Source organism: Siniperca chuatsi, linkage group LG12 (assembly GCF_020085105.1).
Source record: "Siniperca chuatsi isolate FFG_IHB_CAS linkage group LG12, ASM2008510v1, whole genome shotgun sequence".
Lineage (NCBI taxonomy): Eukaryota > Metazoa > Chordata > Actinopteri > Centrarchiformes > Sinipercidae > Siniperca > Siniperca chuatsi.
Genome location: NC_058053.1, coordinates 5,390,786 through 5,512,681, shown reverse-complemented (window position 1 = coordinate 5,512,681; position 121,896 = coordinate 5,390,786). Strand labels below are relative to the sequence as shown.

General features: G+C 39.7%; 3 protein-coding genes across 21 annotated transcripts in view; all 3 read left to right on the top strand.

The window, feature by feature from the left end:
• The first annotated feature begins 1,058 nt into the window (after positions 1-1,058).
• LOC122885814 (poly(rC)-binding protein 3) lies at positions 1,059-69,814 on the top strand. 15 transcript variants are annotated; one of them, XM_044217474.1, is made up of 18 exons: positions 1,059-1,378; positions 22,662-22,723; positions 22,917-22,984; positions 25,206-25,311; positions 25,625-25,746; positions 38,106-38,141; positions 49,804-49,970; positions 52,476-52,499; positions 52,612-52,644; positions 52,926-53,042; positions 53,531-53,662; positions 55,952-56,080; positions 58,640-58,714; positions 60,024-60,065; positions 61,067-61,145; positions 62,357-62,409; positions 62,583-62,752; positions 69,454-69,802. In XM_044217474.1, exons 7-18 carry the CDS (start codon positions 49,896-49,898, stop codon positions 69,602-69,604), a joined length of 1,080 nt encoding a protein of 359 aa, XP_044073409.1. In that variant the 5' UTR covers positions 1,059-1,378; positions 22,662-22,723; positions 22,917-22,984; positions 25,206-25,311; positions 25,625-25,746; positions 38,106-38,141; positions 49,804-49,895; the 3' UTR covers positions 69,605-69,802. The 15 variants fall into 15 exon arrangements, with proteins under 15 accessions (XP_044073409.1, XP_044073410.1, XP_044073416.1 ...); XM_044217475.1 differs by lacking the exon at positions 38,106-38,141 and adding an exon at positions 1,698-1,744 and having other exon boundaries at positions 69,454-69,801; XM_044217481.1 differs by lacking the exon at positions 38,106-38,141 and having other exon boundaries at positions 61,070-61,145; positions 69,454-69,805.
• A 12,087-nt stretch (positions 69,815-81,901) lies between these two features.
• On the top strand, positions 81,902-87,377 carry LOC122886008 (leucine-rich repeat-containing protein 3-like). Of its 4 annotated transcripts, none has more exons than XM_044217855.1 (3): positions 81,902-82,177; positions 82,319-82,439; positions 84,094-87,377. In XM_044217855.1, the coding sequence occupies exon 3, from the start codon at positions 84,119-84,121 to the stop codon at positions 84,893-84,895; it is 777 nt and encodes a 258-aa protein (XP_044073790.1). In that variant the 5' UTR covers positions 81,902-82,177; positions 82,319-82,439; positions 84,094-84,118; the 3' UTR covers positions 84,896-87,377. The 4 variants fall into 4 exon arrangements, with proteins under 4 accessions (XP_044073790.1, XP_044073788.1, XP_044073789.1 ...); XM_044217853.1 differs by having other exon boundaries at positions 83,771-87,377; XM_044217854.1 differs by having other exon boundaries at positions 81,902-82,439.
• Positions 87,378-118,770: 31,393 nt separating this feature from the next.
• Positions 118,771-121,896, top strand: part of LOC122885732 (protein FAM171B-like) — a 14,473-nt gene continuing 11,347 nt past the window's right edge. For both annotated transcript variants that reach the window (XM_044217261.1, XM_044217260.1), the window contains exon 1: positions 118,771-119,082. In XM_044217261.1, coding sequence (XP_044073196.1) covers positions 118,845-119,082 — 238 coding nt within the window. In that variant the 5' untranslated portion in view covers positions 118,771-118,844. The remainder of the gene's footprint in view (positions 119,083-121,896) is intronic.

Genomic DNA, 121,896 nt, shown 5'->3' with positions numbered 1-121,896 from the left:
CCCCCACCACCCTGAACAGCGGTTTAGAAATGGATGGCTCATTTTCCTCGAGGACTCTCTTTTCACGGCGAAGCCAAGTTATTGTTGGACCTTGTGAACATCACGAAGAAAACGCTGAGTTTCACAGCAATATATAAAAAGCCTGCATCCCCCACAGCTGGCGGCCCCTGAGAATTCCCTCCATCCCTCAGAAAAGCTGACAAAAAGAACAACGGAAAAGTACAGCTTCTTTGCACTGCTTTTGATGAAACATTATAACTGGTGTTTCCTTCACTTCCCTGTGCAGAATGAGGAGTGGAATAGTGATGTGCCTTTAATTCCTCAACCTGACAGTTCACCATTGATCATTTATCAAGCTGGGCGCTTGGCAGGACCATCGATTGAGCGGGGGGGAAATAAAATAAGACTTGTGGAAGTGAAGTACGCTCCTTAGTGAACATATGAGCAACAACGCCTGATGAAATTTCACACTTTGTTCTTATTCTCTGCTCAGTGTTGTTGATGAAGAAGGCTGAAGGCTGAGTGTAAATGGACTGTATGTGGCAGAAGGGGATTGATTATGTGGGTGTGTGTGTGAGAGCCAGTGAATTTCGAGCACATGCCCGTATGTGTCATCATGTGTTCCCGTCTTCGTGCATGTGTGCCTTGTTTGATCGTACATGAGTAATTCTCAAACTCCAGCTGACTGAAGCGTGTTTTTCTGTGTGGCGGCAGGGTTTTTGCCAGGTCTGCAGAGGAGCATGCAGTGATATTGTGCTAAGTTAAGTGGCCCAGAATCTAATCACTCTAATGTCTGTTGCAGCCCTAAATCACTCTCACTGGCTGGAGTGCAACGCTTGGTCTGTCCTTCAAAAGGGAAGCTCTTCATGACTCCTTCCATATTGTAATTATTTCAACTGGATATGAGCTATTGCACTTATTGGCTGGGGCAAGGCACTGGCTGCTTCCACTTTCATTGGCTGCCTGGACATCTCTGTGCCGCCTCTCATTGGCTGCCTAGAGGAGAGTGGGAGGAGAGCTCACCCCATCCTCCCCCTGTGGCAGAGCGTGTAAATGTAAAGACTCTTTCTCTGCCTATTATCTGAGTGACTCGGGGTTTTGGTGTCTGCCTCCGAGTGTGTGTGTGTGTGTGTGTGTGTTGGAGGGAGAAAAGAGATAAAGAGAGAGAGAGTAAGGGAGGGAGAGGCAAGCAGCGTTTCTTCTCCCCCCTTTAGCCTCCCCGTCTCCCTGCTCCCTGTCACTCCATCCTTCCTCCCCTCTCCTGGACCACCCTCCAGCCCTGCTTCGAGCCAGACCGAGACCCCCTACCACCCAGACCACCCCGGGACCCTTTGACTCTCCTCACTTCTCCGTCCCACCAACCATAACCTCTGAGCAGGTAAGACTCTGCTTATTTCAGCCTGCACTGAGGCTTTAAAAAGTACTTCCTGCCCTCTCCTCTCCTTCTTCTGCTCCTGTTTTTGTTTTCTTTATACTCAGTTGTGTCTGTTCTCTCTAGCGTCTCCGTCTTTCCTGTATGCATATTTCAAGTTTTCCCTGCAGCACTTCTGTCCCTCTCACAAAAGTGACACAGTTGCAGGAGATAATATCAGTGAGGTCATGTATTTTTCTTCTTCCTCCGATATTCTGCCCTGATATAAACTCCCCCCTCCCTCTCTGACCCACAATCTCTTCATCTTCTCTCCTCATGTCTTTAGCAATCTCATACCCTCTGGCTTTCAGCGTGTGCAAATTCATTGGGAAAGTGAGTCAAGTCTTTTATTTTTAAGTCTGCCCGGAGCACATGTTGACAAGGACGACATGCTGTACTTTGGTTATGGAAAAAGGATCTCTAATTGATTTTTGTGTGTTTATGTTAGTTGGTGATGGCTATTTATAGGCGCTGACGTGCCAGGCACACGTGCTTTCGCTAGGCCACTTCCCTAATGCCGGGACAGAACACAGGGCAGTCCACTGGCTCCAGAACGCATGACATTGCACAAAGTAGAATGACTTTACAAGGCAGTGACTTGCTTGATTGAATCAAGCAATCTTTCCAGCAGGAGAACTCCAATATTAACATGGCCCATAAAGCATTCCTGGCAACAGCAGAGGAGAAAAAAAAAAACTGCTTAGTTCTCCATCCGCACATCCTGTACTTTACCAGGAAGGGGAAGTGGAGTGTGTGTATGCATGTGTGTATTTGTGAGGGAGAAAGAGATACTGCTAAAGTGCTTTAGACATCAATACTGCCAGCCCGGGGTTTTTAAAGCCACATATCTGAAAATTGGACCTCACAATAATGTGAACAATTGAAGAAATGCTTCTCCTGATGTGGTGTTTTGTTTCTTTGGAGGTTTTTTTGTGAGGAGGTGGGTGTTTAAATATGACTGAGGAGCAAAGGTGGATGCGGAGGAGGTTTTTAATCACACATTATTATTTTATCACATTATTTGCATTTGTAAATGGCACCTAAATTCCAAAAATCGTCTGCAAAGCCATGGATGTTTTACTCTTTCAAAGTATTAAGATAATTCAATTTAAAAACTCTTTATTATATCACAGGTCAGGTATACTGCTTCATTTAAGGCATCTTAATTTGCATGTTTATACTATTTTCATTATGCAATCATATTAAGTTTGCCTGTGACTTTTTAACTGGCTTTTTCTATCAGACAGTTTGACCTTTCTTTCTGTGATAATTATTTTCTAATTTAGACAAAACGAGCATCTGTGAGAAAGTCTCTTGGGAATGAGAGTCTTCCCAATAGGGCTGCCTCAAGGGAGAGCAGCTTTCACTGAAAGGCTTTTATTGTGATAGTTTTATTGTGATAGTTTGTGAGGAAACAACTGAATGAAAAAACCTGACACCTCGATTATGCATATTTATGATGTTTTTGACCATAAATATGTCAATAAAGAGCATATTTATCATGTTATTGGCAGCATTCACATATACATGCATGCATTCAGGTGTTGGGTTAGTTTATTAGGACGTGTAAATTGAATTCTTGAAGAAACACGCAGGTGTGTGTCTGCACTACCCCTCAGCTGCTCAGCTGGCTCAAGGCCAAAAGCTAAAGCAAAGTCACAACTGCTCATCCTCCCCATATTAATCTCTCTCTGATGTTCATGTGTCATCAAAAAAAAGCATGTTGATAGGACGCCTTTAAACCTTAATGGAGTCCAGGCTGGATGCAAAGTTCCATTGCTCATTGAACAAAAATACAAATGAAAGTGAAAAATGTAAGTGTGACCAATAAAAGCAAACTTGGCATATTGACTTTAGTTCCTTAAGTCAGGCACTCAGCTGTATTTTGTGAATAACGTTGTATTTTCATGAATGAACAGATGACGTGTAGTCTCGAAGGACAATTATTTCTTAGTTTTTGACTTTGAGTTTCTTTCCCACTAAAGCTTAAAAAAATCATTTCATTCTCATTCAGGTTTGTGACAACTTAATGTCACAAAACTTAGCCACCTTCTGAAATTGACTCATTTCTTTAAATCGTCATAAGTAACATAGTCCAAGTTTAGTCAAGGATTGTCAATGCATATAGAAAACTCACTGAGAAAACTAAAGAACTATGAAAGAAAATAAATTGGCATTGCTTTCCAAACATAACATTCATAGCAGTCATTTTTTTCTTCACCATATCAGCCCAGCAGCCATGTTTAATACACTTACTGCACAGCTCTTTCAGTATAAGCTCTCATAAGAATGCATACGTAAAATCCCTTGTAAAATGAGATATTTATGAGCTTTGGTGAAGAGTTTGCACTCCTGCTCGTGCACTTGCATGCCTCCATAAGCCACTGCTTTAAACTAAAGTTGAGCTGCATGCAGTCAATGCACACAATGACTGTGGCTCGCCATGTCAGACCAGTTTTACACTTTTGCATCACATAATGCCACAGATGTCAGTTTAGGGCACTAGGTGTTGTGAAGGTTTGGGAATTGATTTGAGCAAAACACACAAATGAAGTGTTGAAGTGGCAGCATATGAAATGTGAGGAGACAGGCTTTTTTTTTTCACGTCACTGAGAAAAGACAGATTCAAACTGAAGATGCCATGCGTCTCATGGGCTACTTGCTCATAATTATTCAAGTGAATCCTGAGTAATTATATATTAATACATATATTCTCTATGAACTTCTTCATCAAAATTCATTTTCAATGTGTTCCTGTTTCCACCACTAATTTTCCATTTGGAACAACTACACTATAAAAAGATGGATCACATGTATCCAGTATATTCAGTAAGCCCTGCTTCCTTCTATGTAAAGCCAACGCTCTGCAAGCAGCTGGCCCTTTGTGCCTTGGCCCTTTCGAGCCGTTCCGGATCTCCCGCTGGCCTGGCTCAGGGCACAGAGTGTGCCGGGAGTCGCCTGTGTAGGGACTGGCTCGGTGTGAACAAGGCCGCTGACGCTGACTGGCTGCCTTCTCGGTAGCTGTCACAGAATGATGCGGCAAATGGACACAGACAAAGGGGCTGTAGAGGAATTACTGTGTTTGGTCTGTTGGGTGCTGACTTTACCGTTAATATAACTGTAACTCTAACTGTACACTGGTGTCTGCTTTCCCACTAGGACTTCTTAATGGGCTAAATTAAAGTTTCATGCTGTCTATGAATTAAATTTAGTGAACTAAAATGTTTAATACTTTTAGTGTACACCTTTGGCACATTTATTAAACCTACATTTTTAACTCATTACAGGGTTTTATTAAAAGATTTAGTACAAATGAAATGTCATTATGACCACGATGTGGTCATAAATAATCTTAAATAACTTGTAGCCCAAAATGTGACAATATGAACACAGTTCAAAAGAACTATATGAAAACACTGTTATTTGTTAGTTACATCTTTCTGGGAAAGATGTTACCAAATCTGGGGATTTATCAGTTTTTTATTTTGAATATTAGAACATTTGAAAATTAGATTAAAGAGTCAAATCAAAAATCTACTTCAACTTTTTATTGGCTTTTTATTAGGACTTTTTTGGCTGGTATTTTTTCAGATTTCATACATTTTAATATATTTTGTATATTTTCATAGTCAGACTTTTCAATGAGTAATTTGTCAAATAACTTCTGTTAACACCAGGTTCTGAGCTGCTTTACCCACCTCAGTTCTTTCTGTAAGAACGCTATTATATGCCACTCCCACAAAGTCAATATTTAGTCTTTCTTTATCTCCACCTGCTTAATATGTTAGACACATGGCTTAGCATGTAAGTTTAGATTGATGCAGACATGGTATGATCCTCCTAGATAATTTGTCACTCTGGTTTGTATACCATATTCTTTTGACATGTGAGATGTGATCACCTGATTAATTATACAGACCACCTGGCTCGAAGCACAGCACCTAAGGGCGATAAAGTTTGTCCAAAAGAAAAGAAATTAAAACAGTCATGGCTGGATTAAGACCTCCATTGAACCTGGGCAGTTTAAGGTCAAAGACTCCCCCATCCCACCCACCTTTAAACAATCACACCATCAGTAGCACAGCAACCTTATTATGACGCCACTGTTCAGCATTAAAGCAAATTATTTGATCTTAAAACCCATTCATCCGTTCATGTTGTGTCTAATTTGCATTTCCTTTTTTTGTAGACCTGCTAGGTGAACATTTTCCACCTTCATTACAATGAGAAAACAAATGATTACTGGAGAGTGGTAGCTCCATGTCGGGCAGTGACCATGCTCAGCAATGCAGTTTCTTGTGTCCACTGGTTTGCTAGTTTGACAAGCTGTGGCAATACAAATGAGTACACCCATAGCCATCTTCCCAGCTCCACCTGAAAACAGCGGGTGTTTTTTAAAAAAAGTCTACTTAACGTCAGTGACTGTTTTGACTTTCAGTTAGCAGATAATACAGTATGTGCATGTACAGTTATGCACAGAAATCAAACACAGGATCAACACACAGCTGATCAGACACTGAGATAGCAAACTGTACAAACGATCCATTGGGCACTCCTGCGGCCACTGACCGTTTTTTACCCCTCGCTCCCTCCGTCACACTCACTTGATTGGTAAGCAGTTCTCTGTCACTGAGCTGGGCTGTAAACTTAAAAAACAATCTATCCTGTGTCATAATTCATAACAGAATACGAAGGTTGGGGGTGTGATGTATTGCCAGAGGCTGAAATTGAACATGGCACCTTTTAAAAGTTGAATCTATTGGAGAGAATTATGATCTGTGAAACCCGAGGGCCTTTTTGTCTCTGTGCAAAGCCACTGGCCAATGTCATTTAAGCTAGTGAAGGAGTTGCGAGATCAATCAGAGAGAGGATGAAGAGTTGGGAGGGGAAAGATGGAAGAGGCTGGGGGTAAAGAAGGGAAAGGTGGAGCAGGAACAGAGCTTTAGCCTTCCCTGCTGCTTTCCTAGCATCACTCTGGGTGGTGAAGTATGGTCATAAATAGGCAGACCCTCTGCCCCCTGTGTTAGTGCTATTTTTATACTCGCTAATGCAGGGGGTTTGGAGAACCAGCTCAAGTGGGGAAGTGACAAGAAAATATTATTGTTGGCTTGGAGTTAAGAGAGCTGTAGTGATCAAAGAACTATGCACATACCCATGGAGGAGTGTTGTGGCAGAATTCGCCTTGTGTTTTTTATTAGATTAGAGCTTGAATGTGCACGTGTGACTCTGGCTGGGATCCAGCCTGACATGTGTTTGCATATTGGATCCATTTCCAAATTGTGATAGTGTTTTGGTTTAAGATGTTATAGAGTTAAATCAGAGGTCAAAAGTTCAACTACAGGTCTTTCCATTGTTTTTCTAATGGAGAGCACAGTAAACTTTGTGCAGAGTATTTTTGCCTTGGTTAAAACGACAGGAAGGGTGTGATGGTTTCCCTTGAATTCTGTGAAAATGTTTGTTAAGACGTGTTGTCTGACCTCGTTGGAAATCAGCAGTGTTTCTAGCTGTTTCTAATGGCCACACCGGAAGGCGGAGTGAAAAGCCAGCCGATGCTTTCTCCCCTCTGCACAGCTGACCAATCACAGCGTGAAGTGGGTGTGAATGTCGCATTGTCTTTAGGAAAGTTACAGAAATGGTCGGACACAGCCTCACCAATCCGATGTTGGGAAGGTGTGTTCTGACACACTTGCCCCTTAAGAGTCAACAGCCAAGCTAGCATCTCCGTGAGGGTGTACTTAAGCACAGCTTTGTGCTAAATGCTAACATCATGCTAACATGGTCCCAATGACAATGCTAACATGCTGATCATCTTAGCAGGTATTCAGTAATGTTTACCATCGTCAGCATCTTAGTTTAGTGTGCTAGCACGCTAACATTTGCTAAATGTCACGGAACTAGTTGTGGAGACATTTAATTTAAAAACAAAAATGTCAACCTCATGGTGGTGCTACATGAAAAGTCAGGGGCTCACCACAGTAAGGGTTTCTTTGACAGTTGATTTCTATTGCACATACAGACCAGAATTTGGCACATCAGACACACTGAAGTGCAGAGAATCAGCTGTAACAGAAGTGCATTTATAAGCTAGCTTCTGATTAAGAGCCATTTTCTCAAACTGTACAGCTGCACATGAATGCACCATTTGGGGGGACTTTTCAATCCACTTTTCAATAGCACTTTAAAGCAGGTTTTTAATGGAATAAATCTACTGGCTTATGGTAAAGCCAAGGCAGAACATAGAGCTGACATCTTTGATTTTGTAATCAATGTCCATAATCAAAATCAGACTCTGTGTCAGTTGGGGAATGCTGGCACCTGCTGCTGACAGTAGGGTCTCACATATAGTGCAGTGGGTCATGACAACATGTTAAATGTACAGTTGGCTGGATTTTACCAAAACAATGTAGGCTAGATTACACCTTCATTCACAGTGAATGTGGAATCTATTTGTAGAATGTGCAGAGAATTGTCGTACTATGAGACAGATACACTGAACATGATGATTCACATTAAATAAAGGCATGCAGAAAATTCACTGTGTCCTCTTTGAAGAATAAAAAACCAGACGTGTTTGCAGCTTACAGTGAAAATGCACGTCTGGTGATGTCAGGAGAAAGTGTAACAGATATTCTAAAGCTCATCTCTTAGCCTGGGCTCTTGGCACTCGCCACTGCCTCTCAGCATTTTTGCTTGATTAAAAAGCGCCCAGGAGTTTGTAAGCGTGTGGTAGGTGCGAGCGTACAGCCTGACAGCTTAACATAATGATTATTCAAGCCTCTTAGGCTAAGCCACGGCACTCGAGTGATGAACGTCAAACCCCCCCCCCCCCCCACCCCCCCCACCCCCCACCCCCACCCTCAAACAGTCTCGATTTCTCCCTCTCCCCTTTTATTCTTTATTTGAAAGAGTGGAAAGCCAGTGACAGCTTGCAGAAGGCAAACCTGTTGTCTGGAAAGCAGAGGGGATCAGTGACACAGTGATTCATACACTGCCGAGGCTTTATTTAGACATAATCCACCCAGCGTAGGGTCCTCGCTCGCAACTTCTTGTATGGAGCTGGCTAGCTGTGTATTGTCCTACACTGTGGACCACAGGGAAAGTCCCTCCAGTGGGGTTTAACGCATTTGTGGCTGCCTGATGTTTTGACCCCTCGAGGAGGACATCAGATATACAACAGTGCTGTTTTGTCATCACAGCTAATTATACTATGTTTCTTGACATGGCTACTGGGTGCTCACTGAATGGGAGCTGCCATCTAAAGTATGTCTTTCGCCATCCCTGTTCTGTTGTCAGTGCACAGCGGCACTGTGTTGGCACTATAGTTTCCGCATCACTGTCTGTGTTCATTTACTGTAATGAGAAAGGTTAATCTGATTTCTGTGTATTCAGACTCTCAAGAATGTTTGTGTTTCCATTTAAATGTCACTCTGGATATATAGAAACATTCCATAATGGTAACAATGAATTGCCACAAGGATATTTTGCATCTGTTGTGTGTTATGGGTTGCACTGCAGTGTAAGCTGCCCCTTTCTGTATGTGTGCACTCTCAGCTTGCTGGCATGGCCATGGCTACTACCACTGAGCCACACCTGACCAACAGATTGGCCCCAGCTGGAGGCTGAGGCAGGAACAGACACAGCGGATGCTTACCTAGTGATTCAGCTGGTATTGTGGACATGTACAATAGAAGAGTGCATAAAATGCCACTTCAACTGCCTTTCATAGGTCTTAGGTAGACTGATTTGGTGGTTTGATTACAGACAAACCACAGATATTCTACACTGTCATCTCTTAATACTTCCTTACTGTCTGTGGCTCTCAGCCCCAAGCTCGTGCCTTCCTACTGAAGATGTAAATCTACAGGTCAAAAATATATACTTTGTTTTTGTATGCTAAAAAAAAAGACAGCTAGGCTCTGTTGTTTTTGGCAAGCATTATTCAAACAAGAGTAAATAGTGTGTTTGTGGGGAACTATTTTCAGCCACGGATTTGGTGCACTAGTACCAGCAGGACTGTGAATGTGGGATTGGCTCAAAATAAACTATGGCACCCATGTTCATGTTCACAATTTAAGGAACATGTCATCCAATGCAATGATGTGGCAACTCGTGTTTTTTATAGGTTTTGGACAACAATGGAGCTCTATGGCACAGAAGAATAAGCTAATCAGGCTTTGACTAGACAGGCATGTACTCTGCAAATAAAAGAGCCATCTTTGTCTTGTTTTTGAACTGAAACATATCAAATATTATTTGCATGGCACTTCTAGAATCTATTACAAGGTGCCTTACTGGCAATACAACAATACTGTGTCAATAAGATAAGACATAAAGAAAATCATCTATGCAATCACATTTCAGAGTATTACAGACAAAAGCTAAACTTGTCAGAAAAAGCTATGGCAGGAATTCAGCAGATTACTAAATTAAGATGTAGATTTCTTATTTCCTGTTGTTAGGTTATTAGGCTGGGGATTCACTACATGGGCAACAAGTCAATTAACCCTGCTGTGAACTTTATATTTCTCCATGTTCAATCTCTCTCATCTGGCTCTTCTTTCTACTGTCATCCTCCTATCTTAGAGGAGAAGGAATGGTTTTGCTGTACTTTCTGTTTCCCTGACACACTTTTCCTGAACGTTGTCTTTATTTTTACATTTTTTTGTGCAGCTCCCGAAGCATCCGCAGAACAGGCTGCTAAGTCAGCGAGAACTCAGCAGTGTGCTTAAGCAGATGTAGAAAAGGAGGCGAGCACTTTAGGAGCTTGAGAAAACACTTCTCCGGGTTGCTGCCATTGGTGTGTACTCAGCGTCTTAGGCAGTGGGTTTGATGGGGAGAGCAGCCATAATGCAATGGAGCAGGTCTGAAAAAGGAGAGCTTAAAATCCCATTAGCCCGTGCTGCGCTTTTCCACCTCCCCATATGTTCAACCTAATTCATTAATCAGTAAAAATTTCAGAGACCTCCAGGAGACATTTAAGAATTCCAGCATGTACTATTAGGAGTAACATTTGGATGACTGGATGCACCAAAATAATGCTGAAAGTGTGCATTAACTTAAACTAACTGTCAAAAGAACGTCACCTTACAGTTGAGCCTTGTTGTACGCTCCTTTCTCCCTGTCTTTTGATTCGTTTTCCACATTAGGAAAGAGGAAAGGCTCTTAACCCTCCCTTCTTCCTCTATTATTCATTTAATGGAATACTGAAACTGTGTCAGTGCAACTACTCAGATATTGTACCAGACTTGGTGTGCAACAGCGGCACTCCCTCTCTCCTGCCTTGTAATCTTTGCTCTCTTGTTTGCACGCCATTACCGTGTCCTCTTATCTCCTCTCTGTCATGTGTTGTGACATTGGAGACATGACATTTTTCAGGCCTATGCGAGACCCACACCACCTGTTTCAGATCAGCACTAAACAATGGCAACAGTAATTGAGACAGCAAAAACCCAGCATCTTCCTCTTGTTGAAAGCTTGAATCAGGTGTAAAGATTCACTTTTAATTAGTAGACACAAAACCTTCATAATAATGTACATTCTGCGACGTGTGTCCTCTGTGTATTGACATTGTGACATCAACTGAAGCACAAGAACATCCTCTTGAGTTTTTGACACTTTGCAGAGCTCGTCGAGAGCTGAGCCACAATCTGTTTCCCTGCAGGCGAATCAAAAGTGGAAGCAGATTATTTAACCAGCATGGTGTGATCTCCACGCACCCAGATTTGATGGAACTTGATCCATCAGCTAATTCGCTTTTGTCGTTCTGCAAGAGGGAGAGCCGTATGACATCATGATTACCCCCCACAACCATTTCCCCACACATGAGCATATTGCAGTTGTCATGTGCAAACCTTGTATCTCCAATTGTTGGGGGAATTTCAGAGTATTTACTTGAAGGGTTAATTGATCTCTGCCGGTTGAGTAAATTCTAGGAAACCCTTTGAAATATCCATGGCATAAATCACAGATGCATGGATGTTAAGTTACAAAAGTACTACATACATGTCTCTAAATATGTCAAAAATATATGTGTATTTGTGTGTGTGTGCAACGTGTAGAGAGTGGAAAACTACAAAAACAACTTTAAATGTAGGATGTTCTTAAACCCCCCCCCCCCATTGGGATTAAGTGGTTAAGGACTCTGGAACATCAAAGACTTTCAGTGTTGTCTTTATGTTAAGGAAAGGCTCTATGCTGAAGGTGTGAAGATGTCAAATGCTGCTTAACAATGCAGGATATTAGGCTTCCCCTGTTTCACACACACACACACACACACACACACACACACACACACACACACACACACATAAGATACAAACACATTTTCACACACACATTGAGCCTATATATGACATATGATTGGCTCTTTTAGCTAAGTGGCATATAATAGCTCCACACAGAGTTGTTAAGACATTCACATAGTGAAGTCTCCTGAAGTAACTACAGTATTTGTAAATCTGCACATTACCTTCCTAATATCTGTTCAGCGGTGCAACGAACAGCATGAAGGTTCGGGGGATTTGAACAATTTTACCTTTAATGTGTAGCTCCATTCATTTGCATGTACATCAGAGCGCCAGTGCTTTCAAAGGCTCTTCTTAGCCACTGACCTCATTAATGTGGTTAGATCAAACAGTCTTTTATCATATTCTATCTACCATTTAGCAATGGGGTTCTCAACAGCAGGGTCAGAACGCCACAGGGGGCTGCAAGACAATTTAAGGGGTTGTGCCTTTATTTATTGGTGCATTTTTTTGGGGGCGAAATATGAAAATAAAATAAGATCGTTTTTTGGCTAGATACATTGCAACTATTAGTGCTATAGTAGCGCTATGAAGCAGTGTTTTTACTAGTGGGTTCCTGTTTGTTTATACTGTGCATGAAGACGCAAATGCATGCACACGGGCATGTGGCGACGTGATTCCCATTCCTGTTGGTCGTTTTATGCTATTCTACTGTTGGTGCCAGTAACGCGCCAGGAAATGTAGCAATGCACCAGCAAAAGCATGGAGGAAGACGACTGCAAGCTATCAAACATAGATGTTAACAATGTCGGATTTTAAATAATTTAAAAAAAAAAGTTTTAAAGTTTTACATGTTTGTTAGACCTCTAGGCTATGCACAGTGCAGCTTTAAGTAACAAGGAAATGTTGCACATACATGCCAAAGATATTTGAAGTGATGATACTGTATGCACCTGATGGTGAGAAGAAGAGAGAGCGAAAGAGAGAGAGTAAATTCACTTGGGAAAAAAGAAAGCTGAGTTAGTTAAACATCATTAAATCTGTAACTCACCACCTTGGGGAGCAATCAAGCTCCATTTGCAGTATGTCTTGACAAAAAGGAGAAAATCAGGTAACACACCCTGTCAGAAAAATTGACTGGTCAACAGTTTGCAACCGGTAATTTATCAGATTTATTAAAGCTGGCACTTTTCATCTGCAGAAAAATTGTACTAGTAAGGGGGAAAACAGCTGTGCAATTTCCATGCACATATAGGGGCATGTCTCATGATGCATGAAACTCATTTGGCTGACTGTGTATTTATATTGAATTGGGATATGTTATACAGCTTAATAAGGCACATTATATAATTCTCTTTAAACAGAAATATATGAAACTGGGACTTGGGCTACTGCTGTATTAGTAGAGCAATGAGGAAGTTTGCTTCTTTCCTGCTGGAGATGTATGCAGGATTGATAAGGCTCCTCTATTGCAGGCATTACATTAATGTTACTCATTAGGCATTAGGAATAAGCTAAACTATAATTACAGTGATATAATTGGGCGGAAAAAAAAACATTGACAATGTCTTTTAAAGATTTACATTCACTTGTGCCTTAGTCTTCATTGAAGACAAGAAAAACGCTCTTACTTAAGCCTTATATATTCAGATTAAACAGTTATTTGGTTGGAAGAGCAACATCAATTCTGTTCTTGTATCAGAATTCAGAAACAGATGGTCGGTGATGAATAAACACCACAAATGATAGAAACAGAACAAATAAAAGAACAAGTTTCAATCAGAAATCTGTTCACAAAGAGCACCATGCTTGCAGGATACATGGCGTGCCCGTTAGAAACAGACTTGTGACTGTAAATCTAAGAAAAGTCATAAAATTGATTTAGCAGGCTGTGATTGACTGCCCATCTTGGAATAAATCGGTGGTGAAACTTTATTTATTGAACGACTTGCTTGTCACAGCTGATAACACAAAATTCGTCTGTGCAGCTCGCAAACAACAATAAGCTTTGGGTGACCCCCAACTGCTGGCAGGGGATACTGCAAGCACTTTTAAAACAGGGTTTGGCAGAGATGGGAAATGTTAAGGTGTGAGAGACTCTGGCTCTTCAAGCACTGTGATTGGAAATATGCTTCATTCAAATGAGTTCTATACTGTATTCTAGGACTAAACAATCATTGATTTTTTCACACATTACAGTGTGTACACACACTGAAAAACAAAAGCGTACTGCAAAAACATGTGGGTAATTGTCCTTGACCTGATTCGATTAAAGTGATTAGAGAGGTGTCAGTATGTCAGAAGAATACAAACAAAATAATATTCATCGTTTTTGAGAAATGTGTGATTTGTATTCAAAGCTCTGTGTCTCAATGCTCATTCACACAGATGTCACAAAGGATGAACTGATCTAAATATCCAGTGTGAAAGGTGATTTATTAGACACAGCAACATAACAGCCCATACAATGATCCTGACAGGCCTCAGTTTGCTCATATTCGTCATTTATCTCTGCATTTGTCCTTTGTGTAGTTTGACTTGGACTCAATGTGACTTGAATGTCCACTGAATAGTGAACATTCAAGTCACATTGAGTCCAAGTTTGCACATTTGCACATCCCTCAGGGTTGAGCATCCACAATGTAGACATTACTATGGTAAAAAAAAAACAAATGATGAACATGACATCACCTGGTAGTTTTTGGGGTACCGCATCAATTTTTTCACTGATTTTTGGGGTTTCAAGTGGACAGAATTACTGGCTTTTTTTTCTCTGGAAAAAAGGAAAATAACTTCTGTTGCAATAAACACTATAAAATGGGACCGGGATCAATCTTCTTCTTCTTTTCCTTTCAGCTGTTCCCTTTCAGGGGTCGCCACAGCGAATCATGTGCCTCCATCTAACCCTGTCCTCTGCATCCTCTTCACTCACACCAATTAACTTCATGTCCTCTCTCACTACATCCATAAATCACCTCTTTGGTCTTCCTCTAGACCTCCTGCCTGGCAGCTCCAACCTCAGCATCCTTCTACCAATATATTCACAGTCTCTCCTCTGAACACGTCCAAACCACCTCAATCTGGCCTCTCTGACTTTATCCGAAACATCTAACATGAGCTGTCCCTCTGATGTACTCATTCCTGATCCTGTCCGTCCTCGTCACTCCCAAAGAGGGACCAGGATCAATAGATAATGTAATAAAGTGACTGTACATTTAATTCACTAACTCAAAGAAGTGAATTCAGTGTTAAGTTACTCTTTAAATAAAATATGTAGACGGATAAAATTTGATATATTAAATGTAATGATAATTAAAAAAACAGACTACATAAAAATCAGAAAGAGAATTTTAATGGAGCTTAGTACAGTGTCATGTGTTGTTTCGTGTGGATATTCTTCAGGCTGTGACATAGTTTAATGCTTCTGTTGGAATGTATGTTTTTTTTTCTTCAGCTGAAGAACAGTGACTAAAGCATGCTGTACTGTGGAATAGGAATATGTTTTAATTTTGCTGGACTTGCACTGGTCTACACCTCGCTGTGTATGCGTTCTCACAGTTCTTACGCCAGTTTTTTCTCCAGGTAAATGTTGAATTTTGTAAGAACGTGGTCTTTCTGTCTTTATACAGACTGCAGTGTAGCAGGAAGTGTTGCTCTGTCTCTGCCTCTTGCTTTTGGCAAAACTAACTGTTATTCTGCATCCATCAGTCTCAATGGCCAGGTCGTGCCCACTCAGTCTATATGTTTTATTGTTTATTGGGATTCCCATTAGCCGTTGCCCTGGCAACAACTACTCTTCCTGGGGTCCACTTGTTATTGTCTGTTCAGTGCTAAAACGCATTGAAACTTACTTTCAGTTTTCTTGATGATGTCCAGTGATTGATACTTTTATTTTTCTTTGTGCCTGTCCATAAACTGGTTGGTGCAGATTGTGTGAGGGCACTGCTGACTGTGTGTACTGTTAGAGGGGCTAAGGATCAGGATCAGCAGGGGGCTTTTCTCCATCTTCTCCTCTTGGCAGGTTTGGGTTGGTAGGCCGGTCTGTAGATTTTTTTTTTTATGCCATAGAAAGTCCTGCTTCCCTTAGCACTGTATGCAGCATAGTGAATACCATACGGTGCAAATTATTGATCTCATTTACATCCTGCATTGGTATACTTAGATTGTAAATATTGTACAATATGCTTTGGCAGTGTCCAGTGTGTCCAGTGTGTCCAGTGTCCTGTACCATATTGGTACAGGACACTGGACACACTGGTCAAAAGCACACACACATAACACAACATGCAAATAGGAAGATGCGGACACTACATACAGTATGCGCATGCATCAGGTCTCCTCTTATCAACACAAGCACATAGCACAAACAGACCCTGCACACACACAGTTCACCACCCGACAGTAGCTGTGATGAGCAGGCAGAAAGGAGAGCCTCTCTGGGCATAAATATGTCCAGTGTCAAGATATACAACTGGCAATTCCATCTCCAGTTGAAGCCTCGCCGATTGCTTTTTGCCCCTTCCCTGCAACTCATGGAGGCGTGCAATAGACACAGATAAAAACATGGCCTTGCACACATGCATGCACAGCACAGGCACATAATACACACACACACAATGAGGAGGGTCAAAGAAGGGATATCTAACAAAATGAAAATTACCTCTCAGTTTAATTGAGGATTATGCAAACACATCCATCTATCTTACATTGATGCTTTGTGCAGTGGAGCAGCAACCTACAACCAAGGAAGCAGTCTTACTCCTCATAAACTAGCAATGTGTCTGGATGGGCACTCCAGAACCAAGGTACTATGTGATCACTTTGAACATATATCCATAATAAAATGTTTCAATTAAATGCTTTTTTTGGGGGGGGAACAAAAAGTAACATTCATAAATGTGTCCCAGTAGACTAAATCAAATCAGATCCATATTCATTCTGTGTAAAGTTTTTACAGTACAGATGATATTGAAACATCATGCAGGACATGATCAACTGTTTCTATTACCAACAGGACACGTTGTCCCCATTTAACCTTTATGTAACCAAGTGGCCCCACTGAGAATCTAAATCATCTTTCAAGATATACTAGTCTTAAACAGAAGTGATGTGTAATGGATAGCAGGGTGGCTGTATGAATCATGTGATATTCATTTAAATAAAAAGGTCAGTTTTACTCTTTGTAATTCCCTGTATCTAGGTACCTTAACATTTGATTGAATTTCAATTCAAAGTGTTATGATTAAATTACAAAACTTGAAGTGTGAAACTGATGTATGATCACATCCACAAGAAGCATGCATATTAATATCTATCCAGAAAAAAAGTTGGAAAAAAGTTTCACTCATATGCAAGTGTGTCAATACAGTATTTAGTAAGTATAATTATCAGCCACATGAGCCACGCGGGACATGAAAACAGCCTTTGGACACCTGTGAATCACTCTTGTACGTGTTTTTTTTCTTCAGAAAAATTAGAAAACCGATTCATTTTACATACAGAACCATCAGTGTGTCTCCTCCCTCACAGAATAATTATGAATAACTGTAGCTCATTATGGTGCAGTAATTAAGGGCAACTTGCACTGTTCCTTCATTGTGAAGGAGTTGCCCAGCAGGAGAAAAACACTGTCTGTGCTGGAGGCCCGTGAGCACTGGCCTTATTGAACTGGGTCTATTTCTTTGCTTGCAAATGGGTATGAGATAGTCTGATAGAGAAGCCCAGTGTGTAATCTAAAGAGAGCCCCCAGTACATGCTTCTATACAACTGGATGCATATAATTATGTTCTCTGTACTGGAAGGGATGTTTCCCTGAACATTTTCCATCTATCACTTTTATGTTCATGCAGCCTGCTGAACAACGAATGTCATATTTATCTGCAGTACTTTTCTCTGCAGTTTTCACTTCTCTGCCCACCACGTGTCCATTATCCATCCATCCATTATCTATAACCGCTTATCCTTAGAAGGTCGCAGGGGGCTGGACAGCTGACATTGGGTGAGAGGCAGGGTACACCCTGGACAGGTCGCCAGTCAATCACAGGGCTGACACATAGAGACATTCACACTCACAACCACACCTACAGGCAATTTAGACCACCAGTTAACCTTTCTTTGGATTGTGGGTGAGTACCCACACAGGCACGGGGAGAACATGCAAACTCCACACAGAAGTGGGGTGTGTGCGCCGTGTGTGCATCTCAAAATGGTGTCAGTGTGAAACTTATTAGTTTAATCTTAAATAAACCAAAACAATCAACAAAAGTACACTAATTCCCTAGCTTAATTTGTTCTGTTCATTTGCAACACTGGAGCTAATGGCTACTGGCTACTCCGATTTTATATATCCCTATATCCATCTTGTAAAAAATGTCAAGTACTGTCAGGTGCCGCATGATGTGGTTTTGTGGATACTGCATGCTGTATAGACAAGTGAAAATGAAAGTACAGCATGCTGTTGGCTTTAATAAACCATATACTGTATGTATGTTATACATTATTTTACAATAATTAATGTCATTGGGAAATGAGATAAAATATGGTTTCAAAATGTTTATATGTAGAGCTGTAATGCAGGGACAGACTGAGACTAAAAAGGCAGAGGTGGACTGGCCCAACTCAGCTGGCAGAATTGTTGTGACTCTGCATTCACTACAACTTCGCTTTTAAATAGCATCACCCCCACATGCACTTTGCAAGGCTGCCCCTGTCCTTTAAGAAAACAATAACTATCTTGAAAACAAAAACACAACACACCTTAAGTAAGGAATCACAGAACATGTACTCCTTCTGGTCCACAACTAACTAAATCCTGAAGGTATTTTTTTGCAAGAGCAGAACTCCATAAACTTAATGACGTGACACAGCGAGGCACATCAAAGTTCGAGGAACTTTAACTCTCTATGAAGGCATAATGCAACTTTACTAACTGTGTAATAGTTGTAGAGTTTGCTTAACGCTAAAGTTTTCATATGTTGTTCTCTTACAGTGTCAGTGTTCGGCGACTGACAAAAACACCTCTGAAGCAAAAATCCCTAAAATGCAGCAGTCAAGAAAGCTGATGCACCCTCTCCAATAAACACAGCATGACTAATCCCTCCTCACAAATGACAAGGCCTAGTCATCTTACACACAATGAATGGTCTCCCTCTAAATGACTTCAAAGCAGAGCATTTCCCACAACACAGACTTGAGCGATGGAACTACATTTCTGTTAGTAGCACACGGGGTTAACTAAACAAGCAATTTCAGAATTTCCGCACGGCAGCTAAAAAGCTTGATGGGCTAAGCTCCTGTGATTGGCCTTTGTGTGTGAAAGTGACCACTTCAGTGCTGCTGCTGCGTTTGTAGGCATAACCTTTTACTCTTTACACTTTTTGCCTGCTTGCACTGTGTGTTTGCGTGTGCGTCCTTGAGAATGTACTGGTGTGTGCGCACATGTTCACTGGTGCATTTGTGGTTGTTTTGCTGTGTGTGTGTGTGAGAGAGTACATCTGTGTTTGTAAGTGCACTGCTTCATTGTGGTGCTGTATAGTGTGTGTGTAGTCCCAACAAGATTTGAATGCCCCATGTAAAAAAAAAAAAAAAAACTTAATTAGCAGCTTCTGAAAGAGAGAATATTCACAGATTCACAAAGAAAATTTGCTGACCCGAATAGTATATATTTACAATACAGTCAAAAAACATAATGTCATTGATCTACTTTTCACAGTTTAATCTCCACTCCAGCACATTTAATTTGATATGACACAGTGATTATGAGGTTTAAGTGCTGACTTTCAGCTTCGGAGAGTTCACATCCATATTGGGTGAACAGTGTAGGACTGGCAGCCCTTTTAATACTTAGCAAATGCATCAGGACTATGATCCTAAACATGCAGACAAGGCTACTGAGGAATTGTTAAATTAAGGAGTTGTTGTGTTTCACTTGCTGAAGACCAGACTGCAGGCCCCAAACCCCTGAAGTAAAGATGGCTGCAGTACAGGCCTGGCAGAGCATTACCCAAGTGTTTGCTGATATCTCTGGGTCAGAGACCTCAGTCAGTCAGTGACAGCAAAGGATGATGCCACCAAAAATGTAACGTAATAACTATGTATGAAGGGGCTACAATCATGCACTGGTCATCCACCGTCAGCACTTTTACCTTATATTCATTGTTTCATTTCAGATGTACTGTGCTGAAGTACGGAGCCAACACAACAACAAAAAAGTGTCACTGTCCTAAAAGTTTCTGACTGAACTCTAGGTTCTCTGGACCAGCTCACACACAGCACACTATTCAAAGTGGTTGGGTTACATGATGTGATTATGGGATTTTTAGCCATGCTAGCTGCATTGCTCTAGAGAAGGCAATGTCGGTCTGTTGGTTGCACTGTCTAATTCAATTCATTTCAATTTTAATTATAGATTGTCAATTCATAAGTTATCTCGTTGCACTAGAGCTGCACTGTTCACTCACTGCACAATCCTTCCTGTGTTGTCAACATATCATATTTTGCATACTGATGTACAAAAAGTCAAATTGGTAGCTATCTGACTCATTTTTTTTAATCTACTCTCCTTTAGTGTTTTGTCAGATTGAATACAATTGATTTTGTCCTTGCATTTGTTCAAACTGGCTTTACAGCAAAAAGTTTTTAAGAAAGTCTAAATCTGCTTTTAATAAACCTTATCAACTCAATTTTTGGAATATTAGCTAACCTTGCTAGCATTGCAAACAGTTCTGTTTACGCATATTTATTGTGAGCGCATCCAGACATGTTAAGTTACTGTTTTATCAACAGTAGCTTTTTACACATCATCAACATTAGCTTGCAGCAGCAAATGAATGTGGGCTAGTAATTTAAGAATACCATTTGACTGACAGAATGTCTGCTGGCAAAAAGTGAAATTTAAGGCGATGTTATGCACAGGGGATTGCTGTGATGATTTCCAGTGAAAGCTGCTCACCCAGCATGTATGCCCTAAAAGCTTCACTTGCTTCCTTTCCATAACTCATCCACATTAGTGTCTTTGTCTGGGTGAGTCTTCACACACATGAATGGCACCAAATGAATACTTTGATATTTATCTTGGTGGCTTTCAAATAAATATTGGACTTAATGTTCAAATTGTGATAAGTCACAGTCTTTGCTGAATGTGTGTCATGTTCAGTTTTCATAGTTTTACTTCGTTTTCCCTCTTTTTGCAATTAATACATATGGCAAAAAGCCTGCCTGGTTCCCTGAGCTGTAGTTACAAATGAACAATTTCCTCTTCACGCACAGATTTAAACGCTCATTGCTGCCACTGGTGCCTGGGAGTCACCAGTGGCAGCCACCGGGGGCCGAGTATTATTTTAAATGAATCCCCTAGCAGAAACAAGACACAGTTATAACACACAGAGTTACGCATTTGTATACACCTGGTATAAACTATAAAGATCATTTTCTGTGCTTATTTTGCATATCCATGCTACGTTAAGCTTTTGTGTGTGCATGTGTGTGCGCAAGTGCAAGAGAGAGAGAGAGAGAGAGAGAGAGAGAGAGAGAGAGAGAGAGATGCGTTTACCATTAGTGAAGGGCAAGTCCTTCAGTAGACGGGGTCAGTGCTCTAATCTGAGGAGGTGATGATATTGTGAGGATATTTAATGAGAGGATAAAAGCAAAAGCGAAAGGAGGGGATGAGTATTAGCCTTTTTAGATATCATTAAACATTAATACTGTCAGGGGACTGGAGCACACTGGGGTCCTTTTCATTGACTTTCATGCTGCCTGCTAATAGAGTTTCACCTCTGGGGACCTCCACACCCCCACCCAGCCCTCGCTGCAGTACTGAAGCTAAGGGAAGATCAGATTGCCACCCCGCTTCTGAGGATAAGATTAGTGGGTCTATCTATCTGTCTGTGTGTGTGTGTGTGTGTGTGTGTGTGTGATTATTATGTGAGGTTATGCACTCTCTCTTGCTCCATTTCTGTCTTTTGCTCATGATGTATGATATACGCATATTATAACTATTCTAAAACTATTAAAAGGCCCCGAAGAGACTTGCATATATTAACCCGATATTTAATCCTGAGAACTTTTCTACTTGTTATTTGTGAGTGTTTTTCCAGAGTAATACTTGAAGTATTTAACAAATTACTTTTGCTCTTATTTCAAACTCAAAAACTTTGAGTTTTAAACTCAAAAATGGTGTAGGCTTCAGACATGTAAGCAGTGTCTTTCTCAGACTAGTTCTATTCTGTATGAGTACGTCATTTGCTAGTTTGGCTGGGATTCTGTGTGGACTGATCTATGTTAATGTATAAAACACACATCTTCATTATTTAAAAACCTGTTCATGTTCCCTAAACAATGCACTTCAGTAGGACTGCAACAATTAACAATTTTTATGATCAATTAATCTGCTGATTTTTTTTCTCAATTAATCGTCTCAAAGAAAATGTCAGAAAATAGTAGAAATGCCCATCACAGTTTCCTAAAGCTGGAGGTGATGACGTTAATGTTCAAGTTCCAATTAATAAGACATACAAATGCAGCAAATCCTCACAATTAAGAAGCTGGAATTGGCGATTTTTGCTAGAAAAACTGCTTAATTAATCAATTATCAAAATAATAATCTTCACAGGTTGTTAATTTGCATCATATCACTAATGATAAATATAACTGTAATATAAGCATTTATCCTCTTACTTTTCTTATATCACCTTTCGTTACTGAATGGTGTTTGTCATGTGAAGCACCAACAGAGGGCAGTGATCCCCTTCTAAAGAAAAGAGGCTTGGCAGCGCACAGGAACTCAAACGCTGTGTGTGTGTGTGTGTGTGTGTGTGTGTGTGTGTGTGTGTGTGTGTGTGTGTGTGTGTGTATTTATTTATTGTACAGCTGGGTGTGGCTGGCAAAGAATGAGCCTATGTACTCACACTAATCAGTGGGGTGTAGACAGATGGCGACGGAGGGAGCATTTACTGTACAAACCTGAAGTCACACTGAAACCAAAATTAATAAATGAATCTCATTCACAGGAATCCTTCTCCTCTCCCCTCCTCCCCTGGAGTGCTGTCTGTCAACAACTCAACTGCACAATGTAAGAAACATTAGCACAGCTTGCACTCATGAATCATTCATTAATTTTGGCTTTATTCAAAATTGGACCGTTCATGCCTTCACTTCACGCAGTATGATAATGTAATAATTCATTCTAACAGCAGAGGAGTGCATGGTGTGCTTTCACATATTCAGTATTGCCTTTAAAGCAGTGTTCTTTCTTTCTCTAACAGATCCGTTAAATCCACTTCCACAAAATTCATTGGATCTTAACAGGCTTCTGCTGGTCAGGCGCAGCAACGTAAGTGGCTGTATTGAATTTGATTCCCCTAAACACAAACAGTAAAAGGTGCAATGTTTATCCTCACATCTGAAAATTCCAAATTTTTCAAAAGATATACAGCAAGTATCACAATCCACCCACCAGTTTCAGTTTTTTTGAATCACTTTTATGCTCTTCACACTTGGCTTGTACTTGTGGAGAATCCTAACCAAGGAGCAGCCTTTGTAATGCACATATTTAAATGCAAATGCAGGCCTCTGAATTAAAAAGTACATTTATCAATTATATAGAGGTTAAGTGAGCCTCAGCCACAGATTTCCACAGGTTAATTAGAATTTACAATGATTCAGAATGTGTATAAATTGTTATGCATCATATGGCCATTACAAACACATTCAATTACAATTGTTTTCATTACAGTGATATTAGAAAATCTTGTGATGCTGAATATTAATACTAGAAAGGTTTTGTTCAAAATATAAATTGTTTTTTAACTGAACCTTTGCATGTACAGAAGATCCTCAGGCATCTTCACAAATGTTCCTTCTGAAAGAAGATATCTGAAGTAATGAATTATGTTCCATGAGTTTGTAATGAAGTGCATTCACTCAAGTAGTCAATTCGACTACATTCATAAGCTACTTGAGTGTTTGCATTTTATACAACTTTACACCTCAACTCAATTATCACTAGTGGAACAGAGTCCTCAAATCCTTTACTGAAGTTAAACGCAAACAATACCACAATGAAAAAATGATTCATGGCAAGTGAAAGTTGTTGGAATTGTTGGCAAGAAGAGAAGAGTTTAGTTTTGCTGTCGAAAGGGGAGGGCCAACTTGTGTTTCCAGTTTTGAAAACTTCTACCCAGATTCTCTAAAACGTGTGTCTCTAACTAATGTTAGCCTGAACAGTGAGCACACACGTTGCTCTTAGCAGTAGTAAAGTTACAGTTATGACAGTGACAGCAGTAGCCATAATGGCAGTACATGAGTAGCCATGAGATCATTATCACCAACAGTTGGCAACAACAGCAGTATCAGTAAAACTGTAGTACTGCAGCAGTAAAAAGACGGATGGAATATAGTTTCGATTAATTTTTTGCTGTTTCGAGTGATTCAGATTGTTACACCCTTAGTTCCCACCAGTATACAAAGTATTTAGCTTTAGAACCATCTGGACCATCGAAAATATTAAATGCAAAGTATCACTTTGTAAGGGGCCTACACTTAACCTGTATATATTATTATTAATTGAATCAAGTGAAAGGTAAAGGGGTCACTCATAATGATGAAATAACAATGACAATGATTAACTACCAAAGCAGCTATTATCAACCCACTGTAGGCAGCTGTTTCCAGCAAAAAAAAACAATCCTGTCTGCTGGAAATTATATTTATATACAACTCATTTGTGCTTGGTTACAGTTAGGGAAAGATCATGGTCTAGTTTAATACAAAAAAAGTCCTCAGTGACCTGAGACACAACGTGTTTATTAACATTTAACCAAAACCGTGATCTTTCCCAACCTTAACCAAAGTGCTTTCGTGGCCTAAACCTAACCACACGTTGGATGCAAATCCTGGTCTGTCCTGCAATTTGTAAGGCCACCATCCACCTCCCTGCAAATCCAGTGCAGTAGATGAATGTAGCACTTTGTTCATTTGAAAAAACGTTACCTGTGAACATAATCCAGGCAGCGAATGTAATTGGGAAAACTATTTACTAATAAAAACAAAAAAACAAACTAAAAATTTCTAGGACACAGGGTTGGATGAACCCACTACCTGCCCAGCACCAAACAGCAGACAAAGGTAGTGACTAGGAAATCAAATGGGGAATCTTGTCACATAAACACCCAGATATTTCGTAGAAATATGGACGAATGAGGGACTCCACCACCCAGATATTTGTTAGATGTGTCAGATGGCTAGAAACACAACACTCCAAATGAATACTAATGTAGCACTGTGGGTGTGTGTGTAAGTAGGTAATTGTTTGGTGACACATTAGTCATAACAACTTGTAAGCCAGGGTTATGCGGTGGCTGTGTATCTGAAAGACAGTGGCCAAAATGCAATTGATGCAACTTTGAGAAAACAATCAGAATTCCTCTTTCACCACCGCATACGATTTTATCCATTAGATCCCCGTGATTCAGCTAATACCTAGTTGTGAAAAGACCCTGTCATGTTACCACAATTTATCATGTTTTCATGTCTGAACCCTGTGATCTGTGTAGGCGTATCTACCACACGTCCAGTCTACCCATTCTGCTGGAAGGCCGCCAGCCACAGGTCACATGACCTGGAAGAAAAAACCTAGGAGACTTTTGGGATCCCTCTTCGGTCAGACACACCTTCTTATTGTTATTGCTTGCACACACTGTGAACATGATTGATGGGTTGCTCTATTCTGATTGAAAGCTGGTGGTTGCTTCAAAATGTATCGATCCTGTGCAGAAACACAGGCTTTACCAAGAAAAACAAGCCAGGTTTTACAAAAAGCGATTTTGTAGTGTTCCGTCATTTTGAAGAATCACCATTCAAAAGTACAAATCAAATGCAAATGAACTGGATGAACACAAACCTGTTAAAGATGTTTCTTATTTCTCTGTTGCAATCACTCTTTTCATATCTATTATTTTTCATTGGGCTTTAGCATGGGCTGGCTATCAACCTGAAGGGAAGTCCAAAGGCTGATGAACTGGTCTGCGTCTGTGTGAGACCACATTACTCTGGTGTCCTATATGCCCTGGGAACACAACACCCAGCGCAAATCTGGTGAGTAAGGACACTTATTTGATCTGTCAATGGCCAATTGATGGGATTCTCTCCCTTCCATAACAGAGAGGTTTAAGCAAGCAGGCGTCCTTGCTTTGAAATTTTAGACTGGATGATGGTTGATGAGGGCTGTGCCACTGATGCTGACATGCATCAGATGATTTTCAAGTGGACTTCCAATCATGTAAGTTTGTTTGGTTGGTAGGCAAAGATAACTGATACAATGTGGAAAATATGTGTAGTTGCCCATAAATAGAAGATATGTTTAATATCATCATAATGGTATCAAATAATGCTCACCATTTTTTTCATAATTTCCTACCTCTTCTTTATCTTCCTATTTTCTGCCTGTCTCAGTCTGTCTAAATACCTTTCTCAGTTTTCTGTACTGTTGGATAAAGTAACAAGGCATATGCTCCTGTCACTCCAAACTTCATCTCTTTTCTGTTCCACTAGCCTCTGTAACACAGTTTCATTTCATTTAACCTAAATCCCCCAGGAGCTTCAGGCTTTTAGTGTTCTTTCACACTGGTAGTTTGGACTTGATCCGGTAGTGGTTGGCCTAAACATTTGGTAATGTGAACGCTTTTTGCAAACTTGGGTGCAGACCAAGAAACCATAACCCAATCAACCTGACACAGTAGACTTTGTTGTGCGCATCATGTGTGAGTAATTTTTGTAAGTGTATTTCTTGTTTGTGTAGCAGCTGACAGATAGCCATGGTTTGTTTAAACAATAGAGCTTATTAGCTGTAGTTAAAGAGCCCCTGTGGAGATTTTGACTGCTAGTAGGCATTGCGATACACATTCCTGTTAATGGTTTCACACTCCTCCACTGATTTGTGGCAGTTAAGTGCCAGGAAATGTAGTAATGGCAGCAAAACCAAGGAAGAAGTTGACTACTAGCCAATGTTAGCATGGATGTAAGCAACAGGTTTCAAAAACGTGGCATAACATGTTTGTTAGGCCTCAAGGATACACACAGTGCATTTTGGTGAGAAACACAATGTAAACATAACTCCATGGGGCAATTTTAAGCTTCTCCCCCAGAAACAATGATTACGTATCATAATTTTAGTTCTATGTAGAGTTTAGCTTCACCACATGTATAGCACCGGTTGGCTGAGACTAGGGTGCTATCCAAGGTGGCTTAAGGACTGCTATCTTAAGGACTCAGCTGCATTGTGTGGGCAATGGCTAAATACATGGACTGGGCCATGAGGATGAGGTTAAGACAGAAGAACAGTGTCCATACACTTTGAAAAAGTAAAAAGGTACCAGGGAAAAGATGAACAGTTGCCAGTTGTATTCGTAGGCTAAACTTCGGAAGGCAAAACAGAGAAAGTTCCTGTGTGTAGGTACCACCAACTTGTGACAGTAAGCATCTTTTAAGTCTGTAGCCATGCACAGGCTGCCAGCTCCATTGGCCTCTTTCATGCCAGTATGTGGCGAGTGTGCTATGCAGACATTCAGCAGGCAAATATTCAGGATGAGTCTCAGTCCTCTTAAAGAGCAGGAAACAGAAAAAGACCCTTCTCCCAGTCTTCTGCCTTGACCGCAGAGACATAATTACACCTTCTTGGGAGGGCATGCGTGCCTGCTGCACCAAAGTGAATGAAGGTGCCTGAAACTTCCATTCAGTTAGATTGCAAGCTGACATCTCTCCTGCAGCTAACTGTGGTAAAAACATCAAAAATCTTTTCAGCCCACTCCTCCATCAAAATATCCCATTCTTGGAAGGAATTGGATTGAAAATTGTGTTCAATGAATGCCAGTGGGGACATTAGTCACATGCATGAATTACATGCATGGACCCCCAGATTCATTCTTACAATAATTTGTATGACAGGTAATTGTGACATCTATGAACAGATTGGGCTGCCCTTTTTGTAAGGTAAAAGTCCCCTTTACCACTTTAGTGCAGAGTGTGAGGAAGGCAGAAGGCTCCTTAAGGCAGATTTTGCCCTTTGTCAATGTAACTGCTTTTGCGATCTTTCCAAGGGTCAGGGGTTACTAAGGAAAGGCACAACTGACAGGTTTTAAAATAGCACATCAACAACGAGTTCTATTAAATACACACAAAGCTGTGAGGTAAAACCAAAAAAAAAAAGAAACGTGTACTTTAGGTTCTTAGAGAAACTATAACAACAACTATTCTGTACAATTGTTAAGACTGCTTAGTTGGACGAATGAATGCGTTTACCTTATTGAATGAATCCACGTTTGTAATGCTATCAGGTACAAACACAGATTAGTGGACCAAAGGCAAGTCGGCTCAACCTGCACCTCCTCCCTAAATGAGACCGTCTAGCATCGAAGAGACCAAAATGAAAACATCCAACAAAATATTAAAAACAAGTGGTAAACTCCACCAAGTTTAATGCTGACTGTGTGCAGTATGTATTGTGATGTTTCACTTCAACACATGATGGACAAACAGTGTACCAATGATAAAGTGAAACAAATAGTGGAATGTATGTTTACAGTCCATTACTTAACCCTGGAAGTGACTTTTCGTTGGTCCAGTTTATGTCATGTATTTACCAGTGACTGATGACGAAGACCTGGTTGATATGGCATGTTCACATGATATTTCCCAACTTTCAGAGTTGATAAGAAAGCCTCAATGCACCATTAAACAAACAACCAGTCTCCTCAATCCGTAGTCCAGTCCACTACAGATTGAAGGATGCCATGAGCTGTAAAGGATACACCTGTTGTGTCCTTCATATTTGAGCAAAACAAGTCGTATTTTTCAGCCATATTTGGTGGAGCCTTTGGACAGGACAGCCTTGTCGGCCATAATGACATATTCAGCCTTGATATGTCGACTTTCAAAGAGGCATCTCCTGAACTGGAGCACAGTTTTCTTATCTTCTCTGAGGGACTTATCCATGTGACTCAAATGTTAAGTCAATTGACTCTGCAGGGATCAAAGGCCCATGAACAATAACAACAGCCACCTGCTCAGTTACGCTTGGAAACCGAAAGTGCTTACAGCACTTCTTGCATCATATTTGATACCATCACCAAACTTTCACTGACAAACTATTCTGTTGTGTTTTAAGGGACTGTAAATTTATTCCAGATGACATGCTGGGCATATAGTAAAGCATTTCTACAGTTAGAGAGACAATATTAGGAATGGTGCCTGCAAGGGAATGAAGGTCTATAAGCAGGATTCACAGTACAAATACCGATGCAGAAGAGCTGCCCACTACAACCAGTCTTGCAGTGTTGGTCAGTATTACACCCACTAGGACAATCTGAGAATCAGTGTCTTACTCATGAGCAATTCAGTGTTCCTCCTCATGTGATTTTCCACAGAACAGTGGAGCCCATATGAGTTGCTGTGACTTATATTTCCTAGCTTCAACTCTGTTTTAGGCTTAGGGCGTAGGCTTTCAGTCCACCATCATTGCTTCATTGGAGAGCACAAAATATCAAGACAGTGAGGGGAAAGAAAGGAAATAAGAGCACAACCTTCCTTTCAAGTTTTTCTGCATGGATATGTTGGTCTGATTGTCTGCTTCTTTGTATCAAAATCCTTTGAGCATATTTGTATGTGCCTGAGCAAACACATGTATGTGTGTTTTGATTATTAAATACTGTACTTGCAGCAAAGCTTTATAGATTGAGCCTCAGAAAAAAATATCTAAGCTGGTTCCCACGACAGAGTACTGCTTTGGACTGATAGGACTTAGGCCCTGATCAGACAGAGGCGCACTGCACTGTACTGCCTTTTTTGTTGAAGCCTACAATTTAAAAGCAGCTTGCTGCATTTTGTTTTTGTTGCTAGGCAACCACCGAATCACCTGTCCTTAGCCTAACTGTGATTTTGCTGTGAAGTAAACTCACAAATCTCACCCGATTGGACAATGGGGGAAAAAACGCTCTGGTCTGAGTTAAAGTTTTTTCAACTCAAGGCGCTCACAGCGGTTCTGCAAAAATACGAGGTGCTCTGAGTGTCTAAAACGCAAGGCACCCCAGGGTGCATTAGCAGCACGCAAAATGCTTACTGCTCATAGAAAACAAATGGAAAAAGACGTCTCTCACTGTAAAAACTAAGTCAGCAGATACTGGTTTCCTTCCATAACTCTATAGGGGAAGAACACTGTGCCTCTGCTACCTCTGGCCATAATATGGAGTCTGTAGCATTCGCTGTACAGACAGATTAACTAGACACAAACACATCGGAGCTTTAATACTACATATGGTTCAGACAACATGCCTTTGAAAACCACCATGAAAACTCTACTGGCCAAATTTATAAGACGACATTATAACAACACATTACAACAAGTGTTTGAATAGACACATTATTCATTAGGTTGGATAACTACGTTAATCAATGTAAAAATACATCACAATCTGACCTGAGTAGGTTCAATCTCACACCCCATACAGTACATTACATCTTTATTTGTTTTGATTGAAAGAAGTTCTTTTGCAGATTCAACCAGGTCAGCGTGGTACAGAGAGTAGATTGTATTTATGGTTTGAAGTAAAATATTGTTTTACTCTAAATGTTCAGACACAACCAAGGATGTTGCTTTTTGTTCTTTCAATATTCAAACAAATAATGATAATAAAAAGAGGCTTGTCTCAGAAAACATCACTATACTGAGCACAGTATGATCTATGTTGGGCATGTTGACTTAATTCTGAACAAGATTCTAAAATATATAAATAATAAAAGGATCAGCATGAACCTATGCCACTAAGTGCAGTACATGAAACTAAAACATGTTGTAGGCTACATAAAAACGAAAGCACTCACTGAGCATATATACTCTTTCTCAGCAATTTCATGCTTCACTTTGATACAGTTGTTACCTTGTAACCTTAACTTAACCTTAACTGCCAGTTACAACTGCTGTGATCACTGAACAGTTCTACTGGAACCACTGGGGTAGTGATGCACGGGTCAACCCATAACCCACGCGGGTCGGGCGGGTTGGCGTACGCTTTCTAGAAAATATCATCCGGGTGGGTTGAAAAGTGACAAAGCAGCGTTCTGAGTAGACTATTATTATTAATAACTTACAGAAACATTGCATGCATTCCACCTGCTCTTCCTCCCCCCCCCCAAACATACACAAACAGTGCTGGATTCTAGCAACAAGCACATCCAGTGAGCGTGCTTTCAGCTCAGCTGGTCGTGTGATCGTCTTGAAGCGCGTCGAAAAAGGTGAAATCCTGGAACTGTGGACTCCATTCTTATTCTACACGGTGCAGTCAAACGCTAGGCTAAAAAAGATTGGGTGCGGGTATTAAAAAACCCTGATCCGTGCATCACTACATTGGGAAATAAATGGCATAGACTGGGGCACAGAGAAAGTTGCTGTGGGTCTTGCTGATGGAGGTGAGGGTCACTGGCTTTTCCCAGACGTCTCTTTGCTGATTTACATAGGATCATCAAAATTTCAATCCCATACAGATTTTCATTATAAATCAAGCAAGTACATCCATAGAGTATGTAAAAAGGGAAATCAATGGGAGCAATTACGAAATGTGTAACACACACACACACACACAGCTCACTGAGACCTGATGAATCTACACTCAACAGTAGCAGATACAGCTCTTAAACAACTTTTTATTGACTACAATTTTATACTGCAGCTCTGCCCTCATTATTTTGCTATTAGTTCATCCTTTCCAGCACTATCCCTAAACTAGCCAATGAGGAGCACTAAAGCCAACTCTGTAGAGATGCAATGAAGTCAAATATTAATGACCTGGTTGAAATTATCTGTCTTAACATGATCCTGGAGACTCATTATTTAACTCTCAAATCTTGCAGGGGGTTTCCCAAGCACCAAATGCCAGCTAAACTACTTGCATCTGTCTGACTGGCTACTTCTACAACTGAATATCTTTAAAACTTGGGAGCTTTTCATTCAGTCAGTTTCCTTAACTTGTGTATTAACTTTGAATATCATAAGTGTCAACTGTTTAGTTTAAACAAGTGTGAAAAAGCTCCCTACTATACATGGCCACACTAAAGCTTTATGATTGCCTCCTTCTGTCATTTTTTTCTTCCTCCCTTTACCACTATACAAATTATATATTCAATCTTGACTAATTAAAGTAGTGCAGCTGTCATTTTGAGCAGAATAAACTTTTCTTATTTGTTGACAAGCTGTTTCTTCATCGTCAGTTGCTGCTTTTTTGTTGTTGTTGGGTTTTTTTTTTGCTGCCTTAAAGGGCGACTGTCAGAGCTCAGCTGTCACACAGAGAGACACAATGACTGGATGTGTTGCTCGGCATCATGGTTTCCCTTCACTTTTTCCCCTGTCTATTCACAGTTTCACAGCTGCATGAAATGGCCACATTTGATTGTTTGATACTTTCTGTTTTTAACACAGCAGCAATTGAGACCCACTATATTCACACAATTACCAAAAATAAATTCTGACTCTGGGGTATGTACGCTTGCCCAAAGTGATAAACTGAATTGAATATTTAAATATAAACTGTCTTCTTATCAGTCGCCAGGAAATACTGCATTCAGAGAAAGCTACACTTTTCTTTCCCTTAGCTTCCTTTCATATAAAGCATCACAGACCAGCCGGAGAGGCAAATATGATGTGACATGATTCTGGATTTTGAAGTTAAACAAACATTTTCAAACATTTACCTACTGCTGCCATTTGGAGCTGCCAACATAGCTTTAAAATAGATATTGAAAAGGGCAGAGGCTGTCACTTACTTATTGAGCAGAATCTTTTTTAAATGCATCATCAGAAAGAAAAACAAATTAAAGCCACCTTAACCTGCTAGTGTTGCAGTGCGCTCTCTTTTACCTCAGCCAGGCTCTACACAGCAAGCATTTCGCTCCATATGCGAGTGAAAATTCGATTGTGTGAATGTGAAAAAGTATAGTAAAGTAAAGTGACTGAATCTATTCTGACACCCAGGTTGACAAAATATACAGATTCGCTAAATTCCGACAGATTTTTTTGCCGCTCCTCTCTCTTTCTTATTAGCAAAGAGCAGTGTACAAATCGTTCAGTTTCACTGGTTAAAAGTTACTAATAACGATGACAACGATGAAAATGATAATTAACAACGGCTCTGTTCTATTCAAGTGCCCCAGTAAGTCATGACAGTGTGACAGTGGGCCAGCATGCACAATCCCGATACCTGAAACTGAAGCAGCGAAATGGAATTCATCATTAATTATTTACACCTATGCTTTTCCTACAAAGACATGTCAAAAAGCTATGGATGTGGATGATGTTATTGCTCTTTAATTATGTCTAAGCAAGGTAAAAACAGGAACAGTTTTCTACCAATTGTGAGGCAATATTATTGACTATATGTTTCCCTTTGAGTACACTTACATTGCTGTCAGATGCAAACAAGAGGACAGTCTTTAAAGCCCTCAAAACTTTTTCATTAAGGAAATCAAGAATGTACAGTAGAGCCAAACTACAAAAGAGGCATGATCACAGCCTACAGGTCTGACAGCCAACAGGTACATATGGCTTGTGGAGGTGGGATGTGATTAGGGAGTTCAGACAGTGCTGTGGGCACTTGAGCTAAGAAGGATGCTGCTCTTGGGGAAGTGATTTTATTTTGGGTTCAACACTTGTGCAATGCGTTTGTCTTCCTGCTGATATTATGTGTTATTTGTAAACTCACCATTTGCTTTCTGCAATTCATCTTTGAAAATGCAGTCATGAAAAACTGCCTGAAGGTCATTTGATATCCACTGAACAATACCTTGCCTGTTGAGTGAAACGTCCCACTTAATTGTAAAGCCATATCACATCTGATAAGCAGACTAATTATGTTTTTTGTTTATGAATGAGCTGTGCCTATTCAGCCACGCTTCAGAAACCTGAAGTTAAACAAGAATCCCATGTACAGGAGCAAATGATAGATTTAAGATTTCCATTTTTCTCTAATTTTGTTACTCACACCTTCTTACTAACTTTCAGAAAAATACCTTGTTAAGATGGACTTTTTTTGTGGAAAAAAGTCCTTGGATATATCTCCCTGTGGTTGTTACTGCACTTTACCCTTTTCATTCTCTCTGAAAATGTCATGGTTTAGATGGACACTGAATTGACCCTATATGGAAAGATAATAGCTTGAACGTGAGAGGCCATTGGAGTGGGGACCATGTAACTTACATTAAGAACTATAGGAACATGAAATAGGAACACATGGAGGTTGTTTCTGGGAGTTACTGTTATAATATACTGGTTCAAGCATAGTATGGAAATATTAAAGCCTGTTTTTTACTTACAGCATTGTGATAAAATCATTTATTGTCAAAACCAAGAGACAGCAGGCAGTGCTAGCATGTACTGAAGTCATAAGGGCCACAGTCAAAGCTACACCAAGACTTTAAAAGTGCTCCACAGTAAACATACACAGCAGCTGCTATAGCAATCCTGAATCAGTAAATGATTCAATGTTAGAGTAAAATGTTGTTTCCTTGGTTAACAGAAGTTACAACATGGCTATTGATGTGGTTATGCCTTTTTAGTAAAACAGCATTTCGTATACGTTTTTCTCACGCTACACTATTTAGATTTGTTTCTTAGAGAGATTGGCGCAGGGCTATTATTCAATCGCTGACATTAACAGTGCCAAACACTGCTAAACATCCCCTGAGCAAGGGCATAAAGGTATAGAAAGACATTTTCTGTGCCTGCATGTTCATTTCTTATACAAATGCAGCCAGTAGTTTTTCCAATAAGTTTTAGATAAGTAGGCTAATCATGCAAACACCCAATGACCAAATGTATCAGATCTTTTTACATTTAAGACTGAGAACAGTTCCACATGTGGGATCAGGCACAATTTTCCATTAATGTGTTATGACAGAGTTTTGTGTGGTGTGCTGGCTGTACAAGGTTTCAGGGAACACTCACAACACAAAGTGACCTCCTTTTCTGAGACAGATCACTTCAGCCCAAAGCATTACATTCTTGTTCAACTTGTGACCCCAATGCAACATTGCTTTGGAATCTTAATTATTTTCTTAATATTCTCAAACTCTAAAAACTAGTTTACTGATGTTGAAAGCTACTGTAGATAAATACAGTACATTGGTAATGCTTTAGTATAGCTCTTCAATCTATATTCTGTTTCTAAGATTTCTAAGCTGTATTATTTATCATCTTTAGACCTATTTGTTTAGGACTTAGTTTTGCTCCTCTTTCACATGTTTAATTATTTCTGGACCTTCCTACATTATATTGTTCTCATAACAACATTGTATTAAATACAGCCTAAACTTAATTTAATCTTAAATATTACACTTGCAAATTCTGCAAAATTAGCTTAAAGTTGATCACAACTGTATTTTCAGTCCTGGGCTAAATAGATTTTATAAACAAGTCTTACATTTTAGAAACAAATTTAACCTCTAAAATATATATGGGTGATCTTTGCTGCACCAAACCTGGCCCAGTTACCACGGAGATCATGAAACTATAATGGAATTACAGACCAGAACCGTCCAATGTGTAGAAGGGTATTATCCTGCTTATACCATGGTCATTAATTTATATTTTCATGCATTTTGCAATCAAAATATAATGTTTTTCACAAGCCATAACTAAGTTTCCCTGCTAACGCCTGAGGGTTTGACTAATACCTGGAACAATCATTACCATCTCATAAGGTTCATTGGCAATGGAAACGTTGTTAACTACTCCAGTAAACAGGACGAACCTTAGATACGACTTAGCAACGGTGGATAGTTTTGATGTCCCTAAGTTAGCTAGGTTTTGTTCAAGATATTAACCACAGAAAACAAAATGCTGCAGTCAATTTGTGAAAGCCTGAGCTTCATTCATGTTATTTGTTATTATGATAGTCACAGTTCCTGTCCACTCGTTTTTGCCCCCTACAAATTCCACAAAGAAGTAAAGGCTTACGTTATGCCTGAGCTGAAGTTAGCTTGAAACTTGTAGTTCTGAAACTTAAGTATTAAACTAAAGTATATATATATTTTTTAAAGCAAAAGGTGTTTGTTTTTGCTTTTCAGAATTTTTTCTTTAAAACCCAGAATGTAATATGGCACTTCAAGGCACTAAATGGGTTTAGTTTTGACATATAATATTATTGTATGAAATTTAGGCAATAAAAATGGAGATTTTTCTAAAAAGGAAATCAAGTAGTTGTTCATTTTAAGAGACCTGTCTTATTTTCTCTTTTGCATATTTACTATTGCTCTTTAATATAGCAAAAGTATAGTATCCGATTACTTGATTAATCGATGGAACAATCGGTAGAATACTTTATTACTAAAATAATCGATAACTGCAGCCCTAATTTATATATAAATGACTCTCTCCACATAAATATTCTTCAGTATTGTTGTCACTGTCCAAACACCCCACAGAAGAACAAGGCAGATGATCACAGGTTCCCGTTAATTTTATAATGGATTTTTGTATTATGATATTTAAACCATCCGCCAACAGGAAAATAAAAGCCTCCTGGGCCTGTCTAGTCCGTAGCGCCGGCATAGATGTATTATGAGCGCTGGTTAGCATCATAGCTAGGCTAGCGTTAGCATTAGCAGATGCCTGGAACAGTTGGCTGAAAAGGAAGGAGCCATCTGATTGGCAAAAAATGCATTTGTGAATCTAGCCACATCTGCATATATTTGTGGATTTTTCCTATATATATTTAAAACAAGAAATATGTGTGTGCATCAGAAATACATTTGTGAACCTTATCTTTTCGTGTGGATTTGTTTTACTTTATACTATTATATTATTGTATATGTTATATACAACAATAATTATTTTTGTGTGCATTGAAGAATATTTATGTGGAGAGAGTCATTCATATATATATATATCCTGAAAACATGTGTGAATCCTTTGTGTGTATTTTATATTATTATACTGATCTGACTCTATAATCCTGTATACAGAGGATGAGGCACTAGTTTTGTAAATAAGATTTTTAGAAAAACTATTTATGCTGGAACTACTTAGTAGAGTCCATTATCAGAAATTAATGGATATATGCATAATCAGAATCGATATTCACCCAGACCATATAAATAGCCTAATCATCTCCGGCATATATAAAAAGGCTATATAATTTAGAGTTTAGAGTTTTATATATAGTTATAGGACATGAACAAAACAACAGAAAATATAGAATATAAATAGACACATTTTAACAAATATAAGAGAACATGTTTGTGTACTAGTAAATGAATAAACAGTTTCACCATCTAATTTTAGCTGTACCTACCTCAGCTGTTTTGGTACTATTTCATGGTCCTACCTACGAGATACCTTGCTGGACAGACTCACTTATACTTATAAACCACACACACACACACACACACACACACACACACACACACACACACACACACACACACTCTCTCTCACACACACACACACGCAAAACAAACAAATTACTATTTATTTTGCATGCAGGGTCAAGACAAATATATATCACTTACACACATTGACAGGAGCGAGTGCTACCACAATGTTAATTTAAAAAAAACAAACATAAAAGCAGCACAATAAGATAAGAATAAGGTTTGCAAGTGCTGGTGGAAAGTAATTGCAAATGTGTTATCAGTCAATCAAAAATATGCTGGAGAATGTCTGGGACAGAGTCCTTAGGCAAAGATATGGAATCATTCAATTTCAGATTTGGCTAGTACTCATTCTGTTTGCTTGTAGCAACACAGTAGCACAAGAGTCACAACTGTATGGTCATTTGTATGTAGCAAGTTACCAGATTGAGGCAGCATGACTGTGGTTTTCAATGGGTCTACCAATAAAATATTTTAGTCTGTGGGTTACTGTATTCAACTCCATTGTGATCCAAAGCATTGTGGTATGATGCTGGGTTTGTCGTGTGTAAATGAAGTCAAAGCAGGGAAATGGTGAATTGGGTTAAGGGCAATGGTAATGTTTACACGTCATATCAACATTGCGAGGTACAATACACAAAATCAGAGGGGCAATACAGAAGCAAGCCGACAGTAGCGTTGAGCTACCATGTTTGATGGCTTCGCTGACGTGTCACTCAGAATATTCGGGCACCCATTTCAATTGTTTGCCACCTCCCAGACCCCTAGGGGCATCCTAATCTGGGGCACCCACCATGTCTTCTGCCCATGTAGAGGAGAACATATGCCCATGCAATGGTCAAAGCATGACGAAATGGCTAGCTGTAGCGTTTGTCCAAACTGGGGAGTATTTTTGGGTTACACGCCAAAGGTGACGTCACGAGTTGTGATGCATTGCCCACATGACTCCATGTCTTGTCCAATGACTTGCCAGTATTTCATCTTGTCTTAGTGATAGGGGGACATAATATTTCAATTCCATTTTGCTAATCTTTTGTTAACAGCTGAAGTGGTGGTCAACTGCGTGGAGCTACATAAAGGTAAATACTTTCTGAATAATTATAAATGATGTCACAGATGAGTATTGAATATTTCTGTGATCAAATGTTGTGATTCTCACAGTAAATATCTTATCCAGTGCCCTTCTGCTTGGCAACTATTTGTATGTACATGCAGTGTGACATATTGCGGGAAAAAAATAATCAGAGCAGAAAACAAATTTAAACTTCTCCCGTGAATCACTGTTGATTGGATGAGATGTTAATTCCTGACGTCTTATTAGAACTTTGGATTTATCATTCGATAGATTCATTTGTGAGACCATCTTAGTTTAAGTTATTACAGGGTAATAACTTGACATCTTTACAGGGTAATAACTTAAACCAATAGGGTGCTATAATGAAATCCTTTCATTTAACAAAAAAATATTAAATTACTTGCTTAAATTACTTGTATTATACAGTAATGCTGCAGAGTGGCAGATTTACTTTGAATGACAGTCTTATATTGTCTGGAACATGGATTTCAGTTCATGATGCAACTGAAAAACTGAAGCATTTCTTAATATGGGAACAGGGAAGACACTGTTACTGTTAGCTGTGTCTATATCATTATCTTATGAATCAGTACTGGATAGATTTATGTTCTCCATTAGCGATTACCGACAGCATGAGAGCATCGTCTTTTCATTGTATTTTTTGGTCAGACTGAAGAAAAGGGGAAACTGTCAGCCAGCATGGTTTATTAGCAGACACGCACCAATAAACTATGTTTGCCCTCCAAGCTAATGCTAGGTGGCAGAGGAACAATGCAAGGGGCCGTCAGCTTGTGATTGTAATTTAGGTTGAAATCTCAACTAGGCCAGCTGATTGGAGATGACAGGTTTACAGCCCGCTTTTGGGGCAAATGGGTCTGGCAGGATGAGCTGCTTGCAGACTGACGTGCTGCAACAAAAGGTCCTCGGTTGTGCATCTGCTGATGTATTAAACCTTTCCCTTTCCACTCTCCTACAACTCGTTTCCCCAAATGCATCAAGGCTGTTTGAGGCTGAGAGACCATTTTGAAATCTTAGAAAGTGCTCTGCAACAGAGGGACGGTGCTAATAGGCAACAGTAGCTAGCAGGTGATATTTAACCCAAACAAAAGGATGACACTCATCTCAAAGATGTTCCTGGCAAGCAAACGCACTTAATTGGTCCTCTGATATATTTAGAAACATAGTGTGCTTGGATGATTTGAACTACAGCAGGCAGAAAAGCCAAGTGCTTGTTGAGATACTTTGAGGAGCAATTCGAGTGTAATTTTGCCAAAATGGTTATCATCTGCCAGGCAAAGTACATTTGTAAGTATTGCCACTATTATAACTGCTCACCTGCATAGGCGTCATGAGTAAGAGGTAAGCGGCACTTTGTTCTGAAATACTGTCACAGTATCAATATCAAAAACAACACACTTTTGGCCAAGAACAATTTTAGAGTTTTGGGGTGAATAAATTCTGAAAACACCAGTCTAACACAGTTGGCAAGTGTCAACATCGCAAAAGTCTTATTGTTTTACTAGTGGAGAAACCAATATGATCTGCTAGAAACTGCTGGATAAGATGGAGGGTTTCATTCATGATGGACGCTTTTCATCCAGATGTCTGCTTTGTGAACTGAATTTTGTGACTGTGCATAACGGTGACTGACAGTGGTAATGCTCCCTTTATATGTGCAGTCATGTGCAGCATTTTAATGTGCAGCATTTAAACTGAGTGCAAAGACGAGTTTTTGACAGCTGGCTTTCCATGGCGAACAAATTAAGGATCAGAAACAGATTGGGCTTTATAGAGCTAATACAATCTATTGTGTGTTTGATGGTGCATAGTTTATGATGTGGTTGTGAGTTTTGCAGACTGCAAATGCAATGTACACAGTAGAGTCTGACATTTCTTACAGTGTGGGATTTTTTTAACTAACAAAACACTACAACAAAAACAATACAATAACTTATTGTCTATACAACATGCATGTTATCATCAGTGATGTGACTTTCAAATTTATTCAATATATCAAAATGTATGCAGCTGACTCAGTTAGACAACATTGTACCATAATTGTGTGGCTTGTCATTTGGGTTTTTCTTTATTCCTATTCCTGCCTGCTATCACTGATTAAGCTTTATGTTGCTGCTGTTTTGCCTTCATTGTATGTCAAAGGATAATTGCATCCCTAAAGCACTGGTTGTCCTTGGAAACACCATGAACGGACATTGGGGATAAATTGGAAATTCGATACTCAGTTTGAACTATGAGCACTACTTTAAAAAAAGCTTTCCAAAGATATTCACAGGTACTCATTAAAGATGATTTGTGATGGAAATTGGCTATAAAAACTTTTAAGATTCATCTTGACATAGAAAGATAACAAGCAACATAGAAAAAAAGAAATAATATGAAATGCAGCAAATCAAGCTGGGTTCTATCATGACATCAATAAGCTTTTCCAAACAGCAAAAATTATTTGACCCTCTGCTCCAATGCTCCACAATGGGATTCATTTGGTTGTACATGTTCCGTGAATCAAGAGAAAAGCAAAGCAACACTGAATTACATAGAATAGTAGCACCAGTACCATTAGAGCACTTCATAACGCATAGTGTGCATGCGCCAACGTTCATGCTGCCTGTTGCCATTGCTAAAGAGTTTCCCCTCGGGGATCAATAAAGTATTTCTGATCTGATCTGATAACAATGGATGCTACCATATTTAACTGAGTGTTAGCTAGATTAATTTTAGAAGAGTTGCCCTATTTTTTCTGCTTCACCTCTTGGCCTTGGTGGTTGTTTAAAGGAATAGTTTGATTTGCTTTCTTGCTAAGAGTTAGATGAGAAGATTGATACCACTCTTTAATCTGTACACTAAATATAAAACGACAGCCATGTGACAATTAGCTTAGCTTAGGACACATACCAGTACCTCTAAAGCTCACTAACTTATATCTTTGGTCAAAAACTGGGTGTAAAACTAAGACTAAACTTCCTTCTTGTTGTCACTTCCTTCTTGTTGTCACCGTAAGGTTTGCCCAATATACTACACTTACCTAAAAGTAAAATGACAGAATAACCACATCAAGTCAAGCTGTGTCCATAAACACAATAGTAACGACACATCTTTCAAACAGCACGGAAAAAATGCATAAAAAACGTTATATTGGTTCAGTGCATCACTAGGGGCAGCAGTAAGAAGCAGATTGTGAAATAAATTAAATACCTAAAAAATCATAATACAACAATAAGATTTAGTACACAATAATCAGCACACAGGATATGATGCCATCCTCCCCTGCAAATGCTTCCAAGTAATAGTTTTTGTCTTTAGAAGTTTACTGAAGTGAGCAGATCTATGGGTGGATAGGAACTTGTTAGCACCTTCAGTTGCTACACACACCCTGCTGTCTGCCACCTTTTCACAAACACACTGGTCATTAAACCTGGAGCAAGTAGGGCACATATGAATAGTGTTTTTTGGATATTAAGTTTTTTCACTGCTCTCTAGGTGTTGCTAGTTGGTTTGAAAAAATAACATCACCAGGAGGTGCAAAAAGCACTAAGCCTAACACTACATGTGAGTTGGCAGTTTTGTGTGTGAGAAATTTGTTTTGACACCACATCTATCACTTTGAAGTAACCAAACTAATTTCAATAAAATGAGAAATTAGCAGCAGGTATACTTAGTACACTTTGATTTTTTGTCTTTACCTCCTGCCACAAACAAATTGCACACATTCTTCAAATATATTAAATAAATTAATGTGCTTGTCCATGCGCCAGGGATTTCAGTCACTTTGGCTGATTCAATTTCTATCCAAAACTCTTTCAAATTTATATTATACTTTTTTCTGGACAGATAAAAAGTCAGATGAAAACTGTAGCCCAATCACTTTCTGACCTCACCCCTTTTGATTTGAACGAATTGTTTCCTACATGTTAACCTATATGAAAAGAGTGTTAGAATGAGGTTTGATTAACCAGACTGACCAACCATTCAGGAGACAGGGGCCCTCAAAGTTGACCCATATTGGACTCACACCCCACCTAAAGAGAAAGATCTCCTTCAAAAATAAACAGTATGATTCTCAATTTTGTGCATGAGCATGCTAAAAGAGCACCCTTCATTGAACATGCTCATATTTTTGGTGCAGACCCAAAACCAGCACCAGCACTCCGTCTGTTTGGCTAGTACTCGTTGCTTCCGTTGGTTAAGGTTTGGGTTAGGGTTAGGGATAGCCAATCAGGAGGCAGGGCAGGGGCTGGGCTTGGCAGAAAGCTGGTGTGGAAAAAATGACGCCACAGAATCTGATGGGTCTTGTGAAGTGTGAACTTGCATAGCACTGATAGTTCTGTGATTAACCAATAGCAGGAACACCATGAAAACTTCAGGAGATATATCCTATATCATATGAATAAATGAAAAAAATAGGAGTTTTTTGCAAATTAACAAAAAAATCACCAAATTTGCATATTTATTTATTTTGGACCAGACCAAAAGTATTGAAATTGTGGATAACCTTGTTTGTAAGCTTTCCAATAATCAGAGAACCATACTGTTGTGTTTACTTTTGAAGAAGATCTCTGTGTATTTAGGTGGGGTGCAAGTCCAATACGGGTCAACTTTGAGGGCCACTGTCTTTTTAATGGTTGGTGATTCTGGTTAATCAAACCTCATTCTAACATTTTCTCATATAGGTTAACATGTAGGAAACAATTCGTTCAAATCAAATAGGTGAGGTTAGAAAGTGATTGATTTCTGACAGAATGTCCCCTAAGCTAAAGGAGATAGCACATGAAGCACTAAATCTTATTTCCTAAATGCTGTAGGATAGGGTTGGGCGATATGTTAAAATTTTCCAACCGGCCACCGTCAGCCCAACAACCAGCGATTGCTAGGGCTTGTTATCGGTACTCATACCTTTACGGTATTGACCAAAATAACCCAGTACCAAGTAGTATTGAAACATCTCCAGTCAAACGATACCTGCACTCGATCCTCTTTGTACCCAGATCTAGAAAAAAAGGACTATTTGTACGGTTTTGCTTGCAGCCAATCACCGCAAGTGTTCTTCTATTTAATGCGACATGTTATTGGCCCACTACCGCTACCCGCTACAGCTAGCACCTACATACAGTCTGTGGTGGTGGTGAAGTCAAGTACGGTGTATTTGACGGAGTTGGCAGTTCAGCCTGCTGGTCCTCTCGTGGTCATTTCGGAGCCCACTTCGCTGCCGGAGTGTCTCTGGCCTGGGAAGAGTGGACAGGCCAAGTGTCCGCAGGGTAGGGTTGGGCGATTAAACGATCTCGAACTGAGATTGCGAACAAATTTATTTCGATTTCGGTGATAAACCTTGCACATTTTAAGTCAATATGGATAGATCTAACAGCCTGTCATGTAGCAAATGCAGTTTTTGGCTTGCACGTCAGTGTACACGCCCACTTTCTACTGCAAAGCACTGTTTGAGTTAACGGCGGTAAGGAACGGGAACAGTTGGTAAAAAGAAAGCTCTAGAAACCATAGCTAGAAACTCGGAATCGCAATCGCAAAAAACAAAAAGCGATCCAAAAGATGAGGAAATAACAAGCACTGTTTCATACTGAATAGCGAAAGACATGATGCCCCTGAGCAGAGTGAAAAGGGACGGGTTCAGCAAACTGATTAAAGTGCTGGACTGCAGGTACGAACTTTCAGGCAGAAAATACATTTTCCAAATCTGCACTGTCTCATCTTTACGAAGAGTGCCGTGGAAAGCTGGAAATTCAGCGATAGGATGTGAGATACTTTGCCACCACCACCAACCTATGATCCAGCCGCACATCTGAGCCGTTTATGAGCCTCACCATTTATTACAGTGGGCTCTCCAAAGCAGATGCTTGCAGACGGAATATTTTTCAGGGGACCATACTGCCAAAATAATCTGCCAGGGGCTGGAGGATGCACTTGTATCTTGGGACCTTAGCAAAGACCGACAAGTATGCATCACAACAGACAATGGGGCAAACATTGTCAAGGATGTTTCCCTTAAAAACTGGACTTGTCTGCAATGTTCCTTGAGCTGTGGCTCAGATGCCTGATGAATGTCAGAGCACATCACAAGCTACTCTCACATTGAGCTCTACTGTGCCATGGGAAGACAGAGGAGCTACTGCAGCTACACCAGCCAATAGACAGAAGAAGACACTGGGCAGCTTTTTCAAGAAGTCCCACTCTGTTCCTACTTCTGGTCTTACAGACCAGCAGGCTATTGAGCCGGAGCTGAACAGCTACCTGTTAGCTCCTGATGCTGACAGGGAGACCAACCCCCTGGCATGGTGGATGATCAACTCAACAACATACCCCAGAGTTAGCCTCCTGGCAAAGCACTACCTGTGTATTCCTGCCACCAGCTCACCCTCAGAGTGTGCTTTTAGCACTGGCGGCAATATTGTGTCCTGCCACAGGACAGCTTTAAAGCCAGACACTGTGGACAAACTAGTCTGTCTGGCAAAACGCCTATAATGGGGTTACAAATGATGTGCACTAGCTAAAAATGCAGCATAATGACTGGTTTACAGTGTTTACATTTTGCACTTTTTACTCAGCCATAAAACATTTGAGAGATGTAAAACCAGTATATGATCAATATTACTTTATTTTATTTTACAGCTGTACTTAAATATGCCAGGACTGTTGTGATCCATTTGTTTACTTTTTGTTTTGGTTGATTAAACATTTGAGATGTTTGCTGCCCTGCCAAAGGCACTTGTGATGGTATTAAGTAAGTGTTTTTAGTAAAGTTACAAGGCAAGCAATTTTGCACTTTTTACTCAGATTTTCTACCTCTAAAACATTTGAGAGTTGAAAAACCAGTACATATAATAAGTTATACAATAAATTACAAGGCAGGCTAACTTGATTTGCTTTGTTAAGGCAGATAAATATTTTTTGCACAGTTAAATATTTACATTATGTTGTTCTATTTTTTGTTAATAAACTATTCTAAAGTTTAGAAGAGTTCAGTCATTTTAGTCTTCAAACTGGCAGCATTATCAAATTATATATCGTGATAAATATCGATTAATGGGGCGGGGGCAGCCCGCCCTACGGACACCCGGCCTGTCCGCTCTGCCTAGCCCAGAGACACTACGGCAGCAAAGCGGGCTCTAGAGCAGAAGTGACCGCAAGAGCAGCAGCAGGCAGGCCGGCGGGAGGGACTGTGACAGCCGAAGAGATCGGTGTGTTTACCGGGGAAACTTCTCACAATCCGCTGTATCAGCATCACCACTGGCTTTGTGTTTGTTTTTTTTTGCAGTTGGTTTGTAAAACAGACACAACCAGAGCCACACATAGCCTAATACAAGCTCTATGCTTGACTCAAACCGTTTCCCATTACTGAACACTCTGATAAACAAGGCTGTTCTGTTGTGCTGGCTCTCTGTATATAGGCTACACTTATCTTGTACATTAAAATGAAATTAAAGAACACTTTCAAAATGTATTTGTGTAAAAATCATTTGGATGGGATCATTTTACGCAAATGAATGCTTCCATTGACATGATGGGTATTGAATGAAGCTCTCAATTGTTATCAGTATCACTTCAAGGGTACTGGTTTAGTACTGGTTTGTAATTTTTTAAACGTTACCCAGCCCTAGCAATTGCCTACATATTTGCGCAGGTGTGTGTGTGCGGGAGAGGAGCTGGGAGATATGTGCAAGCGGTGAGTTCATTACTTTCCACAAGCTCTCTTAGCTTTTTAAATCTAATAAATAAACAAAATAAACTCACAAAATGTCAAGAAAGTGTAGCACCCATACAACCACTCTGTATGTTACATACGTGAGAATGAGGGTGCTTGGGTTCGTTGTAGTTCAGGTGGATACCACAAAGGTGCACCTAATGAGTTTCTACTCAATTGTAAAACCTTTTGACAGGAATATTTAACAATAATGAGACCCAGAGATGGTTTTTAGTTTAGAAAAATCAGTTGTCACTTACTTACTTAAAGTAAATAAACGTTTACATTTTAATAGTCATGTCACTGGGTTTTGAGAATAAGAGGGATCAATCATAACCCACCCAGTTTCCCTTACACTATAATACCCGAATTTACCACTGGGCTACAAAAGGAAAAAATTCTTACACCTATTTTCCTTATTAAACAGTACAATACAACCGTACACCTTCTGAAAAGGGGGCGCCATTTCACTCTTCTTCCACACAAAATGGACCGATGGCATGCCACCTTCTTCAGTCAGGAGTAACAGGTTGTTATAACGGAGAGCTATGAAGGATATTCAGAGCTCTTAACCTTTAAACTTGATACAGCAGATTTAAACATTATACTCAAGAAGTGCATTTAGGTCTGACACTGTCCCATAATAAAGGAGATGTGGAAATTTTTGGCTAAATCAAAGTGAAATAAATTGTATTGATTTACTATTATCCATGATAAATGCCAACAGACCAATCAATGTTCTAATCGGTGCTGCAACACCAGCACTATAAAACGGACTTGGCAGCAAAGCAGGTCCAAGCATAAAAACATAATCCAAAGTGATATGTAGTTCCTATGCCTTCATCATTCTTTTAGTGTATGGATGATGCTGTGTAAAATGTGAAGTGTTAACATTACTGAATGAATTGTGACGCAAACTGGGGGGGGAAAAAAACATGTTCTGCATCACCAACTGAATGCGTGTAGGTTCCCGTGGCAAAAAACACAATGATGCATACAGTTTGCGCTAACGTTACTGTAATTACACAGCTTCGTTAGGTTGTGGCAATACTAACGTACGGATCAGCAAGTTTGCTTAATATAGCGTATTCAGTCCGCTGAGAATACATATCGCTCATAGAGAATGTTGTCAGGAAAAAAAATAGTAAAAGGGCAGCGCTGTTAACAGCTGATTTAAATCTGAAACTCTGAACATAACCTCCTCCGGAGCAGGTTTGGTGTGCAGGATAAGTTACCATGGTGATCTGGCTAAGTTAAAGAGCCGCCTTCGTGATGCTGAAAACTCTGGCTAACTCATTAATCTCGCTTCGTAGTTCTGCTGTAAGACAGACAGTGGTTGTGTGGAGCAGTCGTGGTGGGCAGTTAAACTGAACTTCAAACCCAAAACACACTTATTTTAGCAAAATGTGGGAGAAAGCCTAGTCTGACAGGTCCGCTTAAAAGCAGGAAGGCATAAAGTGGGACACAGCCTGCTGGTGTCATTTTACAAACCAAGCTGCGTGGTGATAATAGCAACCGTGTAATACTAATTCACATAACATTTAAACCCTACATTCACATCAAATACATGACTTACACACCTCACTATACTATATCTACACTGTCTATATGTGTGGCATACAAAATAGCCTACACAGGTCTACAGCAGTCTTTTTCTAATTACTCTTTGTTATACACGAGTTCTAAATCAAAACAAGCAACAACCAGACCCTCCACATAGTCTGCAAATATTCACAAATCACACACAGTGAAAAGGTTAGCCCCATCCAGGGTGTTTAGTGTGTGTGTGGGAGCCGAAGGTCATTCTGTGGTTCTTTATGGAGGCCAATTGGTTAATATCCATGTTAATTTTCCTGGAGGTGTTGTTGAACAGTTTTGGGAAGTCGTTTTTCACCATAAATCCATCACAAATCATCCATAAATGTCGGTCCTGTCTAGATGGTAACCCTGGATCTGCGGAAACTCTCGCGAGATTTATGTGTAGGCAACAAAACTATATGGTTAGGTTTAGGAATGCGCACAATGAAGAAACAACACGTACAAATCTCGCGAAAGTTTCGCATATCCACAACCCCAGATGTCCCTTCCATTGCTGCTAGCTACAGCATGGTAACTGTGAGCCGATATCATAAAGAATAATTACTTCACTTGTTAGCTAACTTTCATGGTTGTTTAATTCCCACCATGCTGTGTTGTGTGGCTGTCTTCATTTCACATTTTGTCACAGTTACGTCAACCCATTCACAGTTTTGCAGTGGGATGGCAGTGGCTATATCTCGTTGATACTTTATTAGGTAGAGTTAGCAGGACTGCTCTTACTGTTGAGGTGGTACCCTCTTTTGACTACTCAAACTGACATTTACTTCACCTCGTTATCGAGAGGATCGCTTTTGTTTGTTTGTTTCTTACAACTTTGTTTCTTACAGAATTGCCAAACACTCCTATTGAAAGAAAAAAATATTCATAAGTGCAAACATTGCCTGAAGTCCATATTTTGAGATACAGAGGGGTGAGTTTTTATTTTCATATGAGCACAAAAACAACAATAGTTTAAGGTTGTGTCTGGCAGAAAATTTTAAGTTGCTTGTGAAATTGAATCTGTGGCCAAACAAAAATATCAAAACAGCCCAACTTTAGTCTACAGAGTAAGAGATTGGTGAAAATCGCCTGGGGCCTTTTGATATCTTTGGAAAATGAAATGATAAACTTGTGCAGGTAATGATAACGGCAGAAAGTCAACAGGGTGGATGAGGACAGCAGGTAGCATATGATGACTTGAAATTAACATTTGGATCATGCTGCCTGTGTGAAATTACTATAGCTACATGGTTAAAGAATAACACTTGAAACCATATGGATAGCAGTTCAAGCCACTGAGGATTTAAAAAAAAGAGCAAATTCGGTTTCAATGTCACATGGCACAGAAGATATTTCAGAAGAAATTTGCATTTAAGTATATGCTTCTTGATATATCTCTTCTAAGTGCTGTATCTCAGTGCTGTAACTAAAGTGAAATGTCAACAATAATTGTATTTTGTGTTATTGGCTAAATGTGTTTTCACATGCAGTATGTTCTGAAATCGTTCTAATGAATTGTGAGCACCATAGAGCCATTTATGGAGGCATTACATCATAAATAAAGGTCAGTCCTAACTTGGCAACTCTGCAAGATACAAACACATTACAATGAACAGAACAATGTGTCATTTCTTATAACTTATTCTGCACAAAAAGTAACTTTCCTTTTTTGGCACAGCCATCAATTCATACAGGCTACTGTTTGCTGTCTTTGCCTTAGTAGCAAAGGCAAAGGGGAGCAAAGTCATTTGACTAACTGTAATGAGGGCACTGGAGGAAAACTTTAATGTCTGACTCATAGAAAAGAGCCTTTTACCGTTGACGACTTTCCCACTAAGGATTCTGCAAGTCAGCGTGCTGCACCTTCAAGTGAACATTATTACACAGAGATATTCATTTTCAGGAGTTTAGTCGATGCATTCATTATTGTCTCATCTCTAGCGCAGTCCTTTGTGACAAATTAATAGTTTTGATCTTGTAGTGATCAGTATTATAATTTGTAAACCCCTGAGCATCCCCAGTGTATTCTTACGAACAAGCTGGTTGGTTTTTCTTTGTTTTTTTTTTTTTTTTTTTTTATTTTTATTTTGAGACAACAAATAGAAAAATATATCTGGGGGAACTGAATTTAATTACACTTATTAATCTCCGGATCTTCTCTGCACAGTTATGTTTCATTCATGGAGCAAATATTGCGTGGGGACCTCATAAAAGTGATGCCAAGCTGTGCTGTATTTGCAGACTCTCCCCTACAGTGTTTATTTTGCCCAGACATTTGTATCATCTAGTATTTATGTTCTGTCTGTTTAAATATGTGAACATGTATAATAGTATATACAGTATATAACGTGTTTTTGTGGGATGTTGTGTTTGGCAGGTGACTGGCTGGCTGGAATACCACCCTACTCCTTCTCCTTCTGAGGACATCCCATTCCAGGACGGCGCTTTGGTCTCACTCCCCCCTCAAGCATGGAGCCCACTAAAGTCCAGTCAGAGGGTGGCCTCAATGTCACCCTTACCATTCGCCTCCTCATGCATGGAAAAGTAAGCAGGCACAGACTATATACTGGCTGTGGTAAAAAGTAAGATGTGGGGAATTTATTTCCTCATTGAAGGGGCCTTTAAGTTATTTATGACCTTTTAAGCAACCAGTTGGACTTGGTTGAACTGATCTTCTCTTGTACAAGTCTCTGACCCCCCCATCCCCCAGACCTATTATCTGCTTGCAGCCTCAGTAAACCTGTGAAAACAGTTGTATAATATCGTCTGCGGCTCTGGAGGAGCTTTGTCAAAGCTAAGTTAATAACCCTGATGATGTCATTAGGGTTATCTCAGCTTGGATTTGGACCAACTGATTTTTAACAGAGAGCCCATGTTACAAGCTGAGGGCATGGAGCTTGAAAGACATTGGCATTTTTTGAAGTTTGACCCATACTAGAGACTAATAGTCTCAGTCTCTGCTGCTTCAACCACAGTTTTTAAAATCTGTGGCTTATAATCACCGAAGTGCCTATTTAAGTCATGTCTGTGTAGACTTATCTCAGCTGCACTCAAAATTAACTTAAAATTATTATACAATAGCTCTGCTTTTCTGCAACAACAGTCCAGTAAATTGGTTTTACTGACAGATCCATATTCACATTAGAGACTCCCAACACCCCCACCAGCTGTACCATCTGTTGCATCCTAATCTGGCATCCACTTTGATTCTGAAAGATCAACATGAAAAATGAGACATAGATGGCCTCATCTTATCTCCTTGGTGCGATGCTGCCCTTCCTGCCCCAGTCTCACCATGACAGCGGGTTCTGTGCAACCTGTGATTTCCACCTGGGAATAAAACATGACCTTTAGTGTTAAGAATGAAGGTGCTGAGCTTTAGCTTTTAACTCTGCTGTTCCCACTATAGTTTACACCTTCTTAAGTCCTTACACAGTATGACGGAACTGATACAGAGGTTGGACTTGTGGCACTCTCCTCTCTTACACCGTTGTTTCTGTGCTTAAGAACATCTCGGTGGCTGGGCAGCAGGGCGGCAGCTGTCTTTTGTCTTCCAATGCCACTGTCCAACTCTCTGCACTAGCTTGACCTCACTACAGTATATTGTGTAGTTATAAAGACTGAGCCTCTGGAATCAGGATGGTTGTTTAGCTCTCCACTATCTTAAAGAGTGACAGCCTTCTGCCAACTGCTCAGTGTGTTCTTGTCCACCCTTAGTGTTTTCAGGTTTCCCAGGGCGCAGTGTAAAACCCATCAGCGGGCGCCATCATCAGTTTTTCTTTCAGGCACTTATGTGTAGTGTGCTCTCCCTCCCCTCTCCTCCCCTTCTGCTCTTTAAGAGGTGGTCAGAGTTGGTGTGTGCTTGTTGGCCTGCTTGTGTAAGATCATTCATGCTTGGTTAATGTGGCCTTTGCTTTCCTGCCCCAGCTGCAGGAAGGTGCTAAAGCTGTGGTCCACACTTTTAACTAATAGCTGCAAGCAACTGGCTTCACTTTTTTGTCTTCAGTCTGTAGAGTTTGTTAAAGGGCAATGTCTAAGTGAAATAGAATGAAGGTATGTATCAGTAGCTCTGTTTTAATGAGAGGTCTACTGAGCTGGCCATGTTGATCAGGTGTGCACCACAAAGACTAGAGCCAAAATCTTCCCCTTGGTTTGTGTGCCAAGCAGTCTGCAGCCCATGAATTCACCTATTACCATGGCACCAATTTACCATCGCTGCTCATGCAGGAGCTCCAGACGCCAGTGACCCGGTGACAGTTTGAATAACCCTGCAGCCAGACAGGCCCAGTCAGGCCCCAGAGCCGGCTAGAAGATGGTGTGCGACTGCCACGGGGGGAGTTTGGCAGCATGACCCAGGTCTGGCTCTGTTGCTCACAACAGCAGAAGGGTCTTTCCCTCAAACTGACTAGCCACTGGGTTGGGTGCATTTTCAGCATGGTCTGTAGTGCAGGTGCCCATCTGTGCCTAGCTAGGACACTCCCAGTCCTCTACAGTTTTGGTGGCGGTGCTGAATGCATGGAAAGAAACGATATGTCATTTGTGAGTGACAGAACAATCACAATAAATAGAATATACAATAAATTAAATCATGGCTGATTACATGGATAAAAAAGGATGTTAAGTAGGGCATGAACATGTGGGACAGAAATTTATATTTTGTAGCAAGTAACAAAGGTGGTGTTGGAAAGTCTTTTGGAGTAAAAGTGTCAATTATATTTTCAAATCATAGTGAAGTAAAAATTTGAGTAAAAAGAAAGAAAAATACTTGAATGAAGTACAAATTCCTAAAAGACTATTTGAGGGCCTTAACAAAGTATTTTTACGGTGTGACTTTACATAGTCCTTTATAAATATAAATGAATGCTTAGGGAAGAACCTGGCACTGCACAGCAACTGGCTGTGTAACCTCCTAATGCCCTTGTACTGTTTGCACCTTGTCCAGGAAAAACAGCAACACACAGTTTTAGTACTGTGCATTTATCCTGAAGATTCTTTAATGAATCATTTAAAAAAATCCATGTTTTTTCTCTTCTTTGTTTTTTATTGCAGGAGGTTGGAAGTATAATTGGCAAGGTATGTTATTTTTATCAGATCACACATGCTTGTACTCATGGAAAGAATATATATATCGAACCATGTTATGAATTATTTTTTGAATTTTCATTATAGTTTTACTTTTTTACAGAAAGGGGAAACAGTAAAAAAGATGCGAGAAGAGGTGGGTTTCAGTCTCAAAAAAAGCACCATTTAAGAAATTAAATAATAAAAAAATGTACACTGTACCCAAGAAATTCACAGTGATTTACTAAAAGCACTATAAACAATGCAAATCTCTTGAAATGAATGACAAACTCATGTAACTTTCAACATTTTAGATAGTGTCTTCAGTTTATTAGTGGTTAATAGATTATTCAGATTTGGTAGAGATCCCTTCCTGGATTAAGGTCACATATCAACTATATTGACTCCACTGACAATATGTTTGTGTTGTTTTTCCAGAGCGGAGCACGAATCAATATTTCTGAGGGCAACTGTCCAGAGAGGATTGTCACCATCACTGGACCAACAGACACTATCTTCAAGGCTTTTGCTATGATTGCCTACAAATTTGAGGAGGTATGATAAGATTGTACGATGGGTGGCAGCAGTATTTCTCTATAAAGAAAAACATGCACAGGTCACTGGGCACACGCACTAACAAAGTCCAATGGGAGTTCAAGTCCTTTGCCCTCTTTATGCACACACAAAGTACCTGTCTGCCTGGGGTTTATTAGTGTCATTTTAGATTAGTGTTAAATATCCTGTCTTTGATGTCGCTCATCTAATTGATATACTCAAGCACTGTGACTGGAACTTGTAAAAGGACTGCTGTGTCCTCACTGACCTGTGTAAAATCTGGTCTGCCAGGCCAAGACTCGTTATTTAAAGACAAAACCAAATAGCTCATTCACCAAGCAGAAAATATGTATATATGTTTTTGCAGCTCATTCCACTGATTTATATGGATCGTCATTACCAAAACAATTGATGTCATGGATTTTTTTGGGGGTCACATTGAGAAAATGTTACGACTACAAAATGAAATATATGTTCTTGTTTCCTAGGACATAATCAATTCCATGAGCAACAGCCCAGCAACCAGCAAGCCCCCAGTCACCTTAAGGCTCGTAGTGCCAGCCAGCCAGTGTGGCTCCCTCATAGGAAAAGGAGGCTCCAAAATAAAAGAAATGAGAGAGGTATGATATGAAACATCTTTTATGGATGACTTAAAAATTGCCATACAGATATAAGAATCAGGCCTTTCCTCAATTTTCCTTGTTTCTTTTTGCAAGACCAACATAAAATGCAATGCAGCCAAATTGTTTCGTCTCTCCCCTTGTGTTAGTTACATTTTATTTGTTGTTTGTTGTTACATTCTCCATGAATACTTCAATAGTGAGACAGATATGAAAATTGATTAATTGTTTAATTAAATTGTTACATTTTCCTGTTGTTTGTTTTCATTTGATTATGCAGCATGTAGGAATTTAATCATGTAATAAATGTAACTTTCAGCACAAATTTCTGACCTTGTAGCAACAATAACTATATCATTGCAACTCCATTTTAATGAGCACAGGCAGAGCCCTGTAACAGGCGACAAGTGTTTTCCCCCTTCCTGATTTCTTATTTTTTTGCATGTTTGTCACACTTAAATGTTTCAGATCATCAAACAAATTTAAATATTAGTCAAAGATAGAAAGAAAGAAAGAAAGAGAGACTGGGCAAAAATGGCCTGCATGGCAGAGTTCCAAGACAAAAACCACTGCTGAGCAAATAGAACATTAAGGCTCATCTCATTTTTCAGACTTTTGGGAAAATACTCTGTGGACTGATGAGACAAAAGTTATACTTTTTGGAAGGTGTGTGTCCCATTACATCTGGCGTAAAAGTAACACCGCATTTCAGAAAAAGAACATCATACCAACAGTAAAATATGGTGGTGGTAGTGTGATGGTCTGGGGCTGTTTTTTTCAGTCCAGTCTCTTTCTTATGATGGAGTCATGAACACTGACCTTAACTGAGGCAAGTGAGGCCTGCAGTTCTTTGGATGTTGTTGTGTGGTCTCCGAATGGCTGAAGAAGAACAAAATGAAGACTTTGGAGTGGCCTAGTCAAAGTCCTGACCTGAATCCTATTGAGATGCTGTGACATGACCTTAAAAAGGCAGTTCATGTTCGAAAACCCTCCAATGTGGCTGAATTACAACAATTCTGCAAAGATGAGTGGGCCAAAATTCCTCCACAGCGCTGCAAAAGACTCATTGCAAGTTATCGCAAACGCTTGATTGCAGTTGTTGCTGCTAAGGGTGGCCCAAGCAGTTATTAGGTTTAGGGGGCAATTACTTTTTCACATAGGGCTATGTAGGTTTGGATTTTGTTTTCCCTTAATAATAACAACCTTCATTTAAAAACTGCAATTTGTGTTTACTTGTGTTATCTTTGACTAATATTTAAATTTGTTTGATGATCTGAAACATTTAAGTATGACAAACATGCAAAAAGAAAGAAGGGGGCAAACACTTTTTCACACCACTGTAAGTCTTAAGCGAACTGCCATCCACTACGTCAGTGACTTGAGGGGTGGCAGGGTGACATAGTTAGAGAGCTCCGCCTGTGCTCATACAGTAGAGGCAGGGCTACAACGTTCTATGTCACACAGGCGTTGTCCTCTAATGGGGTCTACAATATTAAAGTCAGATGATTGCCCCAGTTGTGGGAGGTTAGACATTCACTAAGAAACAAAAATGTCAACCTCTTGGTGGTGCTAGAGGAAAAGCCAGGGAATCACCAATATCAGTATGATTCCTCCTCTGGGAGCCATGAAGGTCCGTACAAAATTTTATGCAAAGCAATCCAATAGTTGTTGAGATATTTCAGTCTGAACCAAAGTGGTGGACCGACCAACCAACATTGCCACTCCTAGGCTAGGCAACAGCATAGGGAAGCCAATGCCATTTGCTGTCACCTAGTGATCGCTGTGAACATACTCTGTAGAAAAGCTCCACTGTTGGAAGAGTGGGAGAGCGCTTCACTTCTCCCTTCAGGTTGATGTCACCAGATGAAGTCTGGAAGAAACTGTAGCAGAAGATGCAGAGCCAAAAACAGGGGCACGTTGCTCTGGTCCTAAAGCATGTTGTACTCCAAGATGGACCTTCATAGGCAGCATGACACATCACAGCTGAGGACAAGAGTCAGCGGTACATCAAAGAAAAGGCCAAGCTAAGCATCTCATTTATCATGGTGCTCTTTCAGATGTTGAAAAAATATTGATACAGGGGCAGAGTACAAAGTCCATTTATACAGCCTGCACCAGGTGGGGTTGGTTGATCAAGGATTGGCAGAACAAGTACATTTAAATTTTAGCGTGCTGCCCTACAGAAATGAGTGCATGTAAAACCCTTCAGAGCGCTGCACAGCCTGTGCGACTTAGAACTGAATCTTGTCAACATTGTCAAGTCCCTCAAAGTCCCTTACTCTACTCCAGTCCACAGGGGCCCAGGTTCAGGTGGCAGGGGACATGCTGCCCAACTCCACAGAACGTGCAGTGACAATCTCTGGGACCCCAGAAGCCATCATCCAGTGTGTCAAACAAATCTGTGTGGTCATGCTGGAGGTAGAGTATGTTGAGATTTAGCAAAACAGTTTAAAAGTACACATTTTTAGTAAGAATGAAGTTATACATTCTTACAAAATGTACGAAAGCCAGTATTGAATAGTTTGAGGCTATGAGAGTTGTGTTGCATTTCTGGCTAGACACTCATGCACCATGTCTCCATAAGTAGTTATATTAACTGCTTGTGGGGAAATGCTTTTTCTCAGGAATTGATTTTTGAATGTTTTCAAATTTGCTTCACAGAAAGAAAAAAAATGCCACCATGAGATACAATTTAGGCCATGTCTGGGTCAGAAACACCTGGCTATTGTTGTCCATAATCCTTGACAAGCATTCTGCTTCTGTAATAGAGGGCAATTTGTGTCTAGCTATGTACTGTCCATTTAGTTGCAGACTTATTATTAGGTATTAGAAAGTCGCTCAGGGATTATTTGTGGTATAACTACTTTAAATAATGAGTATCATCTCGTTACAGTTTAGAGGAAGCATTTTGTTATTACCACTTGATCATTTTTGCATATTACTATCCAGCTGAACTGTCAGGAAAACCCAAGCCTGTTTCTGTGAAACACCATTGCTGTTACTTGATATTGTATCTAAAGCACATACCTAAGTAGACTCCTCCCTCCACAGCACAGCAGCTACAGAGGAAATCTGATTATTCTCATTGAAACTACCTCCTTGCTGTTTTAGAAAAAAAAGCTGGCACATTTGCCAGAAAAAATAGGGTCGTGGGGATGCATTTAATCTGTTATTATCAGGTTCCACACGTGCTAGGTCTTTGTATTTTTCTAATCTCCATTAGAGGCTACTAATACCTCTGAGCTCTATGACTCCTTTTTGTTTTCATGAATAACATATTTCAGTTGTTTTGAAAAGCTGACAGCAAGTAAGAACACCAAGTTATCAAGACACAGTATTGCCTTAGTACAGAAGCATATACAGGACTATATTCAAATACAATGTAAACTTGAAAATGAATAAATTAATGTCATTCCACAATAGCTTTATAATTTTCCACATATGTATGTGTTATTTGAGTAAAAATGAAAATGAAATAATCCAATTTTCTTTTTCACATTCTTATATGGGCGTCCTTTGACTATATTAAAATGAAAATGGAAAAGCTGTTTGACATTAAATTTTCAAAGTGGTAACCCGCTGTACGGTGGACAGTGTTCAAATGTTAATTCAAGTTTGAAAATGAAAATGCAATATAAACAATGTTACCTGAATATGTAAGTCAAAATAAAAATGAAAATGAAATTTTCTAACAATTTGAAAATGAAAACTGCATTTGACGTTTCATTTTCAGAGACTTCAGCTGCTGTTCAGTGGACAACATTCAGATGCAATAAGCCAAACAGCGCCCCCAGTCTATTGCATTTATATTTAAATCTCACCATTCTTTTTAGTGTTTAAATGAAAATGAAAATTTCCAACAATTTGAATATGAAAATGAGCACAGCATTTGACATTTACATGTCACCATGCTCTTGGTGCATGGTGGTCCGACCTCTCGCTTGCTCCTCTATCGCTTGACACCCCTCCTGTCCCCTCCTGTCCCCACCTGAACCCACTGTGCCTTCATCGTCCCCAGAGTCAGAGACCTTGTCAGAACCTTCTCGCCTTTCTGCCACAAGCGGTCTATGCACATGAGCAAAGCAGCAGATGTTCAAGCAAGTGACGTCCTAACTGAAGGCCTGCCTTGATGAGAGCACTGACAGTTTTCATTTTTATTTTCATGTTGGCCCCAAAAGAGCGTGGTGACATGTAAATATAGATGCAACAGACTGGGGGCGCTGTTTTGCTTATTGCATCTGAATGTTGTCCACTGAACAGCAGCTGAAGTCTCTGAAAATGAAACGTCAAATGCAGTTTTCATTTTCAAATTGTTTGAAAATTTCATTTAAATTTTGACTTAAATATTGCTTGCATAAATGGAAAATCAGGTGACATTGCTACATTTCATTTTCATTTTCAAATTTGAATTAACATTTGAATATTACAACTTTTAAATGTTAAACAGCTTTTCCATTTTCATTTTAATATAGTCATAGAACGCCCATACAAATGAAAATGAAAATTGGATTATTTCATTTAAATTTTTACTCAAATAACAAATAAATACATATGTGGAAAGTTATAATGCTATTGTGGAATAACATTTTCATTTTCAAGTTATCATTCATATCATTATAATTTGAATATAATCCCGTATACACTTTCATAGCCAAGCAATAGTCTGGCACATAACCCCCTGTAAAACCACAACCTGACATTTTTACAATTTGTCTTTTGTATGTATTAAACAAACAAGATATGACATGTTAATTAATGGGCTTTAGAGTTGCTGGTAGGTTGATTTTTATGCTAAGCTAACATATTTTGGATTCAGATGTGAGAGCAGTAACAATCTTCTTATCTAACTATCAGCAAGAAAGAAAATAAGCATGTTTCCCAAAATGGTGAACTATTTCTTTAAATGAGTGTTTGCATTTATCAAATAAAGTAAGAACATACTGACTCTGCCTCTCCTCTGTCTTCCCTTTCTCTTAGTCTCCACCAAAAGGTGCCACCATCCCTTATCGCCCAAAGCCTGCCTCCAACCCGGTCATTTTTTCTGGTGGCCAGGTAAGAGCTGAGCTAGCTCCAACTTGTTAGTTTGTGCCTACAGCCAACCTGAGACTTTTACTGCAGCGTCAGCCACTGCCTGTTACTGCATGCCTTTTTACTTCATACTTTTTACCTAAATGCACACAACCCTTTTTCAAATGAGGCTATCTTCATTAGATTATTACAGCATAAGTTGTTCGTTCAAACACTAAAATATGCCTTTGCAATTCAATGTTTCTGTCTCCTACCGTCTTTGGTTGGGAAGTGAGGGAGGGAGGGAGCTGTAAGCAATAATGTTTGATTCAGCAACAATGACATTAGTGTCAGGAAGAATACACAGCAAATTCGAATGTGCATCCAGCTAATGTAGATAATTTAGTTGCAGTTTTGGGACACACACACACACAAACACCTGTGCAATATAGTACAACCCAATACAAAACACCAGCATAAATGCTACAGTGCACCTTTGTGGAGCTGACGTTCAGTTTTGTAGAGGCAGTGTCCAATGTGTTGATACAACATTATGGTTATTTTTGAAGCTGCGGCTTTTGATGGTGTCACTTTGGATTGCATCACATTGTGCAGACGTTCCTGGTATTGTGTCCACTCCGGGCATTTGGAACTTAAATGTGATGCATGTATACGAAATACGTTTTACTATAAATGGACACAAAAGGAGTGTATAGATGCTAAGATTTGAAAACATCAGTCATCTGAGACTTCTGAGTGTGACTGATTGATTTTTGTTTTTTTGTAGAATTGAATTTATGAATAAAAAAAATGAAACAGGAGAACCAAAGATGAGGAATCATGAAACAGCTCTTCTTGGAGGTGGCAAAGCAACTTTGTGTACATTATGAATCATATGCTTATTCTCAGAAAATACAGTGTCCACAGTGTTCCAAGTGTCTGCAGTGAACATACCTATTCTGTTTTTGAGTCTAGTCCACTATATGATATAGGACATTATTTTGTCTGACACTCAGAGAAGCAGTTCATTTTGCATTGATTTATCATGTACACAAACACTGACTTCTAATACTTACATATACAGGGTCTCACTGCATTTCACATTCATCTACATATTATATGCTGTTTTTACTGCTTTGAATATGGTAATGCAATGATTAAGATCATTCACTGTAATTTCACTTACTGTTTTTGAAAATCATAATAAATTTGCAATAAGCTAATTATTATGGTTATTTGAGCTAAAAGTATAAAGAGGGTTTGTATAAAGCTTAGACTAATTTGTTTTTTGTGTGATTTTTTTCCCCCCTCGTATGCTAAAATCTGCTATCTGTTATGTTTTTCATCTTTCCAGGCCTACACAATTCAGGGACAGTACGCCATACCACACCCAGATGTGAGTTCTAAGTATCTTTCAAATAAAATTCAAGAAGTATACCTGTATCTTAATTATATGTAATTAAAAATAGTGGCAGACATTTGATTACATGGACACAGCAGCTTGAAGAGTAGAGGCAAGTCATAAATCACGACTTCCACAATCTCCTTGTCCTTTAAGGTTTAAGGGCAGACTACAGCTCAACAACTGGAAATAACTCTCACCAGATCTGGTTGATAACAGTGACTGCTGGTGATAATGATAAGAGCAAAGACAGTAATGGCAGTTTTGACATAGGCAACCCTTTAATTCCAATGCACCATGTAGTCTCCATTAATTATCTGCCTTCATCTGTCCTTGTCGTAAGAGCATCTCAAGAGCTACCTTGTGTCAGATCCACTAATTCGTTGTTGGGCAATGATTGATGCCGCTAGAGGTGGTGGTTGATGGTACAATCACTCAAGTACAGACTTGACACCCTCTTCCACCCTCATTAAAACTCCTTTTAAAAGGAGAAGAAGGCTTGAAAGCATCAGTCTTCCCCCCATTCCTGATGGAAATGATCCACAGCGAGGGATGGACATCCTGTGACCATGTCGGGGGGAGAGCTGCTGCTCTGACAGGCATGTAAAACTAAAGGTTCTCTGCTTCTGAGTCATAAGTGCCAACTAGAAGGACATGTGGTAATTGAGGGGGCAAATGGGAATGAAATTATTTCCTGCATTTGGTCAGTGTGCTCATGAGTGGAGTTGTTTGTCTCTATTTTTTAAATTTACAGAATTAAAAGGAAGTAGGTGGAAAAGAGTAAAGAATCAAATTACCTAGCAATTTAAAACTCCATGACAGACAATCGCCCACTCTCTGTATCTCCTTTTCTCTTACTTTTTGTCCTCCACCACCCTGTGTCATGGCCTCCTTCTCCTCACCGTTTCTTCACTCTAGTTTTGGTTGGCTTCATTTCTTGGTGTGACCTGTGTAACAGTAACCTCTTAGTTCTACTTTCCCTCCTAACCCTTCAGCAGTTGACCAAGCTCCACCAGTTGGCTATGCAGCAAACCCCCTTTACCCCTCTCGGACAGACCACCCCTGCTTTCCCTGGTACGTACCCACAAGGCCCTTTAGATAATTCCTTCTCTTTGCATCCAGAGAAACTTTTTTCTCTTTCCCTACCTTCCACCTTATCTCTCTTTTTTGGCACAGCATGACTTGGCCCCTGTGGTTTCTCTCCTTCTTTGATTTTTTCATGTATATATTTTTCTCCTGGCTCTGTCTGATATTATGCCAGTGAAAGGCAAAAAAAATTACACTAGGTTTCACTTTAGACTTTGTATTCAAAACTGCATTATCACTTGGCAACAGGATACATCCTTCCTCTAACACATTTTTAGGTTATTTTACTTTCCATTAAAGATGAAAACCTCGAGTGAAAAAGGCTGGCCACATTGTACTATAACTGACTGAATCTCCCCCCACATCTGAATTGAACAGTTTCATATGGTCCTTGGTACATATATTATTCTTCCTGTATTATGTCCTGTATGCGTACTTTCAAAAGACCAACTGAAGATCTCGTGAATAAACACAGTAATGTTTGATTCTTTTTTTCACCACTTTCATCCGAAAGTATGTGGCAACTATCGTCATACATGGAATGATTTATTAAATCAGCAATGGTTCTTCAGAAAATGTGCTCTCATTTAAATGCGTTTTAGCTGAGTTTTTTCACATCCTAACCTATCACATCACACGCACACACACATAGTTTAATAAATACAGTAAACATATGGAGAAATAAGCTTACATACTTAAAGGAACAGTTTGATATTTTGGGAAATACGCTTAGTGTTGCAGCTTAGTCACAAGAGTTTAATGAGAAGATCAATACCACTCTAATGCTACAGCCAACAGCTAGTTAGCTTAGCTTAGCAAAAATGAAAATCAGCTATCCTGGCTAGTCTGGCTGGCTGTAAAATCTGCCTGCCAACACCTTTAAAGCCCAGAGGCAGCTGAGTATATAAATACCACCCTCATATCTGTACGTTAAATATGAAGCTGGAGCTGGTAGGCACATTTTGTTGCCTTTGAGCAGAGCCAGGCTAGCTGTTTCCACTCTTTGTGCTAAGCTAAGCTAACTGTCTGCTGGCTGTAGCTTTATATTTAACGTACAGACATCTCAGCTAATACTTGGCAAAAAAGTGAATAAGCTTATTTCCAAAAATGTCAAAGTATTCGTTTAGAAGGTTTCAGCTCTGTTAAAGTGACTTTTTAAAGTCAAATCTCCTTTCTTATCCCATTGCTCACCAATTCAGGTTTGGATGCCAGTCCACCAGCCAGCACCCATGAACTCACCATTCCTAATGATGTGAGTAATGATTTCTTTTTTCTTCTTTTGTATATATATATTATTATATATTATTATATAGTATTATTATATTAAACTTCCTTTTAAAAATCAGATGTATTAGGTATAAATCTAATAAGACAACACAAAGGTTTCCTTGCTTCAGGTTCAAATACTTCTGCTTTTTCCCCCAGCTAATAGGCTGCATTATTGGACGTCAGGGAACCAAAATAAATGAGATTCGACAGATGTCTGGGGCGCAGATCAAAATTGCAAACGCCATGGAGGGCTCGTCAGAGCGCCAGATCACCATCACAGGGACCCCTGCTAACATCAGCCTGGCCCAGTATCTCATCAATGCCAGGTAACCTTTTTACTCTAACAGCTGGGCTCCATCACAATCTAAAGAATAAAAGCAACACCTGAATAACCATGCTCATAGTGAAGATCCAGGAAAATTGTTATGTGTTACTGTGCTGTTTGAAAAGAAAGAAAAATCTTGCTAGTTTAGTTTTGATGTTTATGACACTGACATTTGGAGGAGTTGGCAGAAAATGCACTGACATATCTGTCAGGTTTTGACAAGAGACAGATAAGGCCATGACTAATGTGGCTATTCATGTTTCTTTCTTGGTTGTTCTTTCTACTTTTGTTCCTTATTTCCACCCAAGTGTAGACATTAAAATGCATGAAGTTTCAGCCAGTGTACTCTTTGCAAGTAAGTGGTTCATGGGAGCACTGCCAACTACTGAGACAAGTCGGCTGTGTCTGTGAACAGAACCTGCAGATTAGTAAATTGGATGTCCAATAAAATTAATCTTCAAATGTTCAATGACTACCTCAGTCTGCAAGATTCATGGCTAAAATCATCATGATAAATGTGTAAAACAACATAAAAAAGGTATACAGCCTCAACATACCTAATAAAGCAGATATAACTAAGATCTAACTCTGGTGTATTTGCACATACACCATTTATGTTATTAAATTAAAAGCAACTCACTCCAAGACAAAATCTGTTGAGCCCCAAGACATAAAGAAATAAACATGGGCTGGAGAGTAAGATACTGTACATACCAGTAAAATACGGAGGAACATATTTTTCATTTGAATTTCTTGCCACGCTCCACTACCCCTGTCTCTTTCCCCCTCTATCCACTGAAACCAGTAACTCATTATCAGCAGAGAAAATAAATGCATTATCTACAACTCTGAACCTCACTGATGTCCACAGGCTACCTACACCTCCGAGTCAAATGTTATCAGTGTTAGAGCAGGAGAACCCACATGGTCAACAAACAGGACTTTATGTCTCTGCCGTCTTAAGGGGATTTCAGACAGCAGTCCACTGAGAAATTGATGGCTATTGCTTTCCCACAATTCCAATGGCAGGTTCAGGGACGTGGCTGCCATGTGGAATGACCCTTCATCCATGACTACATCCTGAAATCACCCCAAATCTGGTTCTGTTTGCAGAACCTAACATCAAAACCGCCGCTTCACAATTAACCGCTATGTGTTATCCCATGGAACTTCCCCTAGACTCCCTTGGTTTTGCATACCACTCTAGCATTAGCCTGTTGGAGACCTATAGTAAAAGTCAGACTAACAACACTGGGATTTGTTTTAAATGGATGTAGCCAATGTATCGTTAAAGGAATAGTTTGACATTTTGGCAACCTCACGTTGACAACAAGATTCCAGGAAGTCACTGCTCGCGTCAAAGACATAGTTTGGCACACAACCCCCCATAAAACTGTAACTTGTCATTTTTATATGAATTAAATAAAGAAGCTCTAATATGTTAATTAGGAAGTTTTAAAGGTGCTAGTAGGCAGATTTTGCTACCTTCAGACAGAGCCAGGCTAGCTGTTTCCCCCTGTTTCCAGTCTTTATGCTATGCTAAGCTAAGTTAACCATCTCCTGGCATTAACGTACAGACATGAGAGTGGTATTGATCTTCTCATCTTTTCCTCCAATAAAGCGAGTTAGCGGATTTGCCAAAATGTCAAACTATTCCTTTTAGTATTTATTTAGCATGCCTCATTCCAAGAATAATATTGTGTTTATTTTTGTCATTACTATATTAGACAAATTTGCCTATTAAGTCCTATTGTGTCATTGTCTGGAAAGAGTAAAATTAAAAAAATGTAAAATGAACAAAAAAGCAAAGAAAAAAGAACACATGACTGCCACTTGAGCAATGCCGTTGAAAGAAGAGTGATGTGATGCCTCTGTCAGGGAATACAACAACTTCTACATTTGACATTTCACGACACCGCCATTCTTTTCTGTCCACTGCATGGCTTCATGTGGGGGTTAGTATTGCATGGTTATGTTACCATATTTTTCAGAAAATATTTTATGTGAAAGGGAACAATGAAAATATGGTATCACATCTGTGTAAGAAAAAAAAAACAAACAACAAATTTGAGCACAAAGACAGCCATTGCAGCATAACTTTCACTTTCAAGCGAAAGTTCTTCTTTCACAGCTGTTTTATTTTCTCTGACACCTCCCTCCCCCACCTCCCCTCCCCTGCTCCTCCTCCCCCGCTTTCCCTGAACTGTTCTAGGCTGACGTCTGAAGTCACTGGAATGGGCACACTCTAATTTCTACCCATCTTCCCCCAGTGCATCACATGACCCTTGAGCAAATGGCATTGCACCTAGTTTATTTATTTCTCTGTATTTGACTGTCCTGATATTTAAGTGACTTTAACTTTTATAATTTCTTGTATTTACTGTAAACATGTGTATCTGCACTGTTAGATTCCTCACACCTATCTGGAAACCCTGTTGTTTCTGTTCCTGAAAGGTCGCTTTACTTTTTTGACACTCTAGTACCTTTCATGGCATCTCACGTTTTACCTCGTGTTTTAACGCGTCACTGTACTTTTATGTTTTGCACTGCAGGCACCTGAAAGTAAAGTAAACTTAAAGATTGAAGAACAATTTAAACCAAGGTTGTCCCTCCTCCACCCTGCATTCTAATATATTGACACATTTTTATTCCATATTTAGATTACTACAGTACCTGTCAATGCATTACTAAACACAAAGGTTCAATAAGCAACTCTAAACCAGATATTTTATTCCAGTCTATTTTAAGCTGATTTCATGATTGATGAAATCAATGCTTTATTGTGTGCCTGTAGACATTTGTCTTAGTGTTGTATGTACACTATACAGTAGATTGATCAGCATGACACACAAAACTTACTGCATTTCCAATTTATTTGAAAATCAAACAGGTAGAAAGGAAGACTGAGTGGCGAAAGGGAATGGAACAAGCCGTGAACAGTCTTGTTTATGATCTGGATGTGGCACTCTGACTCCAATCTGAAATGACCTCATGGGTACAGGCCGATATATATCCACTGTAATGTCTTCCCGAGTTTCATGTGAGACGTGACATAAAGGTTGGGTGGGGAAATGAAAATAAGCCACAGCGACGAAATCCAAATGCATGCAACAAATAAACCCCACTTTAATCATTTATACTCCACAAACATGTAATCATGTTATTCGTGCTGCCATCTCATAGCAGCTATGTATAAGAGGCATGGGCCATATAGAAAGGTCTGAGAACTGTCTAGCGTATATTTGCAGTCACATGTAGCTCATTTAAGCTTTTCAGTGTATGTCAAAAGGGCTGAAAAGCTCCTGGGGAGCAAGACTCTGTTAGTCAATCATGTCTGTTTTTTAGCTCCTTCCTCACAGATGCCTGTTACAGTTTGGTAGGCAACAAGCCATTCCAGACACAAATGTAATGTGTTTCTGATTAGCATGTATCAAACATTGGAAACACATTTTTTAATAACCTATGTATCTACAATGAACCAGTTGTTGGTTTCGCAGGTTATGTCAGTCAATCAAGCTACATACAAGCCTTACATATACATGTATGTATGACTCTGTGCAGTTGCTATCTAACACAGTATCTCCTCGGTTACGCCAGGTTGTATATCTGTTTCAGCTGTTAGCTTGTCTTACTTCCAAATGCACAGACACCCAACCTGTGTACCTGTTCAACCTAAAGCTGAATGAATTTCAAAATTGCTAACATTTACATATAAACACCTTTAATTAGTGCAGTAGAATATGATGCAGAATGATGAATATAGTAAAGTAGAAATGCTTATTTATCAAAACAAATGAAATTGTATGTGGTCGGGCAGATTGCTCTCAAGATAAGTTCGGTTACAGATGACCTATTTAAAATTGTAATCAACAGTTTATTACACTAGATACATACAATGTTATGTAATCACATTCTTTTCTATTATATTAAATATGAAATATACACGTAAACCAAGACTTTCCTGAAATTTCTGCAAACCTTTGAAAGAATGGCCTACATTTCAAAATGTAGGCTGTAAGATTTTAGGAAAATCTATCTGTCACTTCACAGTCAAACATGCCACTCCAACACATAATATGATGTTTATATGATGGCTGTGTTTTACTGATTGCAGGTAGCTACTAATTTTAATCCACTTTACCTTAATACAATTACACATTTTACTCCGAAACCTAGATATGCATTACTCCAATTCTAATTATAGAAATGATGTCTGGAGAATATTATTTGCATCATTGCAGTTCAGGCTCAGGAACTTGGCTTTTGGTTAGAAGTGATGAGTCAGTAATGCATTGTTGTTGTTGAAGCAAGGCTGTTTTACATTAATGCATTTACGTTTCACTTTCACACATGTGCATTACGAATGTAAATCTGTACATTAGCGCTCATCTGGCTGCATCCAGATGTGTTTCTGATGAACAAACAGGAATAGCTGATTGAGGGCTAACAGGGTTTTAATGCATAATTTAAAAACTTTCCATTCATCTACAGAATCCGATCATTAAAGTAATTTAATCTTCTGTAAAGTGCACATTAATGGGTGTGTCTGTAGGTTCAAGATGTCTGCTGGTTGTGTGCAGGCAGGCGAACCGAGATGCAGTCGTGATACTTACAGTATGGCCAATCTGCAAACATCTCAGTTGCCTTTTTGATTGTCATACATCTATTATCCGTAATCATGGCATGGCTCATGTGCTCATCATTCTACAAAGTTGTGTACGTCAAACACCTCTTGTTTTGTTGCTTTTGCCACTTTACTGATACATTAACACTTTTTTTGTTAATGTGCTAGAGCTGCAAAAAATTAAAAGTTAGCACTGTATGATGCTGTTTGAGGAAATGTGTCTGATGTGTCATGTTTAAGTTTGATCATTTGCTTCTTGAAGGTCTGTATTGGATTTATTATTTATTGAGGTTGATTCTGAATGTTTTGTAAAAAGAAGAGAATAAAGTTTATGTTTTTCCCTTGACTTGGACCGTTGTCATCTTTTTCAAGTTTTTACTTCTTGTGAATTGTGTTGCATATGCATATAGTGATGCAAGTTACAAAATCTTGTTATATTTAATTGGCTGGGAGTGCTAACACCCCTTGTCAGATCATGTAAGTTACAGACTAGACTATTTTTAAGATATTGAATGTGTTGAAAGTTTCAGCTTCACTTCACTTTATTTTTCAAAATAAAATGTAAACATTTTTTACGGAAACTAACCTTTGGAAGGAGAATTTCCCTCTCTTCCTGCCAGTAGAGGGCAAGTTGAGTCAACAACTGAGGAGTGTCGGGTCATCTCTGTAAATCAGACACAAACGCATGCATATGCATTCACACACACACACACACACACACACACACACACACACACACACACACACACACACACTTTGACAGGCTGTTTTCACATTCATCAGCCGAAGGGGGAAAGTTTCTGTGCTCACATTAAATCTCAGTTTACCATGCTTAATTATGATGATGATGATGATTTTTTGACATCACAACTAGTTTGGAAGCAAATTGAAGTCCAAAATTCAACTTACACACATCTCTGGTGCACATACACTGAGAATGGACTTCAGTGAATTAGTCAGATCTTTTGTACCATTACTACAATGTAAAAATACTCAATTTCAAGTAAAAGCTATTCCTTCAAGCTAAATCCCGCTAAGTAAAAGCACAGAAGACTGTAGTAGCAGGTCGAGGTGAAGCTAGTTTTTACTACTTTCTATAAAGGCAGGTAATTTAGTCCAGTGGTTCCCAATGTAGGGGTTGGGCTCCTCCAAAGGGTCCCAAGTTAAATCTGAGGGGTCATGAGATGATTAATGGGAAAGGAGAGAAGAAAAAAATAATTTGTATTATTTCTTTGGACTTTCCTCTAATTTTGGCTGTTTTTGTGAAATAGAGCCAAACATGAAAAAATGATAAAAACCTTTTTTTGCAAGGAGTTACAAGCCAAAAAGGTTGGGACCAACTGGTTTAATCTCTGATAACACAGTGTCTGTCATGTGCTTGTGTTTATGATTTAAGAAACTAAACTAAAGAAACTAGTAACTATAGTTGTCAGATGAAAGCAATGGAGTAAAAAGTACAATATTTCCCTCTGAAATGTAGTTGAGTAAAAGTATAAAGTAGCATAAATTGGAAATACTCAAGTAAAGTACAAGTACCTCAAAATTGTACTTAAGTACAGTACTTGAGTAAATGTACTTACTTTCCATCACTGGTCTAAAAACAGGATCTTTAAATAGTCTGTATCAAGAAAACATAAAGGATGTTATGGAGTAATAGATATGTAGAGTGGAGTCAATCAGTTTAAGGCAGAAGGAGGACTGGCTTGAGCTTGTATTGGCAGCTAATGCAAAGACTTCGGAATAGGTGAAATCTGGTGGAACTTCTGAGTTTTAGAGGCGCTCTGGGAGCTGCGTTTTTGACCAAATGATTGTTGCTGTCGTGGATAGGCCAGAGAAAGTGCATTGTAATATTCAGTTGTGGATGTTATAAAAGCATGTACAAGGGTTTTGGTGTCCGTTGTAGATAAAATGGGGCGTAAATGAAAAGGGGGAAAGTTGGTACCATTCATGATGTGTGGCTGAAAGATAGGAGAGAGATCAAAACCTCTTTCCAAAGTCTTGACTGAGTTCAAATGTACACTGATCCCATGCAATGGTATGTGATTCATTTTGATTCCCACTGCTTTTCTCTTTCACAGGGAGAGTCACATTCAGCCACAGAACAGCGTCTTGTTCAAGGACACTTCAGCAGGGTGGCATCACATGGGCAGTGTAGACCTGTGTCTGTTTAAAGGGAGCTGCCCCCCAATGCATTCATCTTCAATACTGGGTGTAACTGATTCCAAATAAGACCAAGATAACCCTGCATGAGGTCAGTTAGTTAATAGTTACGCACAACTTAATGCCCATAAAGTGGAGAAAATAGTATACAGTGAATCTCTGAAATGCAAGTCCCAGTCAGGCTTTATGTCAATTAAGATGGTAAGTGATTTTTGGCTTCATTTCCCTTAAATAATCAGCGATTGATTGCACACAAAGGCAGTGGTTTCCCACAGTGCCAAATGTTCACAGCCATTCTCACAATAAAAGTTAGTTAAAACTAATGGGAAAGGGTTTTCATGTGTTCTCGTAAGGCTTTTCGCAGCATTACTGTCAGGCTTCTAAAGGTTTTTGGTTGGTGCTCCTTCAGTGCACCATTTCGGCCACTGTGTTGACCGAAAGCTTGTCTGCTTATCTGGATCTGTTTTCATTTCCTAATGTCACAATCTACAACAACAGACAGGAATGTGGACAAAATATCAGGAACACTTTGCAATATGATGCAATCAATTGCAACATCCCGGCAGTTAATAATGTTTTTCTTGAGACTGTCAGTGAGGTGTTGATTCAATTCTATGGAAATTTTTGAGGTATGTTCTTTTGCCATTCAAGCACATGCTATTCCTGCCTGCTATTCTCTGCTCAGACTGTGAGAGACTATATGATACAATTAACTGTTAATAATCCTAATGGTGATAATAGCTTTGACCTAAAACACCATCACATGAGTACCACGTTTCTCTGCTTTCTGCATGAGCTCCTTGAGAGACACTATAGTTTACAATATAATAATTTGAGCCTACTGTTTAATATTAATGCAATTCTCAAATGTACCAAAGTCCTGATGCGAAATGGATGTAAGATGAAAAGGCTCTGTAGTGTTAGTTTCATCTAAAAGAGCCACTGCTGTTAATAGGATGTAGCTATGTTATGGTCTGACATTCAGCTGGAATGTGTGAATGTGTGCACAAGAGACCGAGCCACAAGGGACGCCTTTGTCCACAGGCATGTTGCAAATGTCGCTCTTCAGGGGCGACAAGAGGTCACCTTGTGTACAGCTCGACCATCAGTCCACACCAAATCTTTCATGGCTGTTAAATATGCCCAGTTTCAAGCAGCTCTTGATTGAGCTCCCAAAGTCCCTGATTGCATTTAGTAGCACATTCACCAAGTCTAAATAAGGAGAGATAATCCCCGTGCTAAACAATTGACAACCTTGAACAATGATGTGTAGTAAGCTCATTGTGATTTTGCAACATTCAGTAACTTCATCGTGACTCCTTTGTCATTTCCCTCAAGGAAGAAAAGGTTGCTCACATTTATCTGAACTGTCCTTTTAAGATTGCTCTAGACATTTCAGGTAAAGTATGAGGTACCTCAAATATAATAAATCAGTTGTTGTATGGCCTTCCACTGCAAACCCCACAGTTTCTAGTTCAAGCAGGTTAAGGAACACTACGATTTGCAAATGTTACAGTATGTAGCTATGAAGCTGAAAAATGTAGTACTTCTCCTTTTCAAATGCTAGGCTACGTAGAAATTTTCATTTTAGTTTGTTTGACATCATGATAAAAGAATTACAAATATAAATGAAGACGTATTTTCATTGTGGCGCTTGATGGAGACACGAAACATGCAGTGCATGTGTGAAGATGGAGACGATGTTATGAAGATAGAAGCATGGTGCTTCTAATGATGGGAAAAATGTTTTTTGGGCCAGTATGAATCACGTGATGCTGCAATACCAAGTTGTGTTCCTGGAGGCGTTGCTTAGTTACCAGTGTTTTCAGTTTAGCTAGCCACACAGTCCCAATTGTTTCACTGATGTTACACTCACTAACATATATATATATATATATATATATATATATATATATATATATATATATATAGATATAGATTATATAACGAAAATGGGAAATGGGAATAGATCAATTATTTAATGTGTTCCAAGTCCAAAAGAAAAAGAGGAAAATTAAGAGCTGGAAACTAAATGAAAACAAAGGAGGACGAGTAAAACAAATTAAGTATTCATTTATTTTATCAAATGCTTGCTGGTAAAGGAAAAGAATAAAAAACCTTTTTGCTTTTTTTTTACCATCTTATTGGAGGTTAAAGGAAAAGTGTAAAACTTGTAAATCTTTTTACACTGGAGTTTCAGTGCTCCATACCTATGTATCACCAGTCCGATAGTTGGCAATGAACGGTGCTTCCAAGTATAAATAATGGACAACACTCAAGATACCAGAAACTAATCATGCAGAAATATTTGAGACTTTAATATATTTTGTAATTAACAGCCTACTTGAGAAAACCTGCTTTGCTCTGGTGTGTTAGGTCCCATCCAGCTGGTATTTGTGGGGTAAAAGAGTCTCTCTAGTTGAGCTTTTGCAGCTTAGTGAATTCAGATGGCCTAGTGTTTGGTTGGAATGAAAACCATAATCTTGGCTGTCAGCTGCATATTGTTTAAAACAAATTAATTTAGTCACTGCTGACAGGCTACAGATAAACACTCGAAACCTCTGCCTCCTCATTTCAGTGTCAAAGCAGACATAAACCCTTGTAACTTTTTTTTTAAAATAACGATTTATATGTTGCTTCGTAGGTACAGGATTCTTTCATGGATTAATTCTCAGAACTGTATTGTCCTTGCTGGTGGTCTGAGATGCATTTCTATGTAACTTTATCGTCAAAGAGCAAAATGCTCTTTAAAAACTATGAAGCCTTATTCAATTCTTGCAACACTGACTTTTTGAAGACACAAGGTAATCATCTGGTGGTAGCAGTATAGCATTGAGCCTTGACTGATTGATTCATTATTCTTGTCCCCATGGCCTACAGTACATGTTGACTTCATTCAGATCGTCAGTGCTCAAAAAAGGCTTCTGATGCTAAAGATAAAGATATTTTAAAAGCTGTGGATATTCAAGGTGGACATTGTCTTTATATGACTCTCTCGCTGTGTAAGGTTTCTATTAAACTTGGACGAAAACCGCTGGACAAAAACCCACTAACAGCCACCAACATCTGGCTTTTGTCTTCAGTGTGAAAGGGTGCAATCGGGATTCACTCCCAGGTCAAATGAGTCTGTAGTAGTCACAGGTATTTTACACACAGCAACCACTGTAACATTGTTACTGGCCTCCATCCTGCTTTCTGCTGTTTACTAACCCTGTTTTCCAGCGCGTTCGTGACGTTAAACGCGACTCATCAGAAAAAAATCAGAAAAGGCAAACTCGCCTTCCGGCAATGTGAAAGGAGGCAATCGCCTATTTTTAGCAGGTTTACCCACGTTTAAAAAACCTGCACATACGAGCTAATTTTGGTGTAATAAGGGTGTACCTCAACTTTTGAACATTTGAGGTCAAACGGAAACAAGCTGAAGACACAACACTGACATGGCATCACCTTATAAAGTTGATATTGCGAATGTGTTAGCAAACAGTTGCCTATTTACACATTCAGCAGATATGGAGCAACATTAGCATTTATTTGGAATTCTAAGTCCAATATTCTTAGCTCTGTTTTGGTTTCCACTAACTCTTGAGGGAAATATCTGGCTCTTTAGCTGCTAAATGCTCCACTATGTCTACTGTGTAGAGCTGAGGAGAACCGGGTGATAATTCTCTGTGGGTTTGTCACTATAAACGACCCTTTCATATAGCTATCATGTGACACATTGTTGATTTAAAAATATTGATTATAGCTGCTTTATGGTTCCCTCAGTCATGGCCTTGGGTATGTTTCTATTGGATCACTCAATCATTATCTCTAATTGCTATCAATTTCACACAGCATTCAAAAGTAAGCTTCCTAAAGTAAGCATCTATGAATGTTTGTGTAAGACTTAAACACTAATGCTCTCATCATATGACTTCCTCCTGAGCATGTGGACATGACCACCAATTTCCACATTGACATGACATTTGAGGGCGTCTTTCGACCCATTTATAGTTAAAAACACACACTGAAATCAATGTCCCCACCTAGGTTTGCTTAAAGGCCTTTTACTGGTATTGCTAGCCGCAGTGTCATTACAACAACAATACAACAACAGGTCAGAAATAAGGCGAGATTAGCCTGTCATCAGACAGAGGACGATTCTGGGGATAACTAAAGAAAAGACATCTTGGTGTGTTACATCTGTCGTAGTGCATCATGAGAGTGAATGCAGGTAGTGGTCGATATTCAGAAGATTTCAGTGTCAAACTGTGGAATGACTCTTCTTGTTAGGAGAGAATTTCTTTCATCACATCACATTTTTTTCTCTGCCATTTACCTTCTGTCCCTTAAAAGAGACGCAGCTCTCCTGAGTAGTCTCACAGCAAATTGCAAGGCATGCTGGGTAGGAAATGAATCCACCCTTGGGTTTAGATTAGTTCTTACCCAAAAAAAATGGGTTTAAAGTTTCTTAAAACTGTGTATGGAATGCAATTAGGTAATTTACCTTATAAATAATTCATGGTCTTACATGGGGCTTTGGCACAGCAAAAGTCTTTTTACAGATTTTTTCGCGGTGTATTTACAAAGTGATGATGCTCAGGCTTCAATATGTACAGCTAATTACACTTAATCCAACCAGAACATCCGTGTTCCCATAAAAGGTTTATTTCTAACTGACTGAAAGTTGAATGACCTGTGCTACAACTTGTGAATTAGTTGTAGAAATGACAAACATTAATTAAATCATGTAGAATTATTTGACATTATTCAAAAATCAAATACAAATTAAAAAAAACAAACGTTTGTATGGTATATAAAAAGGACATTGATACATTATTCCTGATAAAGGTGTGCACCCTGTTCTGCTGCTTATCATTTATGAGAGAAACCTTCCAAGTGGTGCTCATCCTCAGTGCTCAGTTTTATCTCACACAACGACACAATTCAGTGTTCAAAGACACTCAGATAACCTTGACACCCATGTGGGAGTCATTCTGATTGGCAACACTTTCAGCCCACACAAATGATGTCCTAATTTCGAGGACTGACTGGGCATCTTGGTGTCTACGTCAAGCTTCTGTTACTTCCAGTCTATCTTTGGGGAAACTGTCTGACAACACCATTTGTTTTCTGTATGCAACAATAACTTCTCTACGCAATGAACAGAAATATCTGTGTGATCAAAATTTAGAATCAGAGTCCCTTTAACTGCCGAGTATCAACAGTGTCATTTGTCTACACAACATTCACTGAAAGACATTTGACAGAAACATATTAAGAGAAGCGTTTAAAAGAAAATTCTGTTATCTTTCTACTGAAAAGACTTTCTAATGCGTATTCTGTAATTCCAACAATTTAAAATTATTTATTCTTTCTTGTACTGTGAACATTTTAGTTTTAAAGGTGGGGCTGAAGATAGGCCTGGTGGCTTGCTGAAGATCTTCTCCAGCAGCCATCTGCTGTGACACGTGCAAAAAAGAAAACCAGTCGCATTCTTTGCATTTCCACATCCAATTAATGTCCGAAAAAGTCTATATGAAAAGATACTGTATAGAGTGTAGAAATATAATCAGGTCATAAAAATATATATCAGTTCATGTCAATACTGACAATACTTGGTGGCATGATAAATTCATTGTTAGTTTAGGTCTCTTCAGGGCAATCATTGATAATATTAAAGAGACAACAGCACCAGCCATATCCTGTAAATTTGATTTTTTTCAGCCATGAAATTGTTTCCCACAAGCACGATGCCCACAGAGGTGCAGAAAATGATTCCCAATCTACACAGTCCATTAGCAGAGCGCTGAAAAGACCTGGACAAAATGTTTCCTGTTTTCTCACTATAGTGTACTTGGTCGTTCAACTAGTTAAGTTATCAGAACTAATGAGGTTGATGGCCAAAACTGCAAAATAGACCAACAATGAAAAAAATGTATCCTTTGTTTAATGTTTAACGTACAGTATTATTGTTCTGATAAAATCATTTAAAACTCTGCTGCTTTCGGTGAAAATGTTACCTAGGCTGACTCATTATGGATTATGTTATGTAGTAGGGATAACGTTTAGAAACAGTGTAAGGCCAAATGTGATCCGATGTAAGTTTTGACATCTGCAAATGCAAAGTGACTATAGAAGCACAAGTTTCTCACCAAACAGTTAATGTCCACACAGCTTTTACAGGTGTGATGACTCCTGTCTAGAAACCAACATTCACCTGCGTTATTAACAGTTTGATATAGCCTGAAAAATAACTGCCTGAAAAAAAGACCAATTAAATCAACAATTCACTAATTGCTGAGACCAATTGGGAAGGATGGATGATAAATGTTTGGGAGAAAACTAGTTGTAAGCAAAAGTGGTTAATTTGACCTGCAGGATTCGGGAAGGATGGATGAGGGTCGTGTGCGGTGGGACGATTAGGGTCGAGGGGAGGGATGAATGGGGTCACTGGACTCGTGATGGCTCCAGAACGGCTACAAACCCGGGGGTTGAGACTCAGGGTTGGGGCACGTCTCTATGAGCTTCTGCTTCAAAATCCCCCTGTGGTTCCTATAATACAAGAAGAAGAATTATGTAATATATTGTCAGGGTGGCCATGATAACCTATACAATAACATTACTCTTGTACTTGCTAAAATATGAAGAGGACAAAGGCTAACTTTAAGCTAGACCAGTTTATTTTCCCAATGTAAATACAAATTTGATAAACAAATTGTAGTTAACATAAGAGAGAGATTTCCCCATGCTTTGCTCTATTACAAGAAAAAGGTCCATATTATCACATGGAATTATTAGCTGAAATTCAATTATTGAAACAAAACCAATCATTTATTTACCTCCATCAGTGGATAATATGTTGGACATCAATATATTGTGCATCCCCACTTACTGTGATGGACATTTTGGGCACTGATCTTAGCCAGGAAAGGATAGGTTCACACCTTTTCAAGTCTGACTTAAAACAATAGTCAGGTGCCCATATGAACATTGTAACAGGTTTTGCTGGCTGCAATCATTCCTCCTGTTCATGCTGGCCATTAAGAAATCCCTTGCTAATGTGACTTCAGTGTAAAATCCACAGTCATCTGTGCAAAAAGCCTCATATTAACTTGATATAAACTTTTTACACATATATTTTTACACTTAACGAGGACTGCAGATTTTGTCCCCTATCACTTACATCGGAAGTGTAATAGAAAGGTTTTTTAATGGCCAGTAAAACCTGTTTCAGTTTTCATATGGGCACCTGACTATTGTTTCAAGACAGACTTGAAAGTTCTGAACTTATCCTTTAATTTGTTGAATAAAATGTTGTCATAATCAGCAGCTATTATAGGCAAAACTATGAAAAAAACAAACGTCATTTGATATAGTGAAGTGATCCAGCACAAGGATTACCCCGACATACACCTTGTATTGTACACACATGTATGTGCAATACAAGGTGTATGTGTGGTTGGGTAATCTATATACATGCACAGGTTCAACATCATTCATGACATATTAAAGAATAACGTGGTACAATGTTCCATGATAAATCTTGTTCTGCTAACTTCGTGACATGCATCAGTACAATCTGTCTTATATTACAAGTCACCTTGTCACACACAAACAGCGCTAGATGCATTACAGCAGCTAATCAGACAGTTACACCCCACCTCCCTCCATGTGGATGCTATTAGCCGCTAATGCGCTGCTTCCTTGGACACTGTTGCAGAAAGTATGTAATTGTGATGAATTGTTTCAAACTAAAGGCTCCACTCATCAGTATCTTGACCCCTTTCAAAAGAGATGGATTTACTCTGTCAAAGGAAATCCAAAGTGATACACTTGGATAAGTAAGTAGGCGACAGGAGGTTGAATTGACTGGAGGCAGCGGACATGGGTAATTTGTCTCTTCAAAAGCATTTGGAGATTCATTAAGGGGCAGGTGAACAGGAAGATGAGGGGAAAGGCCTCCTGGTGAGAACTGGACCTCTGGTTTTTGCCTGCTGAGTAAATTCTACTATGCCAGCATGCACACACACACACACACACACACACACACACACACACACACACACACACACACACACACACACACACACACACACACACACACTAAACCACACCTCAGTCCTTTATCTTCAGAGTCACAACCAACTGGTCATACATCAGAGGGCCATCTCCGCTGGCTGTTGTCAGAATGTGTTTTGTGTTTGCAGCTGTTATTAGTTGTCCCAGGGGCAATTACAGGCAGGGACTAGTCATATTTGTCATAAACTGTGCATAATATAAATAGATGGTGATCTTTAGAAACACTTGACCATGGTGTTTATCATGGGACAAATGTGGAATAATGCCATCTTATTCACAGTATCCCACTGACCAGAATCATACCCTCAAAAAAGAAAATCTGACATAGAGGAAATTCTACTGTGGCTACATTAATCACGATAAATTGATAAGGAGGTAAACCTAGTGCTGTTGTTCATCTAGATGAATACCCCCCACACACACACACAAGTTTCTCTGCCTGGTCCCTTTAATTGATTAAGGAAGGTTAGCACAAGTCGCTGACGTAGAAAACCTGCTCTCTCTCTGGCAGCAATTGTGTCGTATTTCTGCTGCTGCCGTAACAGCTGTGCTCCAAATTCCTGACCTTGACTTCCTTTTATCTGACTGCCACAGTACTCCCATTTTCTGTCTTAGTAAGTGTGTGTCTTGGCAGAATGAAACAACCAGTGAGCCCTATTATGACCCTTTATCTGGTCGGACAAAGGATAGAATGTGTGTCTGAATGTCTGTGTACTGCTTGTGTGAGAATCATCAGGCTCAGCAGATATATCTTAAGATACAATCCCTCCTCCAGCTGCTTGTGTCGTCTCGAGCCATACTTTTGTGTTCAACTTAAATATCTTTGGGCTTATTCATTCTAATTTAGCATATTTATGGCTACAGGAGCCTTCCTTTGTTGGGACTAAGTGAATGATGGATTGGTGATGATTAGTGGTTGGCTGTGGTATATAAAGGAGGAAACAGATTAAAGTAATGCTGTGTGCCAGTCAGACCCAGTAAACTCTGAATCTAAGTGATTTAGCCAGATTGGCACGCTGCATTGCTCTTTCTGTCTGGAGCCACCCTGCCTCCCAACATGATGACTCCCAGTTTACTGTAGCTTGCCACTAGTCTGTGGGTGTTGTTATTGGTCAAGGCAGCACCTCAAGTGGTTTTACAGCATTACCTAACTCTGCAAAATCTTTATTTATGGCTATACCTGATAGGTTTTAGTCGCTCTAACTCCATATAGTTGAGGTTATGATGCATCACTGGTTAACGTCTCAAAGTTGCTCTGGTGCCAGACTCCCTGAGTGCAGGGGCGGACTATGCATTTTCTGCCTATAAACTATCTGTGAAGCATCACATGAATCTTGGGAAACTTCATTATCCCAGCAATGAAATTCATTTTTATCACTGCATGACAATCAGGGCATACCTCTGCTGTACTGAGCAGATAGGTACATTTAAACATGCACATCCTCTTATCTAAACACTTGCATTCTGACTTTAACAACATGACTGCCACTGCAAAATGCAAAGAATGGAAAGAAGACAGCATCTTCCTTGAACCACACTATCTACATCTCACTCACTTCATACTGCCATAGGCTAACTCCTCTTTGTCAGTAATTTAAATGTCCTGTGCCTTGTCTGAAAATGTACAAATATTTAGAAAAACACACAAGAAATCTAATCAAGAGGGAAGATGTTATCATTATATCATAACCGGGATCTATGTCTTTCAATTATCTGTCTTTGCTTTGCAGATTTGTTGACATTTGGACATAATTTGCACAGAACTGATTCTCTAGTGGACTTCCACGATAACAGCTGTGACACATTGATATTAGATTGGTGTGTGAAGGCCTACCATCAGAATTTTATGGTGCCACTGAAAAGCATTTTTTCTTCACCTGCCTGTTTCTAATAGAATTTCCCAGATGAAGACAGTAAATCATGGAGATGTTGAAACCTGACCCAAACTCTTGCCTGCCTATTTATCATGGAACAATAAGTGAGCAACTGGTAGTAAAAGTCGATGCACACTGTAGTGTGGTGACCTTAGATTTATGATATTCACTTTTTAACATCCAAAATTGGGCACATACAGTAATTCTCTGAGGGCCTATCATCATTTAAAGATTTTTTAAAAAGATTTTCTTATCTAATCTAATCTAATTTATTCTTTCTAGAAAGATTTTCCTTTTCTCAAAAGAAGCCATCTATGGCCAATGCTGAAAACTACTGAGGGCCAGTATGTCACAACTATCACAAAGGCAGACAGAACGTTGTGATTATAAACTCACAATTTGTTATTTTTCACCATAATGATGCATGATGATGAGTGCAGCAAGTTGAAAACACATCATTGAATATTATCCCCTTATAAAGTCGATACAGTAAATGTTTTCGCAAACAGTTGCCTATTTGGAGCCCCATTTCTGGCCGGCTTACCAGTGTAACTCCATATTCAGTCTTCTTTAAGCTCTGTTTTGGTCTCCACCAACGCCTGAGGGAATCATCTGGCTCTTTAGCTGCTGAACGCTCCACTATGTTCACCAACTCGTCGCTAACTTAGAGTTGGGTGATACTTCTCTTTGGGTTTGTCCCAACAACTGAACCCTTTCACATTACACATTTGATCCATCGCTAATATAAAAATATGGATTAGTGCTGCTTTAAGATGCTGTTCCTATGACCAGCTAACTCCACACAATTTGCCACTCAGTAAATGGTATGTATTGTTAATTCCCATGACTTTCTTGTAGCTTAAGTCTCCCGGTGACAATTACAATTACACAGCTTATTACAAATATAATGTCATGTATACTAGATTCTTGTAGTGAACAATAGCTATTGACAAAAGTGTGGTTTCTGAGCAGTACATGACCAACAGCCCCATGGTTACCCCCAAATACTACCCTACATCATGCTCAGGGAGTTCAGTAGTTAAGCGCCACATATAGCACAATTCATCATGCCAGCTGGCATGCTCCGGGTATGGGACTGTGGCAGGCCCATGAAAAACTTGCACTCCTCCGTAGCTCAAATGACACCTGGAACACTGGGACCAGCTGACCTACATTTGAATCACATGGGGCAGTGCAAATGGAATTGAAGTGGTTGGTTAAACTCACTTTTCTGAGCCCTATTTGCAGATATTTTTTTGCTCTTGTCAAGGTTATCTGGAAAACATTACATTACATTACAACAATTACATTACACTGTGTTTCTTATAATCTGCACTAAATTGTTACAACTAAGATTTAGGCTCAGTGCACTTTGTCAGACTAAGACAATTTAAATCTGCAATGTAAGTTGCCACAACACTGTTTGAAATAGCTTTTCATTTTGGACTTCCACTAATGACATGGAGCAAAAAACCACAATGCTAAACGCTCACTTGCATGTGCAGCCATGCACAGTCAATCTGTTAAGGTCACATGGGATGTGACCTTATTTACCATACTGATGCAAATTACACTCATTGTGGCGTTGACGCTCCTCCAGCAAGAGGTGTGAGGAAAACAGCTTGTTTCTATGATAAGTATAGGCACACGTTAAAATTGTTGCATAATAAGTTTAAGACATTCTCTTTAATGAAACACCACTAACAGCTTAGTTAAAGAGAGTATTCACAATTGCTGTTATTTGATGCAGACATGCATGGTGCTTGACTCAGTCATAGAAGGTCTTGTAGCATTAAGTAAAAAGACAAACCAAAAACATAGTAGCCCACTTTGCATGCAGTTAGTGAGTGTGGAATAAGCCTCCACAGTTGGAATAGGGCAATTACCACCCGGATACAGTGCAGACCTCAAAGCTGACATCTTGATTCACTTCTGTGCAGTCTAAACCCCTAACATCCAGGCTCTTTGATAGTCTGTCTGATTCAGCACTTGGAGTGATTAAAGTAATCAATACATCACAGTTCAAAGTGACATGCAAGGTCTTGAGGTGGGGTGTTTTACATGAGATTCCAAGAATCTCTCTTTCACTCTTTACTTATTACTTTGTCACTGCATTTTATAGGTCTTGAAAAAAAAAACAATGTTAAAAATAATGGGAAGAACATTTTATTAAACATTTTAAGAGGCTAATTTAGAAATCAAACATAATCTTGGTCCAGGTGTCAGGCTGTTTTTACATGGTTTAAGGCAAAGAAGTCATTTTAAAAGTCATTAGGACTTGACAAGATAAATGTTTCTCGCTTATTTTGCATCCAGGAACAATTTAGTGTTGTTATTTGTTTGTTAATTGTCTTAGAGGAGAATGGTTCAGAGGAGAGGGGAGGTGCGGGCAGGGCAGCCAGGGAGGGGGACAGACAGACAGACAGACAGACAGACGGGGAAGTGGACGAGGAGAGCTGGCAGCGGAGCGGCAGAGCAGTCCAATGCACGCGCTGTCGGGACTCCTTCTGGCGCCAAGCGCGCGCGGTTGGGAGACAGAGGCGCGTGATGAGTCGAACCGGTGCGGCTCCTCGAGACCTTTCCGGAACATCACCTCTACCACCACCACCACCATCACCATCACCATCAACAAGTGTGACTGTCATGTTGTGTTTCATGAGAAGACATTAAAAGAGCCACATTTGGAGATATGAATCATTTCACTCGGGTATTGAATAAGTTCCCCGCGTGCCGTTTAGGAACTTTCCTGTTATTTTCTTTATTCCCTCGCGGAAATGTGGACGCCTTGAAGTAGCTGACTGTACTTAAGAAAAAAAAAAAACAATGTTGTTTTATTATTTACTTCCAGAGAGGTTCAGCCTTCTTCCAACGATGATACAGATGTGATAGGAGCAAACTACTGCTGCACTATCTACGACGCTGGATAAAAAAGTAGCTATTAATACATTCCAGGATAAAACTCTTTCCCAGTAAGTACCTCTACAATGTAATTAAGTTATTAGCCCATGTGGAATTGTTTTTGCCGAGTAAATATTTTAAAAACAGAACCACATGTTAATGTGATTAAAATCCGCAATATTACAAAACGCTATGATGCTGTTCACTCTGCACTCTTCTTGCCTCTACAGGTCCACCTAATATTCTTATTTAGATACATAAATGTTTACTTTCCTAAATGTTCTGTCAAGCTGTGATACGTTTAGTTGTTTTTTTTTTAACGAAATTTACTTGCAAAACTGAAGAAAACATCTGTTTATATAGCCTATTTAAGAGCCAGTTTGTCACCTAATTTCATTTTAAGAGATTACTACAAAATATATATTGGAAACGACAGCTCAGACAAGCTACAGCACAATATGCATGTGTAAACATTAAATGTACTATTTTATTTAATGATGTAGTGGTGTCATAACAGAAGCGCCCTTGTATGTGTAGATGCCACATCTTGTCCACACCTCCTGCTGAGCTCAGACTGATGAGAACGTGAGGGGCTTATTTAAGACTCGTGCTTGCGTGTGTGTGTGTGTGTGTGTTCAGCTATGAAGCCCTTGCCAAAGACAAAGGCAAAAAAAAAAAAAAAAGAAAGAAATGAAATATTAGAAGAAGCCACGGGCTCCATGGGGCAGATGACCTCGAAACACAGCGAGGGGTTCATTGTGTGATCAGTTTAGCCCACCAGAGGGTGCGCAGTCCTGAAGTGATGATCCTCCTGTAGGACAGATGGAGTGGCTTTAGAGCCCGCAGCTATTCTTATCATGTGCCTGTGAATGAGAGACAGCAGTCGCTGAAGTGAGGGAGTGGTGCAAAAAAAAAGCCTCTCCTCATTGTTGGAGTCAAAGGGAGATGAGCTGGGGTTTTTTTTTTTCTTAATTGTCCAGCAATGAAATAATGTTATTAATGTTGATATGCACTACAGTGCATAATTCACATGAAATTATTTCATGTGACATTTATAGTAGACGATGCAGAACAAAATCACTTTTTCCTAATTGAATGAGAAAATGGGCGATGACCCATGAGTGTACCTTCATGAGATTTGCTAAAGTGAAATGGATTTTCTCAACAATCACATTATACATTTGTAAGCATTGTGGGAATACCATTTAGTCAGCTCAGTTTGGGAAGTTAAAGGCAATTGCCTGTGCAGTTAGAAAATGACTTATCTTAGCAAAAGGCACCGTCTGGATGAGCTGGATTCTTCATATGTACACTGACAGCAACTATTGCCATCTCCTGCACTAAAGAACTAAAAAAATGTTTTTCTGTTCAAGAATAACACTATTCTCTTTGTTTCTTTCAGTGTACAATATGACATGTTGATTCCAGTGTCGCTTGCCCTGCTCCTAACTCTCTGAAGCTTTCAGCGTCCTCACAAATTAAACCTGAGATTACACTTCCCTGCTGCAATCTGCTCAGTGAGCTGCTCAGTTTTTGGACGAGCACTTTGGAAATTTAATTCAAAAGATTATATGAAACTCTATCAAATCAATTTTGAAGGATCATCTCAAGATAAGCTCTTATGTTTGTGTGAATGAACTGATAATTTTGACAGCTAATGAAGCTGCAATCATCACCATTTAATGCTGGGAAATAGGTGAAACTATGATTGCTTTTGCCTGACAGGACTTGTGGGAGGTCGCTGCTGAATATGCCCAGGAAATCCCCTATCTTTGATGGCTTTGCCCTCTTATGGGGCTTGCTCTTTGGATTATTCATTGCAGGTGCACCAGTGATGGCTTGTCCCACAAGCTGTCACTGTATAGAGAAGAGTGGCATGACCGTGGTCCAATGTATGTCTCGCAACTTGGAGAAGATCCCATCAGATCTTCCAAGAGATACTGTTGTCCTGCTTTTGGCATCCAACCACATCAAGCACATCCCCAACCACGCCTTCAAAGAACTGCACTACCTTCAAGAGCTGGACCTGTCTAACAATGACATTGAAACTGTGGACGTTGGAGCTTTTCAAGGTGTTTCTGACAGCCTCCTTGTCCTGGATCTAGCAAACAATCGCATCCAAAGTGTCCCCAAAGAGGCTTTTGCCCGTCTCCGAGCAAAAATCAGTCTGTCAAACAACCCGTGGCACTGTGAGTGTACGCTGCAGGAGGTCCTGAGGGAGCTGCGGCTGGACCCCGAGACAGTGAACGAGGTGATCTGCCACACAGCGGTGCAGGAGGAATACGCAGGCAAACCGGTAATCCAGGTGCTGGACTCAGGGATCAACTTCTGCAACTTTCACCACAAGACCACCGATGTAGCCATGTTTGTCACCATGTTCGGATGGTTCACCATGGTGATTGCATACGTCATCTACTATGTGAGACACAATCAGGAGGATGCTAGGAGGCATCTGGAGTACCTCAAGTCACTTCCCAGCAGCTCTCAGATCAGCAAGGACTTTGACACCATCAGCACTGTTCTCTAGCAGGGCCATATGCAGCTCTGGAGCTGTGGTGTGTGTGCCTCTGTATCTGTAAATATGTGAGTAAATGTGTGGTCATGTACAAAATGACTAAAAAGCTGTTGCAACACATAATCACCAGTGTTTGTGAGCACATTCTTTGGGGTCTTTCAGCGACTAAAATGCATCATTTTGATTTTTTGATTTGTTCAGCCTCATAAATGATATCTTTTGTATTATTCCAAAACATTTATTTTGATTTTATTAAATACGAGTAAGTCTGACTCTGCAGTGACAGCACAAAATACTCATATTTCCATGAGAGATGATAGATCTAGACTGGAGAGATAAATGTTCCCACTCTGGTGTTGATCCATAGTGTGATTGAATTTGGACTGAGATAAATGAGGAGGAGGACTGCATCTCTCTGTTACTTTGTATCTATGTATTGATTTATGTTCTTTATGTCACACTGTCAAGGTAAAGGGCATTGTACGAGACTTTGGCTTATATATGAAATAGGGCAAGGTGTTAACATTCAGTTTGCATAACACGTGCATAACAGCCCTGCTTCCAAAAAAACCTTACACATAAAACTCCTTACCCGCGAAGTAACGTTACTCTGTGCAACCACTGCACCGTGTCATGTTAAAGACTAAATGTATTCAAACAAGGAAAACTGCCATACACTTGCAGCTCTGATGTGTTTTTGGTATATCCCAAAAACGATCTAAACAAGCATTTCAGCATGTCATGCCAAGGTTATGAAGAGAAGGAATGTTAACATGTCTCCTTTATTACCAGGCAATACCAGGCACACACCTTCCAAATCATCATTCAGTCCGATTGGCTGAGTCAACTCCTGCCAGGAGACGTGTTCGAAACACAGATAAGAAAGTTACACAAGCCATGCGAATGTATCTGAATGACCCCTGTGCATGTTCGCCTGCGTGCAGCAAGCATAATTCCAGCCTCAATGTGTGGGCAGCAAAAACAAAATTAATGATCTTAAAAGAGGCTGAAAAGCTCATAGTTGAGTGACAACTCTCTTTGATCCCTTTTACATTACAAAGTCTTTTGATTCAATATTAAAGCCCTATGTGATAACCTGATACAATGGCGGTACCCTGAAGAAGGTTAGAAATCACAACTGCGGTCTCTTGTGAATTTCCTGGTGGTTTGAGAAACGCATGCAAAAACATATATGGTAATTATATTGTTGTTGTTTTTAAAAATTATTTTTGTTCATTATAAACAAAACCACTTCCTTTGTAGGACTACACTTTTGCACTGGGGTATTACCCAGTACACCACAGACAGAAGTTCAGTTCAGCTAAATGTTTTATTACATCTAGGAGGAGTCAATTACAGCACAGTAATAAAAAAAACAAGTCATCATGAAGAACTTTAATATAAAAAGCATTGATTAATGCAGCTTTGTATACTGATAATTTAGTTAGCAATTTTTGGGGTCCAAAAATGTATTTCTGTTGAATGTCAACATTCAGAATTGTCAAATACTACGTCATTTCTGTTATTTGGGAACCACAGACGCAAACCACAAATAGCTGAATTAACATACCACAGCCATTACGACTATTGATTTGATTGTAGTATAACTCTGTTTGTTTGGACACAAACTCAATAGTTTTTAAATTACGTGTGGGTTACTTTGTTGATCAAGAGTTGATTGTGTCCAAGTGCCTACTCTCTGGGACTTCTACACCATAGCACTGTGCACAAAGTTGGACAAATGAGTGTCAAGTCCTCTCCCTGTCCACCCTCGCCATTGCAGAACTCAGAGTCAGTTACAATGTATGCCTGGCCAGTTTCTGTGTAGGGCTGGGGACCTGAGTCATAAAGGTGTTAAAGCTCAATTCCCCAGATGGGTGGATTTTTCCAAAAAAAGGACAAGAACAAGTGCCAGAAGACAATGACAGAAAAGTTAATGTATGCTTTTCTGTAATTGACAACTTACTGTACTAGTCCTCATGTGGTGATTCCCACTCATCTAGTAGTTCAAGCAGGTTAGAATAAACACAGTTACTAATACCTGATCTACTCTAGGTAGAGACTTGTTTTTAATTTTGCATACTGTATTTACATGTGACAAAATAGTCTTTTTTATACTACTGTAGGTGTATTTGTTACAGAAGTGTCTGTCTGTTTTGACCTGTCTTCTAACAGTGTTTGTGCTGGCCAATGTGTATACAAATTTTACAATTTAAAGTAATGCACATGCCATCTGTGTTGTTATTTTGTAAAATATGTCTTTAGCTAAACCCATATCAAAGTGTTTGGATGTCTTTGAGAACTCAATCGGTCAGTGTCTTTTCTTCATCTAAGAATTGGTCTATGAGCTGTGTGATGGAAATAAAAGGGCTCCAATCGTTTTGTTTTCTCACCTTGTCTATCTGTTGCAGTAATTACTGTATGTTTGTTTTGTTTTCTGGATTTCAATAGACACCTTACCAGCATTTGAAAATAAAAATTATTTTCCAAGACAGTTCAGTCTCCTCACATTTTTGTATTTTGGCCAAATATTTTCTGAATAAAGACAGCTTTCATTACAACAGTGTATTAGTTGGACCCTCTTTCTTTCAGATTTTTTCCTTAGCCTTGCCATCTCAGTTAATTAATTTACACTCAATGGGTTCAACAAACAATTTAACTGCAGAAAAAAAAGGAGCAGATGTATGACATTTTTTGATCGCAAATATATTTCCTGTTGATGTAAAATTTCACTGACAAGAACTATTTCTATCTGGACAAAGAAAAAAAAAACACCAATGGAAAAGTAAAACATGTGCACAAAACACAAAAACATGGAATTTCATTTGTTGTGGTCAGGGGGCGACTTGAGGGGGGGCACCACCACCCTTGTTAGCAAAATAACCAAAATTCTTCCCCCTTGTTAACCTGCTCAAAAGATGCTCTGTGCTTTGTCTGGTAGTGGCGCTTCACATTGCTGCTTTTAACTGCCACGCTCTTGGAACATATGAGACATACTGGTTTTGAACTATCGGTGGGAAGATTGAACATGTAAGAGTCTGTCCATTCTTGATTAAAAGCGCTCTTTCCGCTGTCTACGTTTCTCTTTTTAGAGCACGCCATGTGAAATGATTTCTCCAACTCACCTCTACTCTCCCTGTGTGAGTACCTCACTCACTGACTCGACTTGTGGGCCGCTAAACCGGCAGTGCTGTAAAGACTAGAAAAGCTGCCCCTGTTAAAATAGAAATGCTCTGTCAAAATGTAATAACTCTCAACAATTCATCTATATTCTCTACAGCAGATGGGGGGAAAGAGAAAGTGCAGAAATTAACAGAGCTTGGATTCAAGTGCCCTTGAATGCTCATAAACTTTTTTTTTGCTGTCATCTTTTCAAATAAAACAAATCTTTGTGCCACAAACTAAGTGTTTATTTGACAGTGGGGGAGGGTAGGGGGGGCCCTCTAATTGGGCCATCCCCCCTGATAAAAATTAACAAATCAGCTACTGGTTGTGGTGATTTCTCAGCAGTCAAAGATGTTGGCTCATTTCTTTGTTGTGAGGAGGTTTCATGATGGAACAGAGCGAGCTGGCATTATTATGACAACTAATTTACTTCTAACTAATGATTTTTCATCTTCCAAGCAATTGCACATCATAGTGCAGGATGTACAGAGAAGCCAGTTCTCTAATGAGTAGGAACGCTTTTGGCTTATCCAGCTAGTAGTTTGAGTGCACAATGCGGAGATCGATAAAAGACTCATTACTGAGAGAAACTTGAGCCTGCTGCATCGGTTTTAAAGGCCAGTGTCACTAAAGTTGTGTGACATACTGTAGTAATTATTTGAACTGGTGTTTCCTAAACCTTCTGCACAGCATTGTTTTTTGCTGTGGCTTGTTTTTTTTTGATGGACCTTGTGGTAGCACCTAATGTCTTCTTTTGTCAGCTATTCAGAGTTTCTGCTAATGAAGCTGAGAAGGTTAGCTCCAGGGAATTACCCCCAAACCTGCAAATTAAAGCAAACACTGCGAAAAGGAAATGGCATTACAACAACCTAGAAGAATCTCATTTAGTCTGGCAAGATAGTCATAAAACATATAGGAAGGCCCTCCGTAATGCCAGAGCAGCTTATTACTCATCATTAATAGAAGAAAATAAAAACAACCCCAGGTTTCTTTTCAGCACTGTAGTCAGGCTGACAGAGAGTCATAGCTCTATTGAGCCAAGTATTCCTATAGCCCTCAGTAGTAACAACTTCATGAGCTTCTTTAATGATACAATTTTAACTATTAGAGCAAAAATTCATCACATCCTGCCCTCAACCGGTACTGATTTATCTTCAAACACAGGAACCTTAGAAACAGCTGTAAATCTGATATATATATTTTATTGCTTTGCTCCTGTCGACCTTTTTCAACTAACTTCAACGATTAATTCATCTAAGCCGTCAACCTGTCTCTTAGATCCCATTCCAACTAGGCTGCTTAAAGATGTTTTACCCTTAGGTAGCATTTCTTTACTGGATATGATCAATCTGTCTTTATTAACAGGCTATTTACCACAGTCCTTTAAAGTAGCTGTAATTAAACCACTTCTTAAAAAGCCCTCTCTTGATCCAGGGGTTTTAGCCAACTATAGACCCACATCTAACCTTCCCTTTCTCGCTAAGATCCTTGAGAAAGCAGTCGCCAATCAGTTGTGTGACTTTCTAAATAACAATAGTTTATTTGAGGATTTTCAGTCAGGATTTAGAGACAGTACTGGTGAAAATCACAAATGACCTTTTAATTGCATCAGACAATGGACTTGTCTCTGTACTTGTCTTGTTAGATCTTAGTGCTGCGTTCGACACCACTGACCATCACATCCTGTTACAGAGACTGGAACATTTAATTGGCATTAAAGGAGCCGCACTAAGCTGGTTTAAATCCTATCTATCAGATCGACCTCAGTTTGTACATGTTAACGGTGAGTCCTCCATGCATGCAAGTTATTCACAAGTTCCACAAGGTTCAGTGCTTGGACCGATTCTATTCACCTTATATATGCTTCCTTTAGGCAATATTATTATCTATCAAAGTTTAGCTAAACTTCAAGCAGGCCTTAAGCACATAACAACCTGGAGACTTTACTATGTCCTGCTGATATGGAATACTACTTGTGATGGCGGGTGCTCATGGCATGTTGGAAACAACAGTTGCTTTCTGTTGTATTTTTGACAAAGAAGAGTGTCAATGAGTGTTTACTGCCTATAGAATTTCGGGGATCTGTATTATTAAACTGCACTGGCATGTCATCAAATTAACTAGGATTGAAATCTTAAGGATTACATCTTTAAAGGTCCATTACGTAGGATTTAGTGGCATCTAACGGTGAAAGTGCAGTTTGCAACAATTTGAATACCGCTCACCTCACAGTCCTGTTCCAACTGTGTAGGAGAAACTACGGTGGCTGCAAAACTTGCGAAATATGCGAACGGCCCAATCTAGAGCCAGTGTTTGGTTTGTCCATTCTGGGCTACTGTAGAAACATGTGTAACATGGCGGCCTCCGTGGAGGGGGACCTGCTCCCTCTGTAGATAAAAACGGCTCATTCTAAGGTAATGAAAACATAACGGTTCTTATTTTGAAAGCTAATGAAAACCCTTATAAATATTATATTCCATTTCTGCCAATAGCTTTTCCAATGTTACATACTGGACCTTTAAGGTTGGGCAACTAACACACTTGATTAAGGTTTAGGTGAGGGGAGGGTCGGAAAGGGTCATGGTTACAAAAAGGCAAACATTAATTGCAGGTCTAACAGTCTAACACGGCAAACTCTTAATTGTGGATGCCCCACAAATCCTCCTGTTGATCTTACACTCCCTACATGCTCTCAACCAGAAGGGGCCAGTTGTTTTTAAACAGATTACCAGGCCTCAGAATGGAAGGTGTTAACCCTCGTCCCAAACCACCCAAGTGCTGGGAATAGGAAATGTTTGGCTGGTTGTCATAAGTGCCATTCAGGTTTTTCTATGTTGTTTCTTGTCTCAATCCTTTCCCTTATTTTCTTGGCATGCTACACTAGCGTACTATGCTTTTTTGTTGCCTCCATCAAGAACATAACCTCTTCTGGTGATTAACATGTAGAACGGTGCACTTGGTTGGAATGTGACTCACTCGTTCGCCTTCCTGTGTTTGTTGATCCTGGCTGTTTGCCCTTTAAACCATCTGTTCCTTTAAAATTCATTAACATACTGATTAAAGACCCGGACTCTTCTTATGAGGGAGACAAAAGTGATTCCTTCTTGTTCGGAAGCCCCTAAGTTTCGCTGCCAAAACAACCTCCACCTTTCGGGATCTTATGGTACAGGTCTTCAAAGGGACTGAGCTCAATTTACATTTTACAATGTAGTCTTTACTGATCATTTCTAATTATACAACAGGACTTATTTTGTGTTTCCTTCATTTCTAGAGTTGAACCAATGCATCAGGCAATTTTAGTCTTTTACTAAAATTGGATATAATGCAGGTTGTTTGATTACATATATGGAAACTTTGATATGCAAGGTTTAAAGTTGTGGTAAATTTAAAATCAAAGGCGTTGAAAAAAGAAAACCCTCACAAGAACTCCAAGACAACTTAAAAGTAGTTCCTACAAATGTCACTGACTCACCAGTGGGTCAGTACAATCTCATGCTGTGCGGCCAAACTTGTATCAAACCCACAGAATTATTATTATTTTTAATTCTAGTGGAAATCCCAAAGTTTCCAGAGATATCAAAAAAGGCTGAACCTTAAAGCTGGAGTGCGGGACTTTTACATATAACAGAACGTCCGTTAGATTCAAGCCCTTGCCAAACGGGTTCACACAATGCTGATTAAGCCTATCACCACAGAATACCTGAGTTTTTAAATCTGGTGTCTGTGGTGGCATTCCCATGTTGGCGCACCAGTAGTGATGCGTTTTACATCAACCAACAATGATGGGTTTGCCAGAGCTGAAGGGGGGATAAAACATAGCGACGGAGTAGGCTACAGCAACTAGGAGTGTGGCAGTGCCTGTGGCAGAAAAACCTAAGAAGCGTCCAAGAAAAGTGTCTGATGCTCCAGATAAAAAAGAAACTCGGAGTTCAGAGGAAGTGTTACTGTCAAAAAAATAATTGACAACTGACGGCGAGGACAAACACAGATAACAATTGGTGTAGCTTTAGCTTTTCCTTGTTGGAGAGCGCTGAGAGAAGGGACTGAGGGCAGACACAGATGTCGTGTTCCTGCTCTTGGACAGGTTGGTGTCTGTAAAATATTTGGAGTAGGCTCTGTAGCTATTTATTTATCTAAATAACGGATTGTTGTCTTGGAACTGTGGAAATTTCTTTGTATTTTCATAAGCACGTAACTATTTCTGAACACAAAAGGTCCTGCAGGTTTAAGGAAATTTGAATCACCTGATGCAGAAGCATCATATTTCATTTGATGCAGTGGTGGATCCATAAAAACGTTACCAAACAAATTACTATCAATGACAACTCACACTCTTTATAGTGAAGCCTCTTATCCAGAGTAAGATATACTGGGAAGATATACTGCTGTTGAATATTTCAGAAGTTATTTTCAGTGCTATGGGCACAATAAACATTATATTCATCTCCATTAAATTGGAGTGGAGGCAAAAATCTCAGAGACAGGTTGGAGACGGACCTGGGCAAGTAAATTCAAAACTATCTACATGACTAGACACCATTAGGGGTACAGTAAAAAAGAAAATACCTTTTTTGTAATTTGGGTGACATGACCTTTTGAGGACTTTGGGTATTACTGTATTACCAATTGAGCAAATGCAAGCAACTGGCCCAAGACCCAAGACCCTGAGGGGCCCAAAAGGCACCATGTTCACTATGTGATAATTTGATTAATTGCAAATGTATTTGCTTATATGCAAGCCAAAAGCACAATATAACCTGAAAAGACAAGGGCCTTAACATAGCTTCCACATTTTTACCTTTTGTTGAGGCCCTGTCTTGTGTCCTGTGTCAAAATTGAGTTTGACCTTGACCTTTAATATATCAATCGATATTGTGCTTACATGGTGCATATTCTCAAATAAATTTGCATGTAATCAACTGATCTCAAACCATCAAAGGAGTGAAGGAATGCAGGTAGCCAGCTGAAGGGGATCTGTGGTGTTCTGTGTCCAAAACATAGTGTACGAAGAATATGACTCATGCAGAGCTTCCGTAGTGACTGCAAAAGCAATGTAATCTGTCATGAGTCAGAATCTGTTGTGCATCATTGTGGGTGAAGTTATTCTCTAGGCACTCACTTCAGTCAACCTTGGTTAATTCAGCTGCCATCAGTAAGCCGCCCCTGGACACAAATCTAAGTCACCTGAAGTCAGTATTCAGCTGTGAGTTATAGCATTCGTGGTCTGAATCTTGTTTTAGATGCTTTTCTATCCAGCCAGAAATATCTTTCTGTTTATAATTGCATCTTAATAACCCAAATGTAATTTCATCAACTCGGATGTGTTGCTTTGTGCAGTGAGAAACTGCTCTGGTATATTTTAGAAGGATAAATGTTCTGTGCTAGATATGCACTTTGTACTTGGAGAAGACACAGAAAGGACACTCAACATAACAGACTTAAGATTGATAACCCCACCTTATAACAACCACAGGAAAATACTATTTGCAAAAAACACCTGAAAAGGCAGATGCTTTGCAGGGTGTTCATGCTGTAAAATCATACTAGACTATTCAAAGGGATTGTTTTTTTTGGCCACTTGGGGACCAAAATGGTAGGGTACAGTGGATTTATCAGCGTGAACTGCAGAGTTGGGTGATAATTGGGTGACAATTCTCTGTGGGGTTGTCATTATGACTGACCCCTCTCACATTATAAGTAGACATTTGATCCATTGTTAATTTAAAATATTGATGGTGCAGCTTTAATGAAATGGTCAGTAGTTTTAATGCAGATCCAAGACTAATTAAGCAATGATTTGTGATACTGTAGCTATTGGCTTTCTGTCCGGTTTGCAAAAAAAAAAAAAAACTTTCCATGTTGAATATCTTTATCTAGGGCAAACCTTTACACAGGCCTTACACGACAACACCATTTATGACATATGACAGTTTGGGTCATCCTTATTCATTCCTAGCTGTAACCCTTCCTACAGTTCACCAACCTAAAACTCTAAAGTCTCATAGATTTGGACAGCTTGGGCCATTTGGAGGTCATGGGTAGCAGGTGGCAGAGAGACTGCCAAGAAGGTCACAGTTTGAATCCCTGAATAGGTGACTGTGTCTAGCTGCATCAAAGTGTCCTTGAGCAAGGCGATAACCAGCCACATGCCAAAATCTCTCAAACTTCATGGACATGCTGAATCATTTTAGACATCTACACTGCTACCATTTTAGTAACGTATGTTTAAATTAATTAATTATGCTTGAATATTGAAAAAGGGTCTAGTGCAGCTTGAGAAACCAAGTGAAACTTGGCATTTTAGCTTCTTCACGGCTTAGGTTCCTACATGTGTTTCTAGAGTTGGGATTTTTTTTTTTTTTTTTAATTTAGGAGTGTGAGTGCTTCAAATAATGCCAATATTGGTTCCCACTTCTTATCTCATATTACAGTAAAAAGCATTACCTGTGCAATTTATGTGCATGTGTCATATTGAGAGATACAGTATCTCCATGCAGCATCATAACAGTGTCTTCCATGTTCAAAACACCGTTTTGTAATTTTGCCAAAAACAAAACACTGGGTAGTTTTGGATTCAAAGTATAGTCATCTGTTCTTTTAATAAGCTCTGACACCACACCTATCAGCAGGTGACTTGTCAGAGAGCTGGGTGTTTCTGCATTTTTTTTTTGTTTGTTTGTTATTAATCTCATTTAGATGAGACAACACTTTGCTTTCCCACAGGATCAGGAGCAGTTCATCATTACACTGTCTCTGAGAAACTACAATCATCATCTCAAGTCCACAGGTGCTGGTAGGAGAACATGTTCAATTAACCCCCCACCATATTTCACCACCACCCAGCACAGTGGCCACCGCTGCTTTGGCTCCAGCTTCCAGGCTCAGGCAGTCATCCTCACTCACCATCAATTCAACTTCTGTGGGTAGTAGTTTAAAAGCAAGAGGGTGCCTTAATACCATTTCTCTGACTTGATTACACCCAACTTTATGAGAAGTGATATTCCTATTTGTGAACAGTAATGACTTTTAAGTAGTGAATATATTGTATTTGTATTTCCAGTTGCATGGAGATGCGTGTTTTTTTTCTTGGCAAGCCGGCAATCTACACAAAGTGGTAAAATTGCACTTTAACACAAATGATTTACTTGTGCAGTCTCAAAGGCTCCAAGCAGTCACTTTCTCCCCGCAGAGATTAATGGCAGGCTATTAAGTGTGTGTAAATGTTATCCATACATGACTTCACATTTTGGAGGGCATTGGACTTAAATTAATACCTGAGATTCAATAAAAATGATGTCCGAAACTGACAAGCAGTACAGCGTAGTAAATCTGATTTTCAGTGTAGCCAGTAAAGGAGGTGACCTGCTTCAGTGCAATGTTTAGTGAATGGATTTTTAAAATGGGGACATACAGAGCTGTGGTGGATGCCAGGCCAGAAGACGTGTGGTGAGATCAAAGTACAGGGTAGTGACTGAAGCAGCATCAATCACTGCACACAGCAACCCTTTCACCTACATGTTTACTGTATATAAATTTACATTGGCAAATTGTTTATGGAGGAATAAGAAATTCTGAAAAATACTAGGCCATATAGAGATGTAATTACTGAATGTAAATACACTGAATGGCTATTGCAGAAAAAATGCTGACTATAAATAGTATCAAAAATGGGGTTGTTACAACCTGTCATTGCCTCACCAGCCACTATTCTCATCACAGTCACTCTGCACTCCCTCACCTGATTATTAATTCCCAGCACCTGTCACCTTTAGCACACCTGCACATAATCAACCACCCTACTCCCTATAAGACCCAGCTCCGCACCTCAGTCAGTGTCCGGTCTCGTTTCTACAAAGGACAGATCAGAGCAGTCTGCCTGTGTATGTTTCACGGACTCAACACTACGAATATTGGATAATTCTCGCTACGAACTCTAAACCTCAGCTCCTATCGATCTACCGTCTCCTGAGTGTGCCGCTCCTAATCCTGGCTCCCGTCCTGTCTCCTGTGTGCGGAGCTCCTGAGTGTTCCCCGTCTTCGGTGTGTGGTGCCCCGGTGCCCACACGCCTCCGCCATCCGTAAGAGAAAGGACAGTATCTACTCCTCTCTATATACTTCTGTGTTTGCAATAAACTCTCTAGTCACGTTACCATTGTCTCCGGTGGTCTGTCCGTAACAGGGGTGTGATTTCATGTAAATCTTCAGGATTATAATTTTAAATTTGGTCTAGGTATTTCTCTAACATCACATATTAATGACTAAATAAGTGCAAATCAAAGTAAAAGTTACAAAATCCGTTTATCCCATCGCTCAGAGTAAGCTAATTTAAAATAAAAGGGGATTTCAGGGCTTTTAATGTCTTGCTGTATCATCACTGCAGTCATTATTAGAGCAAATCAATTAATTTGGGTTCAGTCTTTTTAACTAGAGTGCAGAGAGGATAAATACAGTCAATGGAGTAAGAAAATCAATTGATTTGCAGTGAGTGTTTAAATATTCCATTATATTATTTCAGCGATTTATTGACTGTATGATTTTACTGTAGCTTTCAAACAGATTTAAGTTTTTTTATTTGCTAAAAAAAGTGTCTTGAGGGATGTAGAAAGAACACACAGCTTGACAGACAAGATTTGGGCTGACAGATAAGATTGCACCTTGCCCAGATTCAGGGTTGCTCAAGGCACACTCTTAATATTCTTGGGATGACATTGCACCATCTCATCCATGACACAAGAATGTAGACTATCGTTCTCCTTATTAATGTATTTTTATCCACCCCAAAGCCATTTTTTGGCAGTGTTGGATTGTCTGTATGTCTCAGACCCACGTCCCTGTCTCATGAACTTGGGATATTAACTTTATAACTACGGCCTTCACTGTGGGAGAACACCTTTGCTGTAGCACTAAAACTACATTGCAATACACAGAGGATATATTTAGGACTTGCATTCGTGCCCCATTCCCTTTCACCTTTGTCTGAATGATATCTTCCGGTAATGAGAAATAAATTGTGTATGGCAGTCTTCATATAGCTGTTTTTGTATGCATGGTCAGGTCCCAGCAATAACTTTGGAACAAGTTTCCCAAGGAAGTATACGTAGGAAGCTTTTAACTGAAACCTCATTTACATAGACCTTTATTTGTTATTGCTTTCATATTAAAACTGTTTTTCCAGTTTTGTTGATTTATCTGTTGGGAGTCCAATGTGCTCTAGTTTCTGAATTTTGTAGCTTGCGCGGGCCCTCAGAGTGCACACAGTTTTGATAGAACTGCAGAGACGACTTACAAGTCTACAGCGTATTTTTTGTCTTCTTCTGAAATTAAGAAGCATAAATAGATGAAAAAGAATATAGTGCATTATGATAATGTTAGATACCACACATTTGTTGACCATATATCCAAAGCTCGTGTCTTATAACATGGTCATTTTAGCGCCATGGCAAAATGTAGCTGCACACATTTGTGCATTCACGATTGCCTTTACCATGTGGTATGTTTCAGCATATTAGCAGTGAAGAAAGGTAATTGATGTTCAAAGGATGTATGGATCTCTGATAGGTAATGTCATTCTCTCCTGTCTCAGATGTCTTAGTACCTAATCAGGGCCTCAAAGCCATCTTTGGTGTATGGGGTAAGAAATTCACTTTATTGTGAATCAGACAAAGGATGCACTTGATTTGCGTAAAACAAGGTCACATGACCTATATCCAGTAACAACCAGCGTCCTTGTGCAAAACATCCGCATGACAGTAAAGCAAAGTGAAGAGCTGCAGCACAGAGAAGCATTCTGTTCCTTCTAATGCAGACCTCGTAGGCTCATCTGAAGTTTTGCTGCTGCGTTCTCCGCACACTAGAAATAACAAATCTTAAAAATGGGTGAAATCCATAGTGTTGCCTGAACAGCCTTGAGGTGGTGCACTATCCTATCGTAAGAACGTTTCACTCACCAGTGTTAGCCTCTGTTGTCTCCTTGGTGCCCTTTACTATTTAGTGCTTACATGCTTCCTTGGAAGTAACAAGTTACACGACTTCAAAAATGACACAAGTATTATCTTTTAGTGTCATTTTTACCCTCCTTTTTGTGATTTTGCCATGTGTAGCTTTAAGTGCAGAAAGCATTTTAGAGAGATATATTTCCATGGGTGTTTTGTGCTATTTAGTCAAGTGCCTATGCCATCATATAGAGAACAAGCAGTACTAAGCCATGAGGAATTTCAAAATATTATACAAATGTGTATGCAAGATTAACTATATAGGTGATCATGATACATCAGAAGGAGATATACTGTTTAATGCATCAACAACACCCAAGCCGCTTTCCCTAGGTGCATGTTTAATTTGAAATTAGTCAGATCTGACGCATTTTTCTGGGCATGCTGTGATATTTGCAACTATCACTTGAAGTTTGGCCTGAAGGAAAGGCCATGTTAAAATCCTTGAAAACCTGGTATTTCTCTATAACATTAATGACTAAATAAGAAACCATCAAGGTTAAAGTTTGAAAAAAAACTTTCTTAGTTATTAGGTGTCTTTACACAATGAGCGTTTCAGCCACGTTTTTTTTTTAGTCGGCCATCTCACGCACGTCTGATGGAACAGATACGCTCCCATTTGAATCAGTCCAGCTGTCCAGACGAGCAACGTTTTACTCACGCTATATGCGTACTTTCTTCCTTTTTAGGCACGTAATGTCAGTCACTGTGTGTTAGGCTCTGAGCGCTGCCAGCCTGGGGGACTTACTCGATACTGTGCCCGAACGCATCCTGTGTAGACACAGGTGGAGAACTGAAGCTGCTGTTCTGCTAACGTCCTGCTCATGCTACACCTCCTATGTAGACACAGTGTAACAGCGGGGACACACCACAGCCTGCTTCCTTTCGGCGCCCATGTTAACCACTTGGGTGTGCCTCAAGCGAATCTGGCAAGAAAACACACAGATACTCTATTATAAACAATATAAATTGATATTATATATGAAATAAGTGATCTGATTCTGATAAATAATATCCCATGCCTGCCAACCCTTTTGATTTCTCTGCCCCCCACATGATGAAATATCAAGATCCGCCCATCCACTATGTTTATTAGAAATAGCATCACTGCTGTTTGTGATTGTGTTTTTTAAATTACATACTTATTCCACATATTTGTCAGTTGTCTCTAAACAGAGAGTGAGAGAGAGACGAACAGACACACACACACACACACACACACACACACACACACACACACACACACACAGAGGCAGGCCTGTCTGTGTGTGTGTACCCTCCCCGACGCAGATCATCGCATAAGGCGATCCTTTTTAACTTAATTGTAGCAAATAAAGGTACGTCCCGCAGAAACACATAAAAAGCTTTAAGTTATAAATTCATGAAGTTCGCTCTTTATTGTGATCAGAAAAAGAGCAGAGGAGCAGAATCGCTTGTTGACCGGCGCTGAGAAATGCACTTCTGGTGTGAACAGCCAGGCTACTGCTCGCAGGAGAAATGAGCTAGCGTGGTGCTTCGTGGAACTTCCACATCCTGTGTGTCGCCGACATAACACTCAAAAACTCAGCTAATCACCAAATCAGGACTGTGTGTGTGTGGTTTGGTCAGAATTGACTGACAGCCCTGGCAACATTAACATGTGACCCCAGAACTGTCATCACATTTTGATTCAAATATTGTTAACATCTGACTGGTGCATGGAAGTATGTGACATCATCTTTTTTCCAATTGAGCCCCACCCACTTCAAACCAGTGGGAAAAGCAACAACAAAAACACAAATACAAAAATCTCTGGAGCGAAATAACCGTTCTAATTTTGGCAGAAAAATGGCGTGTTCATGTAGGACCCCGTCGCTTATGGTCGGAAGCTGATTGAGAAAATGTGTTTTCGGGGCCTTTAATACCTTAATCCAAAGGTTTTATCCTCTGTTTGACCACTTTAAGACATCTCAGGTTTAGTTTTTTATTCAGTCAAGCTGCATGCTCAGTGTCCTTCATCTGCTATAGTTGCACTTACAGTGTCAGTATGCTTCAACCAAAGTTCCTGTCAGATGCTCGAACAGCATCTGAAGCTCCCTCCCACCACACATCTCCGACATCGGCATTGGGAGGGCCGCATCCAGAAATTTCTGTAACTTTCCGGAACTGACAATCCAACATTCATACCCACTTCATGTAGTACATGGTGCGCCGAGAGAGAGTTAGTTCTTCTCTCTCAAGATATGTTTTAATTTTTTTTTTCACATAATCACTTATGCGCACACCACCCCTCTGTATGATAGCAGGCATTTCAACCCGCCTTCGACTGTGGCCATTTGGAACAGGTATTAATAATATCGCTTTCAGACGTGGTCAGATGACAAGTTGTACAAACTAGTTCATATTGAGCATACTGACACATTTAGGCTCAGCTGCAGTTGACCTAAATGCTAATAATAGTTTGCTAACATGCTCACAGGCAGTAAACTAACATTTAGCCTGTAAGATTGTCACGGTAACATGCTCACATGTAGTATGTTGGCATATTAGTATGCACTAAATGCAAAGTACGGCTGAGGCTAACGATCATTAGTTTGGTACCCTGTCAAGAACTGAAGTGGACAAGTGGAGCTTTTGATCTGTTGAAAAGTCGGGGGATCTGTTGGATGAAAATCCAGCCAACAGTTGTGGAGATATTTCACTCTAAGGGTTACTCCCAAAAAGGACAGAGGCATATTTTCTGTTTCACACTTTTGATTTTACTTTAAAACCAACATGCGCAGCGTAGAGGTGCTAGTACCAGTAAGTGTCAATACATATCACATACATAACACCCAATGCTCTAAACATCAACTTCAGTTCCTTAGAGAGGGGTTTCTGCTAATGGCAAATGCTTCTTCAAGAAGTATGATGTTCAGTATTTGTTTTGATTAGTTATTTCAGTGTTATATAGCTAAAGATATTCAATTTCCATGAATTTCATTTGTCATGCTTAATACAGAAACAATTAAATATGTATAATGTACAACATCATCTGTGGGATTTATGGCTCAGTTCACCAAAGTCACAAAGACAGGATTTTTCACTTAACTGTAGCAGTGTCTGTCTACTGAGGTTTTGAGATTTCTGCCTCTGAAACGTCTACTGCCATTCCAATACAATGATGATGATGATGATGATGATGAATGGGATTTTGTTGTGTGAATAAATAAAGAGAGCAATAATGCAACTGGGACTGGAAAGACAAGTTGCTGTTGAGTTTTTCACATTTCCAAAGTGTCGTGCGGAAGTGTAACGCCAGGATCCCACCGCGTCTGCCTGACATTGTTGACTTGTTGATTTGGTCCTTTTTCCTTTACTTTTGTGCTTCTACCATGAGCAAGTAGGCCACGTAGTTAAATGGTTTCTTTTTTTGTCTGTTTTAGTTGTGGTTTTTGTTGATATACGACGGGAGTCTGCACAGGGTGGATTCTCTCTCCGTTTCTGTGTCTGACCTCCTGCCTGGTTTGATCTGCTCTGTGTAGCTTGACGTGGCTTCCGTCAAAAATAGACTTGCGGCGAATTCACCGCGGAGCAGAGCGGAGAGCTGCTTTGGGGATTGGGGGCAGCCATTCCTGGGCGAATCCACCTATAATGCTTGAGAAAAGTTTTCATGGGAAAAAAAATCTGCTCTTGTTTTTCTGAATTAATGAGATACCTCAAAATCATGTGAGAAACTCTCACCTGCATGGTTGCTGCTGCTTATCAGCCTCAGCAGTGCTATATGATTTCAAGTATGGGGTCAATACAGGGAAGGTATCTAATGGTACGTGCCCACAGGGGCATTTTTGGACGTGAGTGATCGTGCCGCTTCCCAGCATTGAACGCTTGATGGGCGTGCCACTGGCGGTGTCACGATAGATGATTGACAGGTACTCGCCTTCCCTCAAACAGGAAACACGTCTTGGCTGCATCTGATTAGACAAACGCTTTCACTCTTGGGCTGTCTGCTGGCTCTCAAACCAGACCAACATGGCGGCTTGTTTGGAAACTTTCTCTTATATTACGAATAGTTCATCGAAATGTGTTTCTGAAAACATTTGAACAAATAAGCCATGCAGTTGCGGAATCTGTCTCGTTTTAGATCGACAGTGGTTAGTTTAAAAGTTTTTCGGGAGTTTCCAGAGGCGGTGAGTCACGCTGGACACCCGTGATTTGCATAAAGTAGTCTAGACCTCAACTTTATGCAAAAAAACGTGGAAATGACGGATCATGTGGACACATACAGTTAGGTAAGGTAAACCAAAATAAAACTGGTTTAAACTGTCTGAAGTAAATGACAGCTTCTCTTGAGATTATGAGATTCATTCATAAGATTCATTCAGAAGATTTTTTTCCCCCATGCTTTTCTCGGAAATCTGAGATAATAATCTCGCTAATTCAGAAAAACACGGCAAACTTCTTTTTTCTCAAGTGAATGTATTACGCTTCATAGCTTTGAGCACCTCAAATGAAATTCCATTCACCTCCATTGTATTAGGGTTGCAGCAGAAATCTCAGAGACAGATATCTCAAAACCTCACCAGGCATATCTGAAACTATCTGCATTGCCGGATACCACTGAAGGTAAGGTTTGTTTGTAATTAAACTGACCTTTAAAACACAAATTTCATGACTGTTTTCATTGCCAGCACATACAGTATGAGTGATCTGCGTATGTGGTCCCTACTCACAGTGATGTCCCGCTTTGTGATCAAATTACTATCAGATTGCAGTCTATCCAAACAGCTGCCAGCCTCTTAGAGGTGGCCTTGAGGATTCAAAGGCACCGTGCCTGCTTTACATCACGCCAATGTTTATCAAATTAAGGCCATGGCAGAACGCACCTCCCGCTCTCCACTACTGTCGACACACTCTGTTACCGGTAGATCATAGTCAAAGCTGTGTCTGGAAATAGCATTTTAGGGGATAGCGGGTCATCTGCTATCTGTGTTGTCCATTCTGAGTCAAGCATATTTTATTATATTATAGCCAACCAAAGAAACTGTTGATGAAAGAGAACTGATTAGACCTTTCACTTCAGTTCTCTTTCAATACGGCTTATGATTTTAAAGATGTGATTGCAGCATTAGATTATCCTTTGTCTGTATGCAAATCGGCAAATGGAAGACAGCTGAAGTGAATAGCATCAGATTTGTTGAGACTGCTCTGTTCATCAGAGCATGTGGGAGTGTGTTTCTTAAAGCACTAAATAAGATAATTCCCCCCTAACTCTGGCGTCTCCAATGTTAATTACTTTAGAAGTAACTGGATTTGAATCACTTCAAGTTAGATGCATCAGCTTATTTATTTATTCAGTCACACTAGCGCTGTGTTTGTAGGGATGGCAATAGGGCTGCGCTATTAGTCAACTAAACTGAGTCTTAGTCGACCAAGTTTTCTTTAGTCGGGTAGTCGCTGAACCCCCCCACCCCCACCCCAAACTGCATTCAGTAGCTGCACCTTGTCACCGAGACGAACGTATCAGGGGATTGTTGCAACACGGACATTTTACATTCTACACAGGAAGTAACTTACCGGCACACTACTGCTAACTGTACTAGCTGCCATTAGCTAGTACAGTTAACTTAGCAGTCCTATTAGCTGACTCTGCCCGGACTGGAAGCTCTGAGTACCAGGGGAGTCTTGGTGTTTGTTTACAACGCTAGCACAGGCGCTTCGGATCACTGGGAGGAGGAAATTTTCAGGCCAGGGGCCACCAGAACCGCAGCTGGGCAAGCAAGCAACGGAACCGGGGCTAAACACAGACTCCGAGACCGACGGAGGTGGTTTAAATCACCGCTGTGCATCATTGCAGCTTCACAGAGCCACTAGCATGAATGTAGACTCTTAGTTTCCTTCCTCACGCAAAATGCATTTAAAGTCATCTGCAATTTATATTTCACTTCAAATTGCTAATTGGTTTTGTGAATGATAATGCAAAATGTACTGCACAGCACTGACAAGTATCTCCACTAATACAAAAAAGTAATAATGATAATAATAATAATAAAGCAGAGTGCACTGAAACACACCATGGACTGACCTCTCATTTTTCCCTCTGTCTAGTCTAAGAGACTAAACCGTCCATTGTGATGCCTTTCCTTTGTTTCTTATTATCAACAAAAAAAAATATAAAATCACAACCCAGAGCGATACACACCTGCTGCAATACTTTATTATAACACTTTATTGAACCGGCTGGATGGAAAACTGGAAAATGACAAAGCTTTGGTCAGTGATCGTGGTGATTACTCCTAAGTGTTGCTGTGATAGTGGTATTGATTTACCCTGATATTCATCTTCCAACCGCCTCTGTGCTTCATGTGAGCTGAACCAGCTCAACTCCTTTAAGGATGTTAACAAAGCAGAGAGAGGAGCTATTTTTAGATGTCCTGCTTGCACAACTAAAGGGCATCTAAAGGACATGCAGCACAATTGTAAGATTTTTGTTGTGTATCCAATTTTTATTTTTGCATTTTTCCACTTTAAAACCCACTTTAGGTCTTTCTTTCATGAAATATGATCCTAAAAGTTCACATATTCTGACAGGACTTTCCTGAGAAATGTCCACAGCAATGAGACCATGGCCAACAGAAAATTGAAAGCAAAGTACAATATTAGACAAAGTACAAGCTTCAAGTTGATTACTTTGTAATGTTTTTCACATCATGTGCAGTGGCTGCACTTTATACTGTAGACTTAATTTGATGAATGGCCACCCAGACAATAAGCCACAATGTGGTTGTGAATCTACTTCAAACCTTCAGTACTTCAAATGGACTCATCCCTGCCGGTGACGGATTCTCAGCTCTGGAGAAGATAATGCTCATCTGCCGCTGGAAATCTTATTACCTGGAAGGAGTGCTCTTACTAATACTAATTCAGTTTGAAAGGCTTCTATCTGTAATCTCTGCTTTGGTATCATGTCTGGTAGGAGCTTTTCAGTGTGTATAGTATATATTGAGTACAGATATACACAATTGTTGTGGTGCAGTGCTTGAGACATGGCTCATGCAAAAATAATGATGAGAGCACATATTAGCAGGAATATCAATCGCAGTACATTACATTGCATTAGAGATTACCTCTATTTCTTCTTCCAAAAAGAATAAAACTTCCAATTTTGGAAGTTTTGTTTTGCTTTTAAAAACGCATCACTTGTCACCGTTGCACTGGATGACATGTTTCTTGTCACACTGTAGTTTATTTTTTAATCCCACATATACTGTCCTGCTGCTGTAAATGCTCACTTTCTTTTGAGTGAGTCCACGGCTGAAAATAGTCCCTAACAAATTGAGTAATGTTTGCTAGGAACTACAGTGCCCAGCTGTTGAGGAAATTGCTGAGCCATTTTCAAGAACTATATATTTGGAACCAGCTGGAAGAACCTGAGCGCAATAGGAAGACAGACAGTCAAAGTTATTTGGAATGTCTTCATATCAGATGTTGTGAGCATGATGTGTGTGCCATCTGTGTTGAAAAACTGGAACAAAAGGGCTATTTGGGGCTCTATTTGTGTATCCATTGTATGCCCTAGCTGTCAGCTGTCACACGTTTATTTCATATGACCCCATGTTAGCCACAACAGGAGTGAAAACACATATTTTAATGGCAGTATGTCCACTCATTTTGCAATCTAATTAAAGCATGTGATGCAAAGCGGGCGGCTCGTTAGTTTGGAACAATCCCATCCTGTGCAGCACCTGCAGCTGACCCGTTTCTCTGCCCTATTTGGCGTGTCGCCTATCATTTCAAAAGAGTGGAAGTCAGAGATTTGTGTCACAACAAAGCTTCCATGGTGTTTCCTGGTAAAAGGAAGATCAATCTTATACACATGGGAGGATATATTGAGCTGGCCCCTCAGCCTTGAAGTGATAAACAAAGGGACGAGCACTTACCTAGTGCCAAGTTCTAACCAATACAGAACTGAGGCAGGAAAGAGGAGATATGTCTTTGCTGCCCTGTTTTCCCTCTGGTAAGATGAGCCGCTTTTGATACCTGCATATGTCAGCCATTGGCCCCTGCTGTGTCTGTGGAGATTGTTCAGCAAGTGTGGAATTAATCACACCCACAGTATCTGACTTTGCCTCTATTTTGGGGCAAGAAAAAAAGAAGGAAGAACCTGCAGCAAGTCATTTTGTTGGTTTCACTTACTTTCTTACTGACTGAAAAAAATAATGAGACGATGGGGAATTTTTCAGGGTGTTTCACCTTAATAAGTCTATATTGTTGCCATGGGTAAGCGTCTTCACACCGTCCAATTATAGCAAAGTACAAAACAAGAAAACAATGCTTCTGGATTACTGAGTACTGTACAATGCATGGTGAAATAGATTATAAACACAGTTGACAAATCTAGTTCCAAATAAGGTGAACATGGGCAATACTGTGAACGTTGAAAGCGATGTGACTCATGGGAAGAGCATAAAACTTCTATTAACAAAATCTGGGAAGCTTATTGTCCCTTTTGTATCTGTCCTAGAAAAATATGCACAGACTCTTGTCCTGGTTACTAAATTGTGGAGTTGATGCTATAAACAGTCCAATCTCCATGTGGACATATTTATAGTGGTTGCACTGCATTCATGGCTTCTAGTGTCTCTCTGTTATCTGATGGCCTGATCAAAAAAGAAACGGGGGACTTAATCCACAGTCCTCGTTCTGTGCAAAAGATGCATTCTCAAGTTCAGCCAATCCTAATATGAGGCTTCAGCAGTCTGAGTTAGCCAAATCAAGCGGGAATCCTCCAAAGTTATGTTCTTCTTAGTATGAAATTCCCTCTTTGTGTTTCCTTGCTGAGCTGTGGCAGAGGAATACGTGTATGTCATCACACGTAGGTTTGTTGCTGGGACAAAACACTGGCAATAACTTGACTACGAGGACAAAGATACCTACTTGACTTTGTTAACTCAGACTACTGATGCCTCACATTAGCTTCAGCTGAACCGCCTAATGCATTTTTGCATGTCCCCCATCTCTTACAATTTAGTTTGGCTATGAAAGAATCACTTTATGGCCAGAATGGACAAGAAGGATGATTACGGTGATCAATAATTAATAACCAATTAATAAGTACATATGGGATGTGAATATTGTATTGATAGAGACTTGAAAAAATGTATTTGTGTTTCCACCCAAAGAAGCATTGGCATTGTTTTATTTGATGTGTGCATACAGATGGCATTGGGTTCCCTTTGCTTTCTCCTTTGCTTTGTCTTTTATGTAATTCAAGAAGAATGGGGAAAATAAGTAAGGCAAAATTTTGAATGGATCAAGTTATATGGATAATGCTTTGCTATATTACAGCCTGCAAATAATGGTGGAATCTTTGTATGTACAGGATACCAATAAAATACTATGTGTACCTTAGGGTACAAAAAGGGATCTGTGGCTTTGAGCCAATTTGGGAGCTTTGGATAAAGCTGAATCATCTTGGCTAACAAGCTGTGTGTTGAGCTGTGTGCATATTTCTAAAGATGGGATCCCCCAGCCCCCCCAGCCCCCCCACCCCCCACCCCTGCAATCCGCAATTCTATTGTCAAGCAGTGGAACGGGCAAGGGCTCAGGTTAAGGTGACTTCATCTGTCTGGAAGCGTCTGGATTACAGTGTGAAATGAACACTTTGTTGATCTACAATATCCTTGTGCTCAGCTTTTATAACACTATCAATAAATCTCAAATTTTCTGTATAGCTCAGGTGGATCATTGAGAACATTCTGCACCAAAGCTTGTCCTAATCGCTGACCATGGTGCTGATCCTGGGATCAGCAGGGATTGCCTTTCCAGGATACATGCTATTGTTAGAAGGGTGACAGACAGATTCCTGCTAATGGCAAATGGAACAGGCAAATGGTGCATTGGACCTGCCCCAAAGTGAGTGTGTCTAATGCCAGGTCACTCCATGAGGCTCCACCTCTGGCAGAATTGTTCATCTTTTGAATGTTGTTTCTTTTTTTATATGCTTATAATTTATAAGAAAAGATGTATAAGCATTTAATGATTTATCTGTTGTCAACAATTAAGGAAATTGCTTAAATTCTGCTTGCCTGGTGTACATAGAAGCCAGGCTTTTATTCCAGAGTGATGATTTCAGTAAGCAGACTGGCTCTTTCTCAGATGGTAACTAGTCCAACGTTCCTATGCTAATACTTTTCTCACTATCATTGTATAATACTGACACTGAGAGTTACACAACCCATTAGGGTTAAATTAACACTGAGAAGAGAGTAAAAGTGGAATGAACGAGATGAGCTATTAAAGCAGGTGTCATGAAAATATATCTGTTTTATGAAAAAACAGGTTGAATCATTTACAGTCTTTGATGATAGCATCTTTGTCTTATGCTGATAATAATGCCAAATCAGAAAGGGAACCTGGGAGAGATGGGATAGAATGGAGAAAGGGTAGGAAGAAAAGCAGCACACACACACGTGGGTAATGTGGGCACGAACCACTGTGTAACATTCTGATAATCACAGTGCAGCTTTATTGTGGATTCTTGCAATATTACAAAAAAAACCCTCAAATGCCTGTAAAGTAGTCCCTACACTGACCCAATGGCTGTTTCATAACACTCCTCTACCAGCTTCCCTCCCAAAGCCCTAAGAACTCTCCTCTGGCTAACTTTAAAATGAGTTATTGCCATAGTATTCAGTGAGTAAGTGGGGTGGATTCTCTTTACTGTTTAAACATTTATACAATTTATTCACCATTAACTCATAACACATAACAGTTGTATTGCATATGAATACAGGTTATTTAAAGTCTGACCTGATGGTGGAACTACAGGAAAGGTCAAAAGGTTAGCTTGGTCGTACGTTCCAACCAACACAACTAGTAGTGTTTGTGGGAAGTCAGTGAGGGATCACATCCTTAGTGCTGCATGTGCAACTTCCACTGGTTAATCGGGGTGCCTGCACAGAGCACAGCAGCGTCACTTGAAACTCCTGTAGGTTTTCATACACCGCTAAGTGCCCTAAGAGCTGCTGAACAAGAATGTAGATAATGGTGCTATTTTGGAAAGGAGGCTAAGAAAAGCTGGACTTTTTCCAAATACTCCATCCATCCATTCTCTAAACCACTTATCCTGTTCAGGGTCACAGGGTCCTGGAGCCCTTTCCAGTCTATTATAGGGCTAACACACATAGACATATGCAGTCATTTTCTTATTTCAATTTAGCCTAAAAATCTAAAATGTGTTTATTTGGACTAAAGATTAAACGGGTCTAATCGGTTTCTAACAACGAGATCCAAGTTGGGACCTTGGCTGGGTTGCGTTAAGAAACAAAGTCTTGTTTGAGACCAGACTCTAGAGAAAGGCCCCGTAATGTGTTTTAACACAGTTATTAACAAATGCATAAACATTTACAACATTTATCCTTATGAGCTTAAAACATTGCTAGTGTGTTACAAAGCATTAACTTATTGTTAATATAGTGTTAGTGTTAATATAGTATACTTATTAACATTGCACTTAACTGTTTTATTTGTTATTTTTATTTGTTGACTGTGATTTTGTATTTGATTGCTCTCCGGCATTCTTTTATTTGTTCTTGTTTGTGAAGCACTTTGTAACGGTAGTTTTGAAAGGTGCTACAGAAATAAAAGTTATTTGTATTATTATTACATTTGAGTACACTTTTTACATTAACTGCCACACTGATGTTAAACTGTTAAACTGAATTACGATGGTGGTTGGAGACCTTTAAGATTAAGTTAACCCTGAAACTAGTGTGCTAAGTTAAGTGATGTCAAAAGAGGATCCAGGCTTTTTGTCACATTGTGAGTGTGAATAACACCAATTCCATGTCCAAAATTAAGTGGTGTTTTAGTCCTCATTTGGTAGCAGCTCCATAGAAAAAATTCAGGTTGTTTTTGACCTTCTAGATGTTTATTCTTCACCAGCCAAACTCAGGTAGTTTACAATTAGCTTATGGGAGCTTATGTGCTGGGAGGCTGCCCATGGATTTATATAACAGAGTTGGTGAGAGCCATTGGGACACACAGCAGAGAGCCACAAAAATGAGATGAAAGCTCCAAATTAAGCATCAGGATTGACTCTTATACTGGATAATATTGTGGCTTTTCCTGTAATTATATATTATGCACTCATCTAGCCATTTAGGTGGGTGAAACTAATTGTACAGCTTGTTGTTATGACTTGGCAAAGGTGCCTACATAAGAAGTAATCTAAGGATGAAATTAGGAATTAAATTTAAGCTGTTGAAAATCTTTTATTAGATGAACCAGAAATGTAGTGCACGTAAAAAAAAAAAAGCACATTCAGTGTGTAGCATTCCCCCACTGTGTGGAAGCCGGTCCTGGATGCTGTCAGAGTTTAGGCAAACATTAGCAGCTCTGTCCTGCTCTTTATTGAATTTGGGGAAGTTTACACTCCAAAACCCCCGGCAATGTTACTGAAGATAGCGTTAGGTCTGTCAAACACATTAGTTAGCCATCAAGCTCTTCTCTTGTATGTATGTTAAAAACATACTGTTTAAAAATACGAACATGTGTGTAAAAATAACTCTGATCTTAGTTATGATATTTCCTTATGGACTAACTAGCTCTCTGCAAAATAAGGACAATGATCCATAACACCAACAAGCATCCACGGTTGAGGATGCTGACTCTATGCCTGGGACAAACTTTAACCTCAGTCTTTCTTTTTCTTTTTTTCTATTTATAATAGTTGTAAACAGACATTCAAATGGATAACAGTGAAAACATAACTGCTTTGGCAGAGGTAATGAGCTTTTGAAAACAGGACCAGGTCTTGGTCAGGTACAGATTAAGTAGAACATATGGGGAAATAGGCCCTGACTTCTTCTCAAAGGCTTTATGGAAATGAGGCAGCTGTCCTTGATAATGCAATTGGAAGAGATTCTGCATGCTGCACTTGGGAAGTCAGCTCTGATAGTTTGCTGCTGCATCATGCCACACTGGAGCATCGTAGCTGATGCTCTCCACACCAACTCCATCAATCATTCAGAAAGCATACCAGCTCTAAACCCTGTTATTTTGGCTGCTGAGCAGGAGGGTCAGTATCAGCGCTGATATAAATGGACTGGTGGAGCAGCAGCATTGACAATGCAAGAATAAACAACATCAATTAACTATTTTGCTTGTCGTCATCTTCTCTCTTGATCTCCAAATCCGGTTCATTTCAGAGAACAAATACAGTGCGTAAAAGATTTAGCATTCATCTCTTCTGGGATAAAAAAAAAAGTGTAACAAACAATCAACAAGCATTTTAATCAGGAAAGGTCTTTCGGTGATGGATTTCATGTCTCAGGCTGGGTAAATCTTAATACATAAAGCTCCACTGAAGCACAATGCAAATTTGCCCACTTTTGGAGACTGCAGTGAGAGAATTAGCTAACGTGAGAAGGGATGCTGAATATTTGTAATGACGTTTGTGCACTGAATTCTGGATATTCTGCAGGGTAGAGACGTCCAATAATTTTGTGCTGTGCTGTTTAAATTCTGCTCATTCAACATGGACTTTGTTGCAATACACCCACCATGCAGAATTTAACTTTCTTTAACCAAAATGCTTAAATCCATTTTGCACTAGGTCAATAAATTATAAATCAAACCACAGACTAAGTAGCAGAAGGAAGAGGCATCGAGGCATTTTCCCCCCCCGTCTCACCTTTCCACCCTGAAGCAGACTGCCTTCATGTCAACCTGCCACGGGTTTAAAAAGTCACGGCACGTTCTTGTGTTACAGAACAGGAAGTGATGGTGGTTGTTGCTGGGGGAGCTCAGTTTTTCCACATAGGGTAACACCACTTCCTTGGCAGTCTAATTACAGTATCAGGAAAACTTTACTTCGTGCACATCCACTGTCTGAGGTGGAGTTCAGGATGTCGAGGTAAAAACAGGTAACAGACCCTTCTGTAAGTGGGCAGTGGGCAACAGATGAGTTTGACAAGAGTCAACAGCTATGCTAGCAGCTCTGTGAGGCTGTAATTATCCTCAGATTGGAGTCATTGTAATTACCAGTTTCTGACTTGTACATAGCGTTAATGTTAACATCCAAATCAGATTTTTCTGAAAGCTCTGAAATATCCGATTTGGCGCTTAGTAAAACAGAAGTGCCTGAAAACCAAACAAATATGGATGGCTCATGCCGTCGTTCGAGGCAATTAAAGGTGCCCTGTGGTGTTTTCTTGTAAACAAAGTTATGTTTACATTCAGCATTACTCACCAGAATGATTGTGTGTATCGTTGAGGTCTAACAAATGTGTTGAATGCATGTCCTTCATCATAAAACAAAGCTAATGCATGGTTTACATTCCTGTTTACTAGCTAGCAGACGTCATCTTCCCTGCCTTTTGTTGGCGCATTGCTGCATATCTTATATCTACCGCTAGCAGTAGATCAGTGGAAAAGTGTGAAACCATTAGCTGAAATGTGTATCGCAGAGTCCTGATGTAATGTCCTGCAATGTCTCCCCGATATAGAGTAACGCAATGAATGTCTTTCTTCCAGACTTTCAACTTTATTATCTCCCAATAATATTCCACAGCATGACAGTATACCTCAAAAAGCCTTGCTGATGTTATCATTATTAATGGCAAGTCATGCACCTGTCTCTCCGGGCAAGGGCTTATTCACCATGTGACATAGTCTATCACTTTGACAACGTTTCCTGTCTTACACCCTCACATCAGTTTGTTGCCTCTGGTCCATCGCTGATATTTTGAAAGGGAGCACAGCTGCAAAGCCTTACTTTTAATCCGTTCCACTCGCTACAGACGTCACCTGGCAGGCTGTCGTCTCTTCCAAAATGGCTTAGACCAATTACCCGAAAATTAGTCATCATTGTTTAAAGTATTTTAAGATATATACTTCTGATACCGTTAAAAGTTGAGAAAAGAAATTATTAAGAGATTTTATACACAGGAGTTTTGTGATCAGCAATGCATCAGTACAACCTTTTATTGCTTTAATGGATTTTATAGCACTAAATTATGTTTAACCTTTGTGGGGTTGTGAAAACTGACACTGATGCTTTTATGTCAACAAAATGTTAGATTTCATCCTGCATCTGTCTTTTCATCTATCTGTTAAGCTTTGACGCACAGGCTTTGATCATTAATGGCTCAACTCGCCAGAAATGTTGAGTTCATAAAAGGAAGAGAACATTGATTTTTATAACCTTATGACATTTCCCACTGAAAGACTCCATCAGACCAAATATGGCAGATGTCTATACTCTATTGAGTGCTTTTTTTATTTATGTTTGACGACCCCTATAGGTAATATATTAATGCTGATACTGAATTATTTTCGTGACAACATTTCTTAGCATTCAGCCCTTTTAAGAAAGAGCAAACTGTTATTTCACAGGTAACAGGCATTTTACGTTGATTACCACTGGCCAGTTTATGTAAATGGATAAGATGCCCAATGTAAAAGATGATCAGAACGAGCAAAAAAAACCAAAAAAAAACATAATAAACAAAAACAAAACAGAATAATCTTTTTGCTTTATTAACACACTCTAATAAACTAGGTGGAATTGTGGGTAGAAAAATAAGAGAAAGTCAATCTGACAAGATTAATAGAAGAAAGCATCCGTGGATGGAGCAGAGAGCACCACAGATTTCCAGGGTGAAAGTGAGCAGATTTCCAAACTAGTCCCTGTAGATGCAGCTATTTATGTAGAGAAATGAACCATTACTGTATCTAATTTGTGGCAAATTGATCCTGGAGACTCAGGCTGTCATCCATCCTCCTGCTTGTGTTTAGACTCCGATTTATACTTTGTCAGAGGGGAATAGAGCTGGGAGGACAAATGTGTCAGCTCACTGCCTCTCTGAGGCCCCCCGTCACACAAGAGCTATGATGGTGAAGGAGCCAGCCGAGGAAGGATTCACTCACGTTTTGGTGACAGGAAGCTCCGCAGGCGGACATCACTGAGGAAGCCCACCTTCGGGTGCAACTTGAAGGATATAATAAAGTGAAGCAGGGTATGACTCCCACTCCAGAAAGAAATGAAATGTTATTGACAAATAGAAAACACAGGAGGAAAATGTTGACAAGAAAAAATAGATATTTTACTCATAATTTTATTATTTTGGAATTTAAACTAGTGTGATTTCAATCAAACATAACACATTTATGTCACAATCTCTTCCACAATCTATGTCTGTTTCTTGTCAGTAGGGGACACTAACTACATGCATGGTCAACCAGAGCAGGACTCCACGTGTTGCTAGAAATTCTGACTTGTTACTAATTTTCCCCTCAAATGCACATGTCAAACCATAAGGGGTTAACTAATTGAGCAGTTTCTGACTGTAGGCAGGAATGTGGTTACTGCTCTTGAAGTCGCCAGGGATTCAGGGTCATCCTCCCGAGAGCAGACAGGTGACAAATTAAAGAAAAATCCTGAATAAATGAGTGGAGAAACATAATGAAGGCAGATGCTTCCATACGAGACACAAGGGGTCACTGAATTTGTTGACAACTATGAAAATGATGTGAATCATATGCTCTGGCCTTCACAGTCACCAGATCTCAAACCAGCTTAACATGGGAAATGTTGTAGCTCATCATCAAAACACCATCTTTTGGAAGGATTGTGTTCATCCCTGCAGTAGTGTGTATCTAATGGTTATGGACAGGAGGTAGAGGAGGGTGGTTTGGAATGTTTATTTTCAAGCCTTTTCTAGATGTTGAAGATCACATTAAGACAAAAGAAGAAAAGAGGATACTGGAAACAGGTAGGATGGACAGTCCAGTAGAGTTCACCCAATAATCCAAGAAGAAGACAGCAGATGCACGCGGAGCTCCACTGATACACCACCCTAAATCGGTCCATTTTCCGTTCAGAATTCCACCGTTTTTCTAGTCTTTTTGCGCACCACAAACTCACACAGAGAACAAAAAAGTCCTGAATGAGAACATTTTTCTCCAAGTTCTTTTGGCTAGTGGCTTTGTACTTGCAGGTGTGTAGACTGCAGTGTGGACACATTTTGAGTCAATGATTAAAACATTAGTGTAATGTGAAAGGAGATGATTAAAAACGTATGAGACCTGGAAAGTCCCACAAATGCATAAAAAAGTAGTAAATAAAGACACCTATTAGAGCTCCTACTAAAACCTGCAACACCATTATAACAACTACTACTGATAGCACTAACATTAATTCCATAAGTGGTGTTGCTGTCATGCTGCTATACTACTACTACTAGTATTATTACTATGACTGCTACGCCCACTGCTGCAGCTACTGATACCACTACTACTACTAGAAGTCATAATCCTCAAGGGCAGACTTCGAGGTTAAACGGCAGTTCTTATAAACATGTTAATCCCTTATGTGAATAAATAAATGGGATTCTTGATGGCTAACTGAAAGTGTAGTGTTTCTGTTGGTGAACTGACATTGCATTATCACCATCTAGTGGTAGAAATCAGTTGATGTGTTTTGCTGTGACACTGTACAGCACATTACACACCATCCAATCTACAGTGAAACTGTGTGTGTTAGCCCTGCTGTAAGAGAATCACCTGATCCTCGGAGGCAGCAGAAATGCATATACTTTCAGTGATGGAAAATAACTAAATACGTTTACTAAAGTAGGCCTACTGTTCCTAAGTTCAATTTTCATGTACTTTACCTAACCATTTATGGTATGTTAATTTAAATGTCTACTCCACAACATTAGAGAGGCAAATATTGTACTTTCTACTCCACTACATTTATCTGACGGATATAGTTTTTTTTCAATGCAAATCAACTTGTTTCAAACATATTCTCAAATCAATCATTCATTTTTTATAATTCTACTCCAGTGACCTGCCTTATTCTTTCTTGTGTCAGGATACAGACACACCTGGAAACCCCTTTAGCGAGTTGAAATGTTCTCACTGGTTTTTAGGACTCCATTATGTCTATTATATCTGGGGGGTTTTTTGTTGTTATTTACAGCAATATTCAATAATATATAAAGTAGTTAAAATCAGCCCCACTTCACATGTTAATAATAATAACAATATAATGATGTTCTACATTTGTTTTAAAAACAAAAAGAAGTTTAACCATTTACAAAGTGCTTCACAAACATAAACACAGAAAATACACAGTGGAATTACATAATAGAATAAATACATTCCAATAAAGAAGCAGACTAAAAAAAAACATCTAAAAGAAAGGGAAAAAAAAGAATAGAACCAAATTAAAAGTCAGTTTATAAAAACAAGACTTTAAACGCATCAGCAATAATAATCCTGACACTATGAAAGTGTCATTCTTCCTGAGTACTTTAACTTCTTTATACTAGGTACGTTTTGCTGATAATACTTTTGTACTTTTACCCAAATAAAATGATGAATTCAGGACATTTAGTTGGAACAGACGATTTTTTCCATTGTTGTATTTCTACTTTTATTTAAATAGGGATCTTCTTCCACTGCATTTATATATACAGTGCATCCAGAAAGTATTCACAGCGCTTCACTTTTTCCACATTTTATTATGTTACAGCCTTATTCCAAAATGGATTAAATTCATTATTTTCCTCAAAATTCTACAAACAATACCCCATAATGCCAACATGAAAGAAGTTTGTTTGAAATCTTTGCAAATTTATTAAAAAATATAACTGAAAAAATCACATGTATATAAGTATTCACAGCCTTTGCCATGACACTCAAAACTGAGCTCAGGTGCATCCTGTTTCCACTGATCATACTCGAGATGTTTGACTGGAGTCCACCTGTGGTAAACTCAGTAGGCTGGACATGTATGGTCTGTATAAGGTCCCACAGTTAACAGTGCATGTCAGAGCCCAAAACAAGCCATGAAGTCCAAGAACTTGTCTGTAGACCGCCGAGACAGGATTGTATCGAGGCACAGATCACGGGGAAGGGTACAGATACATTTCTGCAGCATTGAAGGTCCCAGTGAGCACAGCGGCCGCCATCATCCGTAAATGGAAGAAGTTTGGAACCACCAGGACTCTTCCCAGAGCCGGCCGCCCGGCCAAACTGAGCGATCGGGGGAGAAGGACCTTAGTCAGGGAGGTGACCAAGAACCCGATGGTCAGTCTGACAGAGCTCCAGCGTTTCTCTTCCAGAAGAACAACCATCTCTGCAGCACTCCACCAATCAGGCCTGTGTGGTGGAGAGGCCAGATGGAAGCCACTCCTCAGTAAAAGGCACATGACCGCCTGGAGTTTGCCAAAAGGCACCTGAAGGACTCTCAGACCATGAGAAACTAAATTCTCTGGTCTGATGAAACTGAGATTGAACTCTTTGGCCTGAATGGCAAGCGTCATGTCTGGAGGAGACCAGGCACTGCTCATCACCTGGCCAATACATACAGTGAAGCATGGCGGTGGCAGCATCATGCTGTGGGGATGTTCTTCAGCAGCAGGAACTGGGAGACTGGTCAGGATCGAGGGAAAGATGAATGCAGCAATGTACAGAGACATCCTTGATGAAAACCTGCTCCAGAGCGCTCTGGACTTCAGACTGGGGCGAAGGTTCATCTTCCCACAGGACAACGACCCTCAGGACACAGCCAAGATAACAAAGGAGTGGCTACGGGACAACTCTGTGAATGTCCCTGAGTGGCCCAGCCAGAGCCCAGACTTGAACCCGACTGAACATCTCTGGAGAGATCTGAACATGGCTGTGCACTGACACTCCCCATCCAACCTGATGGAGCTTGAGAGGTCCTGCAAAGAAGAATAGGAGAAACTGCCCAAAAATAGGCGTGCCAAGCTTGTAGCATCATACTCAAAGACTTGAGGCTGTAGTTGGTGCCAAAGGTGCTTCAACAAAGTATTGAACAAAGGCTGTGAATACTTACAGTGGTGTGCAAAACTGTTTGCCCCCTTCCTGATTTCTCATTTTTTTGCATGTTTGTCACACTTAAATGTTTCAGATCATCAAACAAATTTAAATATTAGTCAAAGATAACACAAGTAAACACAAAATGCAGTTTTCAAATGAAGGTTGTTATTGTTTTGTTATACAAAATGAAGACTTTGGAGTGGCCTAATCAAAGTCCTGACCTGAATCCTATTGAGATGCTGTGGCATGACCTTAAAAAGGCAGTTCATGCTCGAAAACCCTCCGATGTGGCTGAATTACAACAACTCTGCAAAGATGAGTGGGCCAAAATTCCTCCACAGCGCTGTAAAAGACTCATTGCAAGTTATTGCAAAGGCTTGATTGCAGTTGTTGCTGCTAAGGGTGGCCCAAGCAGTTATTAGGTTTATGGGGCAATCACTTTTTCACACAGGGCCATGCAGGTTTGGATTTTATTTCCCTTAATAATAACAACCTTCATTTAAAAACTGCATTTTGTGTTTACTTGTGTTATCTTTGACTAATATTTAAATTTGTTTGATGATCTGAAACATTTAAGTGTGACAAACACTTTTGCACACCACTGTATATACATGTGATTTATTTTTTATTTCTTTCTTTTAATAAATTTGCAAAGATTTCAAACAAACTTCTTTCACTTTGGCATTACAGGGTATTATTTGTAGAATTTTGAGGAAAATGATGAATTTAACCAAATTTGGAATAAGGCTGTAACATAACAAAATGTGGGAAAAGTGAAGCGCTGTGAATACTTTCCGGATTCACTGTACATTATAATCATTTAATTTTGTTTAGGGATCATGATTTATGACAGGCAGGCAGACAAAGCGGCTCTCTGCGGGCCTCACGAAGCAGCTGAAAGGGGAGGAGTTGTCCTGCGCGGTTTGAAGAGCGCCTGACAGCAGAGGATGGCAGTGGGGTGGACATCGCTGTTCGTGTGCAAGTTGTAGATGAAAAGCGGACCTGTGGCGAGTAAAAAAGTGACACCGCTCAACTCTTTCGTGAAAGTCATGCGCCTGTTGATCTGTCTGTCGTCTGCGCTGATTTTCTGCAGAAATGGGAAAGCGACTGGAGAGTTCGCTCCGCCTGGACACTCTCTGCATGTCAATGACGGGAACTTTTCAAAGCGGGATCACATGAAACAAGAGCCCTTTCAGCGCCACCAACAAGGGCTCGATCCCTTGTCAGGTTTGTCGAGGCGTCGCTGTATCACGGGGCGATTTAAACTTAAGTAAAAGTTATTGTTGTGTGCTTGGTATTTAAGATGAAAATTAAATGTCATTGTAGCTGGAGAATAAGGCTTTCTGTTGGTATTTTGACATGTTTCATATTTCTACTCTGTCAGCCATCATATTACAGGTCCTCCTCTAACAGATTAGAGATGTCCTCACAGAGTCGGCCCAGACCATCTGTATCAGGATTTGCTCGCAAATCTACTGATCTGTCCATGAGTAATAAGCGGTGCAGCGGGAGCTCGCTGCTGTCGCCCCATGAGTTACGGTTTCTCCATCTGTCCATTCTAACTGCATCCCCACCAACAAGGCAGCAATGTATCCGTTTTTATGTGCAATATTATAACTCTATATTGGCATTTTAAAGTGATTTGGGGAGTTGGCCAACGTTTTTACTACTTGTCCAGTAAAAGAAAAGTGTTAAACATATGTGTGGGTGCTCAGAAAGCAGAGAGAGGGCCCTTGATATCCTCCCCCCTCTGTCTCATATGATGCAGGCCCTTTTCATGACATGCCTTCTTGTTTACAGCAGAGCAGTGGAGAGGAGCTGAAAGAGGGATGTGTGACCCTGCTCACTTATCAACTGATTCATGACTAATTCATGCTGCTGTAGGAGTACTTTACCATCCGTCATCACATGATGCTCCAGTCTGTTGTTGGCTGAAACACTTGGAAATGTATCCAAGCATGGCTGTTGTCCCTAGTACCACCCCCAGCCCCCCCCCGCCGGCATGCTGTCCTGCCAAACCTTCTCCTCTCAGCCTTCCTGTCCCATCAGTACAGAGTGAACTCTGACTGCCCACTTACCACGTCTACTAAATAAAAAGAGAAAATGTAGAAGTACAAATGTACAAAATCCACCTCCTTTCTTGAAACAGCTGGTCAATTCTCCCATGCTGAGATTAACATCTTCATTGTTGTCAATTCATAATGGGCAAAGCAACAGACTTAAAGATTTAATCGTTTTGCCCCAGGGATTATTGTAATTATTCGACAACAGGACATCAAGTCTGGGTGCCAACCCCTCACCCAGCTCCACCCTAAGCTTGTTTTGTCTCAGTTCAATTTGATATTGCTGACTCGTGCTTGAGGCCGATTTGGCCCACATATCAAAGGGAGCACTTATGTTTTCCCCCATCAGTGGAATGTATGGCCTAATTCCAACACACACACACACAGGCATGTTTGTGGGGAGGGTGAGGGTGAGGGGTTCACCAGAGATAAGTCCCTGTTGGACCATCTGTTTGTGCTGCCTGGTGGTCTCACAGAACTGACAAGTCAACATGTTTGTTCTCCCTGTGAAACTTTGATCACAGTCTATGGTGGAATGATAACAATGTCACGCTGAATCTGCCTGATATGTCAGCTAAAGACAATTTCAATGCTTTTAACCACAAACATAATTGTAACTTACCACTCTGTATTTACTGTCTTCATTTCTGGGGAAAGTAGCTTTGTGATGTAATGTTTAATCAGTGGAAATATTATTCCTCATGCTACAAATTAAAGTTTGCACATTAAAAAAAATGCATTTCCACTGAAGTGTGTTCAGTGTATTCAGACGCTTTCTTTTTTCAATGTGCAACAGTGCTAGTATGTGCCCAGTAATAACAGTATTCAAGCCGCATCACATGCAACATGGGATCTATTTCTCGTCTGCCTCAGTGGCCTCGGACAGCCCATTTCAATCTACTTCACAAACCTCTTTGTGGCGTGGTTCAGTTCACCAAATGGGGAGATTATAGTAATCTGGCATGAAACACCTCCACTTCAGATGTAGTGACCCCCTTCTGTTACGTTTGGCAACTAAGGCAGTACTCAGAAAGTGGCTGCCTCACCCAAAACAAGCATCCTCTTGTCCGTCTGCACTGGTGTGCGCATCCCAGTGGGTTGCCACTAACACTGCCAAATGTAGATGTTTGTTTCATATTGTGGCTGAAAACGCAGGCACTCCTGGCAGCTCCAGGCATTTGTCTGCTTTTGATCGAATGGAATGGTTGGGGGGCAATGATATGGGATGATCTGGTTATCTGGTTTTGGCAATATTTTGAAATATTGTAAAAGCTGGAAGCATAAGGCATGGCTTCATGAGTTTTCAGTAAAGCTTTGGTAGATTTTTTAGCAGCAGGATTATGTGCAATCAGACCAGCAGCAAATTCAACCACTGCTACCGTCAGCATCAAATCGTCACCATTAGAGAAAGATACTTACGACATTACGACTGGTGAGATTGCTGTTATAGCGATTTTGCAGCATTTAGTTACTGATAAAAATTGCGATGAGGACCTTTTTTATGGCCTCCTAGCACAAAATAACTATGCTATACTGTAACTGTGGAGGGTTCATGATGAGCTGGTTTATGGCTCCCAAAACTCACTTTCTGGCCCAGCCTGCATAGGAACAGTACAGTTCAGTAGAGAATATTTATAGCAGGGCAGTAGGTGAAGGAAGATACCTTGGCACTGGCCAGTGCTAGCAGAGTTTTGCAGCTGTACGCAGTACTCTTGGTACGAGCAGTTTCTTTGAAGCATTGTCCAGTAGTTGTTAAGGGGCACTCGTGCTCAAATCTTCCTGCCGGTCTGTGTAATCATACGTTTGATATTTTTAGTCATAAATGCACTCTTCTCATGCTATTGCCCCCTTGACAGTTGTCCACAGCTTGACGTTCACCTGCAGGTTTTTGGAACGCAAAACTTGACTTTGAAAAATTTGCAATTTTAAGCTGCATTAATTGATTGTTTTTGGCCACATGGGGGTAGCAGAATAAGCT

Excerpts from the sequence above, each read along its gene's own strand:
- LOC122885814 (XM_044217474.1), top strand. The coding sequence starts at position 49,896 with ATGGAGCCCACTAAAGTCCAGTCAGAGGGTGGCCTCAATGTCACCCTT. Across the intron at positions 53,663-55,951 it reads AAATAAAAGAAATGAGAGAG|TCCACAGGGGCCCAGGTTCA; the intron begins GTATGATATGAA and ends ACTCTACTCCAG. Across the intron at positions 62,753-69,453 it reads CAGTATCTCATCAATGCCAG|GGAGAGTCACATTCAGCCAC; the intron begins GTAACCTTTTTA and ends TCTCTTTCACAG.
- LOC122886008 (XM_044217855.1), top strand. The coding sequence starts at position 84,119 with ATGCCCAGGAAATCCCCTATCTTTGATGGCTTTGCCCTCTTATGGGGC.